The sequence below is a fragment of the Arctopsyche grandis genome, chromosome 3 (assembly GCF_051622035.1).
Source record: "Arctopsyche grandis isolate Sample6627 chromosome 3, ASM5162203v2, whole genome shotgun sequence".
NCBI lineage: Eukaryota > Metazoa > Arthropoda > Insecta > Trichoptera > Hydropsychidae > Arctopsyche > Arctopsyche grandis.
In genome coordinates this window covers 175282-319460 of record NC_135357.1, presented here as the reverse complement: position 1 = coordinate 319460, position 144179 = coordinate 175282, and the positions used below count along the sequence as shown (strand labels likewise).

General features: G+C 34.5%; 4 protein-coding genes across 5 annotated transcripts; 3 read left to right on the top strand and 1 right to left on the bottom strand.

Annotated features, from left to right (window-relative positions):
- Positions 1-21251: 21251 nt before the first annotated feature.
- su(f) (cleavage stimulation factor subunit su(f)) lies at positions 21252-26861 on the bottom strand. 2 transcript variants are annotated; one of them, XM_077426813.1, is made up of 16 exons: positions 26662-26861; positions 26376-26567; positions 25812-25844; positions 24773-24870; positions 24365-24518; positions 24057-24290; positions 23785-23976; positions 23516-23713; positions 23353-23441; positions 23122-23279; positions 22840-23006; positions 22496-22603; positions 22242-22413; positions 22022-22156; positions 21659-21765; positions 21252-21577 (listed from the first exon to the last, which is right to left on the bottom strand). In XM_077426813.1, exons 1-16 carry the CDS (start codon positions 26680-26682, stop codon positions 21473-21475), a joined length of 2163 nt encoding a protein of 720 aa, XP_077282939.1. In that variant the 5' UTR covers positions 26683-26861; the 3' UTR covers positions 21252-21472. The 2 variants fall into 2 exon arrangements, with proteins under 2 accessions (XP_077282939.1, XP_077282940.1); XM_077426814.1 differs by having other exon boundaries at positions 21253-21577; positions 26653-26682.
- A 2983-nt stretch (positions 26862-29844) lies between these two features.
- Positions 29845-133075, top strand: Wdr62 (WD repeat domain 62). Its single transcript, XM_077426956.1, has 34 exons — positions 29845-30075; positions 58020-58142; positions 58232-58301; positions 59349-59971; positions 106033-106124; positions 115111-115348; positions 115455-115670; positions 115798-115980; positions 116073-116233; positions 116621-116756; positions 116847-117035; positions 117924-118039; positions 118122-118347; positions 118430-118567; positions 118828-119034; positions 119112-119242; positions 119323-119451; positions 119534-119680; positions 119761-119918; positions 120003-120112; positions 121687-121776; positions 121962-122098; positions 122170-122317; positions 122457-122604; positions 122689-122894; positions 122969-123119; positions 129459-129593; positions 130419-130546; positions 130636-130783; positions 131066-131230; positions 131319-131474; positions 131570-131719; positions 132555-132755; positions 132847-133075. The coding sequence occupies exons 4-34, from the start codon at positions 59825-59827 to the stop codon at positions 132993-132995; spliced, it is 4836 nt and encodes a 1611-aa protein (XP_077283082.1). The 5' UTR covers positions 29845-30075; positions 58020-58142; positions 58232-58301; positions 59349-59824; the 3' UTR covers positions 132996-133075.
- LOC143909666 (uncharacterized) lies at positions 123324-128126 on the top strand. The gene is made up of 2 exons (XM_077427750.1): positions 123324-123354; positions 123698-128126. Exons 1-2 carry the CDS (start codon positions 123324-123326, stop codon positions 127885-127887), a joined length of 4221 nt encoding a protein of 1406 aa, XP_077283876.1. The 3' UTR covers positions 127888-128126.
- A 5643-nt stretch (positions 133076-138718) lies between the features above and the next one.
- On the top strand, positions 138719-139264 carry LOC143910037 (uncharacterized). Its single transcript, XM_077428377.1, has one exon. It carries the CDS (start codon positions 138719-138721, stop codon positions 139262-139264), a length of 546 nt encoding a protein of 181 aa, XP_077284503.1.
- The last annotated feature ends 4915 nt before the right edge of the window (positions 139265-144179 follow it).

Below are 144179 nucleotides of genomic sequence, written 5' to 3'. Positions count from 1 at the left end.
GAGAAATCTAGTTTATTATTGAGTATTACACCAAGATCCTTAATAGAAGATGACGTGTTAAGGATTGAATGATTTAATTGATATTGATTGGTAATAATTGACTTATTTCTAGTGAAACTTTTCCCGAATGCACAATGTAATTCCATTTTTTGATATCATCAACAAATTATTTCCGGGAATATTGATGTCTTATAAAATTTATAGTATATTTAATTTAAGATTACTTCGTATATACATACTTTTTTTATATGTATGTATGTATATAAATAGTGATTAATAAATATTACATTGCACTTCCTTATACTTGTATGATTGAAAATAATTCTGATATATTAGATATCATTACGAAGGTATTATTTACAGGTATTTATGTGATCTATAGGTATACGTAAGTATACACATACATATATGAATACATAAATGTATAGTAATTAGAAGTATCATCTGTTATGATTTCTTTTATACTATAATGATCATAAAAATGTGTAATACTATAAGGAAAAATAGTATTAAAGGTATTATTTGGGATGACATTGTTTGTCTGCGGGAAATATTGTGATTGGTTTTTTACACAAGACTATTGTCTTGGGTAAAAAACTAATTACAATATTTCACGCAGACAAACAATGTTATCCCAAATAAAACCTTCGATACTATTTTTGTAAACAAATTTAAATTGACTCCTCCCGAAAAGCTATTTATAAACCTTGAAAAATATGAGCGAATATGTTGTGTAAAACAAAAATATTTCATACTGATAATACCAAAAATGGTATTATCAGTATGAAATATTACAATATAATGATTTACACATCTGTACAAAAGTTAGCTGCACACATCAGACTATACAATATTTAAATAGAAGAGAAAAAAAAGAGAATTTAAAAATAAAATATAATTAAACAAGCTCTTAGAAAAACAAATATCACATAAAAATAAGCATTTAAGATCATATCAACCAGTTTTGATTAATGTTAATAGAGAGTGGTGTGGAGTGCAGAATTTTCCGAGCGTGTTTACGAAACGTGATGGAAATTTTTTGACTTTTCTGCGAACATAACATCATTATAAATACATAACTTAATGTTCAATATATCTATAACAATATAGGTAATGTAATGTGTGATTAAGTTCGAGGTGAAAACGTTGCCCAATTGGAAAAATCGCGTGTGAACATTTTCAAAGCCGCTGAAAAGTAATGGAGAACCATTGTAATTATTTTCGCATCCGAATCTAATCTTGAATTAGCATATAATGACCTCTATTGAAAACTTTATAGCCAAGTATTAAATGAACGTCGCTTTTCATCCCATCGAAACAATAATAACAATCGAGTATCTATTCAATTTTATTGCCACGGTATATTATGTATGTACTAATGTATTAACTAACGAATTATGCAAAACCGCCATTACATCTGTTGTTATTTATTTTCATAACCCATATATGTATGTATGTACATTTTCATAAATCATTTAAATCGATTTTATTTGTATCCAATAGTCATTTAGTTTCATATGTAAAGCAATTTTCTTTTCAGATAACTTTTTTTTTTGCGTTGATTTTATATTTTTTCAATGGGCGTGTTTTTCATTTTAAGTATAAAATTTATGTCAATATTTAAATCAGCCGTTTTTAATCTATATATTATACATATATATGTACATACATATGCTACATAGAATATGTTTTTCAATTTTTGAGAAGAAAATAAGCTTTTAAAGCAGGTACTTAACTGGATTGCCCGACTTAAGCGCGAGAGATAAAACCGCCCCAACAAAACCGCGGGAGATAAAACCGCTCGTCGACGAAACCGAAACATAAGTGAAGCGTAATCCATTAGTGATGTGGGATTTCCCACTTTCAACGTTATTACTGCCAAATATTATCACTGATACTTAAATAAATTAATCTTTTCAACAGGTCAAACATTAAAAATGCCTAGGAGCAATGATCAAAACAGATGTCAGTTCCGAAATGGAAACACGAAGAATTGAAATAGGTTGTCTGCGAAATTACTTTTGCGAATCTTGCGCTTCTATGTATGGTCAGTGCTACTGTACGAATGTGAAACTTGAACTCTATTGGTGGCAAGCTTGAAGAATCCTATGAAATGTGGTGTTACCGGAGGATACTAAAGATCTCATGGAATGAGCACGTGAGGAACAAAACGGTCTCCCAGCTTCTTCATAAAAAGAGAGCTTCTTGACACGGCAAAGCCCCGTAAAATGGAATATTTTGGCCACGATATTCGTGTCCCCAAGTATCGCCTTCTACAAACGATAATAGAAGGGAAAGTAGAAGGCAAACGGTGGCTCTCTTGGCTCTCTTGGCTCCGGAACATCAGCTCACGGATGGGACTCGGACTCGAAAAATTGTTTCGACTTGCCCATGATAGAGCAAAATTCACACGGGTTATAAACAATGTCTGCCCATGATAGTCGTCTACGTCCGAATACGGATTTGGCATAAGAAGAAGATGATTCTTTTCATGATTCTAAATAAATGAAAAAAAAAATTATATATTCTGGCGCGGATTTGTCGCCGAACATTGTTTGCTGGAGCAGTTTTGTAGGCGCGCGGATTTGTCGCCGCGTGGTTTTGTCACTCGCGGTTATGTCGGGGCAGTTATGTTGGGGTGGTTTGTACTGGGCGGTTTTTTAATGGACACTGGTACTGACACATTGTAATATGTCTTTTGTAAATCAAATTTTAACCTTTATTCCATGGTCAATTTTATTTGGTCATTATCTATTTTAATATTATTTTACTGTATCCTAACCTGACTTTGAACTATTTATTTTAAAAAGTAAATTTCATCTGAATTAGATTATTATGATAAATTCTGCCATAATTATGCACATACATATAAGAAATGTTTTTTTTTTTTTTTTATATGTATGTACATATATACATATGTATATTATAAAATATTATGTTTTAATGTACATATGTATGTGTACATGTATTTGCATGGAATTTCATAAGTACGTGGACTAAATAAGAAAATAGATATTCACAGTTTCATTTTTAATACTTTAACATGAACGTTTTTATAAATTGTTGTAAATTGCTACAAATACATTGATATTTTCATCTTTATGTTTAATTTTAATAACATTTTCATATATAAGTAAAAATTCAAGTACATATCTAATATATTATTTGGAAAGAGACTTTGTATATACATATGTATGCATGTATGTATCCTTCGTTCATTCGTAGATCTGTGACGTCATCGAACAAATAATTCGCTTTTTTCCGATTCAAAGGATTCGAAGTTCCCGGGGGCGTAGGCGCCGAAGGCAAAGCCCCAGGGGGCGCAGACGCCGGGGGTGTACATATAATTTTTTATAAGAGACATACTATATACGTTTGTTTGTTCGTGACAGTCAATTTAATAAAAAAAAAAAACGAGTATTCAAATAAATTTATATAAAATGTTTACTTTTAGATTAGTCATGTTTAAACGGTTTATATTACAAATACCGAGCGAAGCCGGGTAATAAAGCTAGTATATTATAAAAATGATAAATTGCATAATCAACACTCGGATCGTACAACAGTAATATTTGTAGTATGAAATTTAAATTCATATCTACATATGTATGTATACATATCAAAAATATATACAATAAATAAAATGTTAAGCTGCACGGTTGTTTAAAATGATATAATCTATTTGGCGTAATTTATCGAATCACTTTTGCATTTTAAGATCATATTTTCAGAATAAACTATTAAAACATGGATCGATACATTCATAACACATAGAAAATTGAAGAATTCACTCATGTTACAGTATCGTAATGTTTATATGAAATTTGACTTGAGAATTTTTAGTTTCAGTTTCGCGCCAGAGTTCTTCACTTTTCAGCAATACTGCAAAGTATGTACATATGTGAGTTTTAATATGAAAAAATGAGGATTCAGTGTGTTGTACATAAAATGACGAAATAGATGCGGATGTACATATACTTTTCGTAGAGTTATGTGTTTAATTCGTTGCAATAGTGTGTCAGTGTCATATCAGATATGCATCGTGCGCGCACAACTTGAGCAAAACGCGAATCGCTTCGATTTGCACCTTGATTAAAATTAAACAAACACCTTTTACGAAATCTAACTATCATACGTACGTACATGTGTATAATTGAATGAACCTATGGACATATTGGAGATAAATTACCACTGCACTGCAAATACATGTCGATAGATAGAGTGAAAAGTGAAAAGTGAAAAGTTGAGGAAAGGCGAGTGAGTACCTTGTGTTTTGGTTACAGGGAATGTCGAAGTGTGGCGCGTAAGCCCCCCTACACCTTCAGAAGCAGACTGACGGCCGCGCCGAACCACAGCTTCTTTTATACGCGGGAAATCCGCTTTAACCCTTTCACCGCGATTACTGGCACGAATGCTCTATCCTAGCCTATCTGCCTACTACTCTCTGTCTACTGTTCGATTCTACATACATACATACATACATACATGCATACATATTGTGAATTTCATGTTTAAATCTTTTTATTTCTTTTGGTATTTGGTTTGGGTATTATGATCTTACTTACTTATGTAAAAATCTCGCTGTTTTTGTCGCACAATCTTAATCATGTGTGCGCGAACAGGATATAAGATTCGAAATAACGTCAGTGCCGGCCTTACACCCAATGGCGCCCTCGGGCAATTTTTTCTAAACATACTTAGAAACAAGCTAAGAAGATTACCATCCTCCTTTTTTCGGGCTTGATTGTAGTTTAAATGCTACAATTTCAGGCAGTGTCAACAAAAGCATAGCAACCCAAATGTTTGGATATAATTCTTGTAATTTATGCTGTTTTATAAAATTTAATACAATAAATGGATTCATTTTACCTTGAACTTTATTATTTGAAAGAAAGGCTTTTAAATTGATAAGTTTATTGCTAATAATATCAAATTTTGAATTCACGGTGAGCTTAATTTGAAGATCGGCTCTTTCCAGTGGATTGATCGTTTACAAAATACAAAAAACCCATCATCTTTGAATATTCGTTTAACTGTTCGAAGTTAATTTTTTTATGAACATAATAGCACGTAATCAGTTCCAGCGATACATTGATGATGAAAATAGTGTAAAAAATCTTTGGAGAATATCGAAAAAGTTTGCAATGTTACAGAAGCTTTCACAGCGTCGTATAGCACAAGACTTAAATTGTGGCTGCCACAGGGAAACGTTAATTATAATACAAAGGGGAATGCGCCTTCACTCAATGAATAGAATTTGCCGAGTACAAATGTTTGAGTTTAGAAAGCAGAGGCGCCTTTGGCGCTCTAATCTAAAATTTTGTAGGGCTTTTGGCGCTCTAATTTTAAATTCTACAGTGCCTTCGGCGCATCGAGCGACGCCCTAACTTATTTGGCGCCCTCGGGCGCCACCCAACCCCCCCCCCTAAAGCCGGGACTGTATAACGTCATGTAATTCTGTGCGACAAAAACAGGGAGATTTTCACGGCATATGTACATACATTTTTATTTTATTATATGTATGTATATTCCAGGAAGGCCTAACAGTTAATGCGCCCAATGCGCCTCCCTAGACAATTAATCACAGAGTATCAACACATATTCACACAATATGTTCATACACAAATGTATAAGTGCACTTATTAGACAAATTTACTAATTTTAGTGAAATGTTAGCAAAAGTATCCATTTAAGATTGAATGTCTATATATGTATGTAAATACATACAATGTACCTAAACATACATATGTATATACTTTAAGATCTACATATTTGACAGCATTCAATTTTTAGATTGTATAGTTATGTGCATACATTTTTAGTAATAGTGTACATACATATTTTATTTTATTTTACATACATATATATGTATATACCAGGAAGTCCTGACAGGTCGACCCCAATGTGCCTTCCTAGACAATTAATTACAAACATTGCAGCATTTGTATAACATACATCGCTGTATTTCGAGAGGCGAATTCAGATATTTATGACATAGCGGGAGGATGTTTTTTTTTTTCAATTTGATAGGAACCGTTTCAACAATGAAATCAGATAAATTGCAAATCTCTGATAGGAAACGATCGACTTGGAGTCACAAATATCCAAATCTAACCAGCAGCATTAAAGATTAGCACGGGATCGAACCCGGTAACCTCTCGGTGCTAAATATTGTTGCATAGGTGTGGATGGAGGATCCAAGTAAAAGGCCGAAGTCGTGTCACAGCATTTATTGGTGATTAAGGAGATACACGCACTGGCAGTGCTCCGTCCAGAATATCTTGATATCGCCTAAGTACCACCTTATAAGGGGCAGGTCTCTCAGGGCATCTTCGACGACCGATTTGTTTACCTATGGTTATGGTCACGTACTAGATGTGCCAAGGAAGTGTCCCACGCTACCGCTGTGGTTTCTGAGAACTCTAAGGGAATGCGACCGAGTTACCGCTACCCCCGCTAAGTGCATTCGGGGGAGATAATCCTCGAAACCAATTATAACGGTCACACAGTCTCTGAGATGCTATTCGGCCTAATCCGATTGCACTTACTCGGCCTAATCCGAGTGTACGTAACAATATAAACGCAACCACCGAACTATATTACTACATACATATATAAAGACAGATTTTTATATGATTGACTGCTATATGCGAATCTACTGTTTTTATCTTAGAACCGCATCCAATTTAGAATACTTTGAAAGGGATTTTTTTCCAACTTTTATTCTCCAGACCAACGCTACAGAATATGACTATCTACATACATACATATTAATGTATGTATATATGTATTTATGTATGTATGTATGTATGTATGTAGCTCAGAAGCAATCAAATATTTGCGAATATTTATATATTTAGCCAGTGTAATATATGTATGCATATGCTTAGTTAGAAAATATTCACCCATACTTTGATTTACACGGTTTCAGTTTTTTTAATATGAAAAATGTTTTTTACGAAAAATGAATCTATGATACCTATGTACATACATACATATCTGTATAATTAAAATGTTCATAAATAGTAATTGATGGACAGCATTCATTTATACAGTGATTCGTATTTACCATAATGTATATTTAGCGGTCGGTTCTTTAATTAAATGGTCAGTTTATTTTAACAGTTGGTTCGTAATTGACATTGGCGTACAACATACGTAGATACATATTGTGATAATAATTTTATGAAGCTGAAAGCACTGAGTGATTTCTTTATTTTACAGAATAGACATTTTGGAGAATCCTACAAAAGTGTTTACTGACCAAACTGATACATTAGCTGACCGTTTAATTTATAAGTTACTAACAAATTGCAATTTATAAGTGATCAAAAATTTTGTTTTCTACATTATTCTAAATTGTTTTATTTATTTTTATTTTAATTGCACCATAATGTCAATTCATATAATTGTATAAATTGTGTTGAATTTTACGATAAGCTTCATCGAAGTGTGCAAAAAAGCAGAATAATTCAACATTAAATAAATATAATGGTAAAACTACATCCCTCCATTAATAAATATAATTTGTCACGATTATTATTTTAATCTTCAGAAGTGATTACGACACATTAACATCGGAAGAGAAATGTAAAATCTCAGCAACAATAGTAATTAAATTTATTATTTTGTTTTGAATTATTTAATTTCACAGGTTCAATAAATGATTGTACGTTAAAAAACCATATTACGCAATGTCTTTGAATAATTTCAATGTAATGTTAAAAATTTTGCTCTCAATTATATGATAATGGCTCGACATGATCGGTGTGATTTATTCGCATAATTAATAAGCGGCTTAACTGACCGGTATAAAACAAGTCGTTATATATGTATATTAATTTAAGTTTGCTTCAAATTTTTGTGGTTCGTTGACCAAACATGTCGCTTTAGTATCCGTTTTGTGATTTGTCCAATCGCCATTACTATATAATGTTTTATTCCACGACTAAACTCACTTTTAATATTTGATATTGCGATGACGTACATATATGTATGTATGTATGTATGTACCTACATGAGATTACAATTTTATTTATATTAGCTTCAAAACGACGTCTGGCACGTTGCCGTGTAATTTTTATTAATTAATAGCACTACTTAGGACGGAAGCTGCTGTATTAACGCTATTATTGACGGTTTCCTACGCATTCTGTCCCTCAAAAAACAAATTTCGTAAATTAATAACTGTGGATGTCAAGAAAGGAAATATTATTTAAGAATATCACGCTGCTAAGGTCGAAGATTATATAATACATATGTACATAGTATATCAAGCAATATCAAGCAATAGTCCGAGGAAGTCCTGAGCGGTGATTGGAAAAATCAACAGTACATGTATGCAGTGGCGGCTCGTCCATACGCACTGCGGTACTGCAGCACCCCCAAGGAAATTGAGAAAAATTTAATATTATTATATACGTAAATGTATGTATATTATATGAAAATATCAATACTATTTAAGCGTGTATTAAGCTCGCCCGCACACCGATACATCCAATAATGATCATACATCGCGGTACTAATATCAGAAAGTGAGGCATCGTTTATGATTTTGTGCAGTACGGTTTTCGATGGAATTGCTCGAGTGTGTGAAGGAGGGGTGCGGGGGCAGCTAGAAGCTTGGTCCGTACTGCACTCCCAACAGTGCCATGTATACACATTTCTTGTTGCGTTCGACACGCTCCTCACTTTTCTTCATTTCTTCTGCACCTTTTGTCTTTCTTTCTACACCTCTTACACTTTCTACCTTTCTACACTTCCTTCTACACGTCACTCTAAGTATTTAAGATGGTATAAAAATCAAGAGAAGCCGAGCCAATGTTTTCAAGAACTTAAATATTCTTCCGAAAATACTGATAAAACAATAACAGATTCTACCAATTTACTGAATACAATTTTTTTATTTTAGTCAGAACTTTTTCACAAGTTAATGCCGCATGTAGAAATTATTTATAACCAAATTCAATCTAGTAATATCGATGCATTTTCAATTAAAGAAAACTTAAAAAGTTTTACTAATGTCATTATACAAATACGAGAAAAAATAGAAGCCAGAAATATGTGATGCACATATTATTGAAGCCAAAAATATGTGCGATGTTATTATTAAGGATATAAAAGAAATATATCCTTTTTCTAATCAATTAAAAGCTGTGAAATTATTTAATAAAGAAAATTTTGAAAAGTACTGAAAGAAAGTGCCAATGAAAGATATGAACGATTTATTAATATTTTTAAAACTTATTTTTGCAATCAATTTATGCAAAGTTCGTGTGAAAATAGCAAAACTTATTCAAATTCTGCTTACAACTTCAACTACCTCTGAGCCAGAACGATGTTTTTCATCAATAAATAGAATAAAGACATACATATACGAGTATAAGAAACACAATGGTTCAGGAAAGATTGACGGCTTTGTCTATGCTGTCAATTGAAAAAAAATGATTATGAACAGTTAACAATTTAACGAAAAGGTGATAGATCTTTTTTCAAGGAAAAAAGACAGAAGAATCAATAATGAAATAAAATACAAATTATGTTTAATTTTGATAATATTGATGTTAATAGTAAAATATAATCCAAATAAACATTTCTTTATTTTTTAATCAACCGCAGCACCCCCAGATATCTTATCCACGAGCCGCCACTGCATGTATGTACATATGTATGTATTTACTGACCTAACCGAGAATGAGCTCATTGATCTTATTACAATTTGAGTAAGTTCCCTTTGTAATTTTATTTTATGGATTTAAATAGTCTAATTTAACCGACATAAGCTCCGGTAATTTAACCGAAAATGTCCTATTTTTTTTTAAATAGAAGAACTATTTAGAATTTTATAAGGAATTAAAAAACAGATTTTCTGCTTTATATAATACTAGCTGTATTACCCGGATTTGCTCGGTATTTGTAATATAAACCGCTTAAACATGACTAATATAATAGTAAACATTTTATTAAATTTATTTGAATAGTTTTATTTTATAATAGTAAACATTTTTTTAAATTTATTTGAATACTCATTTGCTCCACCCTTGGCAGCTGCGCCCCCTAGGGCTTCGCCCTCAGCGTCTAAGCTCCCGGGAACTTCGAATCCTTTGAATCGGAAAAAAGTGAATTGACGTCACGGATTTCTACGAACGAAGGATACATACATACATCCAGTGGCGGACTGGGACTGAAATTAGTGCATGCCAGGAGTCAAAGGGGGCTCACAGAGGGTTAAAAAAATTTGTCCCCCCCCCCCCATGTAAGAAAATTTTCTTCTATCCATCATGCTAAAAATCAAGGGTAAAAAATAAATAAAATTTTCAAAAATGGGCATAAACAAATTTAGTTACAAGAAAAATGGCAAATGGAAAATAGATCCATAAATTACATTGTATATTTCGTTTTAACCCTTGTCCTAGGTAAATATTATAGAATGCGGCATAAAAGCGGCTTTTACTTTCGGTAGAAAACAATTGGGGACGTCATTTCAGCTTTTTCTTGGGGGGGAGGGGGGGGCAGGCAAATATTGGTCAAATTGAAAAATTTTCAAAAAATCTTGCTTATATCAGAATAAAAATGGATATACTTTTTTCTTTACATACACCTTATTGAGTTATAAAATATGAAAAAAATCAGCTTATTTCTGAAAAAATAATATATATAAAAAGAGAAAAAAGCGCCGCAGGCGAAAATTTTTTTCCAAAAGTCTTCACATGGTCAACAAAAATTGACCATCTAACTGAGTCACCAAAAAACTATCAATTAACTTAATTTCTACCGACTGTCTTTTCACTTTATCTATGTACATATGTACGTAATAACAATAGATAAAATTTTGTGATCATGCGAAAATTTGAACTCAGAATCGATCACTGATCACGTTTACTGTATTTGTATTCTTGTATTCTTGTATTCGTGTATTTGTATGTTATTTGTATTCTTTATGTACTAAATTTGATAAAGTTTTGGTCAGAAAGCAATTTTATTAAATAACTAAAACTTTTTTTGGACCGAATTCGTTACACATGAAGTTTAAATTCATCTCATTCGTTGTTTTGTGAGAGAATGGACGTCTGCAAATAAAATAAAAATTCGAGAAATAAAATCATTTGTGATTGAACCAATTGAGTAAAATATTAATTTAAAACCTTTCTTGAAAACAAAAAATATACGAACTTTCGGAAAAATAAACATCTGTTTTTGAGACAAAATAAAGTAAAGGGGACTTTTCTAACGATTCGCTCCATAGGATGAACAATTTCTAAGAATTTTACCCAAGGCATACCACTGAAAAACCAAAATATACTTGCTTCGAAATAATAATTTTTTTTTTCAAAGCACATAGCAGCGATTATTTTATTAGTTACCCAAAAGTAACATACATAAGAAATAAACGTAGCATTCATAGATCCATAGTATCTTATTAATCATTAAATTCATAATATTTTCTAAATTCACACTATTCCTTAATTTAGAGGGGCGAGTGCCCCCCTATGCCCCCACCCCCAAATTACGTCCCTGAAAACAATGCATAATATTTTCAATTAATGTTAATCGAAAATCGGGATTTTGGGGAGGGGCTCCCTATCCTATATTTCTATATACATGGATGTATCTAGATTAGGAATAGATTTTATATTCGGAAACTGTTTAAAATTGTGTATTTAAATCATACTATATCGTCGAAGCATAATCAAATGTTATTTTGAAAGTATGAAATAAATTTAAATCGCTGGTTGATGATGAATCTTCCTATCGAAATTGTTTTAAGCAATTCAGTTTATATTATTCACGGAAATTCGTTTATTCCCATTTTTATTTCAGTAGGTAGTTGTTACATAGGTATTGGTATATACATACATAATATTGAGGTTGGAAATGGGACCGACAAAAGGGCCCTCGCAATTTACATTTCTAGCCTAATAAAAAAAGTTAACCGATCCTTGGGCTGTTAAAGCAGGTATTAGTTGTTTGTGTATATCGTAAGAAATTTATTTTGTTGAAATACCCAAACTTTAGGTCCCAAAGTCCTATAAATTATTACATACGTGAAATATAAAAAGTTATTTAATTTTACTGAGGGCCCATATTTTCCAACAGATAGTGGGGCCCACATGCCATCGGGCATGTTCGCTTGTATGGCCAGTCCGCCACTGCATACATCCATACATACATACATCCATACATACATACATCCATACATACATCCATACATACATACATACTATATACAAAGTCTCTTTCCAAATTATATATTAGATACTAACTGAACCCGGCATGCAATTCCAGTTCCCGTCCTCGTTTCAAGTGATGGTTGGAGCTCAACTAACGTTTCTTCAAAGCTGTGTCGTCATAAACCAACTGGTAACGTGGTTACCAACGAACACATTTCCTTGACTACACAATGGCGCTTCAAACTTTCGCGTCAATAAAATCGTAATTACGAATATATTATTAAGAGGCTTTTTCCCGGTTTTTTTTTCACAGTAAGCTTCCCGGACATGCATACAACAAATCCTGAATGTTCCATTGTGATCGGTTGAGTGGTTTCGGAGCCTTTACGAGACAGACAGACAGACAAACAGACATTCAATTTTTTTTATATAAGTCTAAGTACCATAACTAGATTTACATTATTTTATTTTATTTTTGTATATACCATAAGTGCCATGATAGATGGCCTCAAAGCGACACCTATGGTTAGATTTTTTGTACTAAATAATTCTAAACATTATCAACAAATTCGATATACGACGAATTTGCAAGATACACTTTCCACATACATACAATGTAAGTATCTAAGCCTATTTTTATTTTATCTATGCATTTTTTTGTTAAAATATGTATCAACAAATTCGTTTTGCGGTGAATTTGCGAAAAACTGGGGGGATAATAGAAAACAAACAAGCATTAATAATAGTAATAGATAAATATGTATATGCATACATAACACGTTGCTAAGGCCAAATGTTAAATATATTTATGTAATACTAGTTGTTTTACCCGACTTTGCTCGCTCAGTATTTGTAATATAAACAGCTTAAACATGGCGAATCTAAATAGTAAATATTCATTTGTTTTTTTATTAAATTTATTTGAATCGAAAAAAAAATATATATCGAATCTTCGATTTGTTTTCAATGTTACCAACCAACATTACATGTATTAAATCTGTATATAAATAAAAATGAATGTCTGTTTGTCTGTCTGTCTCCCATGAAAAATATAATGAAATCTTAAAGGAAGCTGGAATAAAATAAATATCCTGCTAAGGAATTAAAAAAAAATACGTCTATTTTTATTCAACATAGGAACATAGCATCCAAAACGGTCGCGATGTCCAAAAAAATCAAAATATAATTAACAAATACACACAAAACATACATAATATAATAGGTGAACATTATACATGCATACATATGTATGTATGTATCTACATATATAAGTTGGGCTTAAAATTATGATACATATTTACATATATTAAAATATGTATAATGTATGTACATAGGTACAAAAAATGAAATGTTATATTTCTATAATAACACATTAACTGAAAGCATAAAACAGTTAAAGGATTCGACCTTCTTCTACTTTAATGTAATACAATATGTACATACAACTAGCTATAATAATATGAGTGTATGTAGGTGTTTGTGTGTAAAGTAATTTACAGCAAAATAGCCTCGAATCTTGAGTCGAACCGTTAATTAATTAGGTAGAGTTAGTTGTGTCAATCTTGTGATTAAGTTAATACATCTATAAATTTGAATGAGATCGAGTCGGTTAATTCGGAGGATGAAGTGAAAAAAGTGTGTCAAAGAAATACGCGGATTTACTTATAGCTATGGTTTTTTGTCGGCCGATTGCAAAGCGTTGCATTTTCATCTGACAGATCGGCGATCGCGACAGAAAAAACTCCAATAAAAACTCAATTAGACGTCTGAAGAAATTAGGACAATGCCGAATCTGTAGTGTCATTTTTTTGCGAGTGTTTGTCAGTTTTTGCCGTGTCGGAAGAGGCTACTACTTGTACTTGTAGTACTACTTGGTGTAGAGGAATTGCCGCTCTGGTCGCTTCGTTGCCCACACTTGAATCATCCCGTGAAGGATTTATACTATTATATTACAATATCAATTACTATTCACTCTACGGAGCATGCATCCTTAGCGCCAAAAAGCGTTTTCATTATTATTTGCATATGTATGTTTATCATATGAAAATTTCCTGTGTTTTTATGTCGCACTCAACGGAGCGTTTGAAAACTCACCAAAACCAACTGTGTTAAACACTGCGTTTCATTTCTATGTACATATGTATGCAGTGCCTGCCTTACACCCGATGGTGCCCTTGGGCAATTTTTTCTAAACACCCTTACAAAGAATTTTCGCCTTTGGCGCTCTAATTTAAAATTTTGAATGGCTTTTGGCGCTCTAATTTTAAATTTTAAGCGGCCTTTGGCCCATTGTTCGGCGCCCTAACTTATTTGGCGCCCTGGGACGACGCCCGACCCAGCCCCCCCCCTCACAAAACCGGCACTGTATGTATGTATGTACATATGTAATTTCAAGTCCAATATGAAATGAAAATTTGCGGCAAACTTTGTTTATTTGAACAAATAAACAAAATTAATTATGATACTGGCAATTTTTTTTGATAATGTGCCTCGGTAAAAAACGCTACATAGAGACACTCTTTTCCTATAGATCAACTTTAAATGTCATACATATATGTATGTACATATGTACCTACTAGGGCTTCCAAGCCGGCTTAAACCGAAACCGAAAAACCGGCTTTTTTACCATCTTTCAAAAAACCAAAAACCGGTTTTTTTGACTCGATCAACAGGCTTTTCAACAATTATGAATTTCAAATTTCTATGAAACATCAAAAAAAATGTGTATTGGATGGAAAATTTTTTCGATATAAAAAATTAAAACTTCAACCGGCTTTTATTAGTAAAAAAACCGAATACCGGCTTTTTTTGGAACCCCTAGTACCTACATAGATTACAAATATTCGTCAAATGAATTATTCGAATATCGAATATTAAAATTATGAAGTATTCGAATATATTCGAAAAATTATATAAATTTTTATATGTTGAAAAAAACGAAGATATTCATAACAAAAAAAAAATTAAAATACATATTTTAATTAGTAAAAATAGAAGTGCATTAAAAGTTTCAAATTTCTGATTTATTCGCAGTTTTGTCTTGATTGATCCTGTTGTAGAAAATAGTCTTATATGTACATACATATAATAGAGGAATAGATTCAAATATTCGATTCGAATTCTTAACTCTGATATATCGATATATTGCACATGCGCTTTGAGGCCGATAAGTGTCGATGGATATCAGATGGATTCGGTAATTAGCAATTTATTAATATGAATAAAATGAACGAACGAAAACGAAAACGGAAACGGAAACCGCTCTACATCATCACGCCATAAAACACCATTTGTTGTTGATCTGCTCTACTCGCTCGCATCAGAAGAAAACCAGTTTTTTCAATCCATCTTTTTACCACTCGATTTCCTACTTAATTGTATATTTTAACTAAACTGAGTCACAATTTATATGTACATATGTAACTACCAGTGCATGCGTATAAAAAAACACGTGTTTTCCGTGTCTCATATCCTTACGATTCACAAATAATAAAATTTTTTCCGAATTTTGTAACCAGTGGTGTCACCCCAATTCCGTAACATAAAAATCCAATACATGCCAGAGCTGAAATATAATTCAAAATCCAAATACTAATAATATTCCGTTACCACTGATTAAAAAACACATAGCTTTTACTCTCTAAAATAAATACTAATCTCACTAAACTTAATCTAAAATAAGTACTAAAGTAAAATAAACTCACAAAAAAAGTACAGAATTATTGTTGAACGAGTTCAATTTATAGCCATATGTACACAATTAAAATTATTTGATTAGACTTTTTATCATTTTTTTATATGAGGGCCCAAATTCCTAGGTACGTCACTGATCGTATCCAAGGTATTGTTTTGGATTGGTGAAGAAATGGTTGGCCACTCTATCATGTCCTATTTCGAATCTGACACATATGTATTCACTTTCGAAAATACAACGCACTGTCGTACGACATGTGTATTTAATAGTTTTGAACTTGAAAATCATTTATCGGTAGGCAAGTCAAGGATTCAAATCTACAAGCAAGCGTGAGTGTGCAAAAGATTTGCGTTTCCCAAGTCAGGGTTGCAACATTCGCAAATCTCATATCGATCAAGCAAGGTTTCATTCGAATTTTCAAAAATGTGATTGGATTCAGTTTCATATGTAAAATGTACTTCAATTATGTGGGTTGTATACATAGCTTGAGATTTTCCATTTCAGTTAAAATATGACTATTTGCTTTACTCATATGTGCATACATCCATATTACTCATAGTAGATACAATATCAATTAAAACGCAAACGAAGGATAAACGATCGAGCGGAAATGCATTTTTAATGAAACGGACATCGTTTGTGAGATCAATGGCGTTTTTATAAAAACTCATATATGTATGTAGATGTGAATGTATAATATGTTTTTTTTTGTTTTGAAAATTGGTTCGAAAATTGATTGTCAAACGTTGAAGCGAGCTGTCAATCTCGAAAGACCTTCTTGCTCTTTGCTAAATCAGTCGCCGGACCGTAAAGATCTTGAGGTCTTAAAAAGTGATTTGCTAGCTAATTTTTCCTGCAGTAGCTACAATTAAAATAAAAAAGGGGAATCTGTTAAGATTTTTTGAGGTCAATCGATTCTATGGAATCATCGACAATTAATATATAATTAAAAGCATCGACTAAAATTGGCCATAGCTTGTTAAAATTCTCATACAAATAAACAACGAGGAACTCATCATTGAGATTAGTTATAATTTAAAAAAAAATTATGTGAAATTCTAAAGGAAACCGGTCATTAAATCGTTGAAATCAACGAATATGGTATTCTAGGAATTGTTCAAAAATAGTGTTGAGATACTTTTATCTATTAGTTACTAGTGGTGCTACCCGGCTTCGCTCGGTTCCACTTTTGACGATCTCTTCCGTTTTTTTGCACGGATATAATAAAAGTAACTTGAAATGGAAATGCAGTCTAGTAGTGAGAATACCGTCGAACCATGAAAAAAATCTTCTTTTTATAAATTAAATAAGAAAAAAATCTTATTAAATTTTTTTGAATCGAAAAAAAATTATATTACATATTTAACCACCAACCAATCACAAACGTCTTTGACCAAGCCAGCCAATCAGAAACGAATTACAGACCCCGTTTCGGTTATATACATATATAAGATTAGTTAAAGTACAAAACTCATCTGGGGCTTAGAAGCATAATTTTCATATTTCCCCATTTCGTTTTAAAACGAACAGATTTCTGTCCGAATAATTTTATTTAAAAGCTACTAATATGATTATACTACAATAATACACATGTACATATATTGATTTGTGTTTCTGTCAGCTTAAATTCAAATCTAAGCTGCCTGTCTTATTAGTGCTCTCCAGATTTGAAAACGCTAGTTCCGTTGTCTCTATACTTTTTAGATGAGGCTTCTTCAAAAATATGTAAATACAATATAAGAAAAACAAAGACGACTATAGAATATGTGCGTAGCTTTTCCATGAACTTGTATCTAAACAAGGTTTTTTGTTTTTGTACCTACATATATGTAGTGCATCAGACGCGCTAAATCAAGTGTTGTTGTTTTCAACATCATTTTAATAATAAAGCTGTGAAAGTAGCGGTATTTGATAGGAATAAGAATAAAAATGAAGGAAGTAGGATGAATAATAATAATGATAATAGGTAATTGTGTCGATGGATGCAGTTTAACGGGAAAATTCGTTCAGGGTTGCCCTCGGCGTGCAGGGTGTTGAACCGGCCTCAGTTAAATAATTGCCAAATTTGTGAATGTGAAAGGGAATTTGAATAGTCCAGTTTCAATTGGATTTAAATTGATCGGAGTATCTACTAGGTAGGTAGAGGTGCCCCTCGTGTATGTCAATGAGCCTCCAATGAACGGAGGCCTCCAATCCAATGGCCGTCGGACAACGATCCCTAATGCAACGCGTCATTCAATGCAAGGCTACTGCTTTATTATATTTCTCTTCCGAATTTTATGCAGTAAGTACTCTTCAAAATTTTTTAATATTCAATTTCTCAATTTTGTTATTAAGTACAACGTGCGTACTTTGCATTTGAATCTATTTTTATTTTGTGTTAAACAGAGACATCTATGCAATTAAATTGCAACTAAATAAACACATTTTTTATTTTTCATATACCTATGTACATATATTTATTTATTTATAATAATTATAACAATAACAATGAAATGACCAGTGTGACCTGGCAGGTTGCCCCAAAGCGTCACACCAGTTTTACATAACAAAAGAAAGAAAATAACAAAATAAAAACAATAAAAATTTCAATCATTCATCTCATTCAAATAGTCTCGTGTTGAGCCTCAAGAAACTAACCAGCTCATCAACATGACAATTGAACAGGTCCAAATGCCCATCAATCACATTAAGGAAACGGATAGCCTTTACAAGAGACGAGTTATTGAAAGCAGACGTTTTCGCAGGAAAAGGTTGGAAAAGTAAACGATGACGCAAAGCAGTGGCGGACTGGCCATACAAGCCAACATGCCCGATGGCATGTGGGCCCCTCCTATCTGTTAGAAAATATGGGCCCTCAGTTAAATTAAATAACGTTTTTTTAACTATTTCACGTGTGTAAAAATTTATAGGATATTGCACTTTGGGACCTAAAGTTTGGGTATTTCAACAAAACAAATTTCTTACGATATACACAAACAACTACTACCTGCTTTAACAGCCCAAGGATCGGTTAACTTTTTTTATTAGGCTCGAAATATAAGTTTCAACATTTGCGTGGGCCCTTTTGCCGGGCCCATTTCCAACCTCAAGATTATGTATATACCAATACCTATGTAACAACTACCTACTGAAATAAAAATGGGAATAAACAAATTTCCGTGAATAATATAAACTGAATTGCTTAGAACAATTTTGATAGGACGATTCATCAACCAGCGATTTAAATTTACTTCATACTTTCAAAATAACATTTGATTATACTTCGACGATATAGTAAGATTTAAATACACAATTTTAAACAGTTTCCGAATATAAAATCTATTCCTAATCTAGACACATCCATGTATACAGGATATATGATAGAAATATATAATATATACAAATTTTTTTAACCCTGGGTCGGCCCCCTTTAACTTCTGGCATACACTGATTTCAGTCCCAGTCCGCCACTGACGCAAAGTTCTACCGCATTCAGGCGCCGAAAATTTAAATTCCAATAAAATTGAAGGGTTGTCAGTTCTTCCCTTTAATACGCCAAAGAAATATTTGGAAATGGCAATAATTCTTCTCGAAGATAGTGAGTCAAAGCCTAGCATACCTTGTAAAAAGGCAGTGGGAAATAAATATGGGTAATATTTATATTTCTTCATATAAGGGCATCTAAGAAATTTTTTTGAACTCTTTCTATGAAGAGAGAGAATTTAATTTCAGTGGGACTCCAAATTACAAATATATGTATGTAAATGTACATTGGAGATGCCTTCATCCAGCTGTGGATGGTGAATTGCTGAAAATGATGATGATAATACACACATACATGTCTCTTTTCAAATTAATATAAACTACAGTGAGATGTAGAATGTGATTGTGACATGTGATTATTTATTTTTCTGAAATTGTGGGTGAAGAATTTTATCGCGGAAAGTAGCATTTCGCCCTTGGAATGGCCGGGTAACAGCCCTGATTTGAGCCCAATCGAGAACCTGTGGCTATAGTGGGTTTTAAAATTAAAAAATCTTCTACTAAATTAGAATCGATAGAAACAATAAAATAATGTAAGGTATATAGAAATAATGGATGAGTACTTGCAAAATGTAATACAATCAATGCCTCGATGGTTGAGGCAGTATTAAAAAATAAGGGAGGGCTAACCAAGAATTAAAATAATTGTTATTTTAATTGGTTTACTTAACATAATTATGTTTTTTTACTATCAATCTATGTAACTTAATAAACTGTAAATTTTCCAAATAAATAAATAAATAAATTTGTAGCCACTATTAAAATAAATAAAATGCAATTTTCAGTTTTTTAATTAATAAGTTAGATTCACGAAAAATTTTTTTTTTCATTACACTACCAAATCATTTATTCATTACACTACCACTAAAAAATCAACCGACTCCAACTCCTTTTTATTGTTTGATTTAATTATAGTATTACGGTATGGTATCAACTAGTCTGCAATTTTATTGAATTTAATATTTTCTTAATAAAAACATGAATTAATTACATTATAAATGAAATCTTTGAATTGCACATTTTTATGTGTTGTGGCCAAAACCGAGTTTTCCCCGCCTTGTACTTCTTTAATAAAATTGATTTGTGTATGAAATTCATAAAAATACGCTATGAATGTACTTACTTTTCATTTATACCTATTACATCACCAATAATTCAATAAATTGGGTTACATGTCAATTTTTAGTGACTTTTTAAATTCCTTTAATTTTTTATATTCTGAAAATCGTTACAATTTTATACGTTGACAAGACAAGTCAATCTTGACAAAATCTTTCATGTTGGAAGTCAGTAAGTTTTGAATTGACTCCACAGCTATGATTGTTTCTATTTTGTTAAAGATTCTACATATATGCTTTATCTATCTTTCTTTACACCATCGTGGATCATCTCCAGATAATGAATGAATGAAAAGAAGTAACCAGTTAATGCTAATTAATGGCCTTCAGATTTTTTAGTCGCAAAGCATTATTTAATTCTGAGCGCAAGTGTTAACTGTGATATCTGGGAACGCTATAGATTTTGTAAGTCTTTACTAATTTCACACTACAGTTATACAGTTACATATATATGTGGTAGAGACCACGGTTAGGATTTGGCGGTTGAGGTGAAAACCAAACACGTGCGTTTTCAGGCATGTTGTTTATTAAGACGATACGTGCGGAGTCTTAGCGACCAACCGCGCGGAGCACAGGTCCAACCGCGACTAACCGTTATATCTCTGCCCCTTTTCATCCCCTTCTCACAATCAGTTGTAACATACTCTTTCTCAGCTATAGCCCATCAGCCTTTCGTTCAATTCCAACCCAACATACATACATATGTATAACATAAAGTAAAAATATATTAAATAAAATACGAAATGACAAAAACATAATTGTTATGTTTTATTGTTATCTAAAAAAATATACATGTACATTTTCTCACAATATAATAATAAACAAAGAGATTTCATATTTGTTATTCAAGTAGTCTCATTTCATTGCATCATCATCTAATAATATTAAGTATCGTCGAAATGAATTGAACATATTTCTTAAATGTCTGAATATTTGTGGAATGAGTCAAAGTGGTTAAGCGATTATCAAGCTTGCTTCTTTTGCTGTCGCTGTCGGTAAATATCGTTGGCGGGAGGTGGAGCGCTCATAGAATCATCATCATCGGAATCGTCACCGGCTCGTCGACGCCTCTGCAAATGCAAAACAGATTAACATCACAACTTTCTACGATGGCAATTACACCTTTTAAATAAAAACAAAATAGCAAATACCTTTCTATGGACTGAAGTCACACCTTCATCATCAACAATCCAATGTACAGATCTCGCCAGGTCAAATAATTTAGTATCGCAGCCGTTTTCAGTAATGGGCGGTGGAACTACAAAAAATAAATTTTATTAAACAAATTATACATGTAACGATGGGCACAAACAACTATATGTAGTACCTTGAAAATGAGCACTTTATAGAATCAAACTACATAAGATAATACCACAAAGTTATTTCTTGAAGATGATGTCGTTCGGATGAAACCCATCAAATGTATATACAAACATATAATTTATCATTTTCAAGATATTACTAATTGCTCCCACCATATCATATGCATGCAGTCATATGTACATAATACTAACCTTGATCTGGTAGTTGAATTTTGTTGAATATATCAATAAGCTGATCGACAGCTACAAACGGGCCATTGAACGAAGACGGTGGCGGTAAAGTGGTGCAGAGTTGAGCAGCTCCAGGAGGCATCGGAAAAGTACCACCTATAAAATTTGAAATATGTATATTCATTCTCGTCTGGATTGAAGATTTCATACTACATACTACATAATAACCATTATCACATACCTGGAATGGGATGATCACCGGGAAGTGCGTTAACTTTTGGTTTGTATGGAAGCATATGAGCCGTGTCGGGGCCGGCGATGGCGGCCGATCCTCCAGCTCCCGCAGCTCCAGCTGCGTTGAGCAAAGCTTGTAACGGACCCAAAGCGTGAGCTCGTGTCGATATAGTTGCGACCTGAAAGTGAATATACATACATAAAATAATGTCTATGTCGGCCCAAGTTTTGGTTCTCAAATTGAATGAAATTTTACGTTACCTCGGTATATCCGATGGATTTTAATTCGGCCAACGTGCAAGGATACAAGTCCAAGAATTTGTACCTGTCGATCAACTGTGCCGTTTCTCTACCTTCGAATTCTTTTATCTGAACAAATTATAAAAAACAAAATAGTATAAGTGCACTAGTACATAATAGTTGAGGTAGTGTCACTTAAGAAAATAATTAAGTATAGTACATTATTAATACATGATTACATATGTACAATGTATATCAGTCCCACTAATTAATACAAGTTTCAAAAAAAGAATATATCGTTTGTGAGGAAAACTTATAGTCAAGAATCTAATATATTAAAGGAAATTAAAAAAAATGAGATTTACTTTTTCTAAGACGGCCGATCTTCTCTTCTCCACTTTAACAATGCTGACGAGGTCTCCAATATTCGATTCAAATTCTAAAAATCTGTTCCATATGTCTACAGAGTTCTCGGGCACGAGATTGCCAGATGATAAGACACGTTCAAAGAGTACACGTGTGTTATTATCCTCTGAAAGAATTACATAAGGATGAATAGTCGTCGACACAACGACACTTAGGCAGACCTGATAATTCTACAACTAAAACTTAATCTACATATGTATGTATTAATCCATTATCCGTACCGTTCAGATGAGATAGATAGTCGATGTAGCATAGAACGTATTCGGGACTGTGCGAAAACTTCTTGAGTCCCAATTCAAATATTCTGAAAGCTATGTTTTTGTCTTTCGAACAATAGTACTCCATCAATGCAGCCGCTACATACACGTGATAGCGAGATCTGCAAAAATATATTTCATCAATGCCACGTTATGAAAGTGTGATAAAATGAAACGCATAGAACGAATCAGTACCTTGGATCTTCACGAGCCCTTTTAAAGACAGTTCTCGCCGATTTGATGCCTTCGGCTCTCCTCGTGAACTTCATATACTGAACGTACGCCTAAATCACAAAATGGGAAATTAAAAACAATCAAACTAATCGATCAATCCACCGCAGAAAATCGTCCAACTCACCAATGTGGGGTCTATATCGGTTATATCAATGTATTTGTTGTAGATCTGATGCACTTTATCGTACTTGAGTCGTCCTTCTTCGAAGTCGGCGTGAGCGAAATACAACAGCATGTTTTTATGCAAACCGCCACCGGCCATTGTGGCGCGTTCCAAAACGGCACCAGCTTCATCGGAGAATATCTTGGCCGTTGTCACATCCTGCACATATAATAATCTCAATATAAAAATTCTATGAAAAACATGTTCGGCCATCGCAAAATGATACATACGGCTTTCTCTTGTAATAGTTTAGCCGATTGATCCAGAAACTGGGCGGCTTGATACCACACGTCCGGATGATGTGCCAGACACAGGAGACATTGCTCGACGGCGAACATCACCCGTCGTGCGACTAAAGCTGTGTCTTCGGATCTTAGAGGATTACTTCGCTCCCAAGATATGTATTTTTTCCATAGCTCGACCTGAAACGATTTTCAATGTGAAACTTTAGCCACAAGGGACTCTTTTTGACAATATTGAATACAAATAAAAAATTACATACTTGTTTCAATTCTTCAGGATGTAGAGTCGGAGGAGTCGCTGGCATATTTCTGTTGAGTCCTCGAGTGACCGTTTCCAATTCTTTGGCCACCCGGCGCGCATTCATGTAATCTCGAGAACGTTCCATAGCCATTCTTTCGGCTATTATGGGGTTAATGCTCTGTTCGAACGCTATGTAGTCTTTCCAAAGAGTTTCGATTCCGATTATCGGGTTTATGACTCCTCTTTGATACACCTGTAATGTTTTATTAAAATAGTAGATACACACACCTGAAGGTAAATGATCGTTACAGTTGAAAAATAGAATACCTTGCGCACGGCACCGATCTTTTGATTTTCAGCATACGATCCAACAGCATCGACGCCTTTCAAAAATGCCAGATAGTCGTTCCATATAGGAAAGGCGTGAATGTCCATGCCGATTTTCTCCAAAGCAAAATCGTACGCTTGAGCCATCTTTTCTCTACAAAACATAATCGATAAATATATTCACCATTTAAAACCGTCACCGTCAAATATTGCACTGCTGACTTGATTAATTAATTATTGTTAACATCGAGTCAATTTGTATCGCGGTCTACGTGAGAAAGATTACCAACACATAATTCAAATTTACAAAATATACGAGCCATTATTCACAGTAGTAAACGTGCATTTCCATAGATTGCGATACAAATTGAAAAAGATGAAAGTATTTTAGCACTCGGCGATACAAACTTGTAAGTTCCCAACGTCGCTTTGGTTTCTTTCACGTAATTAAGGTAGAGCCTCCACAGATCTATATTGAGAATCTTCATCAAACACCGTTGAAACAACTACAAAAGACAAAAAAGGTATAAAAACATATAAATACATATCAAAATCAACTCTGAGCATATAAAGTATTATATGACTTTTTTCACATCAAGTTTGGATCCAAATGTATTCTTAAAATAGATCCTTCTTTATACTCACCCTCACCGTTCTACTTTAACGTCCAATTTAGGACGGCATCGAGTAAGATACTCCAGTATATATTATATATATATATATATTGTATGTGAAGATTGAGTATTTATAATGTTGACACATAGTATAATCAAATAATGTCGATATATAAGGGTCATTTAAACTTCAAAAGTAAATTTTTGCATATATGTACATATTCGATGAAAAAAAAAGCTACATTGAAATAAGTACGCAAGTGTAAAATGTACGTTGAAAGAATGTCAAAGTATGCAAAATTTTACCTCCAAAGTCGTTTCAACACAACTGATGAGTCTGCCGATAAAAAAGAGACATGTTTATTTATTCCTACAATTTTATTGCTTTTTAAAATCAAATGTAACAGAAAATGGGCAAAATAAAAACAAGAATATGGAAAAATTCAGCGCAGAGTCCTGCGTTTGTGGCCTGTGGGTGTAAATTCTATTCACAACATGAACAATCGGTAATATACATTTTTATTCACCATTAACGACACGGAAGAATTGTAAAGAATTCAAAATCGAACGATTGATATCTCACATAAAACGACAAAGAATGGAAATAATATTTCAATAGGCGTGGAATAATATCAGAGAGAGATACCGTTCAATTTTGTAGGATCTTTGGAATTCCTCGGACGTATACATACATAATATTTGATAATATAAATAGATAGAATATGAATATATATGTAAATAAAAATAGTAAAATGAAATGGGTTTGGAATATTTATTTATTGTCATGAAGTGAAGTGAAATATATGGAACACTGAAAACATAGGGATACTGACCTTTTCGACTCTTTCGAAGTTTCTCGCTTTGATCTGCAACGAGAAGTGTGAATGAATTAAAGATCAAAAGGCAAGTAGGTAGTGTGTGAATGAGGTATGAGTAGAGACACATATTTTGGGCACTTTGCTATTGATGCTTAATTGATGTTAAATTTCGGAATAGATGCTAAATTCGTAAAATATGCGAATAGATGCTAAAATAACAAACAAAAGTGAAACTTGCATAAAATTCCTATTCCTTTGCCAATTGTTGATGTGAAGAAATTGAGGGGATAAAACGGAGCTTGCAGTTTACCATACACGGTGTTTTTCCTGTCGAAACCAAGCCCACCAAACATTGAGTAAACTATTCAATCCATCTGTGGCAGGTTCAAAATCTAATATTAATGTTCAAATAAACAGTTTTGTTTTTTAGAAACCTGTTCAGCCCTTTTTAGACAATTGATAGAGAATATAAAAAGTGAATCCACCCCAGATAATAAAAATAGATGTAAAATGGTGTGAAGTGTGAGGTGTGAGGTGTGAGGTGTGAGGTGTGAGGTGTGAGGTACGACGAGGTAATACCTCCTGCTCGATGTACATCTTCCAGTAGCGACCGGTGGTGGGGAAAGCGGAGACGAGCGCCTCGTAGAGAGACCGCACCTCGGGGATGGAACGGGACTGCGCCTCGCGCACCAAAAGCGACCACGAGTCCACGTCGTACTGCTTCACCTCCACCTGCCGCTGCGCTCGTTCCAGCCGCTCGTTGCCCCAATCCTGCGCATCGCATCACATCACATCACATCACATCAATTTCATGTTACACACCTACACCTACATGTACACTCCGTTCGGCGAATGCAATACTCACGATCTCCTCCATGGCGGACATCGACGGCAACGAAACGGACTTGTACTTTTGTCGACTTGTACTTTTGCTGAGCTGTCAAAAAGCCGGTAGCGTGCAGTGGACGATCGACACTGACAGTGAGTGGACAGCCAAGTGGCGCTCACGACCGACCGCTAGCGACGACTAGCGGCGACTGACGGCACACACGACTCACCAACACCAACCTCACAAGCCACGATGCAAACAACGCTGCCACACACGCGTATCGTTTCTTTATAATCACTATAAACTCTCACTTTTTGACAAAACAACACAACTCACTATATTTTTCTTACAAGATATCGAAAATAAATTAAATACATTTCATATTATCTCTACTTCCTTCCACCAATTTGCGATATCTTAAAACTCGTTTTCCCAAAATTTTTGGTTTACTTCGTCGTCGAGTTTCTATATATATACAAAAAAATGTTTTACACGGTGGGGCCGTCGACACCAACAATATTACTTACAATATTTTCCATATCCAGTTCCTAAATAGCAACCACAGGTTTGCAATATGGGAACTGGATATGGAAAATATTCCAAGTATTATTGTCGGTGTCGACAGCCCCAGTAAAATACTTATTTAACGAGATAAACATTAACTATGGAAAAAATAACAATTGATTTAATATTTTAAAGGTGTGTAAATAACTTACAAATCCATGAATTATCACAAAATATCTCGTATATTAAACATATTATATACATGCAAAGATTTTTTTTTTAAAAAAAGAAGGTGCTGGAACGCATTTCTTTTTCCTGCACTTTCGAATCCATTCATATTTTAGCCTATTCATAAGACATCATATTTTATAATTTTGACCAATTAGTATTTAAATATATATATATAGATTGTGATTATGTACGCTACAGTAGTCATCCTAATGGATACGTTCACACTACTGATATCTACACCCGATATTTACGAATTTTTCCATAACAAGTTCCTAAATAACAACCACAGGTTGCAATATGGGAACTGGATATGGAAAATTCGAAAATATCGGGTGCAAATATCGGTACTGTGGACGTAGCCAATGGTTGCCATGAGTTTCCGCAAACCCGTTGATAAAAATAAAAAGTTTCCGGAAACCCGTTATTTAATCTAAAAATTCATATAATTTTTATCAATTATACAAATCTTGAAAACTTTCATGTAATAGTGCCTTGGACGAAAAAAAAAAATATATATATATATTTTCAAAATAATTTTTTAAAAAAAGAAAATTGGAAACCCGTTGTTCCAAAATTGGGGTGACAACACTGTACGCACGAATATTGCTTCGTCTAATTGTTATTGAATCATTATCATTAAAAATACTGTGAAAAAAGTGCCGGAATACAGTTCCACCGCGTTCTAAGAGAAAAACACCTCTGCATACATGTATACAAAAAACAATTTTGTCTAAGATAAACAAACTCCTGCAGACGAAAAATTCAAAAAACGAGTCTTGAGATGTTGCGGGTTGATAGAACGAGGCACACCGAATTTATATAATACAACCATCGATATATAATGCATAGATGCACTTTCACTCGACAAAAATACTACCTGAAAAGTAGCAAAAACAATGCGTTTCTTCCCCGCACTTTTAACCCTCCGAGCCCCTCAAATCCCCTCACCGTATGACTCGTTTTAGGTCGACAAATTTCTTTGGAAGGACCTATCTATACATTCTATATCGATGAATGCAACAAAACATGTGCATCAGGTAAAACCGTTTTTATATTTCACAACGATATACCAGTGCGGAATTTCCGTTGCGACAACACACTGAACGGTAAGGTACGTCACGTTATTGGTTCCCTTTGAGACCCCCGCGGACCGTTAACAACGGTGGATCCCCAAACCAAATTCGAGTATAGTTGTATGTGCAGAGTGCATATGTTTGGAATGTCACACGTGCACTATGCATATCCATATGCAACCAAGATCGCGCGCATTTTTTCGATATCTCGCCCCAAGCTTGATTTCCATTGTTTTAAACGGATTTGAAATTATACAAAGATTCATACTGTCGCACTTCTGAAATTAGTTCCTCCGACATTATATTTCAGATTTCAGATGTACGAAATTCAAAAGACGAACTGTTTGTGATATTACAAACAGAGCCCCGATTATAATCACCACTTTATTGAATATAAAAAGTATTAATAAATATTCTATGAACGAATATGCTATTTTATCGACTTGTACGGACGTAAATAGGCAATAAAGCTAGAAGACTGCCATTTTTTTCCATCTTTTGAACGACAATGCCACTTCAACCTATTTGTCTAATTAAATTCTCTAATCTATTCAAATTAGAGAATTTAATTAGACAAATAGTAATCTCTTATTCTTGTATATATTTTTAAATGTATAAACAATAAAACAAAATTATATGATTACAACCAATAAAATTTATAAATTTTTCGCTGTCACCATTAACAGGTGGGAAATTTTTAAGGAAAATTCACCATTAATTACTTTAAACAGATTGTGCACTGCTTGTTGGTCGTCCAGATTAAACTATTAATGCACTTCGATATATAAGTACATATACCGATACGTAAAAAGGTATAAATTATTAATTTGGAAAGTTATTTTCCTAATATGAAAATGGTTCGGTGATTACTAGTCAAATGTGAACCGGTCACAGGACAACCGGTCGCTCTAGATCGGTCACACGTGATCACCCGTCACACTAACACTGGTCACGATAAAACTGGTCACACCCGAAAATTGGTCACACCTAAAAATTAAAAATTGGTCAAATTTTTGGGTGTGACCAGTTTTAGTGTGACGGATGATCACGTGTGACCGATCTAGCGCGACCGGTTGTCCTGTGACTGGTTTATATATGACTAGTAGTCCGTTTACCTATGAATATATGGGGGGGGGGGGGCTTAAAATATTTTGTGGGGGGCATCCGGAATTAACGATACGCCACTGCACTGCATTCATCGTTTGGACGAGCTATTGCAGACTGTCGACTTTTCCACGCAATGAAATTAGAGGCATCGCGTCGTCTACGTTAGCGTTTTGCCTATCGATGTTTTGGCATAGACGATATTCCGAGCGTTACGATCATCATTTAGCGGCGTGCGCAACCGTCGATTGCGCGTGCGAGAGGGAGACAGGAGAATCGCTCTGTTCTCTGCTCACTGTTTTCTGTCACGTTCGGTTCAGTTCAGTGCGGGTTGCGGCGCAGCTTCGTCTTGCGCTCCGGCTTCTCTGGCATCTCGGTCTCCATCTCCATCTCCATCTCCATCTCCGCTTCTGTCTCTTTCTCTGCTGCTGTCTGCTGTCACCTGTCACTCGTCTCGCACTGCCCGTGTTTGTGTTCACGTTCGTCGACAGATCGCTTCCGGTGTTGCCGTTGTTTCCGGTCGTCGCAGACTCTTCTGGTAAACACCTGTTCAAAGGGGCGGGAGGAGAGGGGTGGTGGGGTGGTGGGGTGCCGACCCCGCGCTCGCACCCGCACCCCCGTCCCATTTCTTCCCTTTCAGCCTTCGACGGATTCGTTTCAGCTGCATACATGTCTGCCTTTTCATTCGCATCTGCATACACCTCGACATCTACATACATCTGCATCTGCATCTCGTTGCTGTCATTCGCTTTTCATTTATTATTGTTGTATGCACCCCCACATGCACACGCACACGAACACACGCACACCCACACCCACACCGTCGCTAATGTCATCAACGATTTGTATTCGTAAATCGATCTAAACTCACTGTTTTATACGACCATAGTTTCGCGAGTTTTCAGCGCTCGATGGCGTCGAACAAAGTCGCTTCGCCCGCCTTGCCTTATCTTTTCTAGTGCAAGTGTATTTTACTAGTTATAAATGGTCTGTTTAGAATAAAATAAAATAAAATATCTATGCGCATTGTTTTCTCAAAGACGAGATTAATTCGTCTTTCGTTCTCGTTCGATTCGTTGTTTTGTTTTCAATAACGATCCCGTTTCGGTGCTCGTTCATTTCGTGGATGTTCAATGAGTGATTTTAGAACGGGTCGAGGCGACGATATTCGGTGAGGAAAATGTTCCACAAATCCTTTGACGTCATCGACAACACGGCCGAAAAGCACAAACTATATAATTTCGAAAGAGACTGCATATATGTAACATTGGTTTTATTTTTTTTTCGATTCATAGGCGCCGATTCGATTTTTTTTCGATTCAAAGGATTCGAAATCTCGAAGGCGAAGGCGTCTTTGCGCCGGGGTCAAAGGCACCGGGGGGGGGCTACGGATTCTGGTATACATATAATTTCGAAAGAGACTTACTATATATGTTTGTTTGTTCGTGAAAGTCAATTTTATATAAAATAAAATAAAAAAAAACAAATTTATATAAAATAAAACTATTCAAATAAATGTTTAAGCGGTTTATTATAGTAAATATTCATTTATTTTTTTATTAAATTTCTTTCAATCGAAAAAAAAAATATCGAATCGTCGTCATAGAAACTTACTTATTTTTCGATTCCCAACCAAAAATATTTACATACATATATACATACAAAGTCTCTTTCGAAACCATATATGTATTAGATTATTTGAATCGAAAAAAAAATATATATATCGAATCGTCGTCATAGAAACCGACTTGTTTTCGATTCCTAACCAAAAATACTTACATAAATACATATACAAAGTCTCTTTCGAAATTATATATTAGAATATACTACATTTAAATTGAGTTTTAGTTTTTTTTTTATTTATTTCAAACAACATCGTACGACATCTAGATATGTATATACATATGTATATTTTTTAAAAGGAATAAATAAAATATGAATGAACGAACATTTATGTTCCGGCAATTGTCTGCATCCGATTTTGCCGCCTAATTAATACGCCCAATAATTATTCGTATGTAAAAAATAACAACATTAACACAACGCAACGCAAACGTTCAATTTAACATCACTTAAGCCCCCCGACACCAATTATTTCTATTTTATTATTGTATCGAAAAATAAATACACACACACACAAAGAGAGAATTTCGTAATTGTTCCGGTGTGTTTGTTACATTGAACTTTTTACTCTTTTTACTTCCATTAATCGAAAAAACGAATAGCCATAAAAAACCTCATTTGATCCCGTTAGTAAATAGTTTATCTCGAACGAACGCTAAAATTCGGTGGGAATTAATCCCACGACGAGGGGCCAGCCTTTGTCTTCCCAATTTAATACTACATATGTACATACATATTTACACATTGTAAATAAGTATGTACATATCGGTGGTAAGACGAACTGTCCATGTATGATATCATATGATATCTGTTGTATATCTATCTCCATACCATACATATGTATGCAGGTACCTGCTGTCTACTCCACCTGTTTAAATAACTTCGATGTGTTAATCAAGTCTCCAATCGTATGTACATACATATGCACAATACTGGCGCATCATTGTCGATACTATTGTGATCGCTTTTGTCGCTAAAATCGATTACAATGCTGAATGCTATTATATTTTGCTACCTTTGGTGATTAAGAGGGCTGTACACCCGAAACCTTAATTTTGTTACCGTTCCTTTCTTCGATATATATATTGAGTGTATGTATATATTGAGTGAATGCGACAATATATATATCAATATATATATTGAGTGAATGCGACAGTTGCGCTTCGACCAGATAAAACGTATTTTAAATTGACAAAATCAAGGTTTCGTATTCTACTATTTTCTCCTCCAAAACTGGACCAATTTTAAAAAAAAATTCATCATCGGTATGAGAAAGATACTTTCTGTGCATCTATCGGCGTATTTTTTTTTAAATCGACCGCTAAATAAGCACACTGGACTCGTTTCGTGGGTGTAAAAAAGAGGCGATTTTATAGATGTTTGGCGGCTCCTAGCTCATATAAAAAATAATTAATCGAAAAAATAAAACGATAGATGCACCCCAATGGTGGATATCCATAGCATATTAAAAAATAATTTTTCTAGTGCCATAATTGAGGAAGGGAGAAGTATAGTACGTTTGTATGGACAAGGCGCTGCTGTCCAGCCCTCTTAATAAGATTCAAATTACGTACTCATTTCGTTTAGTGAAACATCATTTTCTATGATTTTTCTCCTAAATAACTACATACAATATACATATGCAGTTGTAATTGACCAAGCTTGGATACTTTGCAATGTTATTGTTTTGGTTTCAAAATAGATACACATTTAATGAAGTTCACTAAATTAAAATTCAAAATGTTCAAATGCAAGTGTACCTATTTGTCTTAGGAAGCATATTTATCTTGCGGATTATTTATCTCCGAAGAACACAATTCAAATTAAACGATTATTACGTATTATCACAATTAAACGATTATTACGTGTTTATCGTATTTTTGCGGAATTGATTTGACTGTCTATTGTTGACCAAACCGCACAAAATGGCAAAGTTTCAAAACGATCTAAAGAATGTAGGATATTCTATACAAACAAATGATGAAGTGAAATCTATAGAAGAGGCTTGTAATAATAAAAATGGAAAGAGTAAAGGGACGATAAATTTTTGATTTTGCCAATTTTGTTAGGAACTGCAAGTCGGATAAAATTAATATTTTCCCTAGAATCGATCAGAATTGATCAAAATCATCATTTGCCGCTTGGATTTCTTAATGATAAGCTGAGTTGTTCTTATCATCAGCTCTTTGGGGTTTGAACCGTGTAATGAGTGTAAAATGTATTCATTACATTCTGTATATATTATATAATATGTAGTAATTAGTCTACTATTGTTTGTCATTAAATACGTGTTGCTGTTAGTTTTACTCTTCTTGCCGAAATTCCTAGTAGTTTTTGGGCAATTTGTATGAATATTCATGCATTTTTTCAAAGTCAGTGAACTCTGTGATCAAAAATCAGCAGTCCGACAGTGCATACATATATTGTATTATATAATATCTCATGGATTGTTAGTTGTATAAAATTTGTATATGTAAAGAAATTGTTGTTACCCAAAAATAATTCTGGCAATATCCCTCTTGATGACAGATATTACCCAGAACTAATATATGATACTCTTCATTTAAATAGATTTTCGATCAAATTTATAATTATACAATCGTTAATTAGAAATACACGGATCATCAGGTCGTATTAAATTTTCAGACGAGGCATTCTTATCGGCGCCATTAAAAAACGACGATAAATTTAATTAAGCGGAAGCGTAGGTTTTATTAATTGTTTTGCGAGAGGTGTGAGTCCAAATCTGCATTGAGTCGCTTATAATTCGGTAGGTGCATATCAATCTGATCTTGAATATCATTAAATTTGGTCTTCTGTGGTGTAGCTATGCGCTATTCATCGTGTCGTTTGCTGTTATTATTGTGTGTATTTTTCATAGCGGTTCTCTTGTTTTCGCAACATTATATAATCGCAAAACATGGCTTGGATTTTTTTCAAGTAAACGTATTGGCTCTGGAGTATTAAAATCAGAAGTTAAGATGCCCACTTATGGAGAAATTTCAGCTGATAAATCTGTCTACAAACTTTGACAGAATGAAAAATGCCACGACAAACCCTACGAGAGACTCCGGTTTTGTTTTTGAGACTTGTCGGATAAAAATTTATTTTTGTCAAAATATCGTTTGAGATCATGAAAGATTTTATATATTAAACATATGTACTTTTATATGTATATTACATATATATATAAAAAAAACTTTCGAGCGAGTTTTAGAGGGCTGGACCCTAGCGACTTGTCCATACAAATCCTAATTTCAAACGTCTCTTTATTTCTTCATCTTTGCTACCGGACATGTCAATTATTTGACCTAAATGTAAATAATTATTTACTACTTCTACTGGTTTATCATCTAATGAGATGCTATCAGGCATGCAAAATCAAATTATATATGTATGTGCATAATATTTAGATATTTTTGGCAACCTGATTGTTTTTACAGTTGATGATTATACAGTTTCTCAATTAATCACAACTTTATTTATGGCTATTGAGGCTTTATAGAAATGATACTAGCTCAACCTATTTTGGAGATAATACATAAACATGTGAGCATTCAAAATCCAGATCTTAGATTATTTATCATTTCAAAAATATTCCATTACTAATACTATTTAGCACAAATCTAGACATTTTTAAAATATTTGACATTCTATAGTTTGACACTTAAGAGGGCTGGACCTCAGCGCTTTGTCCATACAAACTTATTAGACTTCTCCCTTCCTCAATTATGGCACTAGAGAAATTATTTTTTAATATGCTATTTATATCCACCATAGGCATGGTTCTATTTTTTTAATAAAATATTTTTTTGTAACAAATTATATAATTTGATCTAATGTTATTGAGATTGCATGAAAACAAACTTGCTATGTGACTACTCTATTCTGAAAAATATTTTTCTAAGATGCTGCGGATGATAAAAATGTTTATCGTGATTGGGCAGCAATATTTGAAATCAATAATGTAAACATTCTTCCTATCCGTTTTAATTTGAATTCTCGTGAAGAAATTTCGCATGAAACCGACTGGACGAAGTAAGCGTGACTGCTTTGCGAGTTGGGTCTTCAGAAAATGCAAATTCATTCATTGTTTAATGAAAACAGGGACGTACCTGTATTACAATCCAGCTTCGATTGTTCATATTGTTCTAAATCAGCAGTGAAAGTCTCGAATTGAAGAGATCTATGTACATATCATAGATATGATCACATATCTATGCCGTAACTGGGACGGGTAGTGCGAAGTGTATTTTTGTCAAGTATTGCAGATATAATACATATACATATGTGGTGTGCTCGGAACACTTCTCCATTGCTCAGATGCACCTGGAAGCATCAGACCGACTCCAAAGATTACACAAGTCTCCCCTTGATTGTTGCGAAATAGATAACAGAGATAAGTATACGCCTTCTTGAACTCTCATGACCGAAGACGATCCTCGGCTCTCACACTATGTCGGAATTGTTGTTTTTTTTTTTTTTACATATTTTCAATTAACAAGCAATTAACCTGTCAGTCCGTCTCGGAAGGGGATTTGAACAATAAAACACACTTTGAATTGGGATCTGTATGGATGGATGCTACCGATTAGTGCGATATATGTCATATCAATCGTATGATTGAATTTCAAAAAAAGTAATAGTACCTACATATGTATGTACATTTGCAAAGATCTCTTGGGTGGTTGTACCATTTGAATGTCCCTCATCGTTCACAGCACGTCATTAAACGCTTTGCTTCACAATGAATCAGAATTAACCACGCAATAATTTACTGAGTTTTCAGTTGCGTCTGTATCTTCAGCAGCTCATCAGGATCCCAAACCGAGCGTGGATTTCCATTTTGACGTCAATTATCATTTTTTTTTTTAGACAAAACGACGGTCTTTCAACTCGCAGGAAAATATGCCACTTTTTATTAACCGGCTCAAAATTCAAAAGAATACGTATTAATGAATTTAAAGTCGATCCGCCCCACTGCATTGTAAACGATTTTAAATGTCGCGATTCAGTTTGAAGATCGTATCGCACTACATGGTGATTTAGATTGGAGAATACGATTCAAATTTGATACATATGATACATATGACTTCGTGATTCTGATTTCTCGAGAAATAAGAATTCTCAATTAAACTTCTTAAATGAAAAAATGTATATAACACTAAAGTATCGTTTATTCGACATCATTGGATTCAAGACTACAAATATATGTGTTTTAGAATTATTGGAATGTAATTTTTGTATTAATTTTGTATTGCTTTCTGCCGATTCCCACGCGTTATTTCTTCTTATCGGAGAGGTTTCTGTAATCACCAAAGCAAAGATGACACCGCCAGCCGGGTAGAGTAATACAAATAAATAGTAATAGAAAAAAAGTCACGACAAAAATTACGGTAAATGCATTCAGAGGATAATTGAGGGTAGTCAGAAGATATTGTTTGCGTGTTTCTAAAGATTGGCGCGTTTGCAATGTCCAGGTCAAAATGAGATAAAGATCAATTCAGAAAGTAAGATAAGAAAAGTACATAAGGCAAGGTATGTACGTTCGAAAGTTAGAAATTTTTCATCATTCCCAGACCCTTTTTTAAACCTTCTAAGAAGTATGCACATTAGGTATAAACCCGCCCTTTCAAATGCAACTTTATAAAGGGCAGTGGTTGTAAACTTTTTGAAAATATTCGACAAAAAAAAATGTTTTATAAAATTTCTCGTGAAATTATAAAAGTTGTCAAGAAATGAGAATTTTCAATTTGGCATTTTTTTTCGAGAAATTCTCGAGAAGGAACACTATACATATGTATTTAGCTGCGAATGAGATGGAGTCGTTTATATTTTTGAAAAAAAAAATTATTTTCAAAATTGCATTTCACAAAAGAACATTTTTTTCGACAATTTCTCATATGATAAGTCTTTTTTTTTTCAAATCAAAATAAGTGATGTAAGTTCTTTATTTCATGAGAAGTACCAATTTGTGCACCTGGTCGTTGATAAATGCAATTTTAGTTCCTCCTTGGCGAGTGCCGCAATGTCCGATTTATCGCTTTATTTCGTATGCCCAGAATTACATGCATTACAGAAGGTAATTAACTATGTACACACACATACTTTGCTCCGATGTTTTACTTCCAATATTTCCATTCGAAGCAAAGCTGTCCTGTCTTTCAGCTCGTTTTCTTCTCGCATCTGTCCGAGCGGCTAAATACCCCGTGTCCATTATTCACCGATGCGTTTTACTTTGTTTTCACATGTCTTGTCGTTTTCCTCTCGTTTTGTTTTGTTTTGTCGTCGAGCACGGCCTTCGTCATCGTCGCTGGCGAAATAAATGTCGCATATTTGTTACAATGCCAAGATCATATGTACGTGAGCAAGTACCTACCTACCCATGTACCTTGTGTGCGTAACTCTTTCCAGGAATACTATTACATCTCCAAACTGGATGCAATGACCTTTCCTCGTCCCGAGGAATGCACCTACGGTTGCATCGACTCCAGTGCAACATCGGCTCTGGACAAGGGCTGATCATTGCAAAAACTGCACTCCCGTCACTCGAGTATCTACTACCATATCTACTCGACTATTCTATAATTGAAGCCATGTACACACATCTGCACCTCCACTTTACCTATCGTTGAAAGATGGCCTTTGAAACTATTTGATTGACTTTGTTTTTTAAATAAAACTATACATATGCACATTTAAGCCAAAGATAAAGCAGTCAGTGATAAACACTTAACGATCAGTGTGGGGTAGACGCAGACGGTGAGTCACGAACGAGGCTGACTGGCAATATCTGGATCATTGGACGCAAATCCCAAGGATTTTCCGCCTTCGGAGAGTATTATTTTGGAGAATTGAGAGGCTGTCTTTTTATTCCGACGTGTTGTATCTAGTGTTTCTCGAGATTTTCTAAATTTGTCCAGAAAAAAAAATAGATTGACTTTCGCATTTGCATAACTTGTTTCTGTCGATCAATTGAGATGCATTCTCGATCTCCTCGTCGTATGTACGCATTCTAATTCTAAAATTGTCTACGAGTGGTCCATATATCAGTTTTACTGCCATTCTTATTGCTAGTTACCCAAATGTATTAACATTAACTTAACATGGTGCTGATAAAACTGCACTCTGATTCTTATATGCATTACAATCGACTCAATAGGAAAATACAAGTGGAAACAAAGTCGGTGAACTCGAGTATCCAAATCGTTTAATTATTCAAAGATAGTAAGAGTTCCCCGTGAAAGAATTAAGTATAATTGAATTTCAAGTATTTTACAAAGCTCAGTTTTATATTTTGAGTTTGAGTTTCAAAATAACTTGGCAATTGGGTCGCGGCAATTCGAAAAGTATAAGATACTATTTTTTTGCCAAAATTATCTCCGGGAAAAACTCTCTCGCTCTTTTCAGCGTACATACATACATATGTATGTATGTATATTCAAAACATTTTGTGAATTTGTATGTGTGATACAGGAAATACATATTACAGAATTGCATAATTTACGTATCGCGTCAAAGAATTTGGAAACAATGTGGTCGTTAATGGCTCAAAGAACCATTTCTCGTTAATTAGACAAAAAGTACATAATTAGCTACAAAAATTGAGTGCCAGCAGCTGGTAGAGAATTTATTCTCTACTGCTTGGCTGTATAAATCTTGATATTGCTATTGTTTTTATTTCGAGCAGTAGATATCAAATGTAACAAGACAAGGAATAAATGTGATTATACTTTTTTTTTATTCAACTTTGTTTCAACTAGCCAACTTACCCGGCGTTGCTCGGGCGTTTCTGTATGAGCCCCCCCCCCCCCCGATTCCGAGTTTAAACCCCTTCCAAATACCGTATAAGGTTCTACTACCATGTACACATGTATGTATGTACATATGTAGTATACCAAATTTAATGATTTGAAAACTATATATTTACATAGTGGACAATCGAATATTCAAATCTAATTAATATGTAGTATATATATATATATATATATATATATATATATATATATATATATATATATATATATATATATATATATTAATTAGATTTGAATATTCGATTATACTGCGAAAATCGCACGGCCCTGTATATTTGGTTTAGTGTGATGCTACGATTCTACGAGTGATACACCGTCGCAATAAATTGTCCAACTAATTACTACAAATCGTTCCAACCGAAAGTCTACAGTCATTAAAAGAGTCTACCCTATTTCGAACGTAGCCGGTTCCACTTATGTACATACATATGTAATTGTACGTAATTTTCTGCGGGTTTCTGGGGGGTTTCTGATAGTCTGTAGAAGCAAAGTTTTATGCTACAATTCTAGTGAAATGGCGAGCTATTGGAGCATCGCGAAGCTTATTTTGTTTTTGTTTTTTTAATTTTTTATTTAGCTTCATTTTTTATAACACGTTAAAAGCGCTTTCGCCTTCTTCTCGGCATGTTTGCGCAAACATCCCAAACGAACATCCTCATCTTATCTCATCTCACGTTGCGTAACCAGAATGCGTCCGTCCGAATTACGGAAGATTCGCACTACAATGAAGATATTATCCCACGTTTCGCCACCGTCATGGGTAAATTGGCGCGAAAACGCTCGAAAAAACCGCGAAATCTCACATTCCGTCTCGCTCGCACGCGTCCACCAGTACGGAGTGAGCGAGCGAGATGCCGACACGAACTTGCATACTGGCTGGTAGGATCACCGGGTCACATTCACGTTACGTTTTTCCGCGAATGCACACTTTTCACGTATTTTAAAGATACCAATCGATACGTCTTCGCCGTCGTTAACACTCGATGCATTCATTCTTAAGTCATTTATTCCAAGAAAGTATAACGAGATTGATTCACGGATATAACGAGGAAAACTCGATCTGATTGGAGGATGCTCGGATTTTAAAATTCGATAGTGGTTTTCCCACGTCCGTTTATTTATTTGAGCTGCACGTACATACATACATAGGTACGAATCGTTCGTAATGTGGTTGAGGGAGAGAGAGAGAATAGCGATAGAGGGTTCTGAACAAAGTCATAATCGAGTGCATATACATATTGATTTTAGTTAACGTATACATATAAGCCCAAGAAGTGGTAAATAATTATTTATATTTAGGTCAAATAATTGACATGTCCGATAGTAAAGACGAAGAGATGAAGAGACGTATGAAGTTAGGATGGAGTGCATTTATTTGGACGAATGAATACTGTTTTTAAATCAATAATGCCCCTCTGTCTGAAGAGAAAGATCTTCGGTCAATGCGTTTTGCCAGTGATTACGTATGGATGTGAAACTTGGACACTGAACGCCAAGATGCTGCACAAAATCCAATGCACTCAAAGAAGTATGGAACGCTGTATGCTTGACATAACGAGGAAAGACAGGAAGCGGAAGACTTGGTTCAGAAGTATGATAATGGCAGTGGACATAGTGGATAGAGTAAAGAGATGGAAATGGCAATGGGCGGGTCACGTGGCTAGAAGAATGGACGAAAGGTGGATAAAAGAAGTGCTTGAATGGTACCCGAGAGAATACAAAAGGGTAAAAGGAAGACCGCAGGGACGATGTGTGGACAAAATGAGGAAAATGTGTGGGGTGAGATGGATGAGAGTTGCGCAAAACAGAGACGTGTGGAAGCGTGTTGGAGAGGCCTTCATCCAGCAGTGGATGGCGAATGACTGTAGATGATGTTGATGATATAAGCCCACTATAAAGGTCAATTAAGTCGACCAATAAAGCCTCCTACATTAGGCCACCACCCCCTAACAGTCTGAGATTAGTCGAATAAGTATAAATATCTTCATCACAGACATGATTAACTGTCTCATGTGTTGACTCTTAATAAGACCGTTGATATAAAGTGACGATTTTAATCCAACACTTGCATACATAGTGAAGTGTAATAATAGATTAAAGCACGATGAATCAGATTGGATGATAAAACATTAGTTGATTGATGATTTGATGAGTTCCAATTGTTGCCATACTCGGAACAATTCATAACTATCAATACAAGGTTTACTTAATCAGCTGGAGTCTCGAGTCCCATATACCATATATAGCTACATGTGTTTTCTAAACTGACAGCTTCACAAAGAGGTCTTTGTCTGTCAGTGTCACTCTAGCGCAACTGTCTCCTTGTCTGTATTATTAATTAGCTTTGATTTAGTAGTATATTCGTAGTTTTGACTTGTCTTTAGTTGCCATATGTTATAGTCATATATATGTATATACATATATAGTCATCAACTCATTAGTAATAGGTACTCAGTACATATGTACTGAACGATTCGAATAGTCTCATATAGTTTTGAAACTGATCGCATAATTGTTTCTGGTTTATATATAATACATACTAATAAAATCATATTTATTTGGAAACATTTTTTCAGCCAGTTGTTTAGACCATTGTTATTCTAAAATTCTAAGCGTCAAGTGGACGTAGTCATATTGTGATAAATATGTATGTACCTACATATATACATTGTATACTATTTTTATTGATTACATTTTTGCACAAAGAGACTGCGAATAACGTAGGTAAGCTCTCAGGGTCTTCGACGTTTTTTTCTCAGAACAGTGTCACACATCTGAAGCCGGCATTCCGCTTCATTAAATTCTTGGAGTCGGGAGTATGCGCTCTACATCTCTAATGATCCATCAAGGATGGGATTGATCCAGTGGGCCGTTTAGTCCACTTTTAATACCATTGTTTGTAGGTATGGCACGTTCCTCGAATTGATAATATATACATATGTATGTATCACATCACAGGGATTACAATACCGGTATACTAGTTTACCGCCATCGGTAGTTACCGGTAAATTTTCAAATTTAACGGTTATTACCTAAAGCGGATTGAGCACACATACAAGCATATCATTGCATAGTGTTACACTAATAAGATATAGTGCGATAATGAAAAAGTTATAAGCGTTTAAACAATTAAAATCTGACAAAGCGCGAAGGTGGCAGAGAAGCAGATAAATTTTATTTATTTATTTAAAATAACAAATTGCTAATGAATATATAACAAAAGTAACAACTATAATTGTAACTACAAAATAACATAATATAATTAACAAAAAAAAAAACTATAATTAGTAACTACATATAACATAAAATTATAATGCCAAACATTGCATTTATTAACCTATATAATTACATCATCTTCCACAAAGGTATCCATTAACACCCTTCAAGAAAGCACCAATGTTAGCACTTCTAATGTTCTCAGGAAGGGATTTCTCATTATAGATCTTGCAGTTCTTGCTTTTTTTACTCTGCCTATAATTAATTTATTCCTATTTCTAATTTTATAAGTATGTAAATCTCTATTCCTAACTATGTACATATATACGGCAACATACCAACATACATATTGTAGTATTTTTCAATCGTGTCTATTGCGATTATTTTTCACCAGCGTATTTGATTTCTACATATATTGATGATCAAACCGAGCAAAATGGCAAAGTTTGAAAACGATCGGGAGAGTGTGGATATAAAACCCAGATTTTGTCAGGCGAAAAAGCGAAAGCAACTTTTAAGTATAAATCGATGCACATGGCGTATTGTAGATTAGGTAGTCTGGAATTTGTTTGGGAAAATTTTGACCGGGATGAAGTTTTTAGTCTAAACAGGGTTTTTTTACGACTGGCAACACCGCTTTCCGCTCGTTCTAATACGAATATTGCTATACGCATATTGAAACGTAATAGTGAATTATTGTTATAGAGAGAAGCTAGTCTTCGGCCAGTTTGACAATATTCTCTTATATGTACATACATAGATTATAGAACCATTGATGCATTCGTAAAAGTGACTATACTGCTGCTTGCTTAAGAGTTGCAAACTGGCAACACAAACCTACCAAATCGTAATAAATGCGATCAGACGTTTATTTCAATTACGGTTAAAACTTTCAGATGGTCCAAACTTTAAATAAATCAATATGATTGGTTAAAACATTATCTACTTTGATGTATTTATATGACACTAGTTGTTTTACCCGGCTTCGCTCAGTATTTCTAATATAAACAGCTTAAACATGGCGAATCTAATAGTAAATATTCATTTATTTTTTTATTAAATTTATTTGAATCGAAAAAAAAAAATAATATTCAACCAATTGAATTGTCGTCATAGAATTTTTTTTTTGTTTTCGAAGTTCCAACCAAAGATACAAACATATAAAGTCTCTTTCGAAATTATATATAAGATTATTCACCTGAGATTTATTTTTAAATATTTATGATTCAATCTACGTTAAAAATTTTATGAAAAATAACTACACACAGTTATTTAATCCACGTGCTATTTTTCTCTATTTACCGGTAAATACTGGTAAAAAGAAAAATTATAAAATTTGACGGAAAATTGCAATCCCTAGTATCACCTGCTGACACGCGACTACCCATCCCCCACTTCTGAGTGATTATACATACATATGTTTATATTATTATACTTGAAGTTTGATCGATCCCCTTCAATTTAACTAGTTGTGAAGCAGAGAGAGTTGTATGTACTTGGTTTTTGTCTTCTATACACTTTTATATTTTATTTTTGCTTGTTACACTTTTTGTATGTACGAATATTCGCTCCGGATATTGGATTTTTGCCTCGCGACTTTAATTATTTCTTTAATTTTTTTTTTCATAAAACATTCTTGTAACGTAGAAATTGGAAAATTTCTTTAGCACTGAATGGCTCAAGAAAAGGTTACGGAAATCTTTAATCGAGAGTATTTATTTATAACTAATTGTTAATGAATATACAATAACAAAAGTAAAAACTAATATTATAACTATTATATAACACAATTAACAAAACTTTAATTAGTAACCATAACATAATATACCAAACATTGCATTTTATTAAACTTACATATATTATTACATGATCTTTCACAGAGGTATCCATTAACACCATTCAAGAAAGCACCAATGTTATTAGCACTTCTAATGCTCTCAGGAAGGGCATCGAAAGATCTTTCGACTTAAGATCTTTCGATTTTCGATCTTTGCCTTCCGATATTTGGTTTTTAGTGCATTTCTAATTCGATCCCGTGAGGTGAACCCAAGTACACCACCCCCAGTTTTGCTCAGTATCATCATCCCGCACCCCTGCTCTCCACCCCGATTCTATGAATTTAAAATCACTTCGTGCGTTTCAAAATATTTTTTTATCATAATAAAAAAAAATAACAATTTCGATATTGGGTAGATTAGATTGGATACAAATTTGACACGCCGGATTATGTGTGAAATGTGCGCGTATGATATACATATGTAGGTATAGGTACATACATATGTACATATAACTTCGACCTTACCACTAAAGTGATAAAAGACTTAAAATGGCTGGAAATTGCCTTTCTTTATTAGATATTTCGATACAATCGAAGGTCACAGAGTCAGTTCCTAATGTTAATATTTTGCCATACCAGTTCCGTATTATATTGAATGCACGTTTGAGCGACAAAAAAAGTATGTGCAGTTAAAACATTGGTCTCGAACTATAATAGGAACTCGTTCAGAAGGCCAACCACTACGTAGTGTTGTCCATATCAGTCCAATGATTATATATTTTAAATCGTTTCTTATTATTTGCACGCCGTCGTCGTCTGAAAGACGTTAAACGATAAACTAGATTTTGTTTGCGGATGCTGTGTGACACTTCCTATACGACGACTAGTGAAGTTTATCGTTTAGGTGCAGATTTGCATACCAATCAGTAGGTCAAATTTTAGTATTTTTGTGCAGCGCGGAAACGCCCCATTTTAATACACTTTAATGGGTATCTGCGCTATAATCTTCAGTGGTGATTTAATTAATTGTCATGTTTTAAATTTACACCCACTTTTATACGATTTTTGATGTTTGTTTTTTTTTTTACTCAACTGCTTATCTTATCAGCTCTGTAATATATGTATGGTAAGGGCTTCGTCACTTTTGCGTGTTGATTCAGTGTTTACATTTCGTAAAAAAACCTTGTAAGTCTTCTCTTTTGAACTGGTTATACATACATATATACATAATTATTTTATCAACACGTAGGCTTGGCTCTAAAAGTACCGATGTCTCATTCTTCAAGTTCTTTATCTTATGTTGGATTGGAGACTTTACTTATACATGGTTAGTGGATAGATTTCCCGATCTCGGTGTTACGTAATTACTTCCACTTTGTAACTTTCACCACTCCCCTATGAAATCTCATTTCCGCCCTTTGGATATGGTACTTTCCGTTAGGATTCAATATTGATATCCGTAGGTCCATGAGCTCTTCAATATCAATCTTAGTCCTGCTGTTCCTCTTTTGGATTAATGTTTCCATTTCAATCCAAAACTTAATAGTATACAAATTCAAAGTTGTTGTTTTTTTGTCATTTAAAATGCTGTAGGTACTTGGAAATATGAAAAAGTATCGAAAGAGGAAAACGGGAATCAAAAGTGTGACTCGGGTAGTAAGTACGTACATAGACGGAGTTGAGTGAAAATGCTCTAGTAGAAAAATGCAAAGAAGGCCGAATGAATATACAGCAGCAGTCACATAAAACGGAACGCTTAAGCGAAACATGTTTTTGCGTGAAATTTCGGTAATCTTATATAAAACCAAAACCGAAAGTCATTTAAATGATAGGTTGTACCATAGTGCATTCGTGTAACACCAAACGTGGAAAAAAAAAGGTGATAAAGATGAGTTGGGGAGAAATTTAATGGAGGGCAGATTTTACGACCGTGCGTTGACTTCACGGTTAAATGAAATTTGAAATGAAAATAGCACTATACATATACATTTTTAATTTTATTACAGTCACATATTATTATTTACAACTTATAAAAAATAAATTAATATTTTGTAGCGGCTCCTTTCGATTTTATAACTTCTTTTATTCGGTTTGGCATAGAATCTACTAAAGTTTTTAAATTTTCGATTGGGAGGTCTTCGTACCATATCTTTTCTATTATTTCTTTCAACGATTTAAGAGTAGTAACATTGTTCTTCCTTATCCTGTACTTGATACACATCCATAAATTTTCGATTGGATTTAAATCGGGACTATTGCCAGGCCATGGTAGTGTCTTTACACCCATTTCTTGTAAATAGTCCCGAACCTAAAAAAAAATTTTCAGTTTTTTGATTGAAATTTTATAATTTATATTCAATGCTATCAAATAAAATGAATACTCACCAATTTAGCTCGATGACAAGGGGCAGAGTCATCTTGAAAAATTATATCATCGGAATATGAAAGGTGGTTTTCCATCGATGGGACAAAGCTTTCTTCTAAATTTTTTTTATATTTTTTTCCATCGATGGCACCTTGTAGAAACTCCAATTGTCCAATGTTATGATACGAAAAGCATCCCCAGACCATTTGACTTGGAAGATCCTTAACAGTTTTAAGGGTACAATTTTCACTATACCTTTCGCCAACTTTCCTTCGGACATACGGAAAACCATCAGGACTATAGAGGTTAAACTTTGATTCGTCGGAAAGTATCACTCGTTGCCAATCTGATGGACTCCAATTTGCATGTGCTTTCGCCCATTCCAATCGATTGTTTTTCATTCTTTTGGTTAGTAGTGGTTTTTTTGCAGCTTTCCGACCGTACAGTCCAGCTTCTCTGAGTCGCCTTCTTACTGTTGAGTCGCTGATTTCCATGGAAAATTGTGAAGATACATCTGTTCTTATTTCTACAGCAGTTTTGAATCGCTGCTGTAAAGATAATCTGGTTATTACACGGTCTTGCCTCTCAGATGTGCATCTTTTCAGTCCGGTCCCCTTCTTACGATCAAAACTTCCAGATTCTCTCTTTTTTTCCAGTATTCTCGAAACAGTCGATATAGAACATCCCATTTTCTTGGAAATTGACCGAAAGGAAAATCCTGAACTCGCCAATGTCGCGATTTTTACACTCTTCTGCAATGATAACTGAGCTCGTTTTTTCATGTTGACGTGTTAAAATTCGAATTTGATGCTTTCTCCTCGAAAACCCACACTAAACTGAACTCAAATATTAGAAAACAATCATATTTAGAATATTTGGTCGTTAAAAACCCTACACATAAAGGGATAATCCTTTAATGGCCTCGAAGTCGTAAAATTCACAAGCGTTCCGTTTTATGTGACTGCTGGTGTAGAATCTCAGTCTTCTTCTATGTAGTTTTGTGCTAGAGTTTCTCAATACATACATAGTTCTGACCAAAGTACGTCTTCAGATCAAACTCCTATTACGGCTGTGGTCGAGCTTTGACGCAACTCTGGGGCATTTAACTGAACGAGGCCGGATTTCATCACGTGTATGAAACGTTGAAGACCGCCTGCTCCTTGGTGGAATTCGCACTGGCAATTACGCGAATTGGCATAGCCAATTGTATAGAACCTTGCGCTAATTCGTCCTCTTTTTGACCGTTCAAATCCGAGTGTTTGGGTTAATTGAGCGCAATTTAAAGGACGACCTTGCCAACGCCCCGAGATTAATTATTTTTGAGATGTTCAGACTCGCTCATCCATGAAGGTGAAAATTGACAGAATATCTTGAATCTTTAGATTATGTTTACCCACGTCCAATGAAATATTCATTTGAGATAAATAATATACATATACTCCCTTATCTCATGTCAACTTAATGAATCAGTTAGCGCTACCGCGATACGATTTCAATACGATTGAATTGATTAATGTACGTATTGGAGATTTCTAATCTTCATTGCATTTTATATGCTGCAGAAATTAATTTGGGGTAATCTAATATATAATTTCGAAAGAGACTGTGAAGAAAGAGATATGTAACCTTTGTTGGTTGGTTTGTAAACAACACATTCGATTTTTTTTTCGATTCATAGGCGCCGATTTGATATTTTTTCGATTCAAAGGATTCGAAAGCCCCGGGGGCGAAGTCCCGAGGGGCGCCGGATTCTGGTATACATATTATTTCGAAAGAGACTTAGTTATACATATGTTTGTTTGTTCGTGACAGTCAATTTAAAAAAAAAAACAAATGAGTAAACATATTACAAATACCGAGCAAAACCACTAGTCTAATATAAAATTTCGAAAGAGACTTTGTATGTATGTATATTTTTTTGGGTCGTAGATTCCTTGACATTCAATGTAATAAAAAAACAAATGAATATTCAAATAAATTTAATAAAATGTTTACCATTAGATTGGCCATGTTTAAGCGGTTTATATTACAAATACCGAGCGAAGCCGGGTAAAAACACTAGTTGTTTATAATTTGAACCGACATCGTCGTGATATTTCAGACCGGAACCAATCGTAAGTGAAATTAGACTCAAAGTCACTATACAATATATTTCTAGCAATTTGCCTATCTTAGTTGTTTAGTGACACATTTTAGCTGATCGTCTGCAATGATCATTGTCGACAGTTGGGATATTGCTGATGAATGAATCTGCATACAGAATTCCTAGATGCATTACTTATTACTATTAGAAAATAAACGATTAGTTAACGAAGAGTTAAAAAACGGTCATCTTCCAACGAGTGACGCAAAGCCATTAAGTAAATTAGGAAACGTGGTGAGAAAAGAGGGGAGTTTGGTACTATGTATGTACATATGAAGATACAATATGTATGCATAAAGATTCTCTGGGTCATTACTCATTAGCGTCTTTCGGCTGGATCTATATTCATGTACAAAATAAAAAGGTTCCGGTGGATGTTTATTTTACGAGTATGTAGGACAGGACGAAAAATTTTCTTAATTTCTGCCAAAACAAATCCGTGCTTTCCCTATTTTTACTTTATCTATGTACGTAGTAACAATAGATGAAGTTTTGTGATCATGCGAAAATTCGAACTCGAGATTTTGACTGATTCGAACTCAGAATCGATTACTGATCACGTTTTAATGATCTAGAAAAAATGTGTGTGTGTGTGTCTGTGTGTGTGTGTCTGTGTACTTTGGGGATTTTTTCAACACCGTTAGTCCTATCGAACCGAAACTTAGTATCGGTTAATGAAATTCTTATAGACACTACGTAATTTTTTTTCAAATTTTTAAGTTGACCGGAAATGGTACCTCCCCTTATAGGTGTCCTCTTTTTTTAAGTTTTTGAATTCGATTTTCTCCCAAACTACCAACTGAATCGGACTGATTTTTTTTTACATGTACTAGAAATAATAATTTTTATAATTTTAAATTTTTAAAATATTTTTATCTGAACCGGAAGTAGTACTTTTACTCTAGAGAATTGAGGTTTTTTATGTTTTTCTCAAAATCCTTTTGATTTATCGAACTGAAATTTCATATCGAACAGTTTAAGCTCAATACCAAGTTATGTTTAAAATTTGGTAAGCGTCTGTCGACCGAAAGTGGCAGTTTACTCTTGTTCGATTTTTCTTCCACTATTTTTTTCGACCCCTTAAACATGTGTGGTCTTCACGAAAAAATGCGAGTATAATTCTTGTATCAATGTGATTAAAATTAAAAAAAATCACTAAATTTAATAAACCGGAAGTGGGATTTTTTCCCTTCCGGAAGCATCCGGAAGGAAGGTCAAAAATGTTGTCGCCTGGATCCTGACCACACCCCTGAACGTATTAAGCTGAAAATTTATATTTATATTCTTTATGTACTAACTTAGATTTGGTAACGTTTTGGTCAGAATTCGTAAACCGGAAGTAGTATTTTTTTTAAAAACAATATTTCATTATTTTTTCATTATTTTATTTTGACCTTTTAAATTATTTTAAACGTCTTTATATTTATTGTGTATAATAAAGATAGTGATTTTAAGTAAAAATAAAAAATAAAACCATCAAATTTAATGAACCGGAAGTGGGATTTTCTCCTATTAGAAAGGTCAAAAATGTTGTCGCCTGGATCCTGTCCACACCCCTTAACGTATTAAGCTGAAAATTTATATTTGTATTCTTTATGTACTAACTTAGATTTGGTAACGTTTTGGTCAGAATTCGTAAACCGGAAGTAGTATTTTTTTTTAAAACAATGTTTCATTATTTTTTCATTATTTTATTTTGATCTTTTAAATTATTTTAAGCGTCTTGATATTTATTGTGTATAATAAAGATAGTGATTTTAAGTATAAATAAAAAATAAAACCATAAAATTTAATGAACCGGAAGTGGGATTTTCTCCTATTAGAAAGGTCAAAAATGTTGTCGCCTGGATCCTGTCCACACCCCTGAACGTATTAAGCTGAAAATTTATATTTGTATTCTTTATGTACTAACTTAGATTTGGTAACGTTTTGGTCAGAATTCGTAAACCGGAAGTAGTATTTTTTTTTAAAACAATGTTTCATTATTTTTTCATTATTTTATTTTGACCTTTTAAATTATTTTAAGCGTCTTGATATTTATTGTGTATAATAAAGATAGTGATTTTAAGTATAAATAAAAAATAAAACCATAAAATTTAATGAACCGGAAGTGGGATTTTCTCCTATTAAAAAGGTCAAAAATGTTGTCGCCTGGATCCTGTCCACGCCCCTGAACGTATTAAGCTGAAAATTTATATTTGTATTATTTATGTACTAACTTAGATTTGGCAACGTTTTGGTCAGAATTCGTAAACCGGAAGTAGTATTTTTTTTTAAAACTGTTTCATTATTTTTTCATTATTTTATTTTGACCTTTTAAATTATTTTAAGCGTCTTGATATTTATTGTGTATAATAAAGATAGTGATTTTAAGTAAAAATAAAAAATAAAATCAGCAAATTTAATGAACCGGAAGTGGGATTTTCTCCTATTAGAAAAGTCAAAAATGTTGTCGCCTGGATCCTGTCCACACCCCTGAACGTATTAAGCTGAAAATTTATATTTGTATTCTTTATGTACTAACTTAGATTTGGTAACGTTTTGGTTAGAATTTGTAAACCGGAAGTAGCTTTTTTTTTTTAAAACAATATTTCATTATTTTATTTTGACCTTTTAAATTATTTCTATCCTCTTGATATTAAATGGGTATAATAATTATATTTATTTTAAATAATTAAAAAAATTTGAACAAAATCCGCCAACCGGAAGTAGAAATTTTGTCTTGTGCAAGTATTTGCATATATTTGCGCTCAATTTGTATCGCTATCATAGTTATTAGTTCAATATCGAATTTTGTTTTGTAACCTTCTTATATTCCTCAAATACATAGATAAAGTCATGGGTTGGTCACACCCGAATTTTTTTTACCGTATTTTCGCGTGATAAGTGCTTACGCTGAAAGTTACGACATGTGTGATACATGCGAAAAATACATAGCACTTACATATGTATGTATGTATATACGAAACCGACCCTTTTCAGCAGAAGCGAAAAAAAGGTTTAATACTCGAGTTTAACAATACCAGAGGACGAATAAAAGCGCAATAGCTTTCGAAAAAAAAGTTTATTGTCACGACAATGCTCGAGCTGTACAAAGTCAAAATTAAAATTTTATCCGAGTAGTGTAAACACAGCTGTAATCAAACTCGACCCAGTTTCTCGAAAATTATTTGCTTGAGATTTTTTTAGGTATACAAATCGTAAAGCTTTTCGCATTTTGGTTAAGGCTCGAGCTTGTTTTCTGTCGCTCGTCAACGGGCTATATACTTAGGCCAGTGTTAATTGATGTTGGCTTTTTGTCATCTCGACAAAATGCTATACTGTCGGTTGTAACAACTTATAAGTACGCAATATGATAATCTTGCGTTCAAACTAGGGATTGCAATACTGGTTTACCGGTATATCGTCGAAATTTCACCACCGGTAAATTAAAAAAATTACCGGTATTTACGTATTGCAGATTAGGTTGTCTGGAATTTCTTTATTTTCAGTATTAAATGTGGAAATTTCAAATTGATATATTCACTGGCAACACAGACCGACCAAGTCGTAATAAATGCGATCAGATGATTGTTTCAATTTGGGTCGAAACTTTCAAATGGACCAAAGTTTAAATAAATTTATTTTTTTATTTTATCTTTAATTTATACCAGAAAGGCCTAACAGGTAATTCAAATGCGCCTTCCTGGCCAGAAATATTGTACATACGATACAAATATTATTAATATTATACAAAGTATATAAATACATATCCACAGAGCATATACATATGGTCAAATTTGTAAATGTTCAGCAATTTAAACAATTCAGAGAAATTCATTAAATACATATCAACTTAACATCCACATTTTATAGACATTTTTTGTAAATTTGCAGCATTTTATACGATTCAGCGAAATTCTAGATTGCTGAAAACTCGAGATTTTGCGAGAAAATTGATAAGGTTGCCAATTTGTTGGAACCGTTCCAATGAAAATCAGATAAATTGGCAAACTCTGATAGGAAAAGATCGACCTGGAGTCACAAATCCAAGGTCTGGCCAGCAGAAACCAGAGGGATTTGAACCTGTGACCACTCTGTTTAAAGCATTATATGCTAACCGCTGGTCTATTCTGTTGGTTAACATGATAGGTTAAAAATAATAAAAAATATAAAATTTATTTATTATTACGAATAAATAGATAATAAATAGACTATAATAAATAGATTTATTTTTAATTATTTACGATTCAATCTCGGCGAACGTTTTTAGGAAAATTAACCGTTTTTTTTTCATTTACTGGATTCTGGAATTTGACGGTAAATTTGAATCATTAATTCAAACGTCTTGTATGGGGTTTTTTTTGTTTATTGATTCCTTTCAAAAATCATCTACGTTCTACATATGTATGTACATAAGTTAGATAACCACGAAACGATGTTTGAAATTCAACAAACATTCAAGTTTATACATCGACAGTTGACCACAGTACCGATACGGTTGATTTGCTTGTTCCGATTGCCTGAAAGTCGAGATGGATCTCCCGCTGATAAGAAGCTGAAAAAAAAGTCCACTTAATATCACGGTATTAGATACGGTGTCGGGCCGTAAGTCACGCACCACTAGCTCGGGTTCAAATCGGTTCGATAAAAATGCCCCATCATCAGAGATTCTAATGTCGGTAAACTCCTAGAAACCGGTCAAAGTATTCAATATTATGCATGTCAAAATTGCAGATTAGACACGTACATATGTATATAATTCACACATACATATGTACATATGTAGTTACCTTGGGCTGCTGAAGCGCTTCGGAAATCTGCATCTAGGTACGGCACGTATTGCACGATAATTTGCTATCGTTCACGTTACTCTCGATAATGCATTGATGATATTCAATTGTACATTCGATCGTATCGGGATTAAGACTTCCAATCCCGGGATCCCGGTATTTTCTGGTACCGTGAATCCCGGTGCTGAAACTAGTCTGAATACCGGGATTACGGCGCTTGCAAAATTTCTTTAAAAATATTATTTTTACAAAAATAATAAAGAAAAAACATAAAACAACATTATATAATGAAAAATGGTGGGACGAACAGTGACAGTCATAGTCCATTTGTTTTCTTTGACCCGTTTTGATGCCGGCTTGCCGTTCCCTCGAAATGGTATCAACGGCCTGTATTGTGTCGCAGATTTTGTGCTCAACTGCAATGATATTTGTAACATATTTTGACTGATCACGTTTTCACGTGTATCTGTAGGTTTGTGTGAGTGTCTGTATCCCGTATTTGTTATCCTGTATTTGATTTCCCGGTGCTAGCACCGGGATCGGAAATTCCTCGCACCGCAATCCCGGTACTGAAGTAATCTTCCGGGATTGAAGCACTAATCGGGATGTTTCCGATGGTCTTTCACGGATATAATATATGTACACATGTATAATATTATTAAATAATTTATCTATTATCAAATTGCTAATGAATTATTACACAATTAACAATTTTAAACTAAAACTAACAACTATAATATAACATAGTTAAAAAATTTAACAAAACTATAATTAGTAATCCTAAAATAATATAATATTATTCCAAACATAGCATTTTATTAAACTTACATATATAATTACGTCATCTTCCGCAGAGGTATCCATTCACACCCCTCAAGAAAGCTCCAATGTTACTAGCACTTCTACATAATTCTCTCAGGAAGGGCATTGTATATTTGAACACCTCTGTGGAAAACACCTGCAGTTTTTGGTTTCTTAACTCTACCTATAATTAATTTATTCCTATTTCTGGTTTTATAATTATATTCCTTACTATTAAAATATTTGGGTAATAGATTCTTATCTAGCTTATTTTAAACTGCTTAATTTAAATTCCGAAATTCCGTTTTTGGCCAATTCTGATCAATAATAATACTATTTAATCACGCATGTTCGATTCAAAGTTCACATTTTTCGATCTAATGCATATATACATATATACATACATTTAATACATAGTACTAGTATGTATAGGTAGTTTAAAATGAAAACTTAGAATGAAGACATGTTTAACGAGTACGATGTTAAAAAAGTCATCGAGTCGCGACTTTTTTCCAACAATGAAAAAGATAAACATTGTCACAATGACAGAACAATATTGGATTACCGCGACTATTTCCGGTATTGGCGGCACATATGGGTTTATGAAATGATGACTTATCAGAAATAGAAATACTGTCACGGTCGAATCATATCTCGTTTCGCGATAGACCGCACTTTAAATTGTCATTTTTTGTTAATTTTAATTGATTTGTTTTGTTTTGTTGTTTCATTGGAGTTAAAGCGGTTGACCAGTCGGCGTGTGGTTAAACAGTTGTGTCATTCGTTATCAGCTTGACGTGCAAAATTCTCGGAAAAATGCGAAATAAGTACATATCAATTTAAATAAAAAGTATATTTATAATTGGCCCTTTTTCACTCCAGCTCCATACAGTTACACACATAGTTTTCAATAATTGATCCGGTGTTTTATTTTTTTCGGTGACTATTCCGCACAAAGCCACTTGGCACACGTCACTTAAATTCCATCCATCGAGAGTTGGACACGCTAACTATCATACTAACGAGAACTCGAGTGCCAGATATTCCGTATTCGCGATTTTCGTGGCAAAAATTGACGTGTGCGCGGTCGCAATGTGCGAAATAATCCGTTTACCGTTTTATTTTTGGAAAAAGTAACTAGTACCCGTGCCTCATTCGAAAATCAACAGTTTACGCCTTTCGGGTAACATTTTTACGTATGTATGATCAGCCGATAGAATGATTAACAATCTTGGGTAGCGAGGATGCTGCCATAAAATGACAATAGACCTCTCCATTGTCCGAGAAAGCAGGAGAGAAAAAAAAATGGTTGACAATAGTATTATAATTGACAATGGTGAACCATATTTTTGCCGTCGAGCATCGTATGATGACTAGAGGTAGGATAGTCACAGTGCTATCCATTGTTCGGCAAACCTTTAACAATGCATTTACAACCTTTGAACAATACACGGCCCCCTCAGGCTCCGGTGACTAAATTGATGACTTTGATCAGGGTTCTTCCAGCTAAAATATTCACAGTAGCAGATAATCAGAAGAATATTTGAGTCCGATTTTAAAATTGTAGCTCTCGAGTAGTAGTAGGTCTGGCTTGGCTGTCGTTGTCACCTTGAATGAAAAATAATTTTATTTTGTTTATGTAAGGATAGATTTAGATAGCCCAATATATTTCAAGTGTTTGATGTAATACGCCTTATTAATTAATGATTACCATTGTTGATGATTTTTATCTAAACTGATAAGGTGTAAATGTATTGTTTTCATACATACAAATGTAAATAATCCGAATGTTTACGTGTAAAATATTTCGATGAAGGCTTTGTTTACGTGTAAAATATTTCGATGAAGGCTTTCAGTATTTTCTGGCAATTTTCTCTGAAATATACTTGTATGCAAATCTGGATTAATTTTTGTTTTTTGCATCGTGCCGCACCCTTGGCCTAATTTTTCTTCTTTTGACGTTCTTTTCCGACAAATCTCTGTTATGACAGGAGAAACCTTTTTGTTTCTTCACATTTTTCTTTATGTCAGTCTGACAAATATCATCAATAAAAATATTGAGGCAGTCGTACAAATGATTTTCAATATTGAATTTCAACGACACGGTAAATAAATGGATACATTGGAAATGACTGTGAGTAATGTAGGGACAAAATGAATATGTAGTAGACTTTTATAAAAAGGTAATATATGTATATATTACATATGTACATATTTATTTATTTATTTTATTCATATACATACATATGTATGTATATATTAGCCAGCAGTATGGCTCAATGGTAGCGTGTATGTTTAGCACCAAGTGATCAGTGGGTTCGATCCGCTATACTGCTGGTTAGATTTGGGGGTATTTGTGACTCCAAATCGATCGTTTCGTATCAGAGTTTGCCAATTTTATTATTACATAAATCACTGTATTTCCAGAAGCTGAAGATCACGAAATAACAATTAATTAATTAATTAAATAATTAATCCATTGAGACATCTATGGATTTTAGATTTGTACATAATATTTAGAAATTGTACTTACAATAAATACAGAAGATTTGTAACAGCAGGAAAGATGATTTTTTGCCAATTTTGTGGAACCGTTTAAACAATGATCAGATAAAATTGGCACACTCTGATAAGAAACGATCGATTTGGAGTCACAAATACCTCCAAATCGAATCAGCAGTATATCACTGATCACTTGGTGCTAAACATACACGCTACCACTGACCCAGACTGCTGGCTAATGTATATATATATGTACATATGTATGTAGAGTTCAAAGTTTTACATCGTTTTTTCCCGCTCGTTCATTCAGAACGATTTCAATAATAACGTCGTTTTTGGAAATTTGATCAATTATATAAAATTTTTGCGGGTTTTCCGTTATATTGCACACAGACCTACATATATTATATATAATATAATATGAACAGTAATAAATCACCAAAGGAAATATGTACTTAACATTTTTTAGCAGAAATAATAACTATTGCGACTTATATTTTTCTTTTTGTGGAAACGAAATTTTACAGTTAGTTCATTTGTGTGTTTGTAAGCTTTGCATTGTGTTTGTTGCAATATGCACGTGTATGTGCATGTGCATCACATATGACATTGTTTCCGTCGACCTCTCCCAGGGAGGTTATTGTTATAGTCATTTTACTGTGTGCATTTAATAATCAACATAAATACTATCATAATTAACGTTCAACCTGAATTCCTTTCAAAATGTCGTTTCAAAACATATGATATGTAGTATAATGATACATATGTACTTATCTCAATCTTATTTTTGTACATATGTATTTTTTGTTTGTTATCATTATTGAATTGTTACCTGTTATCTACTCCATGATACATTCTATTTATTACATTTTTGTTTTTAAATTTAATTATTTGTTTATAAATTTTTGCTTGGAATGTAAAAACTTTGTTTTCCTACTCCTTAAGAATATTTTTATTCAATGAACCGGTTTCTTTTCATATAAATATTAAAAAAAAATAATTTGTTTTTTTCGAACTTGACCCATCGTAATTAGTTGCTTTATTATTATTATTTTAAATTGATATTAAATGTATACTCGGTCCGGGACTTTGCTTCTTCTAATGGACTCGTCAGTCTGGTTTATCTGCTTGTCTCGTGTATGTCGACGACATCTGCAGATATGTGGTTTACAATATGTTAGATTGTGTCGTTGTCGTTGTTTTTATCAATACTACATACATCAAAGCGGGAATGGGAAAAAATACAATTCGCTTAAATTCACTTTATTGTTGCTAAATTTTCTGTGTTAGATAATTATCTAACGCATAAAACTAACTTTTTTCGATATCTATTGTTTTTATAGTGGCTATTTTAAGTTACAACTCAATCTTCTACATATGTGTGTACATCTTTTTCAACTATAATAAAATTGTACATTTATGTTTGTGTTACCGTGTACTGAATTTTTTGTATTTTCCTTTTTCAGATGTCTTGATGATGGGATGACGATTTTTAGCATCGTCATGGCGCAGCATTTAGCTGATGATTACATGAAGACTTAACGTTAACCAAGAAGAAAGTGACTAACAGCTCAGAATAATATTTTTCGGTAAACTTTTCACTGTTATTATTAATTAAATCAATGCTATAAATATACATATATGGTTTTATTTCATATTGAAATTTGTCATGTTTTAGATTGAGGAAATCGTACTGGACGGCTTATTATGTTTTATTGGAACACATGCATCATAAATTGTGAATTAATGTGAGTTGCTTTGTACTCGCAATGCTGTACAATGAAAGAGAAATGACAGTTGAAAAAATGGTGTTAAATGAAAGTCTCAGTTGACGTGTTTTTTTTTTATAAATTAGTTTTTAAGGTTGGACAATCCATTTGAAAACGTTAACTGGTTTCCCTTTTGCTTTTATTTTTATAATGTTTCATGTATTTATGACGTTTGGACTGACCTTTCTCTTAATGAGTTTCAGATTTCAGTCACTAACGGTATTTCAATACAGAATACGGGTATCAATGAATGTTTGAATGCACATACATATACACATATAAATGTTTTAATCAACGATAATTATACATGCCGGTTTTATTTTTACGTACCCATAAATTCTAAGTACGATTGTATGTAAATAATATTCTACAATAAATTAACTTTCCTATTAAAATATGATTAATTTTGCTGTATACATTGTTAATTGTAATAGTATGTATTTTCACCAGTCAACTGTCAATTACTTTTTGTTAGTATTGTACTAAATTATTATGCTTATGAATTTTATTAATATTTATTTATAAATTAATAGGATTAATTAGTCGAAATTGATTTGCCTACTATGTGCATATGTCTGCAAATCTAATTTGACTGTTAAACAATTGAATATTTTATAATATTGCTTTTATTTTAAATATTCAGTTTTTTCAATCAATATTCTAAGAAATGATCAATGATATTAATACTATATGTAATTACTATAATATTAATGAGTCTTGATACTGATCACTATAAATATATAAATATAAATAAACTACATGTAGTTTGTTTATATTTATAATTGATTAATAAGCCAAATATTTAATAACTACATAATTGTCAAATGCTTATGATTTTATTACTGGCTTAATTTATAGAAATAATATTGTGTTTGCAATATAAATTAATATTTTTCTTTCTGTCGAGTTATAACTGAATTTATAATATTCATATATTATACATATTGAGATTCATTGTATACATAGAAATAATATTATTATCAATTTATTGTTTTATACATATGTCTTTATTTTGTATATTTTCAGAGTGTTGGATTCGCAGAAGTGAATTATATGTACATATACAAAGTTATCATGTGATTCACTGGACAACGTTCGTCTTTCGAAGGAATTGAACCGGAATTGAAGTTTAAAACGACAAGTTACTCAAAAGGAATTTACCTATAAGCTATAAATTACCAAGTAGAAGCCTACTTTATAAATCAAATGTCCATTTTAAAGTAGTTTTTTTTCACATTAGTCTATATACGTATTTGATATATTGACCGATCGGCAAACCTGTGATATTATTTTGTTCGACATTAGTTTTCCGTTTGCGTACATTCATATAAACGAACATACGAGTGAAATCGCCATTTAAATCATTTATCATTGCCATAAAATAATATGAACGTAGAATTTGTGAGGAAGTTGTGTTCTGAAGTGATATTAGTGCGTAGTAGTGCCATGTTTTATATTGTGTCTCCTTCGGAATAGTGTGCGAAACGAGCAATCAGTGATAGATGGAAGCCGGCTTCATACCAGCCGGAAATCCAGCATCGTTTTCGATGCCGCAGCAGCCACAGACTATTCCTGTCGCGCCCGGCAGCAAAGTCATCAGGGCGCCGGGACTCAAACGGGGCAAAACCGAGGGTGCCATTACAGACAGGGTGAGTTCATATGGGTTACTCTTGGTCTAAGTTTTAACTTAAAAAAGAATTTAAAAATATAATTTAGAATAACTGTCAACACAGATCAGCTTCTGCAATCGTCAGCTTAGAAAGTACATATCAAGTTGATCAGACTCGAGTATTTTATTTGACTGATATGTACATATAATGACTACATCGCTACTCTGGATCACTAGTGAATTCAGAAAATGGTCAAGGATGGTTGGATGGTTCAAATGGTTGGATGCTGTTAGTCAAATGCAAATCTACTATACATAAATACATACATACATACATATGTATGAGCCGTTATATTTGAAAGTGGCAAAAGTCCACTTTTCATCATTTCGAGAAATATTTCTCAAAACATTAAACATTTAAAAATACTGGTTAAAATAAGTGATAACAATTTGTGATTTAAGTTAAACAGGAATAATGTTTTTGGAACTGAAAATTGGACTTTTGATACTTTCAAATATGTATATCGGCGCATATAATGAATGTTTGTATGCTATGAAAATCTACATTTTTCAATTTGGTATATGTACTATCTCATGGTACTCGAACTTAGACCGTTAAGTTTTCTAAAAATGTTCCATTTTTTTTCAACATTCACCCATCCAAAGAACATTGGGCAATTCGGGTATTGTGAGTCTGGTAAATCATATGGTTTTATCTAAGATCAGGTTGAAATTTATTTATTTCAATTTTGCCATAGTGACATTACAGATTAGCTTTAAAGTCGTCACTATGGCTACACAAAAAAAGAAAAAAGTATTATTGGTAAATACTTTTCTTAAAAATATGGTAAAGATTCGTTATGCTTATATAGCTTGATTATTTGATGATTCAATTTAATCTAAAAACTATAGTTTGGTAGAATTGGACACTAGACGAGCACACAATCAATATACATAAATACATTCAAAACTTAATTTGATTTTTTTTTTGATTTTCAAATGCTTTTTATTATTACGAAATTATGTTCACAATACATCTTATATCTATTTTAATAGCTACTGATCTACTGATCATTTTCTATTTTACAATTTAATTTAATTTGGTTAGTAATCATAGTATTATATTATTCTAATGTTAATGTACAGCATAATAGGAAAAAGAGCTCAAAAACGTATTTACAATTCTTATAAATGCTCATAATACATCTAATACATAATATTAATTAAAGACTCTTTAGAGAATCGATGACCTAAAGCAGATTGTGTTTAGGTAATCTGTGTGTTATACCTGAAGGGTATAGACATTTTGTTGTAATCACTGAGACTCTTCAAAAGTGTGTTAGTATGGTTATTAGTGATTCTGTAATAGAATCTACTGGTTAGTTTATTAGTAATGTCTGTAACAAACGGAATATTATATAATATATGGCATGCAGTTTTTTCAACTTAGTATATATGGGTGTATTATAAATTATTTTTAGGAAGCAAAACTTAATATGCATATATGTACATATGTATATTCTCCAGACGTCTCTAGTGAAGTGTTGAATTATTAATTTCGACCGGTGTGTGTAGTCGACGTCCGATCACTTATTCAGCGTCTGCGTTTAAATGCACTCTGGACGATGCATCTTTGATGGGTGCACCTCCGGCCACTCTGGATTTCTGGACACGTCCCATCGACTGGTTTGCATTAGCGGCGAGCCGTTTGCGAAATTCTACGAAGTACTCTTTTGTAGACAGGAGAGACTGACTAGATAGACGACCGTCAGATCTGAGAAATGGGAGGGGTCATGGGAATCTTTGAATAGAAAGTTTGAGCTTGCATGATCTCCGAGCATGCTGAACCCTTTTTAGGGAATCGTTTTGATTCCTAATTCGGATCTGATTTTTGTTGGGTGCAATTTTTGTATCGGAACCTTCACTTTGTACATACATATGTATATACGTATATGTGTGTAGTTGATTTATGCCGGCTGTTGTTGGGTTTAGATTTTAATTTACTCCTTTGTGTGAGGTCTGTGCATAATTTACGGTTAATTTTTATGCATCTGATCAGAAGCAGCGGTGTAACCGTGTAATTGTTTCGATCAAGTGCCTTCTAATTACAATATCCAAATTGTAATTTCACTTGTCCTTGTTGTTTTTGTTTCGTGCATAATGTATGATAAACACTCATTGTTCTGAATAGAAATTGCTATTTGTTCCACTTTTGAGACTATTGTTTGCTTTTGTAAACTGGTTGAAAAGCTTGGCATTCGTCACTTTTGGTCTTGGATTGTTTGCTTTTTTCGGTTGCAATCCTAAGAGAGCGATAGGTTATTGGAATCGTGAATTAAATACTTGTTGTGCTGTGTACTTTGTATGGAAGTTCGGATATAATCAACGAGCAGTACAACCATTGTTGCGACTGAACATGTTTTCTTTTGGGTCTACATATATATGCTGTTAGAAACGTATTTATATTTAAATTGGGATAAAATCCCAAAGCTTTTATGTCATGGTTTTTTGAATATTAAGGGCCTTATATAAGGGCGAGTTGACGAACGTCACTTTTTTTTGCTCTGGATCACGTAGCATTTGTTAAATGGTTGTTAAAGAAAAGTACATATGTATGTATGTACGCATAATACATACGTAATATACATACGTATTTTACATACGTATACATACGTATTTTATAATACATACGTAATATACATACATACGTATTTTACATACGTATACATACGTATTTTATAATACATACGTAATATACATAAATACGTATTTTATCTGCTACTATTATGTATAATGCTTTGGTTTTTTTTTTATGATTGTTTATAAATGTATTTTAGTTTATGTATATGTATTATATGTATTTATTTTTATTTTTCTCATCTCTCTGTATATTTTTTCGACCTTGTGGTGCATTCGGGTTTCCTGCACAAATTTGCCACAATGGTCTAAAATTAAATAAATAAATAAACCATCCACAAATGTTGCCAAGCTTCACTTTTCAAGTCTAATTCATTTTGTTTACTTCTTATGTGTACACAGCAGTGGCGTGCCGTGGAAATCTCCCTGTCTTTATCGTACAGCCTCCCTTATGTGTGCGCGAGCAGGATACAAGGAGACTAAGTGACTAAGAATAAGAGACGAAGTGATTAAGGCACGCTACTCGTATATATGTACATTTGTATGTACGTAGGTACCCGTATATTAGAGCATGTACATACATACATATATTTATAATTGTATATGTTTGTAATACGAGTGTATTTTATCATTTTAATATTTATTTTACGATCTCATTGTTATCTCAAGTTGTCAAAATAAATTCGATCGCTTTTAATTGTTTTCGATGAATATGCAAGTGGATTTGTTCTTCGCTAAATGGGATTTAACTGTTTCCAAACAATGTCCGACATTTAAAATTTATATGAGGTCTTCTCGCCAGCGCAAACTATAATACTATTATATGTATATATATATATTTTTTTTTTGTAAAAATTCAGTACTAAATCCGTCAGCGTGTTATTTTTTTGACAGATGCAATGTATCAATTAAAAATCAACGGTTGTTGAACTGTTAATAGTAACTGGTTTGTGCGATGTGTTTTTGTCAATTATAACAGGCTGGGTATTTTTTGCTTGATAATCATGTGACATTTTGATCGTCAGTGCGAGAGATATCTTCTATTGTAATTAACTGAGCTTTTTTTCGTATCCGATTGACCTATTTAACATACGTTGACCATTCGTACTGGTTTTATTAGTACAGTACTGGTTTTTTTTGGGTATCCGTCCTGACAGATTCCTTGGGATGGGTCCGTTTATAAATATTGAAATCGAATTTTTTGTTTTCATAAATGTGCATCCATGATTTTCTAATGTTCATTAACGTTTTTAATAATTCAAGTATTTAGAAACATTCTTTTGAAAAAAAAATGTCCTGGTTTTGTCAGATTACCTAAAAACGTGTAAAATGGTCACAAGCATTTTATACAATGCGAATTCATACAAACATCATCCACAGTGACATTTAAGGAAAACTGTGCAACATTTTATTATAGAAATTAGCGAACCCAAAGATGCTGAATAACTTGAGATTTGCAAGAAAGATTGGAAAGGAAATGCCAATTTGCAGGAACCGTTTCAATGAAAGGAAACGATCGACCTGGAGTTACAAACCGAGGTCTGGCCAGCAGCGGGACTCTAGTGTGACTTGAACCCGTGATCAATCTGCTCGAAACATACTATGCTAATCACTAGTCCACACTGCTGGTTTAAATATGCATAAAAAAGGGTTGCGTGGCTAGTCACTCTTAGAAGCTTGGTATAAATATAATATTGTACATATTTACGTACATTGTATATGTATAATATTATAGTATGTGCATATGTGTAATAAAGGAAGTTAAGTAGCGATTTTTCAAACAAGTCAGAATTCATTGAAAAACAAAAAAAAAATAGTATTGCTCGCTAGTCTGATTTGTTTCCGTTTATAATGCGATATTAATTCGTGTGTGTGCAAATAGTGTTTATCCATTTATTCCAGTCGAAGTGTTCTCACTCGAAATGCCATCAAAATGGAGGTCATTCGCCATCTGGTGTGGTCGGTGTGGTAGTTATCCGTACTATGCAATACTCCGCACTTGCATATTTTCTATTTTTCACATCTACATATTATCAACCCAATCTACATATTTGTATATTTGTGATTTGTATTCATTGTTTCATAAGTTCATATATCAGGTATGTCAGTATAAACCATTTAATCACACTGTTCAACAAATGACGACTTTTTTTTGGTTTTATGAGATATGATATAGAAAAATCGCGCGATTTAAAAAACACATACATATATCTCCGAATCTCGAGCCAATCAACATTTTTTATAACCAGATTCGTGTTAACTGGGCGCATAGATCTATAAGAAAAGTTATATCTCGTCTGTGAACCATTTATCGTGTCGAACAGTGTTATTTTAGAATAATCACGTTAGGCCATTTAGTTTATAATTAATTATTAATATTTCAATATTCGTCATCAAATGTTGTTTGGATCTAAATATTTATTTATTAATCAATCAGCACGTTCTATCGCTTCTAGTTGTAAGCGTGCTGTTTATCGCTGCTTCTTTCTTTCACGTGTTCTTCCGTACTCTTTCTGTCTCCCTCTCGATTACCTGTGCGGCAGGTGTCGGAAACGTTCGACGTTTGTATCATATTGTAATTTTGCATTTTGATATTGTTTGTTTGGTAGGTTAAAAAATGAAATCTTTTTTGAACGTATCTTAAAATATTTTATTATAATTCCCTTTTAATTTTTATAAGCTTTTCATGGCAACCATACAAAAATGTGAATCTTATATGGCTATTAGAGTATAATATAAGTTAGCTTTATCGAATCCCATACGTGTAAGACATTACATATAATAAAAAAATTATAATCTTTTGAGTGTGGGCGAATTGCCAAAGTCGATAGAATTGCGTGGAGCTATGGTGTAAAAATGTTTTTTTTTTATACTGGAATCTGATATTGTCTCATTGATATGTACATATGTATGTATGCTGCCAACGTATGTATTGAAACTGTCCTATTTTGCTTCGCACTACTTTTCATATTTTGGGTCATGAGATAATGTGACCGTTTTCAATAACAACAATTCTTTCCTACTGTCTCTTAAATATTGATCGCAACGTGCTTCATAAGTGTGTTTGCTCGATGGAAACGTATTTTTATCACTTGAAAGGTTCTACATTTGGAATTTGGATCTAAAGCGTCAGCAAAATGTATCCTAAGCAATAACAATTTTATGACGCTTCAGGCGGGAATTCTCTGGATCGCTCAAGTCGAAGAAGGCAGATATGTATGTATATATAAAAAAAAACATTCGGTTCGATTTTTAGTGAAAACCAGTACGGTCTTCTGCACAGTTATAATAAATAGCTTCAACTTCCCCATAGCTTACTATAGATATTTGATCTTCCAAATAATATTATTTTCCCAATTTTAATTATTTTATGCGCCTCAAATAATTAAAAATGGGTGTCTTTTGGCAAACATATTTTTAAAATTAAAACTTTTTATATAATATAGAGGAATGCTGTTTATTTTTGCGGATTAATTAAGTTCTGCGATCATTTTCCCATTACTAACCAGCAGCGTGGTCTAGTGGTGAGTGTTGAATTATTTCGTGCTTGATGTCACGGGTTCGATTCCCACTAAGAGTCTCGTTGTTGGCCAGACCTTGGTTTGTCGAGGTCGATCGTTTCTTATCATAATTTGCCAATTTTTCTGATTTTCATTGAAACGGTTTCTGTAAAATTGGCGTTTCCTTCCCAATTTTCTGTTTCAAACCTTGAGTTATTGTTATATCTCAGGTTTCGCCAGATTTCTCACCATAGATGTCTCTGTGGTTGTTTATCGAATGTAAAAATTCGTACTGTTACATGAAAAATGTTATTAATCGTATTTATACGATGTTTGTAATATCTGACCATAGATGTCAGGTATTGTTTCGATTTACATGTATTTAGATGTCTCGTTAATTATAAGGTTTCAATGTCTTGTAATAAATTAGCCATAGTGACGACCTGGAGCTAATCTGTAATTTTACTGTGGCGAAATTGTAAAAAAAAAAAAAAAAATTACATAACTCTTGGCAGTTGATATTCAGGCTAACATTGCTTTGAAACTCTCGAATATTAATAATGTAAAATGGTTGTAGCACAGAAAATGGACAGAGAGCTTTGGAAGATTTGTGCTAGCTTCAGAAACACATCTTTGGTGAAAATTGCACTTTTATTCAGTTGTTATTGTTCACCCGATTGCCGTTCCTCACCTGTGCTATTGGTTTCAATTACCATTGATTCAAGGTATATAAATTAGTGATTCCCAACCCGTATGGATACGGTGGAGAAACCGGTGCACCGATCATTGTTAATTTTTTGCTAAATCTTCCATAATTTCTTATTTTATGTCAAATATAGAAATACATACATACATAGATGAATAAATTTTTTGAAATATAAATTCCACAATTTATTTAGGTAGACACAAGCTTCATTAGTTTTATTTTTTATAAAATTTAATTTGTGCGATTCTTTTATAAAGTTTGGCTCTGCCTTTTTTAAGATTTTTGTCTGTTCTCAAGACGGAATTGAATTGAATTGACGATCGCTGGCTTCACGCCGTGAACAATACGAGTGATCTGTGTGAGCGATCTGGTCAGTTTCCAGCGGGCGTTCGCGTCGTTCACACGTGTACTGCTTGGTCAGTTTTCACCGGTCGCGATCGCGGTATTCACGATCTATTCAATTATATGTAAATACATGCATACATATGCACATACGTATGTATATACGCATGTGTACATTTCATTCTTTCCGAACGGTCAGTGGTGGCAATCGATCCATTGTGTCACCAACTTTTCATGCCTATTTTTCCTATTACACCTTTCACGTGTATTATTGCTTTTGACTGGGTTTATGCAAAATTTATATAATATTCAAATTTGTCTGTACACCTTATTTTTACTTTATCTGTACCTAGTAACAATAGATAAAGTTTTGTGATCATGCGAAACTTTGAACTCAAGATTTTGACGGATTTGAACTCAGAATCGATCACTGATCACGTTTTCATGGTCTAGAAAAAATGTGTGTGTGTGTCTTGTGTATTTTTAAACACCGTTAGTCCTATCGAACTGTTAGTCCTATTGAAACTTACATAGTATCGGTTACTGAAATTCTTATCGACACGACTTAAATTTTTAAGTCGACCGGAAATTTTACCTCCCCTAATAGGTGTCCCCTTTTTTTATGTTTTTGAATGCAATTATCTCCCAAACCGGTAACTGAATCGGACTGAAATTTTTTTTCATGTAATATAAATTATAAATTTTATAACCTAATATTTTTTATTAGTCTGTTGCGTTTCAATTTCTCCACATTATTACATTTGAGATTGATTCTTTTGCTTAGTTTTACGGATGTTATTTTGATTGATTGTTTGCATGGAAATTTTTCGTACATATACATACATGTTTTGAACTATTAATTATGTGGAAATCCATATAATTTATCAGTACTCGGATTAGTGCTCATTTGAAAAATGATTTCGCATTCATATTGTGCAATTTATTATTTATATCATATACATATATAGTGGGTATTTTACAAATAGGTGTAATTAGTATTTCAATCCAATATTAGACTGTTCATCCAAATAGGCAATTTGAAGCTTAATGTGCTTATAGTGGCAGTTTAGCAAATTGAAATACTTTTCTTTGTTGTTTTACGGGGAATTACAGTTTTGCGAATGTCAAGGTCACCGAAAATTAGTAGTCAAATCATTCTACATATACATTTTTTAGTGTTCCATCGCCCATTGATACGGATTAGGCTGCGTGCATATTGACGCGACACGACACGACGCGACTGTGCTTCATTTCATAAATGACATGTAGTAGGCAAACTTTAATTTCGGTCGACGGGCTTTGTTGTGTAGTACCTCAAAATGCGTGATTCTTATAGGTCAAGTCATCTCACTTGACCGATCAATAGGAATCGTATATTTTTCTTTCCATTACCGAGCCAAGTCAATTGAAATATGTATGTATAGAGTAATCAAATAATAGTTATTCACTTTTTGTGTCATGTCCTATCACGTCACGCCGATTAAACTTGATAAATGTTGGTTTTGTCGCATCGCGTCGCGCCAGTATGCACGCAGCCTTCGTGCGTAAAGTTTATTTAGGTTGAAATTAAAAAAAAAATGATTGTTTTTCAAAAATTTCGCGCAGGTCGTGGAGTGTAAATTTTAATTAAATTTTGATATTGAAATTTGATGTTGATTTTGGGGTTTCCGGGCTGTGCTTGTTTGTATCTATGTACATACAATAGAAGTGGTCCAACCCCGGATATTTGACTTTGCGAATTCTCCGCGTAAATATTAATATTTCGTAAAAGTGTTTTCGTTCATTCGAGCGTCTATTCTACTTTGATTTTATCGTCGAATCTTTTTTACCCTTTCTGAAAAATAAACATTCCACTTTGATTGTAGATCGTCGTAGAAACTACTGTTATGTGCGGTCGTAAATTTTAACAGTTTTGCGGTTTTCTTCAGCAGGAACTGTGTCAACGCTTTTAACCCTTTCTCGCCACTCGTTCCTAACATTAATTACGATCCGACTGAGTGACGAGTGTTTACGAGAAAATCTCTGTGAAAAAAAGTTTTGTGACCATTTGTGCATTGTCCATTTATGACTGTGATGATAACATGTTTATGTAAATAGCACACACACACACACGTTATGGTAATGTTTGGATTTTGATTGGGATTTTTTATTGCCTTGTTTTTCATAGATCGCCTAGTAATTTATGCACTGTCAAAATTTTCCATATTAGTTCGGTCGTGTAAATTTATGTAACACAATACGTCTAATTTATTAGGCGCCAGAATTTATCTATTTAAAAGTAGTATTTTCGTCGTTGGATGGCGACAACGAGTTAAAATTGCAGTGCACGTGTTAAATCTCTCGAGCGGTGAATTTGCATGATCTTCACGCTCGTTTTTCCGTAGACGTCAAAATATTTTATGACGAGGCAATATAATTTTTATGACCGAGATTTTTTAATATAAAAGTTGTGAAATAATGGTTGTAAAAGTTTTAGCGAACTCAAAGCTACCTACTTTGCGCGCGCGCGCGCGTGTGTGTGTGTGTGTGTGTAAAAGGTGGGGGTTTGCCGAATTTGGAATAATGACTTGTACATTTATTCTATGGAATCATGCAGAATGTTCCCCGGAATGACGTAGGAATACTTTGCAGTTTTGATTAATTGCAATAATCCTTCACGATTAATCGGTACATGATTTTCCATCGATCTTGATTTAATTGAGTAAAATCTAATATATAATTTCAAAAGAGACTGCATATATGTAACCTTGGTTGGTTGGTTCGTAGACAACATATTCCTTTTTTTTTTCGATTTAAAGGATTCGAAGGCGCCGGATTCTGGTATACATATAATTTCGAAAGATATTTAGTATATATGTTTATTTGTTCGTGACAGCCAATTTAATAAAAAAAACAAGAATATTCAAATAAATTTATATAAAATAAAACTATTCAAATAAATTTAATATTAGATTAGTCATGTTTAAGCGGTTTATATTACAAATACCGAGCGAAGCCGGGTAAAACCACTAGTATATATTACAGGAATGATTGTATTTGGGTAGTGCCTAGGTATAGTACATACATAGTATGTTGAAAAATGACGTTATAATAACTTTGAAGGATGTTTCGTGCAAATTGAACGTGAGATTGGAAAATTCTCGAGTCGTACCTACCGAGTATTTTGTATCCAATTATTGCTCGTTGAATTGATTTCACAATTCTTTGAACATGGTTTTATCGATTAGTGCGACGTAGGGCTTCCGTCGCCTTTTGGTACACATTAAATAATTACATATATGTATGTATAAATGATATGAAAGTACATATGTACAATAGAATGTTAAGGTTTTGAAAGGCTTGAGAAGCACTGATCCGCCAGCTGATCAGTTGGTTTGATCCGCGAACCGTTACCGTCCAGTCGGTTCAAATGTACCTATTATTGTATTTTGCAATACCACCGGTTCAACTTTACTGTTAGGCAAAACCGATAAGACGGCAATAACCCATTTTTGGATCAGCGCGTGCAAAAAATATAACAATTATGTATGTGTATTGTATATTGAATTTTTTAGAAGGGAGAAAAGTGAAAGTAATCTTTGCGTTTGAATTTGAGTTTTGCGTTTGGCCTCGGGGCTGTTTCTTGTCTGTGCTCGTGATGAATCTTTCCCTAGAGAAAACGCCAAGTGTAATCAGCGGCTTTCAAAGTGTGTCTCCGCTATTTACATAGTTGTGCTAAAACATGTACTTGGTCGTTTTGTACCACGTGCCCCGTATTTTCAAACAATACTGTAGCAAATCGGTGTATCGTTACGTGAGCGGTTATCTTATTACGATATCGATATAAGAAAATTAAGATTTTGCACGACTATATGCTAAAATCATGTATGTTTATAATAATATTGCAATATCTTCGAAGATAGTACTCGAAAAACATAGTCGAAACTGATTCCGAATTCGGTTCTAAAGAGACGAGAGTAAATGTTCATACAATGTGTTATCTTTTGAAACGTTGCCGTCACAAATAGGGTTATTCAGTTTTCAAATCGAATTATATTTCCAAAAACACCCATTGAATGTTAACAACAGATATAAAAATATACGTCGTAATATAAAATTAATGAATTCAATAGCATGACGTCACGCTTTTCGAACTGATATTGCATGTAAAGAACTACCATTATATTACTACTTTATTAGGTCTTGTCCTATGTATGTAATGTATTGGCTTTTTTTTAGCAATTTATGGGTCACATTAGCTAAAGTTTATCCTAGTCGGTTTGTCTCCTTTGAGAATTGCTACGATACATATTTTATCGTTATTTATCGCATTGTAATTTTAGCCCATACCTACTTTCGAAACAGACTCCACCGATCTTTTCTTCTCTCCTTGTTTTGTCGCGTTTTACGTCCATACATATGTACATATGTAATGCGATTGGCACACTATTATGTAAATTTTCTGATTAAGTGTCTCTCGGTTTGAATACCATCATCATCATCATCATTGCAATTGCATCAAGGACGTGAAATATGCGTAATAACCTCGTCAGTTCGTGACGAAACTAGCAGAAGCTGGTCTCCTTTTATTATTTAATAAAATATGATCTTGCACAATTAGAGGTCACCTCGACTGTGCATTACGTTCTATGTGTTTTCATTATATTATATTATTATGTATGTATGTATGTAAGTACATACATTGTTAGTGTCCGGGTAAAGATTACATTTCAATTCTTCTTTCTTGAGGCTTGCAACTTGTCTTTCAGGTTCTTTTTCAAAGATTTGCATTTATCTAAAGAATTATCCTCCTATTATTCTTATGTGATTCTCATTTGCGAAGACGAACGTTTTGCAAACGCGTCTTAGGATGGCTACTTTGGCTATTTTATTGTTAACTGATGAATTAAATTGAAACAAAATCTTGCAGAACTATTGGAAATCTCATCAGAATAATTAGAATAGATATTTGAAATTGTTTTAGATTAGAAAATCTTTTATTTGGACCCAAGCTCTAATCTTTCAGTTACGGAACAGAATGTGTAAGAGAAATTATTTTATTCAAATAGAATTCATTTTAAATTTCGCTATGCGGAAGTGTTGTCTGAAGATGGTTCTTATCATATCAGGTTTTATTCGTGGATTTTCGAAATGAACATTGATTATGTGAGGATTAGAGATACATGTTTAATTGTCTAAAAATCTATTGTATATACCTCAATATTCTAGTTTGTATTTGTTCGTTCTGCATGAAATGCACTGTGTCTTCCAGGGCAGGTTTTATTTTTCCCAAGTAATTGTAACATATTGATGATACGATGTTTGTCTAAAGATGAAATTCGCGCTAATTGCCGACTTCTGTGCTCGATTCTATCTGTATGTGAGGATGTGTGGTTGTCGATCTTCAAGATCAACCTCGAAAATTTCGAAATCAATGCGTCGGTGTTCAAATAAAACTGAGGTCTTCCAGTTTGATGTTACCAAACCGACGCCTCGAACCTTGATTCGTCTAATTTACAATTCTCCAAAAGACTGGATACGTGGTCTCCGTTATTTTGGTTCGATTCGTCAACTTTTGTCGCATTATGTCATCCTCTGCACGTGGGTGATGATGGCTCGACACAATGAAATCGTAAATTTGGTCAATTTGAAATCGAGTAAATATTTATTACGCGCGTTTTTATGAATATTTACGAGCTGTGAACCATTTTTGCGCTACCATGTATAATATTACCACTAAGTATGTAGATCGATAGATATGTATGTATGTACATATCTGCATTTGTGGCTGGTTTATCCTTCGCCTCATCAAGATTTCATGGCGCGATTCGTCCACTGGTTTTCGGTTTTTTTTTTTTTGTATTTTAACATAAAAGACGTGTGGGTGTTGGTGAGGTTTGCACATTTTGCGGCGCAGTTTTTCGCCATGATGATGACCTAACGGCTTTGTTCGCAGACGGTGAAAGAATCCTCGAATTTGCATCGAGAAGGACCCCATCCTTGTCAGCCCACAATAGCTATCTCGAGTACCTATTTCTTTGCTTATTTTGAACTTCCATAAATGGGTAGTCTAATATTTACACAGTAGATATGTTCATATTCATATGTAGCTAGTGCTTTGATCTATGTATGGAGTAGGCTTCCGGAACCTTTGTCTTCATAAATATTTTCATGATTTTGATTTTGCTAATATGATGAATGAAAAGTAGTACATATTATTATATAGGGATGTTTGGAGACTATGAAGCGGTGTCCAATGTTAAATCAAATTTTATGATAAAATGATAAAATCAAATTTTAACATGTGAATTTAGAGATGACTATCTATTTGAGCTGAGTTCCCTTATTTTATCTATCCTCAAGTGCGTATGGTCAATACTTCCAAAAATGTTTTCTTTCGAAGTTTTCGGTGGTTTTAGATAAAAAAATCTAAGAATTTCTTCAAAACGTTTTTTAACTGAATCTGAATATTGTTATGATATTTTTTGCACTTCAATCAATATTGAATATTGAACATGTGGATGGGGCGGGTCTTGCTGCAAAAATCTAGATTTAGTGGTTTGAATCTCACGCTTTCACTGCCCGGCGAAAAAAATGTATATGTACATACCATATGTCACGTATGAGGTGTTTGGTATACATACTCGTATAGTGGTTCTTTTTTTTTGAATTTTGCTTTTTCGATACATTTGGTATGTCGAAATAGATTGAATTGGCTTTGGTATATATTATATGTACATATGTACGTGTGCAATACGTACATATCTATTTCCATGCGAAACACGTACGAGTCCTTATTTGTTGTGAATTGAGCGGAAATGTAGGCGGGAATATTCGTTCCGCGTCCATGGGGTTAATATCCATTTTGATTTTTTTTTCTTTCGTATCACCTACCTTAGTCTGGCAATTTTGGTGTGCTCAACTTGGCCAAGTGTTTGCACCGAAGGAAGGAGACTTGTTGCATCCTATAATTTGCTTTCTTTGTTAGTTCTTCTCAATCTTTTTACTGTGGTGTACTTTTTTTATTTTCAAATTCAAATTATTGACTCGAGTGTTTTTCATTTGAAATCGATTAAAACTTAATTATGATAGAACTTTTGCTTAGCATTTCCATTCAGTGCTCATTTTCATATAATTTCTTCTTCATATTCCTCTTTTCTTCATCTTTTAACGCTTGAAGCCTTCGCTCTATTCATAATTTTCATTTTTTACATTACATTACATGCTTCATTCCATATTTTTTATGAATTCATTGCCTAGATTGAAAAGCTGAAAATCCCTCGAATTTCTGACTCTTACAATATTGTCATCCAACCTATTCATCCACCATATATCTATGTATTCATTAATATCACCATTTTTAACGCGTCAGCTTCTTGAAATGTTTTCCATTATTATCCATCTTGTGCTCCACACATTGTTCGTGATTGTTCTCCTTCAAGTTAATTGCTCGTCTACTTCTTTTTCCTCATGGGACAACCTATTTACATACATTTATATGAATTACATAGATATATTGTGGTAGCCTTTTTAGTCTAAAATATATTTTTTTGTATTTTGCCTAATTGTGGTTGCGAATCAAACAGTAGATGTGTTGATTCGGTAAACGGTGACGAAAATCGTATGCTAATATTTAGACGCGTTAGATTGCGCGAATAGGTATGACGTGAGCCAATCGATTGCATACATTCACATACATATGTAATGTGTTTAAAATACGTATGCGTGTATATATGTATGTACATACACCTGTAGTTAAAAGTTCAATTAACCAAAGTAGTGGAAGCACTTTGTGGACCGGTCGTCGAGACACGTGCGTGTGTGTCTTCCGAATGGCCATTTCGACATTTATTTGTCGAATGTTAATGTGCAACCGGTCGAAGAGTTTCAACTACAGTTATCCGCAACACACTGTCAAGGGTGACCACGGTCAATTACCCTGCTACTTGGCTTCTTATTGTAGGCTTTTTTTTATTTACTTTTATAGTTCCAAAACTTACAAATACAATACATTTTATGTCTGGCTCGTTACTCGTCATTTGCCACCCGGTGCTAGCTAGGGTTAAAGTCACCTCTTGAGCAATTCAAATTTTGTGTAGGTTGTGCAGACATGTCGTCTTCGATTGCGTCAACACTAAACATTCATTTTGTTTTTTTTTTAATGTAAATTTGAAAATAGATGTGCGATAATCAAAAATAACACACACTCGCTCTCATGCTCGCATACCCGATAAGATAAGCGATAATTGCTTCGGTATATATGAACAAAAGCAAAAGCGCTATGTCAAAAGCAGATGATGCGTTTGCTGAAGGCAAATATTACTTCTTCGCTCTCATGCTAATTGTACGTAACTGGTTCTAAAATGATTATTTTCGAATATTGGGAAGGTTTGTTGCGCGTTGAAAAGAGAAGAGTTTCCATTTTGAAAGTGAAAGATGGCTTCAGGCGTTGGGTCGGTCACTTTCGTCTCGGATGCTGGGCGATGGTAATGATCGTTTGCCCCAAGATCAAGTTCGTGGCAAGAAAGTCGGTGTCTGTCGTTTTTTTCCCCCCGATACTTCATATTTGATCGGTTAATATCCTCGTGATGATTATCTTAAGTGGAATTCTGTAATACACAAATCCCTTCGAAGTGTATACTCTTACGCAACCGGTCTGTCCGGTCAATATTGAATTTTAACAAGTGTTTATGTAAATGCCATGAATCCACGTATCATGTAATATATTCAAGTTTAAATCAATTAATCGGTGGGAAAAGCACTCGAGCCAGTGCTTTTATGTTGCGTGGCAATAATGACTGGCTTCACGATATTATGATTTGTTGTTATTGCACTTTTTTGCGTTAAAAAAAACTAATAATATAAGCCTTGTAAAAATCAAACACTTCACTGAATTTCAAACCTATGTACATATGTATAGTTAAAATTATTATAATTTCTCATTTGCAACATTTTATCGAAGTAGGCACATCGGTCTAATTTTTCTCTTCTTATTATTCTTAGTCATTTGATCTCATATAAGATACATGTCGCAGAATTTGGAAACAGCTCTTAATGAGGTTCTTTCTTCGGAACCAACTCTATCAACTGGAGATCCAGCCTTTGACGGATTGAGCTCATATACCTTATTTTTCTTTTTTATCTACTTATTTGTAGAAGTTAAACTTCTAAAACTCTGCTCAATTTACTTCCAAGAAGACTAATTACTCTCAAAGTTCCCCAAGCTAAAATTTAGAATGTTCTTCTGGCAGTGCCGAGCTTGTCAAATTGTTTCGTGCAAAATTGTCGCTATTAAATATTTATCTTATCCATTTTCAGCGTAAAATATCCTCTTCTCGTGGAAAACTCTCAGTCACACGACGGACAGTTTAAACGTTTGTCATGAATGATGCTGCTGTAGCATCGAGTGTGACGAATAAGAATTTTATTTTGTTAAGGCAAATAGTCCGAAACGAGTGGGTACGCATTTTTTTGGCGATGGAGAGTGCATTCGTGGTCCGGAACAACAACCCGGTTGAATTAAACATTTCGGTCACGTGATCTGGGTGATTGAGGAGGAGGCCCAACCACCTGGGTTGTGTTTGGATGTTTGAACAGGTATCTCCGGTGAGAATTCCAACGAAGGTCGACTGGTTTTTGTTGTTTTACTCTTTTGTAAACACACACACACACACACACGTATGCTGCACACTGGCACACGAATATCTCCGTATTTTTCCGCAGCTAATATGTATAATACACCATCTCCATGGTTTTAATTTTGACCGCAGTGCTTCTTATCTATCTATGTACATACATACATGTGTATTGAGTTGGTCTAGTCACGGGCGTATGTACTCTTTGGTAATACTCGATCGTGAAGGACGTGGATTTAATTATCGTACGCCCATTGGATACTATTTAGTTTTTTCCATTAATTAACGGCCGTTGGTGTTTTGATTTGCAAAGATCATATCTCCAGTACATATTGGTGTTGGTATGTGCAACATTTTCATCACCAATCAAACGGAACTGTGATTTCGAACAATCACAAAAACTGTTAAATCGGACTTGCATTTGATTGCGGTGTGATGTATGTACATATGTACATATATTAGGCTGGAATGAAAAACGATAGACGTAGTGGAAAACTTGCGTCGTATCAAGGAAACGTTAAATTTAAAAAAATCTTAAAACAATGTATTGTTACAATCGATTTATCTTGATGAAAATTTCGGAAAAGTGGGTTTGTGTATATCTATCTTTCTACCTCTGTAGAATGGTTTCGATTTCTTTTTACTATTTTTAAGAAAAATAAGTATATATTGGATATAAGCTCGATTGTAAAAATAAGCTCAATATTGGAGTATTAATTTTCACACCATTTTCGTAACCCGTCGATAAAGAAGTCAATAGTACCCGTCAAATTTGACTTGTTTTAGTATAATATAAAGTTTGGTAGTTGCGTTTTGAGTACGCATTCTGTCCGGTCGTGACTCCACCAACACAATTTCATCCGGAAAGGCATTAGCCTTTTGTTATTGTTTTTTATTTATCATTTTTTCCCTTTCAACGTAGTTCTTTGAAGCAGTCGGCTAGTTCGATTTTGATTTCTAGTTTTATTTTTATTTCTATTAGTTTCATCTTAAAACTGTAAACCTTCGTAATGTTTATTTTATTGTCGATGTAAAAGTAGACACTAAACAATGTTGCATGTTCGTGAATGCCTTTTATTGTGGTTATATGTTTGTATGGTTTATACGGAAAACTTTCAAATTGTTTAGGAAATCATTCGACAATTAAATGATTGTCGTCACAAAATGAAAGTGGTTTTTACGATTTGTCGTACTCTATTGTGGTATCGAATAAATATTTCGATGAAATGTTTTATTTGCTGATAAGTACATAGGTACATGTGTACATACATACATACATATATTCTCCCGTTCTCCATTCTTGAGTTTTTAGAAATCCACATTATTTTGCAATTTAAAATTAGGGGAACCATAACTAATTCTTAGTTAGTTCGAGTTAACCTTTCGCATTCGTCTTCGTCATTAATCGTAATTGAATTAATCTCCGTTTAAATTTAACTAAGCGCTTTCTAAATACTGTTTATATTTGTGTATAGTTTTTTAACGAGTCACGTTTTAAAATTTAAATTGTCTTTATTGCTTAAATGCGAAGGCTTTCACGATCTTTATTTATGAGAATTTTAAGGGTGTATTAGAGTTGCATACATATTTTAAAGAGGCGACTCGGCGAAAGAGCGAAGCCATAAGTTGATTGTAATTTGTGGAATTATTGGATTAGCAGTGTGTGTGTGTGTGCGACAAAAAAGCCGCGTGACGCATAATCGATTGTATGCTAATGTTGTGAATTGTTTTATTTGTCCCCAAAGCAATCTCCTGTGAGAATCTGAATCTGGTGTTGCGTCTGTTCGTAACTTCCTCTCAAGTTTTTCCCCGCAAAAGGAAATGGTTTCCGCCAACGAGCAAGAAATTGCTTTTGATCGCGCTTTCCCTTTTCATATCATTGAACGAACGCGTGCTCGACAACGCATAAAAAATCATCCAAACGAATAGTAATGCGTAATCGTAACAAATTGCAGCACTGCACTTGCATCTCCATAGTGCTATTTATTCAATTGTAGCGTCTCTAGCTACGATAAATTTCGTAGCTTGTCTATTCGGCTAATATCTCCGTCGAAAAACGTTCTTATGAGTGTTAGTGCACTCCAATTTGTATCGGTGCTGTAATAAACCACTCGTTTCATTACATATTTATATTTCTACTAAAAACTACATATATCTATGTGATACATTGTATTTCACACATTCTTCTGACACTCGAAATAACTATATTTACAAGTACATAGTAGGTATTGATGCAAAAAGCAAACATTTTCAAAGTGGCGTAACTAATCACTGTAATTTTGACCACGTGGGAGTGTTCTCTCATCAGAAAGTGTAATTAATTTTCGTTTTAACTCACGTGTGTGTGTGTTTTTTTAGTGAAGTTTTCGTCTTGTCCGCTCGTTAATGTCCCTCGTTCGAAATTGAATGCACAGTGAACCCGAGTGCTTTTTTTAATAATATAAATACATTTTTGCGGTTGTTGACTCTACGACAATTGTTGTCGGTGCCTTTTCGAGTGCTGTGATGTGAACCGTTGTACAGTTCAAATGGTTCGCGACTTCGACTTCTTCTTCGACGGAACCTGAAACTTTGTGTCCACCATGCTGATCGCGCCGAAGAACAGCGTTCCTGTCATCAAAGACAGTCTCATCACTCCAGCTTATGAGGTAACATTTAAATTGATTCAAGGGATTCGTGGAATATTACATTTTATAATTCTTTTTTTGGTGCCATTTTATCACCAACAATGATATTGCTGTTCTTCCGTTCATGAACGGGCACTACGGAATCTCCCAATTTTTATAAATGTCACAGTAAAAGCGTAAATTTGACTAAAGTGTTAATTTAACACGGAAATGTCTATGTTTATTTGCATATCTAGTAAGCGAAGGCATTTTGCATTAAAATATCTATAGATTTATTTATCATTAATCGTTTTTAGCAGTTTCTTTTATGTAAACAAATTCAAAAATGTGTTTTATGTTTTTATTGGAATGTTATTTTAGAATTAGTGGTGAAATTTTATTAAACGCATCAAGGCTTAAGTGAAAAAAAAAAAAAAAAATTAAATCGTCATCGATTATTTGATCGGTCTAATGTGTGGGAAGATAAATGGATTATCTCGGCTTTTGTTGACGCACGAAACCTGTCAAAACTGTCTTCGTTTGTGTTTATTCGGCGATGAAAAATGGACTGGCATAAAAAATAGACGCTTGCATACAATTAGAGCCAATTTATTTTATATTCAAAGTTTCGCACAAAGTCCATCCTAGGGAAGAGTGGCGGTTCGTCTGCAGCATCCTCACATCAATAAAATGTATTTTAGATTACAATCTGATACAGATTGATCAAACTTGGCATTTATCATATCCGGACACGTCCCCTTATAAGCTTTTCATTTGCACTTTCATTTTCTTTCCGTGTACATATTTATGTATGGCTTGACATTTAAATGTAATTTCAATGCTCGCTCGGGTAAGTGAGTTTCACACTTGAACGTGTTCCGAAGCCTCCGTTTCATACACTTTACCGTACTGTATAATATAATATCTATAGGTAATATAATGTAATGGAACGTAGAGTAGACTCCATTCATCAAACCGCATACCGATCGATATTTCCGCACACTTCTTCCCACATCTCTCTCCTTTGAAATATCTTACGCTGAGATCAAACCAGTTTTAGAAATACGAATTTCTTCAGATTACAGGAAAAGCATTGGCAATTTTTAATTTAAAACACAATTAAAAAAAACATTTTGGAAGATTTTTTTTCTTAAATTTTCTGTCATACATATGTTCTCTCCAATTTCCTCCGAACTCTATAAAGGTATTGCCATCACAATCCCAATGCTACCGATCGTTGCACACTTTTCGAAATCGCACGTGCATACTTCATAAACTCATAAACAATAAATTTTGAGTATACATATTGTTTGTTGTTCATCCTCGAGTCCATGAACGAGAAAATCGAATGATTTTTTTGACTTTTTATCGCAACGTTTGATTTAGGTGTAATTCGATTTGAAAATTTGTATTTGTACGCGCGTCGACTTCCAAATATGGCCACCGCGCAGCGCAGTTAGATTCAATTGAGCGCATGAATAATAAATAATAATAAAAAGGAGCAATTGGCCAGCATCCTCGCCATGTATATTTTCGGGGACTAGGACCGGTGGGCTCATCGTCTTTATTAACACCCACCGGTCGTTACGATTGCCTACCATAACAATCTTTGTATGTACATATGTTAGATGTCGTCGACTCTTTCCTTTGTTATATTGTTCGTTCACCTGTACATTTCGGAGAACGCAGGGGTGTTTCCCAGTTTGTGTTTTCCTCCCACGAAAGCAGATGAAAAAATGCGAAAAAATAGGCGAAACGGAAATCAGAATGAACGAAATCTGCTCGACATACATACATATGTGTGTATGTAGTACTGAGCAGTCGGGAAGTTTCGGAAAATAGTTATTCCGTTGCGTTATTATTTTTATTGATAGCCTCTCCATAACACGCAGTAACATAGTATGTGGGCTGTAAGGTAAATTTGGTAATATTCCAATCCAAGTCGTTTTAAAAGCAGAAGTTTACGAACGCTTATCCCACTCCACGGAAAAGAATCGTGTCTTGGGACCGTAGCTTTTGCGCACTTTTTTAGAAGAGTAGAGGTGGGATTTTGTAGATGGATCGACCTCTACTAGAAATACACATTTGTATTTGGGACATGATAATGATTGCTGGGTTTATAGTCCTAAATATGTATATCTACAATAAAGAGGGCGGGTTGGTTGGTGGGTGGGTTGGTTTGAATATGCGCGACGGCTGATTAAATTGAAGTAAAGTAAAGCTTTTAGTTAATGGGCCAGGTCGATCGATAGGAGGACAAAACCCCGCAGCCCTATCAAAAATTTACGCTTCCTTGAATTTATCGTTCGCGTTGCGATTTATTCACCATCCGTTATTTACTTTTACCATTTCGAAAGGTACCTACATACATATGTACTTACCCACGCATTTCCAAATTTTGCAAGGCAGCTACATAGGTTTGCTCCCGATGATGAATGTTCCAGTTTGCAGATTCGTTTCATATCCCCATTATTTCTTATTAAGTGGGTCGTTATTTTACGCCCCTTTCAGATCGTTTTCACGAAAACTTTCAGCATTTTTATATATTATATATGTAGATATGTTATCGGTTTCGAAGAGGACTAAATAACAACTATACCGGACACATTAAATTAATGTCGGTTTGTTATGCAAATCCGCAGTTTTCTTGTGTTGTCTTAGGACCATCAAATTTGATATTCATACTACGCATACACTCACAAAAACGCCGGCTAGTTTCCTTTATGTCTTTGGTGGTATGCAATGACCTATTTCATTTCAGAAATATTTTCGCGTACATTTTCTTTTAAGTTAAAGTCATATTTCGGCTTCTTCATGATTAAAAGGTGCCCATGAATGTCAAACGCCATAGAGGTACGAGATAACTCGCTACGGCAAACACATTTGTTGAGATTACATAAGTCTTCCGATAAGTTTGTCGACGAATCTCTACGGTCATGAGCACCTTCAGCTTCAGATTCAGATTGTTGAAATTCACGCTTTCTGTGTTACTCTAGGTACTCCAACGGTGTTTTTGAGAATGCGAGGAGTTTGACAGCTGGCGTAGTAGAATATATCAAGATGACGTCATCGCCAAACATTGACACGAGCACTACACTACACCTGTCCGTGTCAATTACCATATGAATTGATTCGCGTTGACACCGTTACATCAGTACAAACTTAGCTGCGAAAGTCAATGTTGTTGTTTTTGTTGTCGATGATGACGGTTGCGTAGTACGCACATTATGTGATGATTCTAGGTGAAAGTGGATTTATGATAGATAACCAATCACGGTTAATTATCTGTTCTGCGTTACCAGGTGCGAAATGGTTAGTTTCGTCTTCATCGTCGGTTTGCCGCCGTTTTATGCAAATCCTGTCGACCTGCAAACGAAGAAAACCTTCGGGTTATTATAATGTTCATTGTTTGTTCCAAGTGCAATACTTTGTCACTTACGTATTCTTCTATCAAGGCTTCATTAATCTTTTGTTGTGGTTTCATCGCTTAGCGTTGGATGATGATTGGTTCGATCGGGGTTTATGATTGAGATGTATGAGTTTACATTCGGTCGTGTGTATGTATGTACATATGTACATAGATTCATGTAAATTATCCAAATGAAACATCTTTAAAATTATGTAATTTAATAACAAAATCCAAAATCAAGCTTAGAAAGCAAAAATCTAAATATTTGCTAGCTAGCAAAAGTGAGATACAAATCATGATTTTGCAATTATACCTATTTTAGTTTATCATCCCCTTCTCAACATAATGCTTTAAGAAACGAAATCGAGAGATTTGTCTTTCGATATTTCTCTCGAAGCCGTAGTGTTACTGGCCACGACAGATTTCGTAGTCAGATACCTCACGGATGACTTCAATGGACCGATAAATGTCTCCATCGTAAGTTGAAACAGCTTTAATTTTATTTTATCGTTCCACGTGGGATTTTATGCAAAAGAAAGTTTATACGGCTGTAAAAAATTGCAATATATAAACTAGCACCTACATACATACATATGTATGTACGTACATGTGTATACGTATACAATTATTTTTCGTTATATTATGATATATTGTAATTATTAGTTTTTCTCGCGAGAAACACGACTGTTCCCAATATCCAATTTTACCTCGCCGACGCTTTCATCACAATAACACTCTAATTGGAATAATTGGACCCGTTGTCCACGTTTTATGTAGGTATATTTATGTATACATATGATGCACGTACACGCATTGCACAACATTTCAAATTTATTTATGGCCGTCTTCCGGTTCGATCTTTATTTTCATCGGAAAAAATGCATGCATAATTCACATCTCGTGACAAGAAACTTTAATTCATAAACTGGGCCGCTCATTTTGGCCGACAAAATTGACCATTTTTTACGTCTTAATAATAATATAATGTAAATAGTAAGAACGCGTGGGTCGATGAAAAAAATACTACGATTCGAGTATGGATTTTTTTTACAGATTTGCATACATTTTGTCAAAATGGAAGACATCGTACGTTGAGTAATACAATTATAATATATTACTGTACAGATATATGTATGTACTTACGTACTTAGATGTTTGGTGTGTATTTGTACATGTGTTTTTTTTTCGATACGATCACTATCAATTTATGCCTATTTTTGACACCCGTGAAATTTTTCTCGTATCTATGATGCATACATATGTACTTTTAATATAATATGTACAATGGCGATTTTGTTTTGTTGTTATATATTTTTTTCTTATATTTTGTTGTTATATATGTACATAGGTACGTGTAAGAAACCGCCCCATGCGATTTGTGGCAAAAGGGACGAAAATAATTATTGTAAAAATATTTACAACTGTACCATAAGCGACATACGCATAATAAATGCTATGTCTCGAGATTAAATGGGCATTGCATAGGTACATTTATGTAGATAACATTTAAAAAGATTGAATTTATTTCCTAAAATAAATTCAATGCAAATTAAATAAATATTAAACTGTTTTTGGCCGGTTAAAATTAACCGAGGAAAATTTCATGCTCGCGTTAGCGGTTTTTCCGCATGAAAAACGCTCGGCTGAAGCGGACACGTTCCTGAAAAATAAGAAACTATTTACGATAATTAAGGCTTAAGAGTCCTGTATCCAAATACGGTCGATCTATTTTCGGTAGTTTATTTTTATCCCGTAGATTTTTCTCGTATAGGATCTACCCACGAAACCGTCGTGCTTGGTTGAATTTCAAATATTACATTTGATGTTGTACTATTAATATTGATATTTATATTACACTAGCTGAACCCGGCATGCGTTGCAATGCCACAATAATGCGTGCAATTCCCGTTCCCGTTCCCGTTTCACAGACATTCAATTTTATATATAGGTATAGATATATTTGTTGACGTGGGCCATCCGCTGTGTGTTTGTGGTACAGCCCTGAATGGTCAGTAAATTCGAGTGCAAGGTAGGCGTGGCGCGATTATTGTCACACTCGCGTTGAAGGCGGGAGGATAGCTTTACTTTCGCGTCAGTAAAATCGTAATTACGAATATTATTATTAAGAGGTTTTTTCACAGTAATCTTCCCGGATATGCATACAACAAATCCTGAAAGTCCCATCGTAATCCAATCCAAGTGGTTTAGGAGCCTATTCGAGACACACACACACACAGATATTCAATTTTATATATATGTACATATATATATATATATATATATATATATATATATATATATATATATATATATATATATATATATATACATTTTAAATCGCTGTACGATTCTGTCTGAAAATATTTTGATTTTGTTCTAGTTTTCCTCTAGAATAAAGTAAATGTTATTTTATAAACGAAGGGTAGGAAGCAGGCTATTCTGAATCATCGACATTCATCGCCCACCGTTTTCATTTCCCGCTGGACCATTTTAAGAGACTTGCTTTTTCGTCCTTGCTGCATTAGTGCATTGTCAATATTGTCAACAGTAGGTATGTACATATGTAACAATCATCAATCTCACACTGTCGCCATTTATAATCGGCTGATATATTATAAATCATGCCCGTTGATCGTAAAACTTTGCATAGAAATTTCTTTGATGTGACTGATTGTGTCCCATTAACAACGGTATCATCTTATCTTTCGGCACGCTGAATTCTGACAAGATTTTGGATCATTGATTTGAAGTGTAAATACATAGATTATTATTTTATTACTTTTACAGTGTTACCAATTATTATAATTTGGGTCGTTACACGGCGACAAATAGAGTTTCATCTTCTCTTCCACGCAACGTACCAACAATATTTGACGCAACCGTTATTTTTCATTGAAAAATGTCGTCGAGATGTCGACGAGAGTGGGTCTTAATGGACACGTAATGCGTGTATTAATCACGCAGAATTCCGATATTTGCTTTTACGTCCTTTTTCATCTGAAGCGGGGGTGTGTTTTTTCCTGTCTTGCCGTATATGGATTCAAACGAGAGCAATTTGCCTTGTTTTGTGAACCACCGGTTCTGCTCCTCGTGTTTGCTACGACAATGCTAATCTATTCGCATATTTAAACTGGATTGGTATGTTTCTACATATTATGCTTCCTAGCTGTGATCGTATTTACCTAAACCTACATATATATGTACATACATATCTTATGGTATCACGTGCGTGATTCTCTGCTGATTCTTAAATTAACATCAACATACATTCATGTGTGCAAATGAAAATTGTGTAATTACTCTACATATATGTGTGTACAAAATACAAGTGTCCAAGGTACATTGTCGTTTAAATTACGCAAAATACAATAAAATAGTACGAGTATGAATTTTATTACTGAACATACAAATGAATGCAAAATATAAATCTCTATAAGATTTTGTAGTTTGCTTTTTCTGGACAATTGTTACATAGATAACAATTAAAATGATTCAAAACATTCATGTTTTAAAGTCATTAAATTAATGTTTGACGTAAATAATTGACCCCTCACATTATACAGCTTATCTGTGCTAATCTGCATACATATATACACATGTACATGTGTACAAGGAATGCATAACATATTTCGGAAATGATGCATAATGCATGTAATGCATTGTGCATAGATGCAATTTTGTACGCTATTTCTATTTGTATGTCCACCCACTAATTTCTGATTGTACAAAATATGCACACTCCACATTCAAAATACGATTGTTATTAACAACCGCATTGCAGGCAACTGGACAAGGATGACTTTGAAGGTCCACTGAAAAGGGTCTTTCAAAACAATGTAACACAACAACTCACATAGCGAAAGCTCTGCTAAAACGAAATAGTTTCGTCACTGCGAAATAGTCGGGGTTAAAAGCGCCCCAGTCCGCATACAAACGATCGATCCAGTGCTAAATTCTGTGGGTTTTAAATGTAGCACTGTCAAAATCATTATATTAGTATGTACTTGTACGTACATAGTTTTTAACTCTCTCAAATTCAAGGACTTATAATAAAAGCCTTGTAAAAATGTTTCTAAAGAATTCAATCCCATTGAATTAAAATACGTCGTCGGTGTTTTTATAGCTATTTAAGGTAATAATCGTTTTTAAGCAGTATGGCTTAACGGCAGCGTATATGTTTAGCACCAAGTGATCAGTGGGTTCGATCCGCTATACTGCTGGTTAGATTTGGGGGTTTCGTGACTCCAAATCGATCGTTTCTTATCAGAGTTTGCCAATTTTATCTGATCATTGTTGAAACGGTTCCTTAAAATTGGCAAAAATCATCTTTCCTGTTGTCACAAATCTTCTGTATTTATTGTAAGTTCAGCTTCTGGACATACAGTGATTTATTTAATAATAAAATACTGCATTATTTATAATTAATTGTCCAGGAAGGCGCATTGGGTCTTCCTGTCAAGCCTTCTTGGTATATATCTATGTACAATAAAATAAAATGAAATAATTTAAACATCTTTTAATTTTAAATTACTTCAGGGTATATTATACATATGTACATATGTAATATACAGCCGGTTTCAGAAGTATTTTTACGTATACAAAGGTTTATAAAAAGTTCACGATTATATTAACTTAGAACGACTAAATTAACAAAAATCTAATTTTCATAATTAGTGAAATGTGTCATCATCAATTATTCGTATGACTCAATATAGTACAATTGTGATAAAGGGAAGCAAGTTTAAGTGATTTTATCATTAAAAATTGTTTTTGTTATTAATGTGATTGAGTACATATGTAACATATGTATGTACATATGTATGTAGGTAAATTTTTGAGACGAATAAATTCGCAATGTAAATATGTGTTTGCAATTGATTTATATGTTAAATAAAAGTGTCGATCGAATACAGCGAAGCATTCAATTAACCCGTAGAGGACGAGACGCGTAGGCTCGCTTGACAAATTTGCCATAATTGCTGTGAAATCATTATAAATTTACTTTTTGAATTTTTAAACAGCAGTTTGATCGATCGTCAAAAAATGTATGTGTAATATTTTAATATATTATATAATATACATATGTACATATAAGGAAAGCGTACGCCCGTGTAAACAATAAATCTATTTTGACGTTTGATTTTGATTTTTTTTCTTTGTTCGCACGTCAGTCAAAGCGAGACAAGGTCGATGAATGGGTAAAATTATACTTTTTGACATGTGATACTATACATATACATTCGTATGCTGTTTGACAGTGTGTCAATCGAATAATCTCGCCAAACGTACATATGTACATATGTATATTTAGCCGTATTCTGATTTTTTTTGGCAAATTTTCCACTAAACGGGAACATGGACATAACAATCTTTCAGTATAATTCGTCTGTCGTGGACTTTATTCATAGACGCAGTGATCGTTCGCCACAAATCATGTCAGCGGTAGAGTTTAACATTAGGTTTATTTTTTTACATAGCTTTATAATGGTTAGTACTTTGATTTATTATTTCTCTTGTAAACTGTGGTCTAGTATTTTTTACAGTATGATTTAAAATTCGTGTTCGACTAATGAATGCTGTTTTCGAAAGTAATTGCCCAACAAAAGCTGGAGATTAACAAAAGTTGGCCATCCTACCAAAGACACATTTACCGACAAATCGAATAATGGGCCCTATAAAGGTCTGACGCACTATGCGACAACCGAACGATCCGACACTTCACAACAGTACGCGACCAAATATTGTTTGTATGAAATTGTATCAGACATAACGCATTGCACGACAGTCGCATGACGTATGTAGAACGACACCATGCTTCAAAGTTGACTTTTCGACCATCTTTGACGCAAGGTGTCGTTCGCGGCGTGACGCAAGTGTCGTTGAGTGGGGGTTGCCTTGCGACAATTATTCTCCTTCTTCATATCGTGACTTTGAAATAGCATGTAGCCGTAATCTTTTGATTTTTCTCGATTTTTCTTCTTCTTTGCGATACTATAATAGTGTCCGTTTCGTTCATCTTGCTCCGAGGTACCGAACGAATGATTGACATAATTTACTGGGTAGTGTCGCTTCGCTATCGTTCACGTGTGGTTTACCTAATATTGTCGCACACTATTGTGAAGTGTCGGATCGTTCGTTTGACGTATAGTGCGGTCAGACCTTAAAGGTACGAATCTACGAGATACTTTGTATTGGGTATCTATTGTACATACATGTGTAGCAACGTCTAGTAGGTACATACATATCTAGGATTGAATTGCTCTTTACCTACGAAACAAATGGAGATATTATTCATTCGTCAAAAATAAACAGACAAAATAGAAAAAGAAATACAGACATCCAATCCAAACATATCATTATTACGATTGAGTGTTCGTTAAGAGGAAATCTTCCCACTCGTTTTCGAATACCGTATAAGTGTATGCGCAACGGCGTAATTTTCGCGTTTTTTATTTTTATTTTTGAGTAATGATACTAAGAACTTTTAAGTTGTATATATATCCTGCTTGAAGGCTCGCATATTGCTATTATTTTATGTACATATATCATGGATTCCCAACTTTTTTCGAATCGCAACCCCCTTTTTTATAATCATATCCACATTTTAATATATGAGGGTGAAGAAAATACATAAAAAGTAGTTTTTTTAGATACATATGTACCTACATATGTATATGTGTTTAAGACTTTAAAATTAGATATAAAAGAAAACTAATCACCACCATTAGCAGTCATTAACACCCGTGACTGGGAGGCTTCTATCCTCGGCCTTCCATCCATCTTTATTCCTCAATATAGTCAAGAGACAATCAAGTAGGTACTTGGAATATTTCGTGACTGCATCTCATATGCCAACCTCATATGGCTGTTCACTTTCAGTCTGCTGGAAATCTATTCTCCCGATGAAAATAAAACAAACACATGTACAATACAAATGTGTAGTTATTTTCATCACATTAATTTTGGTACAATTTAGTACCTAATTGCTGGTTAATTTAAATAAAACCCGCGATAAATAATATCAATACATAGAGTGAGAAATGGATGTTTCTGAGCTAAATATGGCCCTATTAAATTTGGTCTTTATAGTTATCGCTTCGGTATAATGTAACGATGTTTACCGGTGAATAAATCACCAATTTTTTCCAGCTTTTTCCATATCTAAAAACAATAAATCGTTCCATCGGTTCACATAGCAATAGTTCGATCGCATATATTTTATTTTTATATTTCGTATTACATATAATACATATACATATTATATAGGTATAGTACATGCGGCTTTTGCTCTCCCCCGGTCCGTATAAATTCACGTTAACGTTTGGCCGGGATGGGATGTCCGTAAAACGTTATTTGCGCGATAATACGCTGGCTGTGTTATCATTAAATACATAATAGATATATGTACATAAATACATATGTGTAGATATTGTACACACATTCATACTTGTAAGTTACGGTCCGTGATATTTAAAGAAGTACAAATATCAAATACGTACTGTATCGATTCATTGTCAGTCTTGACTAGTCATGTTTTATGGTTAAAAGGGTATTATTTATCCTACCTCTAAGGGGGTATTCTAGTCTAGAAATTTGAAAAAATCGATTTTTTTTTCATATTTTCAAAGCTTAAACCTTTAAGAATATGTCCTTAAGAGGATTTTTCAAAATTTAATTTATTTTCGGAGATATAGCTGTTAGTGACGTGGCATCTAACCGGCGCGTAATTTTACCCGATTAATTTGTTTTTTTGATCTCAGTTTACTAGGAGGGTTGCAATCTTGACAACCAGAGCGCGCCATTTTTTTGAGACCCCTCACTTCATCAGCCTGTAACTTTTTGAATTTAGATTTTTTTCCTTAGATGTTTTTTTATGTATTCTTCAAACATTAATAAATATTTGGTAAAATAATGGCTGCTAAATTTTTTTTTGGTTTTTTTATTGCACCTGAAAACATACCTACAATTCATCTAGCCTCTACTCTGCCTCTATACTAGAATACCTCCTTAAATTGACATTGTATGTATGTACATACGTATTTTATTTATTACATAAACATTGTGATTTGGATTTTTTCGTATAGCGTGGTACCTACATATGCATGTGCCTGTGTGCCCCAGGTCTAATATGTAGTTATAATGTACACTACCGTCCATATGTTTAAGACCAAAGTGTTTTTGGAGCATATTTTACACAATTTTGGACCAATTTAAAAAATATAAACTCAGTTATGTTCAAAAAATACGCATTTATTAAAATAAATAAAGATATTACAACAATTAATAAACATAAAATTATAAAAAAATAAAAACGTCAAACTGAACTTTCGTCAAAAAACCCACCCTTACTTTTAATCACTGCTGCACATAGTCTCGGCATTCTATTTATTAAATTTTGAAGTGTGATGGGAGGTATGGACTTCCAACTTTCCTGTAGATGATTCCAAAACTTATTTATGGATGTTGAGCGATGGATTCTGGTTCGTCTGTCCAATTCGTCCCACAAAAGTTCTATTGGGTTTAAATCGGGGGATTGAGGAGGCCAGTTCATGATTTTTAAATTATTTTTTTCTTCTTCTTGTTGTAAGAAGTCCATGCATAGCTTTGATTTATGTTTTGGGTCATTATCTTGTTGGAATATAAAATCATGCCCACATAAGTTCCGGCCGCACGGCAAAACTTGTTCTTTTAAAATTTTCAAATACCCTTCTTTTTTTAAAATTCCATCAATTTTGATTAAATTCCCAACTCCAGCTCTTGAGAAACATCCCCATATCATTATGGATCCACCACCATGCTTGATTGTTGGCAGCACACAGTCTGGCATCATTTTTTCTTGGGGAGTGCGCCGGACGTAAACTCGTCTTTTCGAACCGAACAATTCAAACTTCGATTCATCGGACCAAATCACTTTTGACCAATCTTCAATTGACCAATTACGATGCTGAAGAGCCCAAGCTAGTCTTTTCGCTTTATTATTTCTTCTTAATAATGGTTTTCTTACTGCTATGCGCCCTCCCAGCTTCACTTCCATCAGCCGACGTTTAACCGTGGTGACCGATACTTTTTTGAAGGCTGTCTTTTCTATGTCAGAGGCGATTTCTGGTGCCGTTATCCTTCTATTTCGCTTGCTCAATAATATCATTTGTTGATCCAATGCTTGTGTTGTGATTCTGGGACGTCCTGATTTTGATAAATCCATAATGTTGTTAGAATTTTGGAATTTTTTTATCGTCTGTTGTACTGCAGTCTTCGAAATATTCAAATTTTCGGCGATATATCGTTGGGTTTTTTGCTGTTTGTAAAGAGCAATAATGGCTCCTCGAGTTTCCATGGTGAGATTTTTATTTTTTCCCACATTTCTTCAAAAATTTTTGTCCTCTTTATGTATTATAAATTTTTCCGCTAGTACGACTTCAAAGTCTGACTGATCAGATTAAACTGAACCAAATTCATTTAGGGTTTATTATTTTGAACTGTTTCGATGTCATATCAGCAGGATAAAATAACAAAAAAAGTTCGTAACATAAACTGCGTATAGTAGAGTTGTCGAATTGCAACATGTGTCGATTCGTCACGCGGTGTCTTTGAGCCCATTTTGAACCCTTATATAAAAAAAACAACAAACCAATGGGATAATCCCTGTTTTTTTTTGCTCAAATTATATCCAAGGGTGTAGGGAAACAAATGATACCCATTTCTTTGAACTATTTTACGCTAAATTATTTTAATGGACATTAGAAATCGAGTTATAGGTTTGGTCTTAAACATATGGACGGTAGTGTATGTAATGCCAAATATATGAGCACAGTAAATATTCCAACGCGAAAATGTGATTTTCAAATCCCGAAGGATTTCGTTAAGTAGGGTAGGTACTTAAAGCGTTTCGCGGTGACGTTGGAGAAAATTCGAAAATACGAGATTAGGCGGCGAACGTCGTTATGTAAATTTGCACGAATGTCGCCGAAAGTGAATATATTTACATAAAAATGTAGAAACACCGGTTTTCGTACGTACCTTGTTTTGGTGCAAATCTGTGCGAAAAATTGAAAATCGATGGGCGTCACCGCAAATTGATAACGATGACGTATCAGCGACTCTCAACACCCACACTCCGTTCTTCAATGCTCTTTAGTGACGTCACGGAGATGACCTGCTGAACTTTCAGCTGAAACCGATGGATAAAAACCAATTTTCGTTGAAAGCTCGACTTCACGATTCGATGCAGCCTTTTTTTATTTTATTTTTGAGTAATGATAATAAGAACTTTTAAGTTGTATGTAATTATATCTTGCTTGAAGTCTCGTATATTGCTATTATCTTATGTACTTATATCATGGATTCCCAATTTTTTTCGAGTCGCAACCCCTTTTAATAGTATCTACATTTTAATATAAGGGTGAAGAAAATATATAGTATTTTCTATCTATATGTATTTAAGACTTCGAAATTGGATATAAAAGAAAAATAAACACCACCATTAGCAGTCATTAACACCCGTCACCCGTGACTGGGAGGCTTCTATCCTCGTGTTATGTGATTATGAAATCTACATCGGTTACAATTGAAATAAGACATATATAAACCAACCTCAAACCCCTTGTCTTCTCGCTTGCTTTTAAACTCGCTTGTTAGAAGTAAGCTAGAGTATAATGCGATTGTGTGAAATCCACATGAAGCAAATCACTCTCTTATGATTGAAAAAGTGCAAAAAGCATTTCTTCGTTTTCTCTATAAGAAAGAGTTTGGGTTCTACCTATATCTCTACCCCACTCCTTTCCTTTTGGGCATGCTTGGGTTTATTCCCTTGAACTTCGGAGAAATTTTACATTAATTCGTTTCGTTCTCCAACTCCTGCGTGGTAATACGTCATGCCCGTTGTTGCTGGAGCAGTTATGTGCTAATAACTATGTGCGTGGTAGACATCATCATTTGATGGTTGTACCTCCTGCTCGCACAGTTCTTTTTCGAATGGGTCCTATTCCAAGAGCTATTCGACTTCTCAATGAAATCGTTGCTGCCGTGCCTGAATGCGATATTTTCCACCTAAGTGAGCGTAGATTATCGGATATTATTTTAACATATTTATCTGGTAACCTGCGATCATCATTATTTTCTTAACTTGAATGTGATGTAAGTGTGGAATCTTAATCTACTCTCTTCCATTTAGGCCTTGCTGTGATTTTATTTTATTTTACTTTTTCTTTTTCATTCTCCTTATGTATATTTTTAGGTACTATTTTTTTTATTTTTTTGTTCATTGTGAAACTAAGAATGGGATATGAGGATTTTATTTATTTGATTTTTACAACTTTGTTTATTTTTTTTTCTTATGTTAAATTTTTCTATTTTTATTTTTCATTTTATCATGTTTTTCTGCCTTTGCATTTTTGCTTTTTATTTTATGTATTTTATTTTTTGTTTTTCTTTATCAAATGTAGGGCATTATGGCGCATTAGGTTCTTCCTGTAATGCCACAATGGTCCAAAATTAACTAGAAATAAATAAATAAACATAGATATGAACATACTACACAGAATAGTTCGCACGGAATGTGAATTCAGTGTTATTGTTAGTAGTGTTAGTAGATACAATATACATTGCCTAAAGTTGCGTTGCGTAATTCCGTGCGCCGACTTAATGAAAACCGTTCTTTAATGCGCACTACAAGCCGGCTTTTTTCACTTTATCTTTGTGGTTTTTTTTTTTTGTTATTCCGTGTCAAGTGTAGGCGTTGACGTTTCAGTCGTCGCAATGCAGCGTGTACTCGTAGGTACAATACATATGTTTTTTGAGCGAGGCGCGTGTCGAATGGACATTTTGTACCCATTTCGTAGTTTGTCACTCGGAATTACGTTCGTTTTAACTCCATCACGTGTATTGTAGCGCGAAGTGTGTCGAGCGTAGGTCGACATATCTACGACGCGGAATTTTTAATTTTAACACTTCAAATTTCACAACCACCATTCATTCCGCTCTTATCGAAGTCTGATCGAGATTCACTTGTGCGCCGGCCTTGTGACTCATTTTCGACATTTTTTCTTTTCCTTTTTTTTGGCTCTTCATAATCTTGCGTATGTACAGAGTCATAAGAGTTTGCAAAAAAACATCTCTAAAAAATGCATCTGATACAACTTACAAATGTATCGGTAATTTCAAACTTGAATGCACGCTTTTGTGTATGTGCTACAGCGAAAGCACATTTCAATTGAAAATATGTATATTTTCACTAGTAAAAAAATATATTTTTACCAATTCAAGCAGTGAAAATGTATGTAAACAATGAATTTACAACGTACTACCACCCCTAACAACCCAAACTTAAATGAATAGGGCCAACCCTAACTTAACGTAACCTAACCTAATCCTTAAATAATACCAACCCTAACAACCTTATCATAAGTGAATAAAACCAACCATGAAAATGTAACTGGTTATGATTTCACAGAAATGTAAGTGAAAATATATGCATTATGCTATGTATGTATGTATGTTCATACCGTATATGTATAAAGGACGATTCCGTTTGGTGTTTGATTAATGCTATTAAAAATATATTAAAATGACTAAATTATATTATTTTTGATCTTTCGTGGATTGCAGTATAAACTGAACGCTCTGTACCTCGACTGTCCAATATAATTACTTCATTATTACGATCGTATGTTATGCTATGTGCTTTGCTACATACATATTATTCTATTCGGATTGTACATAATTATTATTGTTCAATTGTGTGATTGAGTGCTAAAAATAATTCGCAAAGTTGATTCAAATGTGCAGCGGAAATAATTTTTTCGAGAATAAATTTGAATAATGTTTCGTCAGTGGAATTCAACATTAGTTAAATTCCAAGTGCTCATATGTACCTATGTACATACATACATATGTATACATATGAATGATTATTTTTTCGAAAAACAATTATTTTTACATAATACTTTTTAATTAGTTTAATGTAAATGCAAATTTTGCACCTAATAGTAGGTATTATTCAATATATGTATGTACGTATAATATACTATTTTTGAAATTACTCAATGTTTTAATTTATTTATCGAATATTTTCTTATGAATGAATTTTTGCATAAACGTTGCACAAGTTGTAAAATCGGCTTAGAAACTGAAATATCGTTTTTCCTGTTTCAAATGTGCCTATTGCTATGCGAGACTATACAATTTTATGATTTTATCTCTTGGTTTTTGAGATGGTTTCAAGTGTTATTTGAAATCCTATCAATGAATCGTGCTCTTCTTCCTTCCTTTTAAATCTCTTTCAAAAGCAATTGGATAGAAAGTTTTTTAGGCTACGTTTCGTGGGTGTATGTAACGTCTCACACGATATAAGTGAAGATATCGATAAGGAAGAGACATTGGATTTGAAGTGTGCTTTATTACGATTTCGAGATTCATTTTGATACATTTCTCTTTTTTTATTCTCCCTATAGGGCTCGGCGAGAATTTCAAATACAACCAAGAATTGCTCAACGTTTTTTTTTCTTTTAAAATATTAATCGCGTGGGCGCTTAAGTGTGGTGTTAAAAAGTGGATCAGAGTTAGCTTCCGCCGATTTAGTAAATCGTTCGAGCGGCATTTTAAACCCACGTGTGTTGTTTGTACGTACACAATATTACTATGTATTACTACTATTATATGCAGTAAGTAAGTAAGTAAGTAAGTACATACATATATTTATACATACATATGTTGGTACACATATAGACGAGACAAGACGTACCGGCTGGCACTAATGGAAAGTTCTCCGGACTTGCACTGGGCGTGTCGTGCTAACACGTACAATAACTATACGTACACTCTCGATTATCCGGGCTAATGCTGGGGAGGAAGGTCACGGATAATTGAAAAACACGGATAATCATTTTTACAACACAAATTTTTGTTTCATAATTTTAATACTAATTATTTATTAATTTTAATACTAATTATTAAAACGCTCATAGTTAAGCAGATAAGTGGTCGTTAGTAGTTATGTAGTAATAGTGTCCAAGTCCATCATTTGTTTTCAATATGATATCGTTTGGATGAGAAGGAGCATTATCTAATAACAATACTGTTTTCTATGGCAATCCCTTATTTTTTAAAAAATCTTGCACCTCTGGAACCCATTTTTTTTAACCAATCTTCAAAAATCTTTCTTTCCATCCAAGTCTCTTTCTGACTATAGTAATTGACGGGAAGAACACATGACAGTTATCCTTTCTTTGGACGATTTATGTCCAGGAGCGAATTTGTTCTCTCATTGAAGCCAACGTTTTTGTCGGCAAGCACTTGAAGTACAAGCTTGTTTCATCTGCATTATAGATTTGATCGGGTTGCAAATATTCTCGAAATTCGATGCAGAATTCACCAGCAATTAAAAATAATTAAAAAATACGTATATTACGAAAAAATCTGCTCTGAATTCGCTGATCAAAAGCAACTGAAAGAATTAACGCAATAGTAAAAGACATTTAAAAAGGGAACGAAAAACATTTCTGTGTGACATCATTTGTTTCAAATAACATGCGTGTTTACGGTGGCAATTAATCGGTGCGTCTCATAATCATATAAGAAAAAATTAAATTAATTTAAAAAAATTAATTAATATTTTTCAAGCACGGATAATTCGCACCCGGATAATCGAGAGTATACTGTACACACATGTACAAATGCATACGAATCATACGTCTTTTAAATGTCATCCTTCAATTTTATGACCGAGGATGCTCTGAAATCTGATCTCATTGGCAAATCGTTCGAAATTACCCTTTCAGGCGTGACATTGCTGGAATCTTTCCGGCTGTAAATATTGCGGAAGTTGCGCTAGAATTGCTATAAGAGTGCATATTTCTCATCGATCAGTACAGTACCGTGTCACCCGAAGAATTCTAGGATATTCTTAAATTATAGTACCTATTTAAAAATTAGTCACGTCATTCGTGTTGTCAATTTAGCATACCAGCTTCAGTGTGCCGTATTATGGATCAAGCCCAAAACGGCAGTTTAACACATTCCTGTTGAATTTATCACATTTCGATTTCGCAATATATTTCAATAGTAGTGGGTACACCCACTCGTGTTTAACACATTCAAAAATAATTAATGTTCGAAGCGTGGATTGCGCAATTCTCGACACACGTGAGAAATGCATCAATTTTTCCACGCGCTGCGAACATAAAAATTGCACATTATGTGAGCTAACCTGTTAAATAATATAATCAAACTTGCCGAATTAACATTCTTAACGGAGTAAGCCACTGTCGTTGTATGTACGTATTTTTTTTGTTATGAATTATTATCATAACGTTATTATTGTATGCATTTGCATACTACATACATACATATTATATGTATTTACATTCATACATCTGACTTACAAGTAGAAATATGTTTTAAATGGACACTTACTAGAAGTAATTACATTAAAACCATTGCGCTATTTTTAAAATAAAATCGACAAACTTACGGCAAAACATACGAGAATTGCTCGTTTAATAGTATGTACATATTGACTTATAAATCAAATAGGAATATTTTTCGTCGGCCCATTTAGGAACCGAACCGCAGATACAACATCTTCGAATTGACATAATAATATGCATGTTGCATAGTCAAAGGTCGTCATAACGGAATACGGCACAGCACACATTCATACGAATTCAAATTAAATACCGGTTTTTTTCCGTTTCCAAATAGAGTTACATATTTATATTTTATACATGTATGTATGTATGTTTGTACTGTTCGATTCGCGACATTTTTAAGTGTCGTTTGTTTTTCTGCCGGCAATCCGGTTTTGGCCGACAAAAAGTAAATTTATAATATTTATAAAAAGTACATATATGTATGTATTATACGTACATACATATGTAGATATAATATAAAGTGTTTCTGTGGTCGTCCATCGAGTGTTCTGTCCTAGTTTCTCGGTGAAGAGCGTGAACTATTTTCAAGCCTCGTCTCTTCAAGTTTCTGTGACATTTATCCAAAGATAAGAAGAGCTTTTGACTACCGCATTGCATCACTAAATTAAACCTACTTTTTCATTTTTATTTTTACTTTACCTGTGGTATTTTCTTCTCTAGGCTGCGCCAAAACATGTTTTCCTCATATCGTTCAAATTCACAGGATAATATTTTTATTCAAATTACATAATATGTACATACATATAAAATAATCTTTCCTTATCTTAATCGTACGAATCCATCCTAATAAATTGTACGTATATTAAGTACATGTGTAATAGTCAATCCGAACTCTGCCAGATGGTTGATATTTGTATTATTGGCTCATTTATTTATTGCATTAATTCCATATATTTTTTTATATTCACATCCTTTCAATTTGAATTGAAAATTTGACAAAAACGTAAGTATGAGTCGTTCCATTTACGAGAACCGATAGTACAGGATTTTAAAATTTTTGCACATTTTTAACATGGAATGGGAGTGAGCCTTCGTAAATGTTACGACTTATACACAGTGGTGTAGTCGGGTCAGGTCGCCGCCCTGGTACTTTGATTATTATAAAAATTGACTAAAATTATGTTTTTCAAATATTATGACTCCTTTTAAAACTCGATGAATAGTAATCTGAGCATATTCAAAAATTAAAAGACGTTTAATTAAATTTATTGGCTTTTTTATCTAAAACCACCCAAAACTTCGAAAAAAAAACATTCTTTGAACTATTGACCATACGCACTTGAGGATAGATAAAATAAGGGAACTCAGCTTAAATGAAGTCATCTCTAAATTTACATGCTAAAATTTGATATTTTTTTGACATACATACATATTGTTGCGTAGGGGTGGGTGGAGGATCCAAGTAAAGGCCAACAGTTGTTTCACAGCATTTATTGATGATTATGGTGACACACACACTGTCACTGCTCCGTCCAGAATGAATTATATCGCCTACGTACCGCCTTATAAAGGGTAGATCTCTCAGGACGCCTAATCTGTTTACCTGTTGTATAGTCACGTATTCGGATATGTATTTCCAAGACAATGGGTCTTCCCGTACCGATTCTGAGAACTAACTAATAACGGTCATTGTTTAGCCTAAATGCACTTAGAGTCCAGATATAATCTTTGGAAGTAAGTGCATGCATTTAGTTAACCGATAACAGATATCCGTTGGTCTAAGTACAATTCGCTCAATCCATGGCGTACGTAACAATATGTATACATATGTACATGGTTTTAGCATTGCTAAAAGGAAATGTTGCTGTTGAAACAAACACGGGTTTTGCAAAATCAAAGATGTTGAAGAGGATGCATTATGGAAGTTTTTATAAAATATAAAAAAAATGCATCATAATTTCAACAAGTAAGAATATTTGTTAATTATTATTTGATTTTTTTTATAAATATTTGAACTACCAATAGTGGGATACAACTTTTTTTTAGTAAGGAAAAAAGCGGGGGGGAGGGGGGTCGTAAAAATTAATCACCGACCTGGTTCTTTTTTATTTAGCACTACATTGAATTTTAATTTGAATTGATCTAAGGGAAAATCCACTAGAATCTTCCTTTCAGCTTCATAACTAAGTAAATGTATGTAGTCTTAGTAGAATTTTTGCTAGAATTTGTTGTGGTTGGAAGTACACAGTTTGGAAGCTCAGCTCATACTTTATCAGCGTTTCATACGAGTGACATTGATAGTTTGAAACGTGTCAAACCTTCAGGTTTTTCTTGGCACAGCATTAATCCGTCGTCTGTGCGATAACCGGTCAGATATCCGGTGGTGCTCTTTTTCTCATTATTTTTTCTCATAACCCCCTCTCTGTCCGCTCGGTTACAGTTAATCGAAGCGGCTTAAAGGTTAGGTCGGGCAAAAGTGTGCCATCGCGTGACAACCGACACCCTGTCTCCAGAAGAAGCACCAGCTCGTGTCTGGCTCGAGCTCCCATGAAGTATAATATAAGTACGCAGTCTACTAGCTCCATTCCCAAGCTGTGTGTGTGTGTGTGTGCACTTACCGTAACCGCATTGTTCACCCTGTTACACCCACACCTAAATTACTCTCTGCATTCTCTGATCACCGATAGTCTTCGAATTGCACTGTAACCTACATATGTATGTATGTATGCATATTGTACCCTCAAAACACCTCATACTTACACAAAGGTACGATTTCCCAGGACTTTGGGCATCCTCGACTACCAGTCGATCAGCTCGATGTCGATGGCTCGAGTCAGGACTGTAGCGACAGTTGATCAGTTGCGTTATAAGCAGTGATGTAGTGGGGCCAGATCGCCGCCCTGGTCATGCCCTTTTTTTTAGTACAATTAAAAAATATTTTTGCTTATATTTCATATAAAATTTTATATACCAAATATTGTGAGCAGACTGTCGTTTTAACATTTGGTGACTACAACGGTATCCTCACTCAAATGCCCATTTGAGTGCAGATTTTTTTTTAAAAACAGCCGAATAACAACCCATTTAAAAAATTATAGACACCTTGAATGATGCCGAAAACTACCAATATTAGGATACATATTTTTAAGTAACGTAAAAAGCGTCGGGGGGGGGGGGGGTTGTAAAAATTAAACACCGACCTGGTACTTTTTTATTTAGCACTACACCACTGGTTGTAGATATAATATAATATATATGCATGTTTTATATTTGTATAGTGACACTAAATTGGTGCCGCAAGATATCATTGCGTGTAATATACATACATATGTACGGTACATATTACATACGGTAATCTCTTGATGAAGCATAATAGCCACGTTCAAAATTAGCTATGAGATCACTTGTTATGTTGTTGTATAATTCATTGAATCAATCAAATAACAATATACATACATATATGTCATATGAAAATGAATCCGCACTATGCGCGATAATGAAATAATTTTTTGTGTTTTTCATGTTGTTAGTTTTTGGTGTTTTTTCGCCAATCAATTTTGCCAACAGCAGCAGCAGAGTTGTATGTATGTGTTGGGTAAAAAAAACCTTGTACTATATTTGAAAGCAAACTCGTCAATATTTTTCGCAGTAGACTCGCCGTCGATGTCGATAATGTGCAAGGTTTTCTGTTATCATAAAATAGAGTATGCACGTGTATGAATGACGCTAATAAACCAACAGGTAATTAAATTCATTCTACATATTAAGATTCGCTTTGAAGTAACGGTGAAGTTCAGCTCGGGTTTGATGGATTACTTAGCCTTTGGTTCTAAATATATCTAATATGTATGTACATACATATGTATGTGGATTAGTTGGATTTGAATTTAAGGAAAAGTTTGGATTTGTTAGAGTTTAAACAAACTACGTATTAGATTGGGCTTCAGTTTAATTATTTAAAGTTTGGGCCGTTGTGGCATTACAGGAATTCCTAATGCCCCACAATGGTCGAAAATATATTAAAACATAATATAAAATAGAAACATCAAGTTGTACAAGTATTTATATACATATATGGGTATATATTTTTGCTCTCTTGCTTTGTAGGACAATAGTGAACCATGTTTTGTGGGCAAAAGTAACTTTGCCGCCCATCTTTGGGTACACACCAGTGGCGTGCCGTGAAATTCTCCTTGTTTTTGTCGCATAGCCTTATTTACATGTGTGCGAGTATTGTGACTCTGTATGACGTCACCTTGTCCCCTTGTATCCTGCTCGCGCACATGTAAGTGAGGCTGTGTGACAGAAACAGGGAGATTTCCACAGCACGTCACTGGTACACACATACAAACATATGTACATATATTGGTTTTCAATTTAAAATGACTTTTATGTACATATGTATGTACAAAAATTAATTTATCAACACTCCACTCACGTGCCTACATGAATGCACATATTGTATAAAAAAGAAACAATGGTAGGTATTTGTAGTAACGGTATACATAAGTATGCATTCGTATTTATTGGAAACATAGCACGAAATTGGCGTTACAATTGCACGACAATCAAAAGTCTGACGTAGGGCAGACTTTTTATACCGCGATATAAATTCATTAAAAATTGCTACAACTTTATTAGATAGGTAGATAAAATAATTTAGAGGAACAAGATTAGAAAATGTGCAAGTGAAAAATTAAATAAAAATTACAGCGATGTCCGTAATAAGCGCGATTTGCATACAAATGTTCGTTGTTTGGCTCGTTCGTTTAATTGTACATATATGTATATAATATGTATGTATGTTATGAAGTGGTCAAGTATGTATGTATGTACATACATGTATTCGTATGCGAAATATCATATATGTATGTATGAAAATGAACCCATTAAATGCCTATATACTTGTGAATGTATAAAAACATTATCTGTTCGTTTCTTACAATTGAGCCGCCGTGAAAACGAGAGGCGATAATATTTATTTTTACTGTCCACGTATCGACGAATAACGAGACCGAACCATCAAAATGTCGATTTCGATTTCGATTTACTGTCGATACCAAATTTCAAATACCATTTAGACCATTATTTTTGAAAATGGATTTGCCTTGAGCGACAATCTCCCCAATTTTATGTACAGCGTCTTTATTTCCATTCGGTCTGTGGGCTCCAACTTGAGGGCTAAATATATAAGTGAATCTACATATGTACATACATACAACATATTCATAAATGATATATCTAGGGTAATTAAACACTCTAAATTTTTATTGTTTGCTGACGATCTTAAGTTGTTCAAATCTATTGATGCCCTTTGCGATTTTCAATTGGTCAACGGTATACATGTTGCCGTTCAACATCGAGAAATGCTCGCGAAACCAATATAAATACTGTTACCATTTAAATGGCATTAAGATAAATTCGGTTGTGAGTTTCAGTGATCTGGGAATCTCGATTTTGGACGGCACATTGATAATATTTGCTCGAGAGTGTAAAAACGTTGGGTTTCATACTGCGTGCAAGTAAACCTTTCAAGAGTCCACTAGTGCTCCGTATCCTATATAGTAATCCCGCTAGTAAGAAGCATTCTTGAGTTTTCTTCAATTATATGGAGCCCTAGTGATAGGGTCCATTGTATGAGAATCGAAAGAGTACAGACGAGGTTTCTCAGATATACCTATGTACATGATGGTATACAGTCGCAATCCTTGGTTCTATCGTAGTGTGTACCTGTTGGGAGCACTAGGTTATAATTCCCTCGAGTCACGACGTAGACTATATTTGGGCATACATTTCTATAAATTAGTGGTTGGTTTGGTGAGCAATCCTCAAATTCTCTTGCAGAATTGAACTTCAATGTTCTCAGCCATCTCGGGTACATTAGATGTCGCAATTTGTTCTCTTCTCCTGGAGCACGTACCAATTTAATGATTTCTGTTACCAGGGATATGACAACCAGATTTCTGTCAACTTAGATTTATTCAATCTAAAATATGCTGATCTGGTTGAGGGTTTGTTCAGTTTGAGATCGAAACGTGTTCTATTATTGTATTTGTTTTATATTTATGCTCGTTTTGTTTTTTATTGTTTTATTTTATTTTCATCTTTTTACTAGCCTCTTCTTATTTCGCTTTCGATTTTTACGTCTGATTTTTTTGTTTAGCCATAGTGACGACTTGGAACTACTCTGTAATGTCACTATGGCAAATTGTAATAAATATCTAAATAAATAAATAATACATATTACTTAAATTTGGTAATAGTCGGCAAATGTGAATCTACACTATTTAATTTAGAGCCATTAAATTTGATAGGTACATATTATATATTGGTAGATACTATGTATCTTGTGGAACTATAATACAAATTTTCTGGAAAAGTTTTCGGTTAGTTTTTACACGATTTTTATGCCGCCTCTAAAAATAAAAATCCTCCAAAATTGTTATTAAATATTCAATATTATGCGCATCTCGATGCTGCGCTGCGCTTTCATGGGTTGCGGTACAGATTGAAGAGTGCAGTAATGGGAAAATATAATATATGGGGCAATCGCTCGACCGAAATTGTCGTGATTGAAGTGTCTTTTTCCAGCTAACGACTCTTGAAACGATCGCCAAATTTGAATGTTTGAAATTAACGAACCGTTTTCTTTTTCGTTTTCCGAGTGCGGAACAACAAGAGTGTTTCTTGATTGATGATGGTCGAAAATTTTTAATTTTTTTTGTTTTTTGTGAATAATCAGTAATCACTATCCGTTACCGATTCGATCAAGTGCGCGGATCATGCACCGTGTCAATATTATAATATCATATTTATTATAATACATATGTATGGATGTGTATATTTAAAGTAAGAGTAGAATATTTTCATATCAGTTTGCGATTGCGATTACTCTTCCTTAATAAGTGTACGGCGAAAGCTGCATGTATTATAAATTTTCGGCCAAGTAACGCAATTCACAAACACGTGTATTTACAGACTTGAAATAATTGCACGTATGGTTTTTATGACACGACGAGAAAGTTACGAACAATGCGTTAACCCTTTGACGGCCTCTTCTATAATTTATCAAGTGTCTCCAAGACGTTGTTTGACACCTCATTAATTAATTTGCTTTTGTGAAGTAATAGGTACATGGGTATATACTTATATGTAGAAGTACGATCCGTAGAAATATGAGTGGAGCTATGCATAAATGGCCTAACCCTACACTATTGTTATTCAATTAGTCAACTACGTCCATATTCAACTTTTACATATTTTTATATTGCATTATACAGATACAGTACTGAATTCATCGATATATTTTGTGTATATATAATATCATCTACATAACTTACCAATCGAGGCCCATCGATCACGAATATGAAATGCCGAACACGAAGTTTCATCTTAAATACAGGATGTTTAGGTACAATGTACATTGTACATATATATATATATATATTTTTTTTTTTCTAACTGTCTAGATTATTTTTAACGTCGCCTTCAAACATTTATTTACCTATACATATCTTGGGTTTGATGTATTAAATCCTAGTTTTTGGGTTATATTGCACAGTGCATTGAACTTGGCAGATTTGAACTCTCAAAGACTAAAACTTCAACCTTCCCAAGGAATGCGCTCTCGCATTTATCTCAATTCCAATGTAATACTATGCGCATACGAAGTTGACAGGTGCAGTTTCCATTTTAGGTTCAGACATGCGGATAAAAGCAAACTGACATTGGATTTGCTGTCGTATCGATTTTCGAAATCGTACGTGTTTAGACTGCTCAGTTTTGGGAATTGGAACGTTTTGGAAATTGCCGTATGCTAGAAGAGTTGTTTCGCTTATCAACGAGTGGTTGTGCCTTGGCCTAGTTGGACTCTTCGTTGTTTTTATCTTATTTTTTACAATTTTGGTCTTTCTTTGTTTCAGATAAAGTTGGAAACAGTCTTGGGCCTTACCGTTACCAGCAATGCGGCGTTGGACGTCGATCCCAACTCTGAAGTGGTTGCCTACCCAGCAGGGTAAGATTTCTGTTCAATTTCGTATTATTAGCCAGTGCTATGGGTAACGTTGACTTATGAAAATCTAATAGCTAGATGTTGCCAAAAAGATGCTGGGCTAGGACTAGCTCTGAGATTACTGTAGGCTAGTGATTCTTAAAACATGGTTTCCCAAGCAAATTCTTATCATTCGAGCATAATGTGTACATGTTTGTGTGTGCTCAAACCCTATACTTTTGAGTTAGGAAGGCTTTGGGAGGCCAGTTTGACTGAGTTGGGTCAAACGGTTTAATAACAAGGGAATACAGGTTTTGAAATTTAGGTAATGTGTATTTTAGGGATCGTTTCAATAATTTTACAATGCAGCGCGTATCAAACCGTTACGTCGAATATGTAGGTCATGGTCAACGTCTGACTTTGACAGAATAAATAATTATATATTGCCAGCGACAGAACGCATCTTGTCGAAATCGAGCTATTCAATTACGCGATAATTGGAATGATTAAAATATTGTTATATTGCGAATCTTAGAGGAAGGAAATATTTACAATAGTTACACAGTGTGGCGATGTTAGCTAACTGTTAACGTTTCTTGCACATGGGGCTTGCGGGGCTGCAGACCTCCCAATGTGGTTATGCTATTTTTGTTTGCATTAATATAAAATTTATTTATTTATTTACAAAATATTAAAAAAAAGTGAACAATACGTTTAATATAGTAACCATTAACTTGAAAAAATGTAATTATAAAAGTAAATTTCTTTGAAATAAGTCATTAAGAATACTAAAATATTTAAATGAGAATTCTTAAGCCTATTATAAGTTTGGTACAAATATTTCCAGCAATGGAAAAAACTTTCAGTTTCGATGGAAGTTTGTTCTGTAGTTAAAAGCACGAAAACAATTTTTCCTCCGGCCACCATGTATATTTTCATTTATTTTTTCAAGTCGAGGCTTTTTTTTAATTTAAGTTATTAACTCTTCATTCATTGTCAAACACACAATTGTCCCATCTGCATCCGAATCTAAAAGAGTTTCTTCCATTGTGGAATCGTCAATACAAGGAGGATTCACTTGCTTCATAATAGTTTCAGTGTTGGATACGCCTTTACTCCAACATTTAAAGATCGTTTTAATTCCCAGGTTTGGCAGGAGATGAAAATTTACGGGATACGTGGCATCAAAAATTCCGTGAATTCCCGGAAATTTCTACACGAACTCATAACAGAAAGGGACAGAATTTCAAATATGTATGAACATTCATTGCCTTAATGTTGTGACATACGTAACTCTTTGTATAAAAAATTTACTTTGACCCTTTTTGAACTGAAATGAAAAAAAAAATTAATCGGCAACTTCCGGTTTGTGAATCGAATCGAATCACAACTTTTTTTTATTGAATTCACGCTACGGCGATTCGGTGACAGTGCACCACTGCGGAACCGAATTTGGTCAAGTTGGGTTAGGTTAGGTTAAGTTATATTGTGAATGGAGCAGTTGAAGCGTTAACCCTTTGACTGCCGTGCGTGCGTTGCCAAGTTCCAGCAAATTGACTTATCACTCGCTAGTGCAGTGTGTGACGACGAAGGAAACACACCGTGACCCAACGATTATAGTCCCATCACGCGATCTGATTATAATAAAAACCCAAGTTAATTATTTCTTAATTTCTGACGACGGATTGTGGGAAAAAAACTACTCAAGGATCACAATATCGATGGTACCCAAGGACACACAACTACATACGATTGTATGTACGTAGCAGTATATATATATATATATATATATATATATATATATATATATATATATATATATATATATATATATATATATATATATATATATATAATATTTAAATGAATCAATAGGTTTAAAAAACAAATAGGATACAAACTTTACAGTTCTTTAGTTCAATAACTTGTTTACCATAAGAGAATATGCATCTCCGTCTTCATTATTCTCCGCCGAATATGTCAATCATATTATTTATTTAACGTTTTTGACCATTGTGGCATTACAGGAAGAACCTAATGCGCCACAATGGCCTACATAATAAAAGAAGAGAGGGAGAAAATAGAAAAAAGTATTAATATATAGAACTAAAAATTAAGATACAAAAAAAAAAAGTAAAAAATAATACAGCATTTAACACAATCATAAAAAACTTAAAGTAATAATTAAAATACAAATAATAGGCTGCACCTGCAGCCTGTTCCGATAAATAAGAACAAGCTACAAATACAAAACGTCCCTGCGAGGCCCAAATGGAAGAGAGTAGATTAAGATTCCACAAATACATACATCACATTCAAATTAAGAGAACAATGATGAGCGTAGGTTACCAGAAAAATATGTTAAAATAATATCCGATAATCTACGCTCACTTAGGTGGAAAATATCGCATTCAGGCACGGCACCAACGATTCCATTGAGAAGTCGAATAGCTCTTGGAATAGGAGCCACTCGAAAAAGAACTGTGCAAGTAGGAGGTACAACCATCAACATATATCCATATAATAATGTTCCACGATAGAGTCAAAACTTTAGCATTCAACATTCCATTTCTCGTTCAGAGCAGATTCAACAATGAAAAGGAAGTTGGGGCGTTTGTTATTATTATATCAGGACAGGTGGTTAGTGGCTCGTAGTTTGTGGTTCGTCGACCTGGCGATCAATTTTGGGTGTGTTCACTGCATTGTGTTTTAGTGCGGGGAGAGTGGATGGATAGTCTAATATGAAGAAGAAATAAAAAAAATGGAATGGAATGGAAGGGTGAGTCATCATAAACTAGCATTAGTTATAATGGAATCAATATTCAAAACCAACACACCCTGTCCTGCGCCAACAACCTCTCTACTCTTCCATTGTGCTGGACAATATATAATATGTACAAATGATATAATATTATATTACAGATCCTCCACTCGCACTTATATCAATTCAATCGCTGTAAAGGGACGTAAGTGACGTTGGTTCGATCGAATCAAACATTACATATGTACATATGTATGTATAGTCCTCGTAAGGGGAATTTTCATACATATATCTATTTATTTATTGAAAAATCAACTAAATTCATATAAACAAAGAATACATATAACAAAATAACATCCGAGCCCAATAATATATTTTTACAAAATACATAATATATCTAGTATCTATGTACATACATATAGACAAACAAATGAGAAAGAAAAGAATAAAAACTAAAATATAACTAAATAGGACAACGCATAATTAAACATAAAGTTATTTAATATAATTGGAAAAAGAATATAAAATAGAAATGGATCAATCAGTCAAGACTTACATATGTCAAGTCCTTATGGCAGTCTTGAATTGATGTAAGGAAATACCGAATGACCAACCTCATTCAGCTCCCCGTTAAGCATACGATAAACACGCTGTAGACAGGAATATTTTAGGGAATTGATTTTGAATATATTAAATACTACGTGTCGTAGTGCCCTTTCAGTACTACTATATGTTGTCAGGGCCATAACAAATTTCAAAAGATATCTTATAGATATACATATTTTTAATATGCGAAAAATCTATCTATAAAAATCTATTAGAAAAATACCTATATGTTGGTTCTTATTTTTTAAAAGATTTTATCCCAGTACCCCCCCACCCTCTCGGGGGCCCTGTATGTTGTATGTATATAGTACATACATACATATGTGTGTACATATTTCAATTCTACATCAATTGTGTTGTATGTACGCACAATACATAACAAATTATTATACGACGCATTTCACGTATCAACGTACAGTACTTTAATGTTGTTTTTTCGTTGCGAATACATATTTTTTTAATATATTATTAAACACTTCAGGCTATTTAAATGTAAATTCATTTTCAATACAATTTGTGCTGTTTAATACAAACACATTTTCATAAATTTAAATTAGGAAGATGGCGCATTATAATATTTTTCAATGTTTGGATTGCGATGTTGATATTTTTAATGACACGTTTTGCTGATTACTAATCAAATAACTGTCCAGAGTTGTCTTAATTATTTTGCGTACACATGTGTGTACATATATGTGTACATACATAAACATTATGTATGTAATATTTTCTTGATAGAATAGAAAGGAAAATCGATATAAATATTGTATCGGAATGAATTTGTTATGGAATCACATTTCGTTTATTTCATGCTTGAATAGGCATTGTAGAGTGAAGGGAAATAAATATAAACGTATTGTATTATAAATATGTACGTATTGTATTATATATCACTGAACAATAAAAAATGCAAGTCGAATAACTTTTGTTATATCGACTGAAATTTGAGGTTCCGCAATTGAAAAAAATACATTTTTTAAAATGTTACGCCGCATCAAATCTCTAATTTTTGTAGTATTTTTGTCGTAGCGAGCGACAAATCCTTCGACTTTGTCCTGAGAGTCTTTTGACGAACAAGAAATTATTTCGTCAAATTAAAGTTCGATATCTTTCTAGTGATTGTGATAAAGCTAAACGTTCAGTTCATTGTTTAATAATAAAAACTATTTGTGAATAAAAGCCTTATCATTTGGCAGATAAATTACTCTCTACTATGAAACAGTTACGCCAGAAAATAGCTAGAGATTTGCATGTAGAAAAAATATTCCGTCAATGCACTGCATTAAATATAGGATGTGGCTATTTGCAGGTACTATATCTGCGAATTATTGGCTATTTGCAGGTACTATATCTGCGACAGGCGCAAAGCCTTCTGCGCATGCGCGTGAACTGTCACTGTCAGCGTGTTTACTGTTAAAATTTTGTTTTAAACCTTTTAAAATTTAGTTCGAACTCGTAAAGTGACGTAGAGTAAAACATATAATCCAATTGTTAGAAAATTATTATCATATAAAACGTATAATACCCACATACGAATATTATACAAGCCGCGAACTGGCTAAATGATAACGTTAATAACGTGCGAAAATTATTTGCCTCATGTAGGTATAATGAACGATTGATTATTCAAGTCTAGCATACATTAAATGTAAGAAATTATAATCCGATTATAAGTTCACACGCACGCGCAGAAGGCTTAGTGTCTGTCGCAGATATAGTACCTGCAAATAGCCAATAATTCGCAGATATAGTACCTGGAAATAGCCACAACCTTAAATATACGGTAGATCATTTACCATTGTATTGTAATATATGTGCTTACATACGTACATATATACATACATAGATATGCGGATATGAGTGAATATTCAATATTTATTCACTGCGATTCATGGTATGTAATTGTTATTTTGGATTCGGTAAGTGAAGAAGATCGGTTAGATATACATATGTAATATGTTCAAAGAAGCGACTTGTCTCAAGGCGTCACATGTCGAATGATTGATACACATATGTACATATGTATGTACAGTCAAACAGATCCACGTGTCACACTAGGATGGACATGATTATTATTATTGAGATTGAGATTTCTCCAGTTGGTTCTATTCGAGATATTCCAAGAATTTGCACATCAAGAAATTTCAATATTATTACGTTATTCGAAACGGCATGCAAATTGCTCACTCTACATAGCGTGTATGGCTAACCAATGCTTATCATTTTTTTTTAGGTATACATAATATGTATATTTTTGTTATTCAATTATTAAATTTTATATTTATGGCTACTTACTATTTAATTTCTTTCATTATATAGTAGACCATGAAATTTGGCATTTCCTGACTGATTTTTACTGGTTGGCCAGCTAAAATTCAATTGATTTTAGTTGATATATGTATGTATTTTCTATTTATTTTTGTCTCCTTTTGCGTTTTTAAATTTGGTACATACATATGTACATGTTTGTAAGTGTATAATTTAAATTTATTATTTGTGTTTATCTGGTCATGGCGACGAACCTATGTATTCACGATGACCTAATTCGTAAACAAATAATACGTATCTCTTTTGGAAACTTTTCAATATGAATATAAATATTATAAAAGCATAGTGAAATGACACATTTAAAGATCGTTAATTTGAATACTATTTTTATATTATAAAAATTCAACATTTGTATAAGAAAGCCTTGTGTAGAATATGAGCTCAATGGTAGTAGAAGAGTATCTTCAAAAGTCATACAGTTATTCATATCTTCATCTAAGTTGTGTTATTAAAATATAATATTTATCACGTTTTTATTTCTACTGTATATAAAAATGTATCATCATAAGGAACAGATCGTTGAGATCGATACTCAAAAATGTGTGGTCAAATGTCGGTATATAACATGATCCATTCCAGATATAATGTTTTCGACCATTGTGGCGCGTTAGGGACTCCTGTAATGCCACAATGGTCCAAACATAAATAAATGAATACAAATTAGTCAAATGAGCGCAGGACAATATATGTATATGTATTAGGGGTACCGGAAAGAAATCCATTTTTTTTGCAGATCAACTTAAATATTCAGTTTTTCATTTTTTTTTGCACATTTTACTCCAAAATATAATCTCCTCTAATTTTCATGACTCTTTACCATCTTTTTGTCGATATTTCAATCCTTTTCTTGAAAAATCTTGCCAGTTTTGAATTAATAAATGTTAATAGTTGGTTTACCACATCACTCACGCTGTTGAATTTTTTTCTTCTTAATGTGGCCTCCATGGAACTAAATAGGTAATAGTAAGAAGGAGCGAGGTTTGGTAAATAAAAAACCATATTATGGTTTGAGGTATAAAAAGAATAGCGTTTTTCCCTGAAAAATGGAAAAAAACCACGTGTTCCATCACTCTTCTTTTTCGTGCGTGCAGGACAAAAACCATTGTTTGTTTTTCCGATCCTTTAAAATGTTCCTATATTCTCTGTGATAGTTCTGTGGTAATTTATAAGTTTCTGTGATAGTTCTATAATTCGATAATTTTTTGTGGTTATTAAAAACATAGAGTAAAAATGGATTTCTTTCCGGTACCCCTAATATATAGGACAGTATAGCCATTGAAAATTTACCATGACATTTTTCGTCGAACAGATGGCGAACATGATTTTTTACGATAATTTTATTAATTTTATTAAACTTTATCTAAAATAAATTTTATTCTGCCATAATTTGCCGCGTGTAGGAACTGTCTTACCTGCTTATGCCTTCGGGACGTCACTGGGTGTTTCATAGATATTTTGTGAAAAAACCTTCGGCTTCGAAGGTGATGGTTGTTCGGAAACTTCGACTTTTTTATAATACATACGTATGTATGTATATTTTGGTACGGTGATTTTGGATGACGAATTGACCGTGGCAGTTCGGGTGCATCTCTTAGTTTTTAAACAGAGCGTGAACAAGTTTGCATCTCGAGCGTTTGGGCCAAAAACGATTTTAGATAAATTAAAAAACGAAAACCAAACTCAGCCGAGTCGAACTACACATTTTCATAACATGTACATAAATAGTATGTAAATTCATCTGTAGTTTATATGTGGGGCGACCTTGCGAATGTCGCATTGCTAAATCAACAAACGTCACGAGTAGTTGTGCGGCTTACATATGTACGTACGACAACGTTTACTTAGACTTACTGCATATGCGAAATACATACATACATATGTTACTAAACGCCAGCCTATCTTTGCGGATCGTATTTGCCGTGTAGATTTCTCGTTCGAAAGATTCAAGTTGTTTGGGCTCATACTGCCAACTTCCCCTGACACTTTTGGACCACTGGAACTTATTCCGGGCCTTAGGTCAATCTTATATGAGTCCACTTGGTCCTTCATTCTATGTAGTTATGTAAGATGGTACATGCATACATGGTAGATATGTACATACATATGTAGGTTCAGCATCTTTGGATAAGTGTGGTGTTTTAATTCATCACTGAAAAAAGTTACAAACTTGTTATTAGTAACAATATTGTGTAGAATTTGGTTAGATTTTTTTATTACATTTGGGTTCGATTTTGAATTTGAATTAAATAATGATCTAATAAACAATGCATTTAACTTTCTCATCTAATTCAGTTTAGAAAAGATAGTCACTAAATTATCGAAATGCTAAAGGAAGTAACGACAATTCTCATGATATGCACCTTTTCGGCTGTCTGCCACACTGATCATAACATTTTTATTTGGTTGTGGCTATTTGCAGGTACTATATCTGCGAATTATCGGCTATTTGCAGGTACTATATCTGCGAATTATTGGCTATTTGCAGGTACTATATTTGCGTCAGGCGCAAAGCCTTCTGCGCATGCGCGTGAACTGTCACTGTCAGCGTGTTTACTGTTAAAATTTTGTTTTAAACCTCTTAAAATTTAGTTCGAACTCGTAAAGTGACGAAGAGTAAAAAATATAATCCAAATTAGTTAATATTGTTAATCGTTAGAAAATTATTATCATATACAACGTATAATACCTACATACATACAAGTACAAGCCGCGAACTAGCTAAATGATATAAATCTATTATAATAACGTGCGAAATTTATTTGCCTCATGTAGGTATAATGAACGATTGATTAAACAAGTCTAGCATACATTAAATGTAAGAAATTATAAGCGAACTGTAAGTTCACGCGCATGCACAGAAGGCTTTGCGTCTGTCGCAGATATAGTACCTGCAAATAGCCAATGATTCGCAGATATAGTTCCTGCAAATAGCCAATAATTCGCAGATATATTACCTGCAAATAGCCACAACCTTTTTATTTTGCTCGTCTGATTACATATGTATTTTATTTCGTCTTAACGTAGTCTAGATAACTATGATACATACTTACTATGAATATCATAAGTTTCAGATGAAATTATACAAATTGTGTCGTGCTATATATTATATTAGTCGCAGACGAACACGCTTTCTAAAGATTAAACGTCACTTTGTCGCGGTCGGTGCCTTTGCTGACTTTTTCCACGTGAGCGAAGAAGACGTGCTCTCGTTGTCGCTGCCGGTGTTTGCTTTTGTGCATCCTTTTACTTTCGAAAAAATAAAAACATCAATTGCACTCTTATCTTATGTTAAAAAACGCTGCATCTTGTTTTCAGATGTACGGTGGTGTTGTACAATACGAAGAAGAACCGCCAGAGTCACATCCTCAGCACGTCGCGCAAGACCATCACGTGCGTGGCATTTTCGGGAGACGGGAGGTATCTGGCTACCGGAGAATGTGGACATGCTCCATGTGTCAGGATATGGGACTTGCAGTATGATCCGCAAGTGCCTGGGGCGACAGGCCCGCAGGTCGCTGAGTTTCCATCCCACAAATACGGAGTTAATTGTGTGGTATGTAACACGAAATTGAACATTATGTATTACATACATACATATGTGTGGAATTAAGTCATGGAAATAATATCATGTGCAAATAAATGAAAATTTTTCATTTCAGTCGTTTTCAGTCAATTCTAAATACCTCGTGTCGGTCGGATCCCAACATGACATGATTGTCAACGTTTGGGAATGGAGAGCAGGTCTCAAGTTTGCATCAAATAAAGTATCGTCGAAAGTGCGAGCAGTTAGTTTTAACGAGAGCGGGGACCACTTTGTCACCGTCGGAAACCGGCATGTGAAGTTTTGGTACCTCCAATACTCCAGAAGTACAAAGGTATGCGTTTATTCTTGTTATTATTGAATGTAGGTATATGTATCTAATTAAATCAGTATTTTTAAATTTGGTCGTCGCACGAGTATTAAGTATATGTATTTTTATTAATGAAATGTTTTATTTGCAGTACAAAGAACCAGTGCCGCTTATGGGTCGATCGGCAATATTAGGCGAACTCCGCAATAACGACTTCTGTGATGTTGCGTGCGGCCGAGGATCGTGTGCTGATTCAACATATGCCATAACTAAAGGAGGTCTCCTTTGTGAATTCAATAATCGTAGATTGCTCGATAAATGGGTAGAACTTAGGGTAATATAAATATTTAAATTTATCTATTATATGTAAAATATGTACGTGGGTACAATGAATTCTAATTGCTACTTTTTTTGTGTGCGTTTTAGACTCCTTCTGCAAACTGCATGTCTTTAGGTACGAATTTCATATTTGTCGGATGCGCCGATGGAATCGTACGATGTTTTAGCCCGTCCACTTTACAATTTGTTACGACTCTTCCTAGAACGCACTATTTAGGAGTCGACGTCAGTCAAGGTTTAAATATAAGGTGAAATATCCACAATATGCACTTCTTAAGGTTAGGTTAAGTCAGATAAATCAATTTAAATGTGGGATTAAATTACATACATAGTTAGGATGGAGACCACAGTAATAAATAGTATGTCATTTGGATGTAAAAGTTCAAAATATATGCATACATGTACTATTTACATGATAGGTATGAATAAATGAACAAAAGCACTGTTTTCAAATTTCAAAACTCAAATGTTCAACTACTTATTATGTACCAGCCAAACTCTGAAATTTCTAAGATGCTGAAAAGTATCATTGTTCTATAAGATATCAATTTTTTAGTTTAGTTATTTGACATACATATGTGTGAAAAAAATGAAAGTGTTTATTATACATATTATATGTACATTTAAATTTGCAGTCATATGTTTACACATCCGACCGGAGCCAAATATCCCGATACCATTGCATTAACTTACGATGAGAAAAACCAAAAACTCACATGTGTATATAACGATCATAGTCTGTACGTTTGGGACGTTAGAGATATAAAACGGGTAAGCTTATAACCTACATATGTATGTACATAGACAGTACATACCATATTTGATGGAGATGGATGTAATTATGACGACATTAATTTCTAGGTAGGCAAATCGCACTCTTCGCTTTATCACACTGCATGCATTTGGGGCGTTGAAGTTGCGCCTGAAATTAACGATAATGATGAAAGTACGCTGCCACCTGGAAGTTTTCTTACATGTTCGAGCGATGATACCGTCAGAGTGTGGACGCTGCCCAGTAGCGGCTCATCGCAAACTAATATTTACAGTGAAGTAAGTATCAATTTCATCAATAATTATATATATATATATATATATGTACATATGTATACCTTACATGGTCAATACCTTATATATTGACCGTGTGTGGTTAAGATATTGATGGTTTGACGTGTTAAACACAGATAGAAACAGTGGTGTAGTGCTGAACCCATACATATGTACATACATAAATATATCAGTTTTTGACTTTTAATTCACGAATTAAAAAATGTTTCGTCAAGTGATTGCTATGTACACACATATGTAGGTACGAAAAACGTATAATGAAAGCGTTAAATTGATGTAAAAGTTTCATGAAAGATTTAAAAACAAATTTAAAATATTTTTCCTTCCACGGGACATGTATGTACATTTACATCTAATATATAATTTCGAAAGAGACTGGGTATGTAACCTTCGTTCGTTGTTTCGTAAATCCGTGACGACATCGAACAATTGATTCGATTTTTTTCGATTCAAAGGATTTGAAGTCCCCGGGGGCGAAGCCCTAAAGGGCAAAGCCTCCGGGGACTGCTGGGGGCGACAGCGCCGATGGCGAAGGCACCTTTGCACCAGAGGCGAAAGCTCTGGGGGGGCCGCTGGATTCTGGTATACATATAATTTCGAAAGAGAGTTTGTTCGTGACAGTCAATTTAATAAAAAAAATTAATTTATAGAAAATAAAACTACCCAAATAAATTTAATAAAATGTTTATTATTCGATTTGTCATGTTTAAGCGGTTTATATTACAAATACCGAGCGAAGCTGGGTAATACAGCTAGTATACTACATATATATATATTTATTCATATTTTTCAACGTTTTTACAATGCGAGGGGCAGGTCAATATCGAAAAATTATATTTTGCTGGATTAATTTAATATGATGCAAAATTTCAGGAACTGCATAGAATATTGTACATGGATCCCGAAATGACATATTTAAAGAACGTCGATTTGTCGTCGGCTGGAGAAAAAGACAAACCTGTGTCATATGATGGAAAGAATGGTGTTAGGTATATTATTTTGATCATAAAACATTTTTATCTTGAAGCACACTCACTTACATACAATATTATATTTGTGATCTAATTGTAGATGTATAAGAATATCTGGAGACGGCCAGCATTTAGCTTCCGGCGATCGGGCTGGCAATGTCAGAATACACGACCTCAACACTTTATCTGAGGTATTCCGAATAGAAGCTCACAATGCTGAAGTCCTTTGCTTGGAATACTGTGGTGGCGCTAATAACGCTAACGGAAAAAGACTGCTGGCTTCGGCATCGAGAGATAGACTCATTCACGTGTTTGACGTTGATGAAGTAAAACTCATTTCAATTCACTTTAAATACAGTTTGTTTTTTCATGTGTATGCTATTTATTTGTTTATTTTTATTTACTTAGGGATATAGTTTAATGCAAACATTGGAAGACCATTCTGCTTCAATTACGGCAGTTAGATTTTTATCCAACGATCCATCAAACCTGCAAATGGTATCATGCGGAGCTGATAAAACTATTCTTTTTCGTCCTCTTGTCGAAGTAAGTATACTTTAATTTTAAAAGCCGATTATTTCGATTGACACGTACATTTTATTAGAGACATAGATCTCTATCAACTTAATATGATATCAAGAGAATCGTTGAAGTTAGTGTCCCTGCATATTGCGTCAAATATGACACACTTTCTTTTTTCCATTCTTTGATTTTACGATATTTTTGAAGTTAAACCCTTTTATTGCATCACCTACATATGTTGTATATTATTTGAGTTACATTTGTTTGAACTTGGTTGATTTCAGGCATCGGAAAACGGTGGTAATAGTCAATTCATACGTGGCCATAATTGTGTGGCTCGTAGCACTCTCTATGATATGGAAGTGGATTCCGGGGGAAGACATGTGCTGGTAGCATGTCAGGATCGCGGAGTACGCGTTTACAGCACGCGCACCGGTCGACACACCAAGACGTTCCGAGGCAGCGTTGGAGACGATGGAAGTCTGATAAAGGTATTGCGCGTTACATACATACTACATACATATATGTTCGTGTCAGAGTAGTGTTGATATCGATATTATCATTGTAGATGGTGCTGGATAGAACGGGAATATATGTAGCTACATCGTGCACGAACAAGAGTCTGTGCGTGTACGATTATTACTCTGGAGAGTGCATGGCGACTATGTATGGACACTCTGAGGTTGTCACCGGTCTGAGGTACTGACTTTTATCAAGTTTTTGCTTTTTTTTTTCAATACAATTTTTATCTTACATATATCTTTTATGGTGTATTTCAGCTTTACTCCCGATTGTCAACATTTAATATCGGCGTCGGGGGATGGTTGTATCTTTATATGGAAGGTTCCTCATGATATGGTTGTTACGATGCGGGCACGGTTAGCCCAACAAGCGATACGGCTCAAAAGGTATATACATATGTATTTGAATGTCGAACTTGAAATTAAATTTTTGAGAAGAATTATTTTAACGATCTTTTATTTTGTGTAGTAAAAGACCTGCAAGTTCTAACGGCATTGCCGTCGACAGTGAGAGCGAAAGAGCAGGATCTCCAATGTTCACCGGTACGCCAACAGATGATCTAGCAATGCATGTCACCAGGCAGACTCCCGCCACACCGAATATACCTCAACTAGAGTAAAGTTTCATTGTTCAAATGCTTTCTTCCAATTTCATCAATGGACTCATTTTAATAAATTGTTTTCCTATTTTAACAGACTTAGTCGGTTACCACCGTGGGCTCAAAAGACGATAGTCGGAGACACCAGCACCGTCAACAAAGCGGCGAATTCCCCATTGAAAGCAGTCGTACGTGGTAAATGGGCTCAAAGGGCGGAAAAGAATGACTACAAGGCCGATTACTATTTAGGACCTGGTTCGTCTTCAACATCCTGCTAATGAATTCCTTATTAAGTCATAAACGTATATCGTTTTATGGTTAAGTTTTTTTCGGTTGCAGAGAGACCGTTGGAATCCGATGGTTCGAAAGATAGCTCTCTGGACAGCGGCACTGATACTAGAGGAATGTACGGTGAAATTAAGCAAGACGGTGTTGATGCTTTGAAATTGGTATATACTTTTCGTTGATGTGATGGTATTTTTCATTTGACTAATATTATATGTATGTTCAAGATAGTAGACCAGTGCTATTCACTTTGGTTGGGTCCGAATTCTGATGGTGCTATTTCACTTATTATTATAATTAATTTAAATTCAACAAAATTTAGACTATTGTTGAATTTAATTTGAAACTAATACAAAATGCACAATAGTGAAAAAATACTAAATTATATATAATAGTATTTTTGAATTTCTTAAAGCTTTTAAATAATAATGAAAATAGCATCGATCTACATATAGTATGTTCATACATAAATATGTACAATATACAAAATATAAGTTACTTATTATACGCACTATGTACACTTTCTCTCTTTCTGCACCTGTTTTTTTATTATTTGCAATGAAATCATGTACACATGTATTTAATAATATTAATGTTTGAATTGGTGCTGATTTAAAATTAAATTTTTATTAGCTTAACTTATTGAGAAATATCTATTATATGTTTGATTGATATATGTATTAAAAATGAGATAAATCTTGTGAAAGTTAAAAATTCCCAATTTGAGATATGAACTTTTATTACCTAAAATTTTAAAGAAAAATCAGTTTAAAAACATTTATGCTTAAATATAATGTCTAAGGTGTTTTATGCTAAGATCTTTATACTTTGCGTTTTAATTTGACAATTCGTTTTTTTTGGTGATGGTTTAACATATATACATACATATGTAATATTATCAACTAATACAATTTCCTTGTAGATATAATATAATTTATAATGTATGTATGTATTTGTACATATGTTTTTTTAATCTTTGTCTTGTACCAAAATGTTAGGAGCACAATTTCATCTCACTATAGTTTATATCATTTAAAATTTTTACCCTTGTAATAAAAGTAGATTGAATATCTGTACGTAATGTATAATACATACAGAATATATTGTCTTCCGAAGATTGCGGTACAAGATGAAGAGTGTTCACTTCTTTCTGTTGCTTTTTTTAAATCACGTCTAACATTATTTGTTTTCATTTTCGTTTGTTGGTGTCGGTGGTATTGGGTTTGTACTAAAAAAATCAGCCTTTACGAGCTTATAACAAACGGCTCGAGAGACCACGATCGCTCAACTTGTCCATGCTCGACATGAACATGAAGAATACCATCGATCAGTTCATAAGGGAGTGGGCAATGCCAGCCATGGTATCGACCAAAACGATGTTGTATGTCAGTGACAACACCGATCGTTGCAAATATAACTTTTTCGACAAAGCGGTGAAGGATCACAACGAGGTTCATGTTATTTTTATTGTTTTTCATTTATTTATAACTGCATGGATTGACTCTAAGAAGGCGGCAATCTAAACATATGATAATTTTTATTAATGTGTAATCACACATACAATACTTACATATTGATTAATATGCCTTTTAGAATCAAATCACAATTTTTGTTTTCACTTTATGTATATTTTTATGTTTTTAATTCATGTGCGGGAATACATATGTTGTACGAATACTTTGCTCCGTTTGTTTACTTATTTTTTACGTTTTTTGTTTGTTTTGTCTTTTACTATTAGAACGTTCCCTCCCCTACTAAATTCCCTAGAGGAGTAGACAGAATCCGACACCACACTGACGATTCGTCATTAGGCAGCTTTAAATACGAGGTATGGTTCTCTACAGCTTACTTTCACTCGAGTGCACAAGCTTTTTCTGTTTACATAATTCTGTTTGTATGTAATCTAATGTACATAAATACATTTCTACATATAATATTTTATATATGGACGTGTACATATTATATGTCTAATTAAGCCATTACTGTATTTAAAAAGTGTCTATTTTTTTCCAGGATCACGAATCGACGGAACATGATGGCGATATTGAAGATATTTCAGACGGAGAACGGACGTCTTCGTCCGATCACAATACTAGAGTCTCAGATAGGATCATTTACTATCCAAATAACAATGACGATAATACACCTAGGTTTGTATATAAATATAGTATGTATTTAATAATAAATGGGAATTTTAATGTAAATATATATATATTTTTAGTGAATTTACTGTCAACGCAATGGACGTAGAAGAATTGAGGCAGTCACAGCGAAGGTTAAAGAAACCACATCACATTTTACCCATCGTAACCGTGTCTGCTACGTCAGTTAGCGGATCCGGTCAGGATTCCGACGATGACGAAGACGAGGTAAATTAATTCATAGCACGTCATTCTCATATGTTTCATAATTTTATGATTTTGATGAAAATTCTCCTACTATTGTTTTCTGAACCCCCATGAACGAATTGAATTAGATTGAAAATAAAATTATTTTATTTGTGTTCAGGCTTCTACACCTAGCGGTGACAATGCTGACAGAAATCCACTCTCAGGAAGTTGCGAATCGTTGGAGCGAATAGCCCAAAGAACCAGCTTCTTGAAAAGTGCTTTTGAAAGTCTCAGTGGCGCCGAAATTGACTACAACTCATTACAAGGTACATACATTTTTAATTTAATTTAAATATTTGTGTTTAAGTGACATGTCGAAAAATTGTGACTTGTTTTATTTTCAACTGTAGGTAAATCGTCCATCAGCTCTCAACATCACAAGACGACGATGAATCGAAATTCGATTGGACCGCCATCTTACAGTACACCGGCAGTGCCTCCACGCAATGCTGCTTTAATATCTGCCACAAAGCACACCTTGACAGACCCCGGAACAACGAGTAAACGGCAAGAACTCACTCGCAGAATAGAAGAAACGAAAAAGCAGTTGGAGAGTGTAAGCTTAAGTGGATCATAATTCATCTGCAGTTTACACTGATTTACTCGTGTTGATCGAATCATTTTCTTCAGGTTGGGTATCGTTCTAAATTGAAAGCCAGTCAATCTACGATGGATCTGAGCTATAGAAACGACAAAGAATCAGAGTCGCGGCCTATGAGATCGAGGCCACTGTCTCAAAACTTGTCTGGAGGTTCCGGCTCGCGCGGTTATAACAATACAGGTAACGTCTATTGCTGTTCATTGCCGAGTAGTTTGATTGAACGCTCTCGACGCACTCATCATTCACAATAGATCATGGCTATTGATTGATTTGATTTAGTTTCTTTTATTTACAACAACATGATTACATACATTTGTATATGTATTGTTGTGAACGATTGTGCTTTTTATATTAACAATGTTTAATTAACCACCACACACACATATGTTCACGTCTTTTGTTTTTGTTGATTTTGGTGTGGTCGCTCTTTATTTATATAACATAGTTACCCTTGATTATTTTTATGCATATGCATAAATGGTGGTGGTGGTGGTTATGTATTAATTAACCTGTGATGTATGCGAATTAATCATTATTATTAGAGAAAAGTTTTTTACCATACATATTGTATGTAGGTATATAGAAATAAATAAATTTATTTGTATTAAATATAACATGTCAGCAATTACATACATATGTATATTATATGTATAATATATGTAGGTACATAACAATGCTAATTTAAAATATTTTCTGTGTGTCCGTTAACGATTTTAACATTAAACGGCTATGTTTTGTTTTGAATTGTCTCACTACAGAAAAGCACGCAACTAACTCTTCCAACTTTGCCACTAACAACTCTAGAAGCGCTCCCTCGGCCAATCACAAACCGTTCTATAGAAATCACACGGTCCATTCGGATACTAATCACGATGACAATTACTACGATAGTCTTAATTGCAACGACGTGAATCGAAATCATAGAAATCCTTACGACATTCCGGCGAATTTGAACAGCAAATACATCAGCAATTACATGTGCAAATTGGACGATCTTAATTCGGGCGCGTCCGAGTTCATGAAAAAGCGACACGGTCAATTCGAAATGTTGAGCGGTAAGAATGAAGCCGTCAATAATAATACTAGGAGAGGATATGCTTTTACTATAGACTCTGGAGGAATTGACGGTAAAAAATCTAAAAACTCCGATAGCAAAAACATACAGAGTGCTAAGAATAGTAAAGTCTTTGATAGATTGTTTCCGCATGCTAATGATAACGCATCCGAAATCAAAAACTCTAATAGGAATTTCACTTTGAACTTAGTATCGAACGTAGATGTTCATAGTAATGTCGGCACAAAAGGCAACAACGATAAGAGTGTGATTAAGAATTCTAAAGCTAGAAGTATACTAAAGAACTACAAGTCTTGTCCAGTCTCGCCGGTGTCGGAAGAGTGTAAATGGGGCGACATTAATGCCATCGTTCAAACTAATCCGGTCGAAAACGTCGGATTGCCCCGTAGAGATCATCCAACGTACAATCAAGGCTTCAAAGATATGAAGAAGCGGAATTCTTTGAGTTATTTCATGGATTTTGATACGACGTCTCATCTCATGAAAGACAATGGCAAGAGTCTCGTTGACACCATCAAAAGCGACACTGAAAAAATGATAGCCGAGATAACTAAAAAGTACGGCGATCTCGATGAGTATGAGCCTAAGGTGGAATTGAAGTATAAAATCAACGAAGATAAGATTGAACTTCCCGAAATTCAGAATGAAAAGGAAGACGGGAACTTTTCATCGGATTCTTTGGAAGATTGTAGTTTGAGTCAAGATTTTAACAACAGAAATAAAGTTTATACGAAGCGGATATGTAAGAAACATCATAAGAATAGTGTGATGTCGTCTATGGCCAGGCGTTGTGTGTCCGATTATGAAATATATGGAGCTATGGACGAAAAGAATGCAAATTGTACCAATCGGCACATCGAATTGATTAATATGCAAGTCGTCCAGTACGATATACGCCAACAGAAGAGTTTCACGTTGCCCAAGAATATGCCGTCAAATTTGGACGACTACTCTGATGAATTCTATTACGGCAGTCAAGAGCAGATTACGAATCAACGCAATAACAATTTTCAACGTTGTTCGAGTGCCCTGACTAAACGCTGCGTCACCAGATCCAACGAGTCGATTATGACCGATGAAAATTCAAATTGTTCCAGTGTTTCGAACGAGATATTCATGAAGTGCGGAGATCAGAATGCCTTCTCCCAAAGAAAGTTAGTCGATAAGCAGTATTTTGACGATTCTCAAAATTGCTCCTACGAGAATTTGTGCTATGAAGCCGACGCTGCTTATTTAGAACGACACAGACACAGTAGTGCGAGCTTCTTTTTAAATCAACGCAAGGTAATGAAGAACAGCGCAAGTCAGGAGTCGGTGTTGTCTGACGATCTTCTACCGTCCGATAGCGACAATCAACTCATGTCGAAAACTAATTGTAATTCGCTCGAAAGCATTCTGTCGGATGATTCCGAATATACTAAAAGCGCTCCTTTGGAAATGTTATTCGAACACAAGCGTCATTCGAGAAAGCCAGAGATTTGTTCTAGTGTTTCCAATGCTGTCGTGATTCCGAAGAATAGTCAAAGTTGTTACGAGTTCGATCAATCGTCCAAGAGTTACGGCTCGAGTCCGAACAATTCTTCTAATTTTGGGGCTTACATGTACCACAATCCGCCGTTCAGTGGTACATGTAACCGAAACGATTACAATTCAGCGTTGCTTCAAGACAACAGCGCGTGCAAGACCGTCACGAGGTCTGTCAGCTTGCAAGATTCCACGGCTAACAAAAGAAATATCGCGTATTACTTTGACGGCAGTGAGATAAAAGAATTCGACAAGCCGAGGACGGACGAGATTCCCAGTATGCGTAGTAAAAATCAAGAGTACGAAAGCCATCAAAGAAAATCGCTACTTACAAATTGCGAAGAGAAGTACAAATATCTTTGCAATCTCGAGGGAATGGAGACGACTTGCATTAACAAGTCTAAAAGTTGTAGTTTCGAAGTTTTGATGGAATTGCCGGGCAGCGCTAGGCCATTGCCGAAGCGAATCACCGAAAAGACAATGTCTCACGTTCAGAAGAATCTAGAGAAGTTTGAAAGCCAGATACGGAAGAACGCCGAAGCAAAAATGCAAAAGTCTATGATAAATCGACAGTCTAATAACAATCCTCAAAATAAAATCACTTCGAAAATGGCCGGTGTGACCAAGAGCTTAGAACGAAACACGGGACAGGGCGGTAAGAATTCCAATGGAAAACCTCCTATGGAGTTTGTTCCGCATAAACCGCCCAAGCCAGTCAAGAGAACTTCTTCCGTGAAGTTGACTAATCGAAATCGATTCAGTAAACCGTCGTTCGACAAGTATTCCGGCCTGGACACGGGTCTCGGCGCTAACGTGCGAGCCAAAATTGACGGCTTGCAACTGAAACATTCTATTGTAAGTAAAAAAATACAAAACGATAGCAGTTCCGACGTCGACAATGATAACAAGCCGATTCTTGAGAGTAGTGCGGAAAAGTCCTTTAACGTATACGTAGCCGAAAAAGACGTCGTAGACAATAAATCCGAAATGCAAATGGACAGTTTAGAATACATAGCTTTACAGAAGAAGAGCGATAAAGCGTCCGATATTAGCTTAGACTCGTTGGATATATTGGATGAAAGACATCCTGACACGTTTTCCAAAGATTCCCTCAATTACGAAAGCTACGGTGAAAGTTCCAAGTTCGACTCGTCTCACACCAATTTGAATTCGAATAATCAAATCAAAATCAGCGTCACAAATAAAAATATGCCTTTTTTGAAGATTGGACACAAGGCGTCATCGGACGGCGCTTCGACCAGCGAATTCAAAGCGTCCAACGTCGGAAGCAGTATCGATAGCCTGAAACTGTCTTCGAGCGAAGACGTGACGATGTTCAAGGACATAGAACGCAAAATCGACATCATAAATAAACTGGTCGAAATGGAAGAAAGGAAGATTTTACAGGAGCGGTATTTGAAAGAGTGTCGGATGAGGCCGCTCAAAGCCAACTTCAGCGACGGTAAAGGCACAGTGAAGATTCTATCGAGGAACTTTGAAAAGTTAGCGTCGAAGCATCAGAGTAAAGACACCTTGGATGCTTCAGATTTTTTCAGCTTGACCTACGACGATTGTGATAGTGACAGCGAGAAAAATACCATCAAAAAGGAGATCAAAAGAAATTTGAGTCTACCGGATGTATTAGACGGCGAAAAGATGGATTTGATATCGTGTTTGGAAGAAAAACACGTCAACAATGAATGTGGAAACATGGTTTTCGACAACAATTCTGTGGAACCGTCTTCCGAAGCCACCTTGAACAACGTTGCAAATTTAAAAACTGACGACACTGGCAAGTGTGCCGATATTAAAACTAAAGATCTGAAGCGGGTATATAATGTAACGGTGATACCAAAGACTGACATTCATCTCGATAGCGAAAACTATGAATCTTCGACGACGAGCTCGAGCTGCGCCAACTCGCCAAAGAGGCTGTTCTTCAAGCAAAAGACGTCGAGTAAAATATCGAGTCTGTTCAGAAACAAGTTTGATCGGGGGAGATTTCCAGTGACGGCTGTGAATTTTTGCAAAAGCGGTAGTAAGCCTGTGATTGCGCCGAGTGGGAAAGTCGTCTCGTTGATATCGAGCAACGCTGGATTGGCGAAGAAGTTGTCACTTCAGCAGTCGATTCTACCGTCGAAGATGGCTTTTGTCCAAGGTTTGGACACTGCTGATGCCATCCGATGCATGCTATTTAGAATCGTGTCTGTACTTTCGTTCGCTTGTTCCGTGTATTTACTTTTACTTTTATTTTCGTTTCGTCAATGTGTACAATGTGTATATTTTTCATTTTGGTCATGTATCAAAAGTGATATATTACATACTAACTTCACTTGTTGGTGGTTATAAATGACTTTTATTTATTTATAATTCTAATAATTGTATGTACTATTAAAGATGCATACAATATATAATAATACAACTAATTGTGTGTTACATCTTTTATAGTACATGCATTTTAGGTTAATCAGAGTTTTATTTTATTTTTTTTATAATCAGAAGTACTTTTGCTGGAATTAATACATTCCGATGTTAACTCACTATGCATGTTAAATGCATACGTTGTGTTTTTAATAAAATTTCAATCAAAGGCCATAAAAAAAAGTTAATTAAAAATTAATTAAAATTTTTGTTTCAAACTTCCACCCATAGATTAATATACATATATCAGCTAATCTTTATCCAAAATATAAATACATATTAAAAAATATCTATGGTTGACTTATTTCCAAGAATCGATAATATCCCAAAATCATAATATGTAAAAGATCTCTAATTCCCAGATGTCGAAATTGACATCTGTTTTTTCTCTCGTATCATATTTCTAAAATTTAATCTTTCGAAATGAATAACGCATTGATCTTTAAGATAGATATCGTTTATTTTGTGAAAATGGTAACCGGACAAATGCACTCGAGATCCAAACTTTCAAAGATGCGCAAGGAGAACTAACGCAATAGAATTCCACAAAAAAGCGTAAAGATTTGTATGCTATATATCTTTTTTTGTGGAATTCTATTGCGTAAGTTCTTTTTGAGCGTCTTTGAAAATTAGGACTTCTCGAAACTGCGCCATTATTCAGTGCAATTTAGTGCATTTTTCCTGCTCTGATAATTTGTACACTCGTAGCCAACTATAAAAAAGCTACACTCCAATTTTTTATTTAATTGATAGAAAGGTGATGTATTTTTTTCCAATACGTATTATTTACATATATCAATACTTTGCGAAAAATACGCACTCTCATGAGAGTTTTTGAAAAATTCGGGCGGTCCATAATGAGTTAATAAATTATAGTATATTATTATTGTGCTGAAGTGCTTCTGGATTATATTAACAATGCTTACATACAAATTACTAATTGTTTTTTTAGAGACTTAAAAAGGGACATTGTCTATAGTAGTTGAATAATAAATAAAAAAAATTGGCCATTTTGTCATTATATGTATATATAGAGTGTATGTATAACACTCATTGCGCTACAATTTTCAAATAAAAACATATGTAGGTACATATGTACATATATACAAAAAGATAAAAATCATCATACTTAAATGTGTAAACAACAATGTTTGTCGAGTAATGTAATGAAACACACGAGTGTATATTTAAAATTGAAAATCCAAGTGTCCAACTGCTATAGACCATTTCTCCCTTATGTGTGTATCATAAATATGTAGGTGTAAAAAATATGGTGATTTCAATTAACAATTAAGCTTTTTATATTTTATTTACATGTATGTAAAGTTTGAATTTATTTGATTCTTTGCTTATTATTTTATTTTTATTTTTTTTTCTCATGCGTCATCGTGCATTTACCACCCGATGATGATCCCAAAATACAATCCAAACAACACAACCGTTGGCATGCTGCACGTTGTTAATCCGTTTGTGTCAAAAAATATCCTTAAAATGAGAAGGTGCCAGAAACCGTCCGTCTCCCAACGATTTTCACTCGTTGATCGACGACGAGTCCAACTCGGGTCTGCGCAGGGCAATTTCCCTTTCTGACCTCGCTTTCAAGCCTAGCCCTTCTCCAAGGATGACATTACAAGGTACTTAACAAATTCCCGATTACAAAATCCAACCCCTTATTTTTATTTTTATTTTATTATATCGTATGTAGGTAAATAGAGCAATGCATACTTCTATCATATTGTTCCTATTTACGTATTATTATAGTTTGCATGATAGTTTTTTTTATTTTATATATGTAAAATACTAGAAGTAGGCATACTAGTTTTATATTTATTTATTGCTTTATACAATATTAATGCTTTCTATGTATGTGTGTATAAAGCAAAGTAGGTGACAAAGCTATGCTGACATATGTATGTACTTACTTATGTATTTTAAAAATAGCGTGGTGTCATATGCTTTGCTTTAAGCCATATTTTTTAGTCAATATGGATAGAAAAAATGAAAAACATTATTTATTACTAAGATTAGACCCGTCATATTGGTTTTAGTGGCTCAAATCATGCTTAGTCTGTTGGTAAGGCAACAGAAACTGAGAAATAAGATAGATTCGACGGCTTCTTGAAGCCATATTTTCACTTAAACGAAATTCTTATTCGTGATTAAGATCATTGCGATGAAATGACGTTTCTTTTTTAAGATCAGACCCGCTCCCAACATTCATATGTATTTGCATACAGATGTGGTTTGATTGATTTGTTGTTGCATAGAAGGTGTTGATCGCTTGTCAAGTCTGCACTGAACGCTCTTAGCCATCATAAATTTTGGACTTTTATGTAGTACATAAATACGTACATATATGATTCGTTGTTTGTGCTAGATCTTAGTGTTATAATTTAAAATATTTGAGGTTACGTCAACAAAATACACACACACATAAAATGCACATTAAACGGCCTCAGTTTCAGGTAAAACGAACCAAGGCGGCAGTAGCAGCAAACTGTCTAATGCCACGAGGTCAGCTGGCAGGCATTCCAAACAGTTCTCATCGAATATGACCCGTAGTAGCAGTGTCGGCGTTCTCAATCAGGTAACTCGATCGACACTTTATTTACCGGATTTGATTATACATACATACATACATACATATTAAACATGTATGTATCTTTTAATTTTTAGAGTGATTCTGAATCTGAAGCCGGCACGATAAACGGTCGAGGAGCGAGCTCGAGAGTCGGTGGCCTTATGAGGCCAACGATCAGCTCACAGAACAAAGCCGCTCCTGCTGTGAACCGAAGACGGGGAGTTCAATCTGCTTTCAGTTCTGGTAAGGTGACACCATATATTTCTTGTAAATATATGTATGTGGTAGGGATTCCTGAACAGTTGACGTTGTTCAGGACCACAGTTGGGATGTGGCGGTAGAGATGAAGATCAAACACGTGCGTTTTCAGTCATGTTGTTTATTAAAACGTTTAGCGACCAACCGCCCCCCAGTGGCCAAATTCCATACATCAGCCTTTCGTTCAATTTCAAACCTACATACATATACATATGTAGTATTTTTAAAATCAAATTTTGTAGTGATTGTGCGTTTTCCAACTTTCAGTCAACTTATCATCGGTCGGCCAAGAGGACTCCAGTTCAGAAGAAGCGGGCGGAGGCAACGTTGGCAATAATGGAAATACTGCTAATATTAATAAACCCGCTGTACCTCCTCGTCCCCCTCGCACTCTTGTCGACTCCTCTACGTCCATTCACAGGCGTAATATGGGTTAGTTATACATACATACATAAAAATAGTAACATTTTATTTTTTCAAAATCACACTGATACTTAAATGGCGGATTTTTATTTATTAGCTCGCAGCGGTAGTGATAGAGACTTGACGAGCAAAGCTAAAGAAGTCACCCACCGTTTAACGAGTGGAGCTCCACCGAGAAAGCATTCCGTTCCATCCCAAGGATCTGATAAACAAAATTCTGTCAACAGTGTCATCGGTTCATCAGACGGACAAGGTATACACCGTAAGAATGTTTATAAATATTGTACATATTGACGATTTCCATTCTACTCTACAATACAACCGTCCGAACGTATTATATGTTTTCAGTGACTCCATTGGCCTGTCAGCAGCTGGCGCAACAATTGACAAAACTAACCGTCAAAATAGTTCAAATGTATTCTAGTTTATCTGGCACTCCTCCTGGACAGGAGTCTATGGAAGCCGAATTACATACAGACAATGCAGATATGCTCCAAGGTATCAACTCATGCGTATTTCATAGGTTACTAGCGAAAGCACACACCTCCGCTTGCATTTAAATTAGTATGTACATTTGTAATAAATTCATGTACATGTGGTAGAAAATCCTGACAGATGACGCTGTTCAGGACCACGGTTAGGATGAGGCGGTTAAGGTGAAGACCAAACTCGTGCGTTATCAGTCATGTTGTTTATTAAGATGATACGTGTGGAGGTTTAGCGACCAACCGCGCGGAGCACAGGTCCAACTGCGACTAACCGTTACATCTCTGCCCCTTTTCATCCCCTTCTCACAATCAGTCGTAACATACTCCTTCTCAGCCATAGCCCATACATCAGCTTTTCGTTCAATTCCAACCATACATATATATATACATAATTATTTCCAAACGAATATTGCTATAGTTTACTGAAAAATATATGTATGTATATCCAGAGATTAAGGGAAGGTGAATCATTATAGGATACTAGTTGTTTTCCCCTGCTTCGCTCAGTATTTGTAATATGAACCGCTTAAACATGGCCAATCTAATAGTAAAAATTTTATTAAATTTATTTGAATAGTTTTATTTCATTTAAATTTATTTGAATATTCATTTGTTTTTTTATTAAATGGAACATCACATACTCTACGAACCAAACAAACAAACAAACATACATACATACCAAGACTTTTTTGAAATTATATATTAGATTTTTCGCCTACAGTGTAGGTACATTTAAATCAATAAATTGATAATTTTTTTTTCTCTTAATATTTCACATACATACATATGTATGTATGTATGTACATACGTATATATGTATTTACCCTATTCGTATTTGGTTTTAGGATTGGAAGCAGCCATGTTGGATGCTCAAAAAATGCTGGCTCATGCTACGCAACGCCCCAAAGTCAACGGAATAGGAAGCGAACAGCCGTTGAGTCTGTCTTCGTCGACTGATGGTGAAGGTAGCTTGCAACGCAACACCACGATTCCAAATAAGTCTGTTAATAATGTGACCAAACGACTGGATGATCTGGTTTCTAAAGGTTAGAAACAACAGAAAAAACATTGTAAATATGTATGTGTGTATGTGTAAGAAACGCACGAAAAAATTCATATTTAACCGCTTGATTTCAGGAGTGCCGTCGAAAAATGGAGAGACATCTCAAGTTCAGGCCATGTCGATGATGGACCAATACTCGGACATTCTCTATATGATGGTCAACAACTTTGGCTCAACAACAACGGCTAACAACGGAAAAAATTACGCCGAAGACGCCAGCTAGTATTGACCTGTGTGTGTGTTGCCTTAACAAAGTCAAAAGTTTTAAATTATATATATATATATAATAATGTGATTTCCACTGCCGAGATTCATATGATTAAAATGAAAATACAATGATTTACGACGAAGACACAGCTTTCATATGATTTCTTCGGGTACGTGATTGTGATATGGATTACACCAAAACGAATCATCGTCAATTGCATTGGAGCGTGTGCTTTTGACATCATATTTCTACATGTCGACGGGAATGTATAATAAAATTCGGTGATGGAGACGCATATTTCTGATCGTTTCTGCACTTTGGCCATTGTTTACCATTGTACATACATATAAAATATATACCTATTATATACATACATATACATACCTACATATTGTCCTCTGTTTTACTTTTTTTTCATTATTATTATTTTCGTTTAACATCATAACAAAGATTGTGCGGATCATCGTGATAATAATACATATGTAATAATATGTGGGCATTATGAAGTTGGATTATATTTACATATAATATTTGTGTAATCGAATGATCATTATTGTTTCACAACCGAAAATTATTGAATCTTTAATCAAATTATAAATAACTGCGTGCTTTTAATGATTTTTTTTCATAATAATAATCGGTTCTTTCTATTATAAAATTTTACTTATAAAAAAACTTTAATTTATTTTATCCGTAAAATTTTATAGAGTGGGTTAACCCTTTCTGCTCTTGTTGGAAAATTAATATACATACTTATACTAAATAGTTTGATTTTATTTATATGATCATTTCATCACGCTAGTGTTTGAAAAAAATAAAGATTAATTGGTTTAATATTTACAAAGAACTTCAATGTAAAAAACTAAAATACAATGTGTAACCTGTTTTAATTTTGTATGTTTTTTTTATGAATGTCAAAGATATCACAAATATGTACAAGTTGAGCGGTAAGGGTTATGTTTGTTTCTTTTCACCTTCAGTTCTCACTCCATCACTGTTTAATGTTTATTTCATTTTTTAATTCTTGCTCCACTTCAAATCATCTAAAATTGTTATCTGTGTTTGTATAATCATATTTAAGATATTGACACTTATGAAAGTCATCATAAAGGTCATTATCACTAAATTAGATCGTATTTTTGTTTTCTTTTGGAAATTTCTATTTCAACGATATCAACTCCTTATTGTTTAGCAAATAAGGGCTTTTATCGTGCGTATTTTCCATTTCAAACATACATAAAACATATTTTGAATTGTATTGAAGTGCTTGAAACTTTGCACACACACACACACACACGTACTAAAAGACAAATTTATGAATATTTATTACGCATTCCATTATATTATATAATTAATTGCACATACACACTATTCGCTTTGAATAATCGTTGGCTTTGTTTTTATTATTTTATATTTTGTATATACTTATGTATTTTTTGTTTTATCAAAGTTTTTTTTTTAGTATTCATATCATGAAATAAAAACTCGCTGTATTGTGAATATGAGTGTGACTGATTTGTAGTCGGTAGATTTGTGACTTTGAATATAAATAATGAGTTAAAGCACTTAGATTGTAAGGAAAAAATCGAAAAACGGCCATAATAATAAAATTTGTGTTTTTTTTGTTTGCATTTAATTTTTATTGTAAATCAGAAGACTTAAATGAATGAAAATGTCATACTGTGACGTGATCCACTTTCGTTGTTACCGTTTTGTATTCGTTGATTCGATGTATAATATATTTAAAATGTAATAGATTATCATCGGAGCCACAATGACACTGATTTTATCTTTATTGAAATATATATTTTTATTTATATTTTTAGATTATGTTTATTTAAATAATTGTTTTTTATTGTAGTACATAATATTATTGATTAATGTTGTAATATGTTTGCCATATTTATTAGTATTAACATGCTGATATTTGTAGATTTCAAAATGAAATCGTAAATGTAATGTGTCACTTGACCGATCGATCAATGCCGAAATGCACCCACAATATTATTATCAGAGTCAGATATATGTTACATATTATGTAAAATTAAGAAATCATAACGACGCTTGTCTGTTCGAAAATCGAATCATAATGTATGGTGGCGCCATTTTGAATATCGTAATCTTACCTAAAACACTTGTGTCTCGAAATGGCGTTTTCATATATATTTTATTCGTTTCTCGGGGCATTTGCAAGTGCGCTTATTGTTCTATTATTATTGGTTCAATTGTGGTAATATAATATTTGAATAAATGCTATCGTTTGTCTTGGCAAGGCTCAGTCATGTCTTCCAATTATAAAAAGCCTTGCCCAGTAGCCGACAATTGGATCAGAATATACAAACATTGGCATAGACAAGTCTTATGAAGTATTAATTGATTATATGAAAGGGAGTGTCTGTTTCTGATTGAACAAAGTGTACAAACGCGCTTCGATGGCGAGCGGCGAGTCGGCACACGGATTGTGTACAATTGTGATTTGAGAATGGTAACGGTTGCGTGTATGTTGTATGTTGTATGTATGTATGTATGTTCGTAGGCGAGTAAAAACGTTGATTTGTATAATAATGTAAAATTTATTAACTTATTAACAACATTAACAATGTAACTAAAAATAAATAATTATAATCACACGTTGTTTTATTTTTATACATACAATGTATCCCGTTTTGTTAAATATGAGTATTAGTTGGTATTCAGATACAGTGGCGGACTGAGACTGAAATCAGTGCTTGCCAGGAGTCAAAGGGGGTCCACCCAGGGTTAAAAAAATTTTGTCCCCCCCCCCATATAACGAAATTTTCTTCTTTCCACCACATCAAAAATCAGGGGTCAAAAATAAATATTTTTTTAAAAACGGGATTAAACAAATTTATGTGCAAGAAAACTTTTTCCTGAGTTGTAATCGTAAGTGAAACGTAAAAGAGGTTAGTAAAAAATGGCAAAAGCAAAATAGATCCAAAAATTCATTGTATATTTCGTTTTAACCCTCGTCCTAGGTAAATAGAATGCATCATAAAAGAATGCGTTATAAATGCGGCTTTTACTTTCGGAAGAAATAAATCAGCTTTTTCTTGGTGGGGGGGGCAAAGATCGGTCAAATTGAATTTTTTTTTCAAAAAATCTTTTTTATATCGGAATAAAAATGGAAAATATTCTTTGCATACACCTTATTGAGTTAAAAATATGAAAAAAAATCAGCTTATTTTCGAAAAAATATTATGTAAAAACCCAAAAAAGCTACATAATTTTGAGGTTGGAAATGGGCCCGGCAAAAAGGCCCACGCAAATATTGAAACTTACATTTCGAGTCTAATAAAAAAAGTTAACCGATCCTTGGGCTGTTAAAGCAGGTATTAGTTTTTTGTGTATATGTAAGAAATTTGTTTTGTTGAAATACCCAAATTTTAGGTCCTAACGTGCAATATCCTATAAATTTTTACACACGTGAAATAGTTGAAAAGTTATTTAATTTTAATGAGGGCCCATATTTTCTAACAAATAGTGGGGCCCACATGCCATCGGGCATGTTCGCTTGTAGGGCCAGTCCGCCACTGACTCTATAAATATGTACATAAGTATATCACGGCCATAGCTAGGGTTTTATAGGGTGGGGCTGAAACACAGATGCACCCCCCCCCCAGTAATCTATCCAAGCGATTAAAAAAAAATGTTATAATCTTTTTTACTTAAAATTGATGGAAAATTATAGTTATTGTATATATAAATATAAATATTAGGTATACAATCTTCTTCGCATTTAAAATAAATATGAATCAAGGGAATTCATCCATCTCGAATAATAAGTTGAAAGAATAATCAGTTTTACATAAATGTATTATGCTATTTTGCCATTTGCTTTGTTTATTGAGAAAAAAATATGTTCTCTTGTTTATTCAATGTAATGAATAAAACATGCGAGTTGCTCATGGGTTTTTCACTCATGAGCAACTCTGAATTTGCGTCCGGATAAGTATGATTCCAGTAATTTGCCATAATTTTCAGGTAGTGACTTGCTGATTTTGTGGATAAGTCCTTCGTGCCATACCCTGTCGAAGGCCTGTGAGACATAAAAAAATACAGCTGGACAATACTTTTTTTCTTCTAACGATTGCTCTATTTTTGAAATAACACGGTGCACTTGATCGATGGTAGAATGTTTCGACCTAAAGCCAAATTGGAAGTCGGGAACATCGATTAAGGGATTGAGTCTTTTTAATAGTTTTTCAAATAGATTTGATCAACAACTTCAATTCAACAACTTCAATCAACAACTTCAATTTGATTTTGTTGTACGCGTTGCGTTACTGTTAACTTTTTGGGTTGTGATGCTTTTATCTTTTTTTTATATACCTCACACCCCCTGTAGCTAGCTGGATGTCCTTGCTGGCCACACAGGGCACAAGTTGGGGGAAAATTTTTCTGCTTGTTGCATTTTGTTGTGTGATGGTCTGCGGCGCATTTGACGCATTTAGGTTGTCGATTGCAAAAATTTTTTGTATGCCCAAGCTGTTGACAGTGTGTACACTGAGGGATATCTTTTACTTTCATTGGTGGTTCAATTGTTACTCTGCAATGTAGAAGTTCTTTAATACTGTTACGTACGCCGCGGATTGAGCGAATTGCACTTAGGCCAACGGATATCTGTTATCGGGTTAACTAAGTGCTCGCACTTACTTCCAAGAATTATATCTGGACTCGTAAGTGCATTTAGGCTAAACAATGACCGTTATTAGTTATTTCTCAGAATCGGTACGGGGAGACCCAATGTCGTGGAAATACATATCCGAATACGTGACTATACAACAGGTAAACAGATTAGGCGTCCTGAGAGATCTACCCTTTATAAGGCGGTACGTAGGCGATATCAGGTCATTCTGGACTGAGCACTGACAGTGCGTGTATCTCCTGAATCATCAATAAATGCTGTGAAACGACTGTTGGCCTTTTACTTGGATCCTCCACCCACCCCTACGCAACAATACCATATACTTCTTTGCAGTTTTATTTTGGCACCAGGTCTACAAAAAATAGTGGGAAATGTTTTATTTTTCTTTCACCATCGGTTGAAAATTTCTTGATAATATTCACCACATTGGCCACTTCATATCCTTTATCTTTAGGAAAAATTCGGAACTAAAGTGTCAGAAGCACAGAACGTATACAGGGTAGGTATGTCGGGACTTCGGGTAGATTTCGCTTAGTGTAAGTGCAAGCAGTGCGCACGCATAAGGTACACGTGTCGTTAATCTGTGGTTCAGTCTGTCTGGCGCTTTTCGATCGTTTGCACCGCATCGGTAATACTTTATCTAATTTTCTTATTTTACTACTTTTCTCTGCTCTATGGCTAAGTTCATTAAAAAAATGCACATGTCAGGTCAGGTCAGGTTAGGTTAACGACGACTTACGTGATTCCTACTATGCTTGGGAGTGCAGAGGCGTGGACAGCGTGCACTACGTTTGCAGTATGCATCATGCAGGAGAAAGAAGAGGCAGAACGCGATCGAATGAAAATAAGTCGGACTTTGTAAAATGACGAGAGCCTAGATGGCTATCCTGGCTGCCACCCTTGAGCAATACTTAATTAGTAGCCGGGTGGTAGCTGAAGAGGAGGGGGGTTTTAGAGGGTAAAAATCAAACACTACCACCGGAATTAAACACGTCGGTGGTGTCTTCTAGAAGATTTCCCCCCGCCGGAAAAAAAAGGTCAGGTTAGGTTAGGTTAGGTTAGGTTAGGTCCCATGTTGCTTGCTGGCACACCGCCTGTGGACCTGCTTGCGGTTGAGCGAAAGGCGACACACGGCGGGTTGAAAATAAGCGAAGCGAGGGATGCCACCATGATACAGTGGCAGCAGCGGTGGGAGTCAGCTACAGAGTCAGAGTCAGGGAGGTGGACGCAAAGGCTCGTCGATGACCTGAAGCAATGGTGCGGAAGGACACACGGCGACCTGAGCTATCACCTCACCCAGTTGTTGACAGGACACGGTTGCTTCGGAACCTATCTGCACAAGATAGGGAAAGAAGCAACACCAAGCTGCCACCACTGTGAGGCAGCTGATGATGACGTGGAGCATACATTGCTTCACTGTCCTGCGTGGGATGCCCCGAGAGAGGCCCTCAAAGCCGCGATCGGGGAGGAAACGCTATGGTCGGGGATGGTGATGGGTTCCATGCTCCGCGACAGAGGGAGCTGGTCGGCTTGGGAGGCCTTTGCTGCCTCCGTGATCGGGGAGAAGTTGCAGTCCGAAAGGGAAAGGAGACGCCAGGAGCCTGCTTCTGAGTCGTAGGACTCGATAAGAGCACCGCGACCTGAGGTGGGCCTCTACCGTCTCCTATGTGAGCGCATTGCGCAAGGCCAGCTGCTGCCTGGTAATGCTTAAGTGCGGGTCCGGCAGCAGCTGAAAGAGAGAGGGGTTTTTAGTGAGTAAGAATCTCACACTCCCCCTGGAATTCGGGCCGGGGGGGCCTATGCAAGGTTTTCCCCTCTCACGGGAAAAAAAAAAAAAAAAAAAAAAAAGGTTAGGTCCCATGTAGCCTCGGCGGTAGGGAGGGCCTTCCCCGATGTCCTACTCGACGTCTACAATGCGTGCCTGCGGGAAGGGACCTTCGGCGGGGCTTGGAAGAGGCAAAAGCTCGTGCTAATACCTGAGAAGAGCCCTGCGGTGGGACCGTCCTCTTACAAGCCGCTGTGTATGCTCGAAGGATTCGGGAAGCTCCTGGAGAGACTGACTCTCCAGAGACTTCAGCCGTTCCTCGAAGATGACGCCACGGGAATCTCCCCGCTTCAATACGGATTCAGGCAGGGCCGATCAACGATCGACGCCGTCAACCATGTCGTCGGAACAGTACGATCGGCATGGGAAGGATCTATGAAACGGAGCAAGCATGTCGCTCTGGTGGCACTGGACATCCGAAACGCCTTCAACTCGGCTCTATGGGATAACATCCTAAGAGCCGTCGGGTAGGACTATGAGGGGCCCCGCTACCTGACGAGCCTGCTGGAGAGTTTAACTATGTATGACGGGTTACTGAGGGTGGAGCTCCCGGAGGGTGCCAGCGCCGTTGCTTTTGCTGACGATGTCGCAATCATGGTGGTTGCGAAATCCCTCAGAAGCGCGGAGATCTGCGGTAATTTATTTATTTATTTAATAGTTTTGGACCATTGTGGCATTACAGGAAGAACCTAATGCGCCCAATGGCCTACATTTGAAAAAGATATAAAAACATGATATAAAAACAAGTAAACTGTAAATAAAGAAAAAAAGCAAAAGCAGAAAACATGGTAAAATAAAATAATAAAAAAAAAGTAACAAAAGGAAAATAATACATCATTCAGAGAGAAAAAAAAATAACAAAAGTGTAAAAATTAAAAATAAAATCCATAAATCCCATTCTTTGTTTACACTGAGCAAAATTAAAATAGTATATAAAAATGTACAAAGGAGAAAGAAAAAATAAAATAATGACGCGCTCTATCGGGTGAAGACATGGCTAGATCGCGCTGGGCTGGAATTAGCAGTCCAGAAGACGGAGGCAGTGTTCTTCACCAGACGAAGAGGTTGGAGCCCGCCGAAATTGGAGCTGGAGGGTTTTGAGGTGCCGTTCCGCGATTCGGTGCGATACCTCGGAATCCAGCTCGCCCGAAAGCTCAGGTTCACGGAGCATGTGGAGCGGACATCCTTCAGGGCGGAAGTGACGGCCTATCAATTAGCCCGCCTCATGCCAAATGTGGGTGGGCCTAAGAGTGTTAGGAGGAAACTCCTGAGCTCGGTGGCCCACTCCATACTCTTGTACGGCGCTCCCGTCTGGTGTGAATCCCTTAAAGTGGAGCGCACTAGGCGGAAAATGGCTGGAGTGCAGAGACGGAGCACTCTGAGGGTCGTTTCGGCGTACCGCACGGTATCGGAAGATGCCACACTGGTGCTTGCTGGCACACCGCCTGTGGACCTGCTTGCGGTTGAGTGAGGTGTATTGTTGAATACTTTGCACCGGTGCTAATTAAGTTTAGGTTGGGTTAGGATGGGTTAGCAAGTAAGGTGTTTGTATATCTCGCATTGTTTAATACTTTGCTCCGGTGACGGTTAGGTTAGGTTTGGTGAGCACGTAAGGTGTATATCTTGTATTGGTGAATACTTTGCTGCGGTGACGGTGAGGTTAGGTTGGGTTAGCACGTATGGTGTTTGTATATCGCGCATTGTTGAATAATTTGCCACGGTGACGGTTAGGTTAGGTTGGGTTTGCACGTAAGGTGTTTTTATATATCGCATTGTTGAATACTTTGCACCGGTGATGGTAAGGTTAGGTTGGGTTTGGTTGAATTAGCACGTTAGGTGTTTGTAGATCTCGCATTGTCGAATTCTTTGCTCCGGTGACGGTAAGGTTAGGTTTGGTGAGCACGTAAGGCGTATATCTTGTATTGTTGAATACTTTGCACCGGTGATGGTTAGGTTAGGTTGGGTTGGGTTTGGTGAGATAAGCGAGTTTTATTTAAATTTTTGCAATGTCGAATTCTTTGATTTCGGTGATAGTTAGGCAAGGTTGGGTTAGTTAGGTAAGGTAAGCGAATTTTATGTAAATCTTATAATCTCAAATTATTTGATTTCGGTGATGGTAAGGCTAGGTTGGGTTAGGTTTGGTGAGGTTAGCGAGTTTTGTGTATATTTTTGCAATGTCGAATTCTTTGATTTCGGTGATAGTTAGGCTGGGTTGGGTTAGGTTTGGTGAGGTAAGCGAGTTTTGTGTATATTTTTGCAATGTCAAATTCTTTGATTTCGGTGATGGTAAGGTTAGGTTGGGTAAGGTTTGGTGAGCTATGCGAGTTTTTTTTACATTACTGCAATGTCGAATTCTTTGATTTCGGTAAAAGTTTTTTCTAGGTTGGGTTAGGTTTGGTGAGGAAAGCGAGTTTTATGTATATTTTTGCAATGTCGAATTCTTTGATTTCGGTGATAGTTAGGCTAGGTTGGGTTAGGTTTGGTGAGTTTAACGAATTTTGTGTAAATCTTACAATCTCAAATTCTTTGATTTCGGTGATGGTTGGTTAGGTTGGGTTAAGTTTGGTAAGCTATGCGGGTTTTTTTTACATTTCTGCAATGTCGAATTCTTTGTTTTTGGTAAAATTTAGGCTAGGTTGGGTTAGGTTTGGTGAGGTAAGCGAGTTTTGTGTATATTTTTGCAATGTCGAATTCTTTGATTTCGGTGATAGTAAGGCTAGGTTGGGTTAGGTTTGGTGAGGTAAGCGAGTTTTGTGTATATTTTTGCAATGTCGAATTCTTTGATTTCGGTGATAGTTAGGCTAGGTTGGGTTAGGTTTGGTGAGTTTAGCAAATTTTGTGTAAATCTTACAATCTCAAATTCTTTGATTTCGGTGATGGTTAGGTTAGGTTGGGTTAGGTTTGGTGAGGTATGCGAGTTTTTTTTACATTACTGCAATGTCGAATTCTTTGATTTCGGTAAAAGTTAGTCTAGGTTGGGTTAGGTTTGGTGAGGAAAGCGAGTTTTGTGTATATTTTTGCAATGTCGATTTCTTTGATTTCGGTGATAGTTAGGCTAGGTTGGGTTAGGTTTGGTGAGGAAAGCGGGTTTTGTGTATATTTTTGCAATGTCGAATTTTCCGATTTCGGTGATAGTTAGGCTAGCATGGGTTTGGTTTGGTGAGGAAAGCGAGTTTTGTGTAAATCTTACAATCTCAAATTCTTTGATTTCGGTGATGGCTAGGTTAGGCTGGGTTAGGTTTGGTGAGGAAAGCGAGTTTTGTGTATATTTTTTCAATGTCGAATTCTTTGATTTCGGTGATAGTTAGGCTAGGTTACAATCTCAATTTCTTTGATTTCGGTGATGGTTGGTTAGGTTAGGTTAGGTTTGGTAAGCTACGCGGGTTTTTTTTACATTCCTGCAATGTCGAATTCTTTAATTTCGGTAAAAGTTAGGCTAGGTTGGGTTAGGTTTGGTGAGGAAAGCGAGTTTTGTGTTAATCTTACAATCTCAAATTCTTTGATTTCGGTGATAGTAAGGCTAGGTTGGGTTAAGTTTGGTAAGTTTAGCGAATTTTGTGTAAATCTTACAATCTCAAATTCATTGATTTTGGTGATGGTTAGGTAAGGTTGGGTTAGGTTTGGTGAGGTAAGCGAGTTTTTTTTAAATATCTGCAATGTCGAATTCTTTGTTTTCGGTAAAATTTCGGCTAGGTTGGGTTAGGTTTGGTGAGGTAAGCGAGTTTTGTGTATATTTTTGCAATGTCGAATTCTTTGATTTCGGTGATAGTTAGGCTAGGTTGGGTTAGGTTAGGTGAGTTTAGCGAATTTTGTGTAAATCTTACAATCTCAAATTCTTTGATTTCGGAGATGGTAAGGTTAGGTTGGGTTAGGTTTGGTGAGGTATGCGAGTTTTTTTTACATTACTGCAATGTCGAATTCTTTGATTTCGGTAAAAGTTAGTCTAGGTTGGGTTAGGTTTGGTGAGGAAAGCGAGTTTTGTGTATATTTTAGCAATGTCGAATTCTTTGATTTCGGTGATAGTAAGGCTAGGTTGGGTTAGGTTTGGAGAGGTAAGCGAGTTTTGTGTATATTTTTGCAATGTTCAATTCTTTGATTTCGGTGATAGTTAGGCTAGGTTTGGTTAGGTTTGGTGAGTTTAGCGAATTTTGTGTAAATCTTACAATCTCAAATTCTTTGATTTCGGTGATGGTTGGTTAGGTTAGGTTAGGTTTGGTAAGCTACGCGGGTTTTTTTTTATTTCTGCAATGTCGAATTCTTTGATTTCGGAAAAAGTAAGGCTAGGTTAGGTTAGGTTTGGTGAGGAAAGCGAGTTTTCTGTATATTTTTGCAATGTCGATTTCTTTGATTTCAGTGAAAGTTAGGCTAGGTTGGGTTGGGTTTGGAGAGGAAAGCGAGTTTTGTGTTAATCTTACAATCTCAAATTCTTTGATTTCGGTGATGGTTAGGTAAGGTTGGGTTAGGTTTGGTGAGGTATGCGAGTTTTTTTTACATATTTGCAATGTCGAATTCTTTGATTTCGGTAAAAGTTAGTCTTGGTTTGATTAGGTTTGGTGAGGAAAGCGAGTTTTGTGTAAATCTTACAATCTCAAATTCTTTGATTTCGGTGATGGTTAGGTTAGGTTGGGTTAGGTTAAGTGAGGTATGCGAGTTTTGTGTATATTTTTGCAATGTCGAATTCTTTGATTTCGCTGATAGAAAGGCTAGG

Bases quoted from the DNA above. Each gene is read 5' to 3' on its own strand.
- Wdr62 (XM_077426956.1), top strand. From the start codon at position 59,825: ATGGAAGCCGGCTTCATACCAGCCGGAAATCCAGCATCGTTTTCGATG. The intron at 119,035-119,111 runs GTATTGCGCGTT...TTATCATTGTAG, and splicing joins ACGATGGAAGTCTGATAAAG to ATGGTGCTGGATAGAACGGG. The intron at 120,113-121,686 runs GTATATACTTTT...TTTTACTATTAG, and splicing joins GTGTTGATGCTTTGAAATTG to AACGTTCCCTCCCCTACTAA.
- LOC143909666 (XM_077427750.1), top strand. From the start codon at position 123,324: ATGTTCACGTCTTTTGTTTTTGTTGATTTTG. The intron at 123,355-123,697 runs GTGTGGTCGCTC...GTCTCACTACAG, and splicing joins TTTTGTTTTTGTTGATTTTG to AAAAGCACGCAACTAACTCT.
- LOC143910037 (XM_077428377.1), top strand. From the start codon at position 138,719: ATGTTGCTTGCTGGCACACCGCCTGTGGACCTGCTTGCGGTTGAGCGA.